The sequence below is a fragment of the Micrasema longulum genome, unplaced genomic scaffold, assembly GCF_059751315.1.
Source record: "Micrasema longulum isolate JH-2025_06_02 unplaced genomic scaffold, ASM5975131v1 h1tg000774l, whole genome shotgun sequence".
NCBI classification, from domain to species: Eukaryota; Metazoa; Arthropoda; class Insecta; order Trichoptera; family Brachycentridae; genus Micrasema; species Micrasema longulum.
In genome coordinates, this window is record NW_028277968.1 from 244610 (window position 1) to 388788 (window position 144179).

At 31.7% G+C, this 144179-nt stretch overlaps 1 protein-coding gene across 1 annotated transcript; it reads right to left on the bottom strand.

The window, feature by feature from the left end:
- Positions 1-9023: 9023 nt before the first annotated feature.
- On the bottom strand, positions 9024-100603 carry t (C45 family peptidase tan). Its single transcript, XM_088230505.1, has 8 exons — positions 100467-100603; positions 47371-47568; positions 42112-42219; positions 41921-42022; positions 38415-38547; positions 11846-12077; positions 11057-11253; positions 9024-10364 (listed from the first exon to the last, which is right to left on the bottom strand). Exons 1-8 carry the CDS (start codon positions 100554-100556, stop codon positions 10267-10269), a joined length of 1158 nt encoding a protein of 385 aa, XP_088086631.1. The 5' UTR covers positions 100557-100603; the 3' UTR covers positions 9024-10266.
- Between the last annotated feature and the right edge of the window lie 43576 nt (positions 100604-144179).

The following is a 144179-nucleotide window of genomic DNA, read 5'->3' on the forward strand; positions in this document are numbered from 1 at the left end:
CCCTTGGAATGTATGGCGATTCTAGGATAAATGGAAATGGAAAAAGTTTGCTCGAAGTGTGTCTTGAGTGGAACCTTTTTGTTTCGAATACCTTTTTTAATCATAAGGGTATTCACCAATACACATGGAAAAGAGGGAATGAAAGAACGATAATTGATTACGTGGTTGTTGACTCTAGATTAAGAACAAACACAACCGACACCCGCGTGTTTCGGGGCGCTGAAATGGAATCAGATCATTTTCTTGTTGTAACACGAGTGATTCTATTTCGTGGATGGCGCTCACGAACGAAAACTGTGACAACTTCGTCTAGAGTCAAGGTTGAAAAGTTGCAAGTCGAGAATGTAAGAGTGAAGTATGAACGGGATTTAACCGAAAGTTTAGGAAAGAATGAAATAGAAGTCAATATCGACCAAATGTGGGAACGATTTAAATCGTGCTTGTGTGAATGGGCGAAGAGTGTATGCGGAATGGCGTCCCGAAGAGGAAAAAAAGGAGATGCATGGTGGGATGATAGTATTAAAGACCTTGTAAAGGAAAAAAAGAATGCATGGATGAAGCTTATATCAATTAGTGACATCAATAGCAGCGACTATGAAAGTGCGAAAAGTAGTTATAAAGTATGCAAGAGGTTGGTTAAGAATGGAGTGAAAGAACGCAAAAAACGACTAAACGAAGAGGAAGGTATAAAATTGTCCACTCATTTTCATGAAAACATAAAACTGTTTTGGAAAGAGGTGAAAAAGACAAAGAACTCCTCCGAAAGTGGAAACATTAAAGCGATAAAATCAAAAGATGGCCGAATGCTAACGAATGACGAAGGAGTGAAAGAGAGATGGATGGAATACTTTATGGAAGTATACGAAAGTACTGAAAGTGTCCCTGAGCAACAGCTTGGTTGTGCAGAGGAAGATACGAGTGATAATAGGTCATGTGAGATAAGCATGGTAGAAATAAAGAGCGCGCTGAAAAGTATGAAAAACGGAAAATCCGTTAGGTATGATAAGGTTGCTGTGGAATATCTGAAGAGTGGTGGCCAGATCGTGAGCACATGGCTGCACAGACTTTTCAATCTCTGCCTAAAGGAAGGACATACGCCGTTGGATTGGAGGAGGGCAGTTGTCATGCCTTTATATAAGGGAAAGGGATCTCGTGCGGAATGTGGAAACTATAGGGCCATCAGTCTTCTGAGTTCTGTCGGTAAACTGTATGGGAAAATTATAATCGAGAAAGTAAGAAAGGTGACGAAAGACAAAGTGTGGGACGTGCAAGGAGCCTTTATGAGTGGACGTGGATGCACGGATCAAATTTTTGCGCTGCGAATGCTAACGGAGAAGTTTTTGGCAAAAAGTCAAAAACTATTCTGCGCATTTGTCGATTTGCAAAAAGCGTATGATAAAGTAGATAGAATGAAATTGTGGGGCGTGTTGGAAAAGTATGGAGTAAACAATAAACTTATACGTGCAGTATCGTCTCTCTATGAGGAGAGTTCAGCGTGTATAAGAGTTAATGGGGGATTTACATCTTGGTTTGCGATCTCAAAAGGCGTGAAACAGGGATGTGTAATGTCACCATGGTTGTTTAATCTATACATGGACAACTGTATGAAAGAGATAGAATGTATGGGTATTGGAGCAAAAATGGATAATTTTTCAGTAAGCTGCTTGTTGTATGCTGACGATGCAGTTCTGTTAGCAAGCAGCAAGGCTGATTTGCAGCAAATAGTCTCTAGAATGTATGATGTATGCCTGGAGAGCGAATTGGCGATGAACGAAAGTAAGTCAAAAGTGATGGTATTTGAAAGGGATAGTGAGGTTACTGACTGCGTAATAAATGTAAACAACGAATGTCTCGAGCAAGTAGAAGAATTTGTATACCTGGGAAGCATGTTTTCAAGAGATGGAAGAGTAGAAAAAGATGTTGAAAGAAGAGTGAATGCGGGCAACAAAATGAACGGAGCACTAAGCACAGTAATTTCTAATAAAAATATCTCAATCGAAGCTAAACTGGCAGTGCACAACGGAGTTTTAGTCCCAACACTTATGTATGGAAGTGAAACATGGAACTGGCAGAGGAAGGATGAAAGCCGAGTGAACGCGGTTGAAATGCGATCTCTTAGACGAATGTGTGGGAAATCAATGTATGACAGGGTTACGAATGATGAAATCAGGAGAGAGTGTAAATCTGAGACAAGTATAATTGATAAGATTAAAAAAGGGTCTCTGAGATGGTTTGGTCACGTAGAACGAATGGACGATGAGAGAATGGTAAAACAAGTATATATGGCAAAAATGAACGGCAACGTTAGACGAGGACGACCAAGGAAGACGTGGCATGATCAGATAAACCAAAATCTTAAGTCTGGTCATGTCAAAAGCAGACAGAACCGAAGGGCATGTATGACAAGATGTATGAATGTGGAAGAGGCTAGGAGTGTATGCCAGGATAGACGTGTGTGGCGGTCCATTCTCTCTGCCTACCCCTACGGGGAAATGGCGTGATGGTAGTAGTAGTAGTAGTAGTGTTACAGTAAAACAGTGAGCTTTTATAATATAATAGTAAATAGACAGAAAAAAATATCAGTGTTGGATTTCTTAAATTAAAATAAGTGTCAATTTGTGGGTTGTAACCCATTTGGGTTGTAACCACATTTGAAGTACGGACATTTGGTTGGGTTGTTGTTTCTATTTTTCTTACACCCTTTTAAAGAACTAAAATTATTTTACTTTGTACGTTGAACACATTCATAATACAATGTTACACTACAAAATACATAATAAAAGATACAAACAATAATAGGTTGCAGTTATGCCCTCTTCACGGTAAAGATTATGTTGACAATATCCTATTAAGAAGCTTGAAAATAAATTCAGAAATTTAAGTGTTTAGAATTCATATTGTAAGTCCTGGGTCAGATTCTCTATATTAAAAAAAAAAAAACTTCCTTAAAAACTTAATTTTAAAAAAAATGAATATCCTTATGCATGTGCCATTATGAATACTGCTTTAATTATATACATTGTCATGTGGATAACCACACAGATTTTTAATTTATTTAATCGTCAAAATTTAGGATTCTTTCATATCTAAGGTTTTCACTGTATTTGGCCCTGAAGAATATTATTATTTTATAAAACCCTCTGATTATTTAATTTTGCTGTTTTTGCATACTAGCGAATAATTTATAAAATGACATGAATAAAAAAATATGTAGGTTAATTTAATATGTTCAAAATAAGGTTTACACTTACCGTATTGTTGTCTCAATTTGAATAGAATGTAAGTCATTTTTTTCTGTATTTGAGATTATGGTTCAATATTTTTCACCGGACAAAAAAGCATCTATCTCCGTCATTTGAATGAGGAAATTGTTGACAGAAAAGAAATATAACACACTTTTCGAATAATGCGTATCTCAAAGAAAATTAATGTTCCTTGGAATACAATTTAAGTCAGTGGGTGGTCAATAGTACATTAATTTACATCTAAATAAGTGCGAAGGTTTTCACGGTCACTGTTATCAATATTATGTATCTTTTTTGGGTAATACCGTGTATGTTGGATTTGATCCGACATTTCGGCTACCATTGCAGGAGCCATCTTCAGGGAAAACTGTCGATGGCTCCCCAGTGACAGTTTTCCCTGAAGATGGCTCCTGCAATGGTAGCCGAAACGTCGGATCAAATCCAACATACACGGTATTACCTAAAAAAGATACATAATATTAATTTACATATGTTTGGATAAAACACTTAAAAATCATTTAAACCTTTGAAACATAATATTTGGCCAAAAAAAACACATAAGTTTCGTACAAAATTACCGATTTATAAAGTTTTTATTTTCCCCTGTAAAGCTATCATTTTTAGTGACTTATGAATAGTCAATAGTACATTAATTTACATCTAAATAAGTGCGAAGGTTTTCACGGTCACTGTTATCAATATTATGTATCTTTTTTGGGTAATACCGTGTATGTTGGATTTGATCCGACATTTCGGCTACCATTGCAGGAGCCATCTTCAGGGAAAACTGTCGATGGCTCCCCAGTGACAGTTTTCCCTGAAGATGGCTCCTGCAATGGTAGCCGAAACGTCGGATCAAATCCAACATACACGGTATTACCCAAAAAAGATACATAATATTAATTTACATCTGTTTGGATAAAACACTTAAAAATCATTTAAACCTTTGAAACATAATATTTGGCCAAAAAAAACACTTTAAGTTTGGTACAAAATTACCGATTTATAAAGTTTTTATTTTCCCCTGTAAAGCTATCATTTTTAGTGACTTAGATTGTATCCAAATTAATGGTTTTAATTAAAATTTATTATATTTTATTTTTTTTTAATACTCAAGTTTCTTCAATTAGAGTGCACTGTATAGAAAATTTACTATGTACACACACTATTAACAAATAATGGAATCATGTGTGATTAATATTATATTTTTATTTGTCAAATGCGGATAAATGATTTTCATATGAAATTATATATTTGATTTATTTATTTATACTTTTACATTGTTTGTATTCTTTAGTAAGAATATGCATTGTTTCTCAGTTACACGATAGTGAAACAGTCACAGTAAAAAGAGATACCTCTGTTTACACTTCTAAACAAGTAAAAAAAAATATCACCTACAATATAAAAGGATAACTTTCCAATATGAGATGTTTAATTTAATGTTTGTTCGAAATACGTAACAAAACAACGTTATTTATTTATGCAAACTACTTGCGCAAAACGAAAATCTGGTTACCCATTCAATATTTTGAGATGCGTGCAGACAGTTTTTAACAGATGTGCAGTCCACTTTGAAGAGAACACTACTTACAGTAGTTATAAACAAACACATCCAATGCTTATTTTATGATTTATATAACTTTGTAATAAGCGATGTGTATGGTTATACTGTACTAAAATAATAATACACATAGTTTTTTTTTGATAATTTGGTTGCTGTTTTTTTTATTTTTGCGGTAACATCGTTATCTTAAAACTCCAATATTGAGTGCTTGTGTTGTTATGGTTGATTATATTGTTTATGTCAAATTCTATCCTCACAATGAATTTTTTTATCGAAGTATTTCTGAAAATGAAAGATTTAATATTTTTGAAGTAACAGTATGTGATTATGAACTTAATGAATTATTAAAATTAAAAATGATAATGATCTTATTTGACTATATTTTTTGTTCATAATTAAGAAATCGTCAAAATTATGTTACATAATGAAATCAATTTTGTGTTTATCCAATAATAGTTTTAAATTAACTGTATTAATAATAATTTTTCAATAAATGTATTTACTAAAACACATAGTCGTTTTATTAATTAATTGATTAAGTTCCAAATGCGTAATGCGGTTACAGGAAAAGCACAAAAACCTATTAATTATGATTCGTTTTATGTTATTCATTGACAATTCTTAACGGATTTCCATTGTAATTATGTATATCATCATCATCATAATTTCATGTCCCCTCCCTAGTTGGAGCATATGGTGTCCACGAAGATCCTCCAGGCATCTCTGTCGGCTGCCAGCTCCAGCTTATGTATATAATAACTTATATTTTAATTTAAGTTATTATTTAAAAATACTTGCTACACTTCCACAAACTATTAATTATGATTATGTTTACAGTTACGCAAACTTTAAAAGTTACAGTTAGGTAACCTCGCCTGTCCTATCAAATTCACGAGAACTTCTATTTGAGCTTTGTTTCAAACCTTGGTGTTATTTATAATAATTAAAATACGTATATAGTTTTATTCCACTTTTATTTATAAATTTTTACCAGTGATCGGGTTTCGTCATGACCGACATCGTCAGACTGGTAGTAGACTAAACAAATTTCTATATTATATACAAGTACAAGCAGGTGTTGTAAATCACGATTTTATAGATGTCGGTCAGAAATTTATAAATACAAGTGGAATAAAACTGTATATGTATTTTTATTAATATAATTAAAATACAGTTCTGCCAAGAAATGCCAGTAGAAAAACTCAATCTATTTAAAACTTGGTGTTATTCTCGAAAGAAATTTGTCTTATACTTCCCATTCTAAGAAAGCTGTATATTCAGGAACAATAGCATTCTCATTTGAAACTTCAACGGTCTACTCTAAAACAATTTACTTAGGCATCACGCGCTATGCAGCCGGCTGACGGGCACACCGGTGTGAATTGCAATATTTTAGGTGAATTACTTTAAGTGGACAAAGGCAGCCTCTCCTGGCTCTTTCTAGAGCATATAAGACATGCTCGATGTAACCACTCCCGATTCTAACTAGCTTATTCCCTTTTTTTAAATTTATTTTTATATGGGAGTTGCTTTATTATTTACCTTGCTTATAATATACAAGGTTTATATTTCAAAAAGTCGATTTTTCTTCAATTAAATATCTTAAAATTTATCTAAACTATTGGGATCAGGAGGGATATATTAATGTGGGCTGATCAGGAACTTCTCAGCATTTGCTCACGTGGAGAGGAAACCACTTAAAACTCTTCAGGAGAAGCCGGCCTGTTAGCAGTAGTCAACAGGCCTTCCGTTCCACTAGAGGAGTGTTCGGCATTTTGTTCCCTACTTTGGTTTATTTTACCAAGCTTATTCCGTTTGAATCTGAAGGTTCAGCAAAGATCTGCAAATTTCCACTTAAAAAGAAAGCGTTCCACCACTAATCTTTTTCGAAAAGGATGAGAAAAAGGTTTTGTACCTCATTTTTTAATGTCGTCCCCCTGGACTACATTAAAAAATGAGGTACAAAGATTAACTATTTTTTGATTAAGCTTAGTGCATGTTTAGACATGGTGGTGTTCGCATCTCTATATTTCTGCATGTGATTTATGAATTTTTGGAAATACTACATATGTACTACGGTGATGGTGAAGGTGTATTTTAGTATTTGCACATTGGTGTAATGAATGTCCTGATAAAGAGATGGGTACGTGTCGAAACCGGTAGACTTAAAAAGTCGGTAAGTAGTTATATACTAATATTTACTAACATTAGAGATATTCTTTTGTTCAAAATTATTTTTTTTCTTTTTCTATACTCCTTGTGCTTTATTTTTCTAAATTACCTATATTACTTTGCATAATATTATAACGATGGTAACCCCTTCAGGATGGCAACACTAACACTTCCGCCGCCGCTAGGGTCAGCAACTGAAGCCAAAGCTATACCCTCTCTCTCCTCCTGCAGAACTCACCGCGTACGTATCGTTGTTGTGTTGCTCCGTCCATCTTTTCTCTTGTTGAAATAAACTGTGTTTTAAGAACTGCGAGTTTTATCAAATGAGATAGATCCTCCTTTTGTTTACAATATGGCTGGTTATGTATTCCTCGTATATTTAGTGCCAGCTTTACCATAATTTGCTTTTTTACTTAAGTGGACACAAAACATGAATAAAATTCTTATGATTGAATATGACTGATCAACTTTTTAAATATTTTGCAAGTAATATTGCCTAGAGGTCGAGAGTTTCAAATATCTGTGAGTATATGTTACAGAAAATGGCAGCTTTCAAAAATAACTGGGAGTGCGGTTAGGAGTAGCAGGCGCCACATTCAACAGTGTGAAGGCTGTCTGGAAATCAGATATTTACTCAGTGAAAACCAAATGCCGCCTATATAACACCTGCATAACTATTCTCCGCTACGGATGCGAATCGTGGCACCTCACTAGGACCCAAAACAGCAAAATTTTGAGTTTTGAGAATAGGTGTCTCAGAAGAATCTCGGATGTGCGGTGGGTTGACTTTGTTAGGAATGAAGTAATAAGAGAACAGACACAGCAAACTCCAATGACAACTGTCGCCAAGTAAGTAAGTAAGCTGTCGCTATACGGGTGCTAGGCCATATACTGCAGATGCCTCCTGAGAGCCTTAACCACGCTTGCCTACTTTACAAGGTATCAGGTTCTCGACGTCCTGCACGCCCACTGCTGATTGTTCGTCGTCAGAACCTCGGGACAAGAACCTGACTCGGAGGACGCAAAGAAGTTGGCAGCAGATAGAGATGCATGGAGGCTCTTCGTGGACACGATTTGCTCCAACCAGGGAGCGGACATGGAATGATGAATATTGTCTAAATTTACAAAATAAATAAAACAAGTTCTTAAGTTTATTCAGAATAATTTATTAATTTATACATACATTATTATGGCATCGGAATCTGAAGACATAAAATATTGTTATGTTGAGTTTGTCCTACTTCCTACATTATCTAACATATTATTTAGGATCTCTATATTATTGATGTTTGAAACAATGCAATGTAAAAATATATTATGTAAATACATCACTTAAATAATTTTAATGTATTATAACTAATAATATCCTGATTTATTTTTAGCTTCATAAAACTTAATGCTATTTATATTTCTGTATCTTTTTAGGTACTACTTATTTATAGCGGGTTTTTACGATTCTAATGAACTGTCAATGTATTCAAAACTTGTTTCCATCTATAACTTTTGGGTTTGAATATGAGAACACGCAAAACGGCTCACAGTTCCGCGGTCACGCATTATGACCTCTGACTGTTTCCAATAAGCATTGTGAAAAAAATATTAATACCATTTGTCCAACCAACCGTCGTAATTTTTTGCTAATTAAAAAAAAAAACTGAAAAGACCCTATTACTGTAGGCCGTAGATAGAACCAGAACCATGGATGAGTGTTTCCGAATCCATGGCTGCTCTTGGGTTAAATCCTGAATGGGAAAATTGAGTGGAGATAAGTGCGCCTCATTGTATAGTGGATGACCATTATTGAGGTCCTGGGTTCGATTCCCGGCAGGTTCGATGAAAAATATTGTGTTTGAAGGTTTTTTGAACTGCAATTTAATTTTGTCTGGAATAGCACCTGAAGCTAAGACTGATCACCGTACTTTCGTGTAAAAGATGTTCAAACTACATTTGGTTTACCAATCCAGCGCCCAATGCACCACTGGATGGGAAATGGGGGACGGTGAAGTATTGGCATAAAACTTTACGGCCAATTTGATTAATTTTTTTTACTTGTGAAGATTTCATGCATTTATTTATTTTTTTAAAATTCATAATACACATAGGTAAATAGCTTACCTTTTGATTATAACTGGAGTTCACATATATATTTGTATGCAAGAAGTTTTTCCTTAGCTAGTAACTCTTTATAAATTAAATTATAATACTTGTTCTTATCTTAAGCATATTAATATTACATCATCATAAAGTTTCAAAATCACTGAAACATACATAAATACTGTATTTATTTAACTTTTTACTATGTGTGTTTTTAATTTCTTTGATCGCAGAAATGGGCAGTCATGGAAAACAACTGTACCTATGGTTGAATACAAAATAAAACTTAATACTTTTATAGGGAATGAAGGTTATTAAATTGGATTTATTAAAAAAATGTATGAATGTAGAGGAAGCGAGGTCTGTATGCAAAGACAGAGTGATATGGTGTTCTACCCCCTTTGCCTATCCTTATGAATATGGAGAAACGGCTTGATGGTTTGTTGTTGTTTATAAATGCTTTTTCCGATTTTACATGGTCAGTAAGTAAAATTATTATCAAAAAGGTGCATAGTTCACCATTTCCCTGGATTATAAATATTTATATTTGTAGTTGAGGTGTTTTAATTTAACATATTACAGAGAAGGAATATAGAAGTCTGTATTTAACTACGCATTTCTTTCGATTGTTGCGCGGTATTATTGACAATCCTGAAATTATGCGGGAAGCATTAGCTTTTATGTTCCGGATAATAACCTTATGACAGCGTCAACATAGACTGTTCCACATTACAATACACAGAACCAACCTGGCAATGGTTATGCCTGTTGAAAGGGCTATTTCTATGTAGAACGAATTACTTTGGACATTGACATTTTTCGCGTCTCTGAGGGAGTTTTTCATTACAAGATTTCTCTTACTTTTTTAACATTTTATTCTCAAGATATTATGTTTACCCATGTGTTATTTTTATATATTATATGTACCTAACTTTACTGACTTCTTATTTTTATTATTTCTGTATGTATGAATTAAGATCTGTATTTTGTAATGTACATGTACATGAATAAATAAAATTGAAATTGAAAAAAATTGAAAATTAGCTTGCTTAAATATTCTTCACCTCTGTTGTAATATATTAATATAAATAACTCCCTGGGGGTTGAATCCGGTTCTTGCCTATAAAAATTTTGACAAACTCAAAAATATTGTTGTTTTAATTTAGTTTTAATGAAAAGTAAGTATAATTATTTGTTTGTTGTTAATGGAAGCACTACCAAGGGTCCATTCATGTTAGGCTTATCAGAGTACAAACTCCAGGTTCTAGCGCAGCAGTCAAAAATACCTGCAATAAAATAATGATTATTGTCACATAAAAATATAATGTAACAAATTCGCATTCAAAAGATTCTCGTAAAGTAATTCTGTCATTATAATAATTGCAAGTAATGGAAACACAAAACATATTGGTTTATTACAATATATGAGCCCATTGCAGGTAAAGTGGACAAACTGACAAAATGGTCAAACTTTTGTATTCAAAGTTTTAACTCCTCTGTGAGGTATTTGCCAAATTGTATACTTATCTGTTTTGATATTTTTAATTAATTTGAATGTTTTGCACATAAAGACACTGGGAAAAGAAATTTCTGGATTATAATGATTACAAACATGTAATATAAGCAGTGAGTTTAAAATATCACTTAGTTCACTTCACTTACAATATTGCAATGGCTGCTAAAAGTTCATGAGATTTATGGTATGAAGTGTTTGGTCTCTATTAATGAGGGGGGTCAATCTTTCTTGTAGTAATAAAAAATAGTGGTAAAAAGAATCGACTCACTACCTCCATGTGTTTAGATTTAATATTTAGTAGTTATAACACTGTTAAAGATAAAATATAATAAAATGAATTAGTAAAGTAAACCTTGATGAGGAAGCTTGTGTAGCTTCGAAACCAGTTGGTAAAAAAAACAAAGTGTTTAAGAACAAAGATGTTTCATTTTAATTAAAATGTACAATGTTTGTTATTCTTACCAACAGCAATAGTCTTGACATAGTCATCCGGGCCAAATTCTTGAAAAACCCTATAGTCGTTTCCACTTTGATCAGATAACATATTCAATACATCATTCTTCTTCAGCGGCTTTCCATGTGATTTCAAACTGTCCATCCTTGACTCGCTACTATCGATGATGAGACCTATTGTCTCAGGGACATTAAGCCTCATATATCTACAATAGAAAATAAACAATTTATATAGTCAAAACATAACAACAGTTTATTGAAAAACTTATTTTTTAATTGAAAAATGGATTGAATACTATTTAAGATAGCATTTAAAAAAAATAAGAAACCTCTTTTATTCAATGGTATTTTTTTTTCAAGCCTTTAAAAAAAATATTAGAATACACATCAACATCAGCTCATTGGCAAGTGCATTTGCTCTAAGATTTATTTTCAATCAACTGCTAGATGAATCTTTGTAACACTTTGAAATATTTATTTAACTAATTTATTTGTTTATACTTTTTTACATTTTTTTAATACAGAATAATGTTCTCTCACTGGGGTGTCCCGTGTCGACCAGTGACCAGTGTCTCTATGTTTTATTTTATTTTTCATCAATTCTTAGTTTTATTATTACATTTATTTATTTTATTATGTGTCCAGATGGATGAAGAATATAATTCTGTTAGTGTTTAATTCTGAATATAGGTCTATAGCTATAGTTTAAAGCATGGTTGAATTTCAAAGAAGCAGAGTGTTATCTTCAAAAATGACAGTTCTTTTGTTTGTGATTGTATAGTTTTAAGTGTTTCATACTTGTTGCAGTGTAAAATATATTCTCCGGGACTTGCAGTAAACACATCCAATTGAGCCCGGTCATCTCCTGGACCTATTTCTATGTTATGAAACATGCGATCGCCTTCCTGGTTCAAGAATGTCAAATTCACTGAACATCCATCCGCTGCACCACTGCCGTCAGAACTCAAAATGGCCTCTACACTAGCAAAATTGGTTGCAGCTAGTAACGCCCGCGTCAGTACAGTCCTAGCTGTGGATTTAAAAAAAAAAGAGGCATCACAAAATAGTTTCAATGGAACAAAAAAAGTATATTAAATGCAATTAATAGATAAATACTCATTCAGATATGAAAACAAATTGCGTTTAAAATCTCATATAGGTGTACATTTATTTGGTGTGTGCTTATCATCGTAGGCCTCGTGGTGTAGTGGTCACCGCGTTTGCCTAACACGCGAGAGGTCTCGGGTTCGATTCCCAACATGGTTGATGTAAATATTTATTTTAAAGGGTGTTTTCACACTAGAATATTTCATAGTCCCTGGACTCTGGTACCTGGAGCATAAGACTGAGCAGCTTACCTTCATGTAACAAAAATGATTATGATACGCCGCGATTGGTGTAGCAATGCAGTACCCTATGCACTATTATGTGTGGAAAGGGAATGATGATAAACCACAAAGTTAGTGCTTCAAATACAAAAAAAGTATATACTTCTTAAAAAAATATTTATATATTATAATATATACCATCGTTTTGTTTTATAATTTACCTACAATATGTTAATATACCACTGATTTTCTCAAATTGAATGGTTTGGGTAAATATGAAGAAATTGCCATAAGGCAATATGGAGTTGGAACTTATGTCTCAAATAATGCATAGTAACTAACTAACTAACTAACCATCACGCCATTTCCCCAGAGGGGTAGGCAGAGAGGATAGAACGCCACACCACTGTGTCCTGGCACACTTCCTTTGCTTCCTTCACATTCACACATCTTCTCATGCACGCACGTCGATTATTCCGACTTTTCACATGACCACTTTCAAGAATTTGTTGTACTTGATCATGCCATGTCTTTCTCGGCCTTCCTCGACTTCTACAACCAGACACATTCGCATCATAAATATTTTTAGCCGTTCTTTCATCATTCATTCGCTCCACATGACCGAACCATCGCAAAAGACCTTTCTTAATTTTGTCGATAATGCTTAACTCAGCCTTGCATTCTGCTCTAATTTCGACATTAGGGCACCTATCATACATTGTTTTTCCGCACATTCGCCTGAGGGATCGCATTTCAACAGCATTCAGTCTACTTTCGTCCCTTTTTTTCCAACTCCATGCTTCGCTTCCATACATTAGGGTTGGTACCAGAACTCCATTATGAACTGCTAATTTAGCCTCTTGCGATAAACACTTATTTGCTACGACAGACTTTAAGGCACCATTAACTCTGTTACCGGCACTAACCCTCCTTTCAAAATCCTTGTCCATATTTCCATCTCTAGTAAACATATATCCCTACCCTTATGCATATGTATGTATACTGTACGTGTATATAGTGTTTAAATAAACAATACTGAACATGCGTAAGGGTAAAATTTTGTTATTTAATTAAAGGTGGGCATGTAAAACCTATATTTTGGTAATGTTTTAAGATTTCCAAAACCAATAGTTACCTCAAATATTTATTAGCCTGACACATTTTACATCTGTTGACGTGTGTGAAGTTAAAGAGCTGAAACGTTTATTGTTGCGGGTGAGATTCATATGATTGAGATGAAAGAATCGAAGGAATTTGGATGTTCAAATATAGGCAGAATGGTGAATGTTACACAGTGTGTAAAGTGGCCACTTAAACCAGCCAATGACAGGTCATAAGCCCTGTGGATGCCTTGACTTCTATTTCGTTTCTCTAAATTGTTCTCCATCTCTGTTGTATTACGTTAATAATACTGAACAGTTATTTACAAATTAAGAAGTCTAAAAAAGATAAACAATATAAAAACTATATTACCAGTTATAAAAACATTGATAACTAAAATAATAATTTGGTAATAGAAATATAATAAAAAAGCCTTTATGCATGAATAAACTTAAATCGCAACATTGTTGAGTGAAAAATATATAAACGCAATACAAGTACAGTATAGTCTCTATAATCTGAATAATTAATAACAGAGTCTTTTTGGTTAGCAAATTTTCAGATTATTGGAATCTGTAAAAATAAAACAAACTTTTTGAATATTTTTCATCAGTAAGATTTTTTTTATATAACAGCGATGTACACATTTTATAAGGCATAGTAGGTATACTATATACGTTAATTATGTACTCGATACAACCAACAAAGGTCTACTATGTACGCAAGGGAAGCAATTTAGAACTGAAAGTATGACTAAATGTGAAATCATTGTGAATAAGAAGAGGAATTTTTGTATCTAGGAAGTATGTTAACTAGGGATGGAATGACTGAGAAAGATATTGAAAGGAGGGTGAGTGCTGGGAACAGAGTGAATAGTGCACTTAAAGCAACCTTGGCAAGTAAATGTTCGATGCAAGAGGCAAAGTTAGCAGTTCACAATGGAGTCCTGGTCCCGACCCTGATGTATGGGAGCGAATTATGGACTTGAAAAACAGGGATGAAAGTAGGCTGAATGCTGTCGAAATGCGATCTCTCAGGCGAATGTGTGGTAAAACTATATACGATAGATCCACTAATGTTGAGATCCGTATATTATGTAAGGCTGAGATAAGCACTATCAACAAAATCAAGAAAGGAGCTCTGCTTTGGTTTGGACATGTAGAGTGAATGGACAGCGAAAGAACGGCTGTATGAATGTAAAGGAAGCGAGATCTGTATTTGTTTTTTTATTTTTTTTATTTCATTGGAAAGCCAACAGACATTTATACATTTATAAGAATCAATTATACCATAAATACATATCATAAAGTCCAATTAGAGGCTTCCACATAATATTGTTATTGTAAATGTTGTCACATAAAAATTATACATAACATAAAATAAGTAATCATACAAAACTTATAATATTACTAGAAATGTAAATGAATATTGGTCACACAGTTGCACATTACAATAAATAATACAACTATAGTTGACCATACAGTGTTCATTTATTATGTGCCTACATACAGAACTGCATATCACCTGCATAATATAGGCTGCGGATTCAAGGCGCAACATCATAACTTTAATTATTTTTGGAAATTTCACTTTTAAAGGAAGTTAAAGATATGTTATTAATATCAATACAATTTAATTTTTGATTACACATATGGCAGGTTCTATTTACAAATGAATTTTGAAAAGATTTAGTTTTACATTTAGAAATTTTAAAAAGAGATTGGTTTCTGGTCTGCGTTACTGGGACTCTAAAATTAATAAGTGACAGAATCTTAGGGCAATCTATCATGTTATTCAAAGTTTTATGCATAAAAATGGCATCAGCCATGTTCCTTCGAGTTTGGAGAGTTTGGAGTTTAGGTAAGTTTATAGACTCATCTGTATGTATGCAAAGATAGAGTGATGTGGCATTCTATCCTCTCTGCCTACCCTTACAGAGAAACAGCATGATGGTTTGTTTGTTTTGATACTAACAAATCAGGAGTTCTTTTCTGACAAGCACCTTCTGCATGATTCTGACATGCTTTATGACGCAATAGGGAAATATCACATACTACGAATACTGATAAAAATAAATTAAATGGATTTAGAATAATTAATTGTATTTTCAAAATCAATATGGACATTGTGGCTTCATATATAAAATGAAAATAGAACTTCCAAAAAAATATGTCACTAGAAAAACGCAACATTTTGGCCTTGACAGTTGTGACGTCAAGATTCGTGACAATGTTCTAAGCAAATTTGAATGGGCAGGAACAAATAAACATGAATCGTGACGTATTAGGGGCGTGGTCAATGGAATGACCGCTTTTGCGAGAGTTCAAAATTACAAATTTAAAAATATTTCTTATGCTACTAATAATCAGCAAAAAAAAAATTTTTATTGGACATTATTTCATAGAACTTTATTACTTAAAAATTGTAAAAAAAAACCTGATATTTCCCTATTGGCACAAAACCATTAGGGCCAAATTTTTTTGACCGCCCAATCAAAACGAGTGTTAAAAGTTTTCTTTGTTTGACCGTGTTAGTTGTTACTTCTTCTTCTGTATTACTCTCATTTTATTTCAGTGGATTCTCAACAATTTTATCATCAGTCATTATCTCAGAACTTTTTTCTGTATCTTTTCAGGTAACCCACAATTGAACTTCTGGATCATTTATATAATTTACCAAATTTAGTGTCAGCAAATGATGTATCGATGGTAAATCATCTTCTTGTTCATACTCGGAGTCAGAATCCTCATCCGTTTCCTTTACGAACTCAAAGTGTGTTAGCCAAACTTTCTGCCAAGTCATAGACTACATCACATAAATTGAATTTCTCCAGAATGGATAATATGGTGCTTCTTCTTCACCAAAACGTTTAAAAAGAGTTTCATGCGATATAAAATTTTCACCACCTGAATAACATTTTGAAGAAAGGAGAAGGAAGAAACATATCTGTAGTTTGTCCATAATAACTTATCAAATTGGTGCGATTTGGATGGTCAGGAGCACTATTGAGTAACAATAAGGCTTTCGGAGGCCGCTTTCGTTCTTTCGTTCCCTCGGCCTTCACCCAATGCTATAGTTTCGATTACTGGAGGTTCGGATTGTGGGTTCAAATTACAGAGACTATACTGTATTTACATATTTATATAACTAGTCAATATTTGCAATAAATAAAATAATATTATTTTGTCGCTTGCATTATTAAAACACTTATCTTAATTCCGGCAAGTTTCGAGAAAAGAAAAATGTATTTTTGCTCACAGCAGTGATGGAGAAGAGTTTAGAGAAGGGAATATGGAAGTATAGGCATTTACAGGGCTAATGACCTGGCATTGGATGGACACTAAAACACGGCGTAATATTCACTATTCTGCTTACTGCTGTTTAAACATCCATATTTAAAAAAATCAAATTTAGGGAATATGGATGTTGAAGAAGTCATAAGCTCTGTAAATGCGTAGACTTCTATATTCCATTCTCTAAAATCTGCCTCCTTAAGCATAACCATCGCAATCACAATTTTTGTGAAAAATTAGTTATTAGTACATTTGGAATTAGCGCAATGATATCTTTAAGAATCAGTGATCCCTATTTTTATTCTTGTATTTTTATTTATCATAACCAGCGTAAGTGCTGTTCAAATACTTATGGACGATGTTCAATGAATGAGGTGCACACAAGACATAAGCAACCTAAAAGTACATATTATCATCTAATTGTTATGCTCGGGCCTCTCGGTTTACACGAAGATATACTAAGTTTAAGTAACACATCTGGTATTTATGGTAAGAATGCCAGGTAACTATGCTATGTGTGCTAGTCATAATGGTGCATTTGAAACGCATGTTTACCGGAATTTCATACAATTTAGGCAAGTGTGTTGGTTATTTTTGGTAATATATCCAAAATAGAACACATTTATTGGATTTTCATTCTCATCATTCCCTTTCCGCACCTAATGCTGCATAGGGCACTGCATTGGTACACCAATCGCAGCGTATTTTGATCATTTTTGCTCTATGAAAGTAAGATGATCAGTCTTACGCTTCAGGTCCAGGGACTATGAAATATTCTAGTGTGAAAACACCATTTTAAATAAATATTTCACATCAACCATGCCAGGAATTGAACCCGAGACCTCTTGCATGGCAGGCTAACACGCTGACCATTATACCACGAGGCAATAAAAAATTATTGGATTTTAATTCTAATTTATTTTTATAAATATACAAGAGCGTATATTGTGTCGCGTTTCGTCTTGTTAGGACATCTTCAAGTTATATTTTGGATACATTACTAAATTTAATATGGAAATCTGCTAATTGTCTGCATACGCAATTTATTTTTAAGAAAGTAAACATGAATTGAAAATATAAAAAGAAAAATAATGAAACCCACTAAACCGCGAAACCGGCTTGTCAGCAGAAATGCGTTGGTTTTGTTTGGAGCGGCAGAAATGTTCTCCATCTTTCTTGGGGATATTTACTATTTACTGCACAGCGCCCTTAAAGTGATTCTCACAAAAATAGCGCCATATATTAATAATGATAATTTATGACTCGGCGAAATTACTTTAAGTACTTTTGAATGCCCAGTTTTAGAGCAGTTGTTTTTCAACACGTGGCTTGCGTAGCCTTGCAAGGGGGTCGTGTATTCAAAAAGGCTGAAAAACATTGTTCTAGATAATCAAAATAAAATATATTTTGTTTAGTTGTCAGATTGGCCTAGGCATGGGTAACTAAAGATTATTTTGTGAGCTGCAGGTCAGCTCGCAGCTCAAATACTTGAGCTGGAGTTTTAAACCGGCTCGCAGATCAGCTCAAATAAATATATGGTTCACCGAATCACCGCTAACGCGCTGACCGGAAGCGTCGCGTACACGTACGATTCGAAAGAAACTCACAACGAAAATGAACTGCTGGGAGCCGCCTATGAGAAGTTTGAGCTGCAGCCCAATAGCTCAAATCGTTCGAACTGGTTCAAAATTGAGTTATCCATGCTTAGATTGGTCTTTAGTCTTTAGTATCTCACCTTAGCCAGTTCGCCAACTGTAAGTTCTGAAGTCTACTAAAATTGAATGCTTTTAAACTTGACGTGAAACCAAAACAAAACAGCTTTGTTTTTAATTTGAATGAAACACTACGAATATACCCTTTCACTCTGAAACTTTTCGTTCGCATCTTAAGCTTTTCTCTTCCTCGTTTCAATTTCTCTTGTAGGTAGACGGAGATTATACACGACGTAAATGCGAATGCGGCACGCGCGCGCAATCTAATAATCAATAGTCCTAAGTCCTAACTAGGGATACTGGGGTTGCCAGTTGCCAGACGTCCTTTATTTTAAAGGACGTCCTTTTTTTCAGACGCAAAAATGGATCTTGTTCTGTATTTTGTAATCTAAAATAAAGGACATTACTTCGTCCTTTACTTTGGAAAAATGATGGCATACGGACGGCAAATAATATTATGTTTGAATTGTATCGGCGCTGCGGTTTTAAGCACTTTAAAAATAAATATTACGCGGTGCGTTTTCGCACCAATACTTGTGTCGCACGAAATAACGGGTGAGCGGCGCGGCGCAGCGTGCGCGGGAAACTAGCTATGGTACATGGTACGCAATGGTACGGTCGAGCAATATATCGTGCGTATGCGCACATTTGGCATTCTCACTCATTCTCACAGTGACAGCATTAAAGATCGGGAGCGTTGTTATTTGTTCGTAACAAAATATATTGTATTTTTGTTTGTTTACTGCGGGATAAAGTGTCACGTCAGTGTCAGTCTTTAGTACGTACGAGTACTAAATATACCTACTTCACTAAACATTTCCAATGTCTACTGATACAGATTCTCCTAGTAACAGTGATGACGAATCAAGCGCAAAGAAAAGCAAACGTCTCTGTAAATACAGGGAGGAATGGTGTACCAAGTACTCATGGGTAAGGCCGTCTCAAGAAAATATTTTCAAAGCTTGTTGCACGTTGCGTAAAAGAGATTTTATAATTAGTTACGGCGGTTTGAGTAATCTCAAATAACACGATCGAGGTTCTAAACACATGAATAAAATAAGGCTGGCTAAAACAAGTAAAACCATTGACTACTTCGGAACATCTAATACTTCTTCATCCTGTACACAAACGAAGAAAGTTGCTGCTGCCGAGCTGAAAAATATGAACCATAACGTGGTACACGGACATTCAATGCTTTCTCTGGACTGCACAAGCAAACTAGCCCTTACCATTTACCCGGATTCTAATATTGCTGGTGACATGCAATTGGGAAGAACAAAAGTGACTAAAATAGCATGTTTATACTGGCTCCTATGTCTATAAAACCAGCGGCAAAGCAGTTAGTCGACAACGGTATATTTTATTCAATAGGAACGGATGCTTCGAATCACGGGAACATAAAAATGTTTCCACTAATTAATATTTCACTCTAAAAGACGGTTTAAAGCATTACCTTTTGGATTTCTATGGAGATGCTAAAGATACCCCTAATGACATATTCGTCAACATAAAAAATAAACTCATTGAAAATGATCTAAGAATTGAGAACATTTCCAGATACTCAACTTACAATGCTAATGTAAACTTTGGTCGTTTTAATTCGGTGTTCACTCGTCTCAAGAATGAGAATAATCATATACCTCAAGCTAGATGTTTGGCTCGTTTAGTTCACAACACCGTAAAACACGCCATTGGGAAGATGAAGTTTGATATTGAAAACATTGTGACAAAGACTGAAGTGAAGGATCACCCATATCCAAAATCTCATCAGACGCTGATCTTGAAAAAATAATATGACTTTTGAAGCAGCTGACTAGTGTTATTTCTTGTTTTCCTTATTTTTTGTTTTTACCTTTTCTTTGTACTATTTTCAATTTTTTTAATGTGTATAATTTAGTGAACTACTTGCCTTTAGTGACTGCATTGATATATAGAGACTCATTTTACAGGTGCGTCCAATATAATTTAAATCAATTTTACTGGTGTATTTTAAGTTTTTTGTTTAATAGGTTGAAATATTTTAATATTCTCAGGCGCTAATCCCATAAATAGTCTATCTATTTACTACCAAAACGTACGCGGCATTCGCTCCAAAACTCATGATTTTTTAAATAACGTCTTGATTAATGATTATGATATGTTTTTTTTATCTGAAACATGGCTCCTTCCAAGTATCAATGATAGCGAAATTTTTGATAGTAGATATAACGTATTTCGAAGAGACCGTGATTATGAGAAAACACAACAGACTCTCGGTGGAGGCGTGCTTATAGCTGTCAAAAAAATGTTTTGTAGTTCTGTAGTAGATTCTTGGGACCTAACGGCGGAAGTTATTTGGATTAAAGTAAACACAATCACACATCACAAAACCTTAAATATGTTCTGTTCCTACTTTCCTCATGGAAATTCACATTTGCGAGTGATATCCGAGTTTTTTGACAAAGTTTCCGATACACTTTTAACGTCCCTTAATGAAATTTTCCTGATTATTGGTGATTTCAATATATCTAATGCTGCCTGGCTTTCGAATCCCAGTTTTACTCACTGCACCCTCGATCCTAAGGATGATCCACTTAGCAAGTCTCTATGTAATTTTATGTCATTTAATAACTTCTACCAGTTCAATTCGCATGCCAATACTCGTGGCCGTATTCTAGATCTAGTTATCTTCAACTTTGACTGCGTAGTCACCGAATGTGTATCCCCATTAACACTGGAAGACGCCCATCATAAGACTCTTGTAATTTTGCTCAATTTACAATTTAAAATTCTTCCCGATAATCAAAGATTTGTTCGTTTATTTCATAAGGCAAACTACGATGATGTTTGTGCCCATTTAGATGATATTAATTGGTTCGATACTTTGTCTAATCTGAACATGGAAGACGCAACCCAGCAATTTTATGTTGTTCTAAATGAAGTTATAAACAATTTTGTTCCCAAGCGTCTCACAAATAATAATTGCCGATATCCTCCATGGTACACTCGACCGCTAATTAAGTTAATTTCAGAAAAAAAAAAAATTCACAAAAAATGGAAAAAGTACTCTCAAGCGTCTGATTATCATACTTTTTCTTTGCTGAGGGAAAGACAAAAACGCACGAATAAGGAATGTTACCTACATTTTATCACAACTGCTGAATATAACATTAACCGAGAACCTAAACTTTTCTGGTCTTTTGTCAAGTCCAAGCGAGCTGGGTGTGATGTGCCTCTTCAAATGTCCTACAAAGATAATTTGGTAATTGGCGGTCAGAGTATTTGTAATGCTTTTGCGGAATATTTCCATTCTGAATTTTTGGAAACTAATGCATCTAGTTGTAGTGTTCCTGCCGAAGAAAATAATGTAATTGATCTTAATGCTATAGAAATAAATGAGTCATTGGTAACAAAATATCTCAAAAAACTTAAAGTCAGCAAGGGTGCTGGCTTTGATGGCATACACCCTTTTTTTATTTCTAAATGTATTAAACAGCTTGCGCGTCCTCTTACTTATCTTTTTCAATTATCAATAAAGGAAGGCACGTTTCCTGAAATATGGAAAAAGGCAAATATTACACCTGTGCATAAAAAAGGAAATAAGAGTCTTGTAGTAAATTATCGACCCATTTCTCTTCTTCCCATTTTTAGTAAAATCCTTGAAAATATAGTAACCGATCAGCTCTTCGATGTTATAAAACCACATATTAATCCCAATCAACATGGATTCTATAAGAAACGGTCAGTTGAATCAAATCTTTGTGAATTTACCGATATTGTTTTGAATGCAATGGATGCAGGTTTTCAGGTAGACGTTTTATATACGGATTATTCAAAGGCTTTCGATAAAATAAGTCATTCGGTCTTACTTCGCAAGCTTTGGAACATTGGTATACGGGGGAATCTGTATCGTTGGATATGTTCCTACATTTGTAACCGCAGTCAATCGGTCTCACTCAAGGGATTTAATTCATCATTTAAACCAATCCCATCAGGTGTCCCTCAAGGTTCGCATCTTGGACCTTTATTTTTTATTATTTATATCAATGATATAAGTTTATGCATCCAAAACTCAAATTTTTTGCTATACGCTGATGACAATAAAGTATTTAAAATTGTGTCTTCAATAAATGATTGCGAAGTTCTTCAAGCTGACTTAGATAGAATCTGTTGCTATTGCAAGGACAATCAGTTATTATTGAATTCTGATAAATGTCTTGTCATGTCATTTACTCGAAAGAAAAAAAGTATACTATTTGACTACAAACTATCTGGGAAAATTGTCAATCGTTCAATGAAAGCAAGAGATTTGGGTGTACTGATGGATGATAAGCTTTTATTTAGAGATCACATAAATACAATAGTAGATAAGGCGTACAGACTTCTAGGGTTTATCTTACGAATCTCCAAGCCATTCTCATCACCAAATACATTACAACTTCTTTACTTTACTTATGTGCGAAGTCAACTCGAATTCGCTTCATTAGTATGGTCCCCTCAATATAATGTATATATTAATCAAATTGAAAACATTCAAAAGAAATTTATAAGGAGCCTGGAATATCGTTTTGGTAACATTGAAAATGATTACGGCGCATCTTTGATCAATTTTAATATAGAATCACTACAAAAAAGGCGCCTTAGATATGATTTAATTTTTCTTTTCAAAATTCTCAATAACATAGTTGATTCGCCGTATCTTTTACAAAATATTGGTTTCCGTTGTCCTCTTCGCTATACTAGATTAAATTCCCATTTTTTTATGTACCAACTTGTAAAAACAATTATACCTCGAATTCATTCATTAGACGTACCTGTAGAAATTATAACGGACTCAGTATTGATGTAGACATTTTTAACTGCACGTTGCATTTGTACAGAAAATTTCTTCATGGGGTCGATTATTTGGGATAGTTGCTGAATGTACATCTTGAGTGGTTTATGCTATGTATATGTGCCGCATGTAATGTATATGTTTGTGTATGTTTTATATGGTGCGTTCATGTGTGTGCGTGGATGGCTCGGAGTGTACATTCAGTATTTTTATTTATTTTAATTTATTACCTCCATGGAAAACGCAAATGTCAACAATTATCCTTTTTTCACCTAAAATTCTTATTTATTTTTTATTTTTTGTCACATTTAATGTTTATATCTTTTTAATTTATGAAAACTTAATTGGTCTTTTTATGTTAAAAAATTGTTGTTTTTAATACTGATTTTGTATGACTGTATGTTTTCTAAATAAAATAAAATAAAATAAAAAATAAAAATAAAAAATAAAAGACTTTCACAAATTTTTCAAGTAATGCGAAAAGAACTAGGTAGTGAGCGAAATGTTTGACTTTGTGGACATCGAATATGCGCCTTTGCTGAGGCACGTGCTGACACGACGGCTGTCATTACATCCTGCCATTGACAGACTCTACAAAATACTTTTCGCGGTACAACCATATTTTCTCTCAGCATCTGATGTCTTCCATCATGGCTTCAGGAAGCATTCAAGTACAAAAAACGCATCCTTTGACTTTATTTCTACGATCCAGAAACATTTAGACCAAGGTGATTATACTGCTGGTGTTTTCATAGACCTAAAAAAGGCTTTTGACACTGGACCACAGCATTTTGATCGAAAAACTTCAGTATATTGGTGTAACTGGAATACGTTTAGAAATTTTTAAAGACTATCTTTCAAACAGATCATCTTTGGTAGAAGTTGGAGGTAAGTTTAGCACTTCTGGTAAAATCACCTGCGGGGTACCTCAGGGGTCTATACTCGGTCCGTTGCTATTTCTTATATACATCAACGATGTGACAAAATGGGGCATCAAAGGAGGAATACAGCTTTATGCAGATGATACGACTATTTTTTACCACAATAAAAACAAACAAGATTTACAGAAGACGGTTGAAAGTGACGCCTTACATCTGGAGGAATGGCTGCGTTTAAATAAATTGAGCTTGAATGCAAAAAAGACTCACTACCTTCTATTTGGAAACAAGAGTAATGAATCTATTGATGTCTTTATTGGTGATGATCGTCTGGAGAAAAAAAATAGCACTAAGTACTTGGGACTGTTAGTGGACTCGCAGCTTACTTGGAATGAACATATTGAGCACGCGAAAGGAAAGATTGTCCCTGTAGCTGGAATACTGTACAGATTTCAGAGAATGCTTCCAGTTTCGCTGCTTCGAGCAATCTATTTTTCTATGGTCCATTCACATTTATCATACCTATGCTGTGTTTGGGGTTTTGCAACTAAGAGAAAAATTTCTGAGGTGCAGATTATTCAGAATAGAGCGATCAGAAATGTGTTTCACCTACCGTATGATACTCATGTAAGGGACATTTATTTTAAAACAAAAATCATGCCTTTTAGCATGCTTTCCTATTTCGAGAAAACCGACACTATCATTAATACTACTCTCGACTCGATGCACAGTAACATAAAGCCCGCTTTCATTAGAGACATCCATCAGTACAGTACTCGATTAAAAAATAATATTTTTATTGGATCTGTGAAGTCTACAAAGTTTGGTACTAGATCTTTACAATACATAGATTTCAAGGAATTTAATAAATTGCCACAAAAATTTAAAGTACTAATTTCAAAATATAGAAACAGGACGTGGGAATTGAAGAATTATTTATTCCGGAAGTAATTTGAATAAATAATGTTAGTTTATCCAGAGAATGCGCATCTTGAACATATAACTTTTAATATTTTACCGTTTTGGCTTGTATATGTAATTTTTAATACCATTGAAATGTTAATTGTGGTTTTTTATACTTTTTTAGCTTGTATACGTAATTTTAATACGTTTTTGATAAAAAAAATTAACCTGTATTGGGTGTGCGCATATTTTGTTAATTAAAAACGATAATTTTATTTTGTACTAGTTCAGTTGGGATATATACATACGTGTAATTTTTAAACTTTTTATATTTTTTAAATTTTCTTTCCCAGATTGCATAATGTATACATCATTTTGAATTTATTTCCTTGCCTAGTGTTATGTTTATTTTGTTATTTTTAAGTATTTTTCATACCCTTTTTAATTTGTAGTATATCATAATTTTAATTTTTCTGCTTTTGTGAATAATATTATAGTTTAAAATATAAAAACGTCTTTAAATAAATTTGTTATCTGTTTGTCCCTAAATGAGTTTTTTTTTAAAACTCCTTGGGAATATTGTATATAATTATGTTTAATATGTTTTCAATTTAATAAAAAAAATAATAAAAAAATATTTTGAAATATTATGAGACTTATATAGCCGGCACTGAGATGTAAGAGGCAGAATAATATTTAAGCCCTTTTCACAACATGTTGGCAATTTTGAAAAAGCCGTGGGTCAACTTGAAGGCACAAATGTTCTTATGTGCTATGTATACAGAATTATGGATAGTTTGAAACGAAAGATAAACCAACGAATTAAAGATGCCTTTTTTGGAATGGCAGTCCAGCAAACTTTTCAAAAAGTGTCTACGACTCAAGCTGAAAAATACACTACTTTATTTTTAGAGTGGTATCGAAATGTGCTAGCATACCTTGAATCGCGATTAGATTTTTCGTACAATAGCAATTTTCGTTGTTTACATCCTCTGACACTAACAAAAGAAATAAAGTACAAGGATTTTTGCAATATTGTGGCAAAGCTACAGATACCCAATATCAATTAAGACTTATTGTTTGAAGAGTTCCATACAATAAAACCTCTCTTGACTTCTTGAAAATAAAAATTAGTTAAAAACGTTCTAAAGAATGGATTAATATTTTAAAATCGATGGATGAAAAGAAATATCTGCTAAAAATTATAGAATACGTATTTTCTATCTCAGATTTGTTTTATTTTTTTCTTTATCTTTTTCATTCTGTGAAAATTGAAAATCATGTATATATTTCTAGGTAAATAAATAAATATTTCTTCACCATATATATTTTAACATACCATTATTATAATATTATTATTTTGCTTCTAGAATCCGACCCGAGATTGTATTCATTTTATGTTTTTTTTACATGTTTTCAATTGAATTAAAACCTTCTAAAAAATATTGAAAAACTAACTTAGTAATTTTTTTAAACTTAATATACGACAACGATTTGTTGCGTACTAAAATTCATATTTTTTATTAATAAATGCTGCTTCTGAAACCATAAAATAATTTAAATTTAAAAAGAAACGATGTCCTTTTTTCATCCTTGGTCCTTTATTATATCGTATTCTAAATCACACAACGGGAGCTGGCAACCCTAGTCACAACTCACAACTCGAGATGATTAGTTCGAATGAAAATATTCGAACTTTACTAAATGCATTCGAATGCAGTAATTCATTTGAATGAATTAATACATTTTTTTATTTATTAATGACAAAATACAAGGTTTTTAAACTTAACATATTACATATTTTATTTGTACGAAATATTCCCAATCAGCAAAAGTGCTGGTATGAGGGGATATTACATATGATAATACAATAGTTTAAATAAAAATTCGATAAAATAACATCACATATCACTCGTCACACGGGCTGTAAAAACTGTTTTATTGAGATGTTTTTTAAGTACGTATATGTTTTGCATATTTTTTAGATCATTGGAAAATGAATTGTAAAAATTTATTGCTGTATACAAAAAACTGTTTCTTTTTCTGTTGGTACTAGGTTGTTTGCAAGTTAAACTATTTGATGCTGTTGTATTTATTTTATGTATGTTGTGGTTAAAATTAAATCTAATATTTGTCATTATTTTGTTCTTTTCATCTTAAATATAATTTTTATTTTTTCTGTGTAGATCAATTTCTCTAGATTGAGCATTTTTGCTGTTTTATATAAATCTGTGGTTGTAGTATATTTATTAAAATGAAATATTACTTTAAGGGCTTTATTCATTGTTCTTTGTATTGATTCTTGCATCTGTTTTTTTTGTTCTATTATCATATATTTCGTCTTATTTGTATTTATTGTTAATGAGTTATTATCTAACCAGTACATAAATTTATTCAGATCCTCATTGATGTTGTTTTGCAGTTGGGTTTCATTATCACCACTATATATCAATAGAGTATCATCTGCATAGACAAAATACCTCCCTGATACATTTGAATGTCTAAGGTTATCAATATACAATAAATACAATAGGGGGCCTAATATTGACCCCTGAGGGACCCCTATAGTTATAAGTATTTTATCACTCATATAATTAAGATTCTTTGTCATTACCTTTCTTCCCTTTATATAGCTTTCCATTAGCTTTAAGGAATTTCCCCTGAAACCCAATCTTAATAGCGAGCATAATAGAGTGTCATGATCGACAGTGTCAAAGGCTTTAGATAGGTCGATAAAAATTGGAATCACGTATTTACCTTAATCTAATTCATCATTTATGTAATTCATAGCGTCTACTAACTTTGCTGTCGTATTACTATTTTTCTGAAAAGCATATTGGTATGGATCGAAATCTCCATTCTTGTTAATAAATTCGTCAAATCTAGTATGTAGCACTTTTTCAAAAATTTTGTTGAGTGTACTGAGTTAGCTAATTGGTCTATAGTTTCCACATTTATTTTTACTTCCTGACTTAAAAACCGGTATAATTGTTGCAGTTTTTAAGCAATTTGGATATTCGGCTCTTTCAATACAAATGTTGATTAAATTAGACAATGTAGGAGCAATAATATCCTGAATATTTTTACCTAATTGTAACGAATGAATGAATTAGTCATGTCTATCGTGGGCGACGGGGGGAAGAAGGGAATAGTATCAAATTTGTCAAGATCCGTGCACTACCCTATTGCTTACGGGGACAATGCGGTCGCTTGCAATGGTAAGGGTAATCCTGGGTCCCGATTACAATGGAAAGTTAACAGTGTTATCTTTGACTGTCTATAAAGGAAATCAGATATTTGTGTACGAAAATAGGTATATTTGCGTGCACATTTAAAGTATCTTCGTCGGCAACCTATAATTGAATATGTTTGGAAAAAAAAAATGTACGCATATTCTGCTTTTCGTAGAGAAACCTTAATTTTACTTAGTAGGTAAACAAATTACAACAGGGATGGAGAATACCTTAAATAAGGGAATATGGAAGTCTAGGCATTTACAGGGCTTATGACCTGTCATTGGCTGGTTTAAGTGGCCACTTTACACACTCTATAACATTCACCATTTTGCCCATGTTTGAACATCCATATTTCTTCAATTCTTCCATTTGTTGATTTTAGTAAAGTTAAAGAGCTGAAACCTTTATTGTTGGGAAGAGATTAATCTGACGGAATTATTTCACATACTAGGCAACGCCTGAAAACAATTTTCTAATTTTTAAACTTCTTCTTAGACCAGTTGGTTTCATTACAATATTTGAGTTGAGAAAATAATTATTATTGACAAAGTACAACAGGGATTAAGAACTTTCAGATAAGGAAATATAGAAGTCTAGGCATTTACAGGGCTATGGACTGTCATTGCTGGTTTAAGAGGCCACTTCCCTATTCCCTTCTCTAAAACGTTCTCCATCCCTGTTGTAATTTGTTAACCTTAATGACTCCCGAGGGGGTGAAATCCAGTCTTTTGTCTGCGAACATTTGGACAAACTCAAATATTGTTAGTAGGCAAAATTGAAGATTGATGTGAACTTCCCATTGTAATCGAGGCATTGGGCCCTGGGTTGATAGCCTGCCCATCCACCCCAGGGACAGTGTCTCGGTGCATTGTCCTGTCCCCCAAATTTCCCGAACCCCAAAATTATGAATGAAAACTAGTTTTTTACACATTGATAGAATCGTAAAAATCCGGTATAAATGTTTTATATATTTTTAACGTTATTTCCGATTTGTAATAATACCCTATAATGACTTCGCAAGGATGAATGAAATAAAAACTACGATGTAGGTAATTTAAAGTCGAAACCACTCGTTATTTCCAATTGTGACAAGATTTGATGAATATGTTTGCACATCATTCTCGGATGTATGCCACTAGTCCAATGACAAAGATAAGAGGATTATTATAAAATCTACGGCTTCAGAGAGCATTTTGTAACATAATTATTAGAAAGTTATTTTTAACGACAAGAACTAACTGGATTACCTATTTAGGAGGAAATAATGTAAAAGTTCAAATGTTGTGTGAATGGCGAAAGTTACACTGTGTATAAATTGAACAATGAAACCAGTACACAGGTAATACGCTCTATGAATGCCTATACTTCGATATTCTCTTATCAAAAGCGTTCTCCATGAAACTCCCAAAAGCATAAATCGAGTAGTCGACAAAGATTTACGTTAACATATTACATCAGAGACGGAGAACATTTTAGAGAAAGGAATATAGAAGTCTAAGCATCTACAGGGCTTATGACCTATCATTGGCTGGTTTACACACTGTGTAACATTGACCATTTTTCCCATATCTGAACACCTATATTTCTTTAATTCTTCCATCTGTTGATGTTTGTGAAGTTAAAGAGCTGAAACATTCAGGTGATAAGCCCTGTAGATGTTTGACTTATATATTCCCTTCTTTAAAATGTTCTCCATCTCTGTAGTAATATGTTAATATTTACAGCTCCCTAGGGAGTTGAATCCAGTTCTTGTCTACAAAAATTCAGACAAACCCAAAACATTGCTAAAGATTTATGTTATTAAACATACTTTATAGGTATTTTTGAGGTAAAACTTTGATTTTGAAAGTTCAAATTTTATAATTGTAAACTTTCAAAATATAATCAAAAGTTCTAACAATTGATTTTTTGAAACTGTTAATTTTTATTTTCTTACAATTTGTTTTTTTGCTACATTGTTTATGTTTATTTAAATAGGTATTTGAACATTGTTTCACTGCCACTCTCTCGCAAATACCTCCCCAATATGTGCAAAAAAAACTACTGCACGTTGGACTGATTATGCCTAACTGAAATCGATAAAATCGACGTTTTGCTGTCCCGTTTTCCGAACCTCAAAACTGAATAAATTTTGTTGTTTTTTTTAGAAAGAGTATCAAAATGAAATTTTATTTGTCGATGTCTTTTGCGTTTTTCAAAAATAGTTATCGTGTTCCTGTACTGTACGTCCGATGTCAGCAGATAAAACTGGGCGCTTTTAAATGTTTTTGGATGCTGGTTTCTATATTAAACAAAAACTAAAAAAAATAAAAAAAACAAAACAATAGGGACTCGCCAATGGTAAACATATGGTGTATGTAAAAAAAATCAATGGTCTAGTGGCATAATCCAGGGAGAAAATACGAAAAAAAATATGTATAAGGAAAAGCGAAACCGCGTTTAAGTATAAGTTTTGATGATGAGATACTGCAAATTAGGGTGGTTTATACAAATTTACATTTAGTTTTAGTTTTTAATTTAAATTTAGTTTTTATATATAAATACAGAGAAATAATGAATTTGATGTGCTGGAGCAGTGTCCTGTGCGTCTTTTCACGAGAGTGGTGTATTTACATACCCATTTTTGAATTATTCTGAATAGTTCTGTACAGTCCATTAAAATTTTTAATAAACTTTGCTTATATGTGCGTAACAAAAAGTTTTCAAGTAATTTATTTTAAACGTGTGTCCATAAAAGTTAGGGGAGACCGAGGAGGAATGTAACAGAGGAGAGTTGAAACAATGGCGATTAAAAAACTATGTTATCGATAGAGAACTGCAAACATCGCGCATTTATTGTGTTTTGATGCGCCATATAATGGAGTTAGCAACAACAATCTACAGGGAGTGGTTGGGTGTATACGACATCTGGACGGAAAAAAATACCAAAAGTAAGTTTTTGACTAATACTTTGATATGTATTACGTAAACGCTGACGTGATATTATTTTTAAAATGCCTTCATTACTCAAGTTTCAAAGAGTGATCTTGTTTTTTAACTCGTCTCTAGTTTTGAAGTTAACATATGTTATTCCAAACGTGGCGTGATTTTATGGGCCTAGGAGAGTAGAAACAGCTTGTTTCAACTCTCCTCTTTAATCTATTTTCTCAACTATAATGTTCTGTGATGTGAATTTAAACACTGAATTGTTTATTGTTCTTGTTTCAGAATGCCCAATCAATATGTAAAAAAGACAAATAGGGGCTAGACGTAGAAATCTATAAACTAGCTTCTGAGGAGGTGACTTAAAGGGGAAGAGTCTTAGAAATGTCGCATCATCATACAATCTTAACTACATTTCACTCTTTTGATTTATAAAAAAAGAAAACATACAATCTGTGGTAATCAGGAACTTCGGCCCTACGGGAAATTGGATACAATAAATGATTTCTTGGGCGCGGTCAAAATTGGAGCATTAAATTGTACGGTAGTTTCTTGAAAATGTACAAATCTTTTTGTGAAATATTTTAATAAAAACAAACTGCTTTGAATGACGTCACTAATTCATACGAAGCTAACAATAATAAGAGAGTTATGGAAGATTTTTGATATGCTCACCGTTAACAAACTTATGGGCAGAAATGATCGAGAATAAGTGGAAGAGAACCTCTGACATCACAAAATTTTAAAAAATCATAGCGCTGATAATACGATATGATTGAAAAAAAAAGCTTTGTTTGATAGTCTATTTTGAAATATTTTTTTTAAAAACCACTGAACTTTCCCATTGGACGTGTTTAAATGCTGGAAGAGTCATATCTATTTCCGATATCCCATTGACAGTAAAAATTGCATTTGGTGTGGCGATCACGGCACAAAATATCAGTGCTGGTTTTACTACAACAGGAGCTTGACATGACTCATATTATTTATCTTTGGAGAAAAAGGTTCTTGCAAACTCAAGTAACTGATTGTGTTTTGACCAATCCAGTGCCAAGGCTAGCTTTTAACATTACAAAAGCTTAAGAAAGTTCAGAAACAATAGCTGCTACTCCAAATATATGTTGATGTATTTAATATTGGAAACGTTGCCGCGATTGAAGAGCATACGACCACATCTGCCACTAGTACACTGATTTTATGTTATCAATGTTGTCGATGAGCCCAATGAAAAACCTGAATATAACATGGAACCGGTTACCTCCTGACCCTAATTTTGTTGTCTACTCACTACAACCTCCAATGTATTCTCTCCCGAAGCATTTAGGTCATTACCAAAGTCTCCACTAAAAAAGGTGAAACCAATTAATAGACCCAAGATAAAATTTGCTGTGCTAACTGACACACCTGTTAAGGACAAACATATTGCTAAAGAAGCCAGTAGAAATATAAAGAAAGTAAAATAGTGTGATTTCAAAAAGGAAAATAAATCCAAGAAGGCTGAAGGAAAAGAACCACAATGAAAAAATAAACTAACAATGACGCAGAAAATTGATATTTTTGCCTGTGTTACCTCGAGTCCTTTGCACACAGTAAAGCAAACGAGAAGTGGGTTCAGTACATAGATGCAAATAATGGTCACATGAAGAATGCACTGGAGGAGAGCTCCAATATATTTTTCATAATTGTTTGTCTGACTTTTTTTTTTACGGAATGTGATTCATAACTCTATTGCTTTAATTTATTATTACTACAAGATAAATCCTAACCAATTTATTTTCACTGATAAACATAATATACCAAAGGTTGATTGCAGCAGTTTTTTTTTATTTTTTTTTTTCTTAAAAAAATTTATAAAAGGTACATGTTTAAAAAAAATTCTATACATATCTACTTTTACGCATCTAGTAAATGTTATCACTGTAACTCTCCAAAAAAAGAGACTAACTCTTGGGCTTGGAGAGTGGCTTGTACTGTTGTAGTTGTTTATTTAGAGGGGTTTATATAATTTCTAATTTATTTTACGTGTATTTTTCTTAATAACTTTATTTTACTCAACAATATTATGGTTGTTTTTTTAAATTTTTATTTTTAATCCCAGAAAACCAAACTGTTACAACTCACCTTGACCTCTGTTTCAACTTACCTCGGTACTAGGATAGTTGTAACGTTGGGAGTTGTTTCAGTTTTAGCCGATTTTCTCATTGACCCTGATTATTTTTACCTATTTTTTATAAAGGTTACATAGTGTATAAAATTGTCGATGTTGAAGTATAAAATTCATAGAGGTAGAGCGGTTTTTGGCTGAGATATACTTGGTAATGTAAAAACTGTTTTTACCCTCCTCGGTCTCCCCTATGTTTACTTGATTCACCGACAGGCACTAACACATTATCGTAGACTCATTAAACATTCGAACGCACCGTACACTGTACATTAGTGACCGATCAAAGATTCGGATTCGGTCAGTTTCGGCCAATAAAACGAGTTTCGTCAGCGGTTTTGGTTTCGACCAAAAATTGGCCGAAACATCTGCTCGGTCAGCTTACGTTCGGATTATACTGATTTTGTGATTTGTTGACTACACTTAGTAGTTCTGAGATCTTTCATATTTATAAATTGGAAAGTTCTTATAGCGTACATTGAAGAACTGTTACGTATAAGTTATATGTATAACACGACAACGAACAAAAAAACGCTAAAAATAAACATGTTTACTCATTAAATTTATGCCTTTTGTTTCATTGCATATTTTATTTGTCGTTTATTATAAAGAAATCGTAAAGTTTAACAATAATAACGTCTACTTTTGGGCGTCTCGAAGTGACTTTTAACTTATTAAAATAAGTTGCGGTTTCGGATGGAAAACTCGTTTCTTCTATAAAGAAGTATAAATATAAGTATAAATAGTATAAATATATAGTATAAACTACTGTGCCAATCCACTGGCGCGTTACGTCATCGCTTCACTCATTTATAATTATCTACTTCGATCAATTTACTAAAATATAGAAATACAACGCACCTGGTATATTAATAAATACGAGTATTATTTAGGTTAATGCAAACGAATTGAAAACAATATTCTAGACAGTTTTTCGAACGTGATTAATTTCTAAAAGCCCGGAAAACAAAAAAATGCGTAAAGTCGTGATTTTATTTCACATGCTGGGTAGGTATGTGAAATAATAGACAGACTTCCATATTTTACACTTGACTTTTAATTTGGCGGTACAGGACCAATAAAAAAATATGTTTTTTCAAGGTTTAGTAAGTAATACGATTTAAACCGGTGCGGTGTTTGGTTTTTTGGCGTACTGAGCCCTTTGAAATTGATCAGATTTTGTCACGCTTCGAACCTAATACTTCAGCCATGGTCAAAATAGTTTTACAGTTAGCTAGATCGTGATTATAAAATAATTACAAAAAATGATAAAACAGTTACCTACGGTCGCACGTTAGTCATATTTATTTATTCATTTTTTTTCACATTATAAAAAATAATTAATAATAAAAATAAAATGACCTCATTGGGGTAACATGTGCTGAAGACACTTAACAATATATTTTTAAAAAAATAATTGCATGTCAGAAAAGAAGACTTAATATACAGAGAGAAATAACAGAACGTATTTATGTTTATATTTAATTTATGTATACCTATATTATAAAACGCACAATAAAAGAACAAAAACATAACGTAAACTATACATTTGTGGAGCAGGTGATTTAATATTGGTTTGAGCGAATGAGACAACCCATATATTTATTGATAGATATTTCAACAGAAACGAATAGTTTTTTTGAGGAGATAATTAATATTGGGGTTCGAACTGTCAGTGGGGTCGCAGTGAGTCACATCTTGCTGGAGGGTGTGATTCTATAAAATGCTGCCACTGCCCAGTTGCATTCCACCGGCAACACTACTGACTAGTCCAACTCGTTAGCGTCCACGTCGCGAACCCTGGGCAATGGGATCACACTCATACCGGTGTGATCACAGGAGATAACGAGAGGATTACAGGCGAGATTCTGGCGCCTCAAAACCAAAACCGACCAGCGACAAAAAAATCTACCAGAGGAGGCAACGAGAAACCACTCTGGTCATCTTTTCCCAGGAATCACTATGGCGAGTACATCCAATGAGCAGTTGTCCTGGCTGCGGAATATAAGAGTAGCGTAGGACATAGAAGCTTTCGCTGTTGTGATCGCCAACTTCGGGGGGACCGGACACCGGACACCGGACAAGGCACCGCAAGAGGAAATAATTAATATTAAAGCCTAGATATTTACGCTCGTGACTTATTAATGGCAGGTAAAGGTGATTTTTTCCATTTTAAACAAATGCATTTCTTTCATTCTTTCACATGTTTTGTGAAGTAACGCAGTTAGTAGAGTGGTCACTTAAACCACTCAATGATATGTCTCAAATCGTGGAATTTCCCAGATTTCAACACAATTACTCTTAAAAACAACTTCATCTCTTTTAAAACATCAATCGTTTTTGTATTAAAATATTTTGAGTATATCCGAATGTTTATTTATGCTTAATTAAGTTAGTTCATAACATTTTAAGAACTAATATAAACTTTTAACAACAACAACAGACCATCGCACCGTTTCCCCGTAGGGATAGGCATAGATGATAGAACGCCGTATCACTCTGTCTTTGCATACATACCTCGCTTCCTTTACATTCATACATCTTCTCATGCACGCACGCCGATTATTCCTACTCTTGACATGTCCATCTTCGAGTATTTGATGGACTCGATCGTGACATGTTTTTTTTGGTCTTCCTCGTTTTCTGCATCCATCAACATTCGCATCGTAGATGCCTTTAAGCCATTCTTTCGCTGTTTATTCGCTCTACATGTCCAAACCAACGCAGCACCCCTTTTCTTGATTCTGTCGATAACTTTTAATATTATACATAATACAAATTTCTCAAGAGCGCGTTTTTTCAAATTGATTTGTAATATTTCAATGCTAGCTATTTCTTTTATTTCTTCAAGTAACTACTATCGTATAGCTTCAATTCCTTGGACATTTAGTTTTGAGACTGATTTTTTCCTCATTGGTAATCTTATCTCTTTTTATCCCTAGTTTCTTTTTCATGTCGTCGTTTGTAGACAAAATACTGGATTTCTCCCCCAAGGAGTTCTTAAGATTATCAAATTATAGCAGAGATGGAGAACATTTTTAAGAAGGAAATATGTACGTCAAGACAATTACAGGGCTTGTGACATGTCATTGGGTGGTTCAAGTGTCCACTTCACACGCTATGTAACTTTCACTATTTTACCTTTGTTTGAACATCCGCTATATGGATAGTAGAAAATATGGACGAACAAATACCTATATATAAAATTTCTCTGCCACCGCATTTCCTCCTAGGATAAAATAGGAGAAGCGGTACAACTCATTTTGTATTAGCTCTTTTCATGTTTTTAAAGGCAATTTTGATATAAGTTACATGTACTCGTAGTTTATATTACTTAATTTATTATATAAGCATTTCTAATACCAAATTATCTTTTTTTTTATCGAAAATTCTATAACTGGTAGTATTTTATTATTTTATATAGTTTATCTTTTTTAGGCTTTCTTAATTTGTTAATTAATAATATTGTTTTAAATGCTCTGTATTACTTATGCTTACATGTATGTGTATTTAATTGTATTTGTAACTAATATGTAAAAGGCACTAAGTGCCGTTTATTTCAATTTAAAAAAATATATATTTATACTTTTTCAACGACTTAGACCTTATAGAGCGAAAGTGCATATTAAATTAATTTTATTAATTTAAGTGTCATTTTTTTTGTAAACGACATTATTTGAAAATTGACACAATTCGAGCGTATCTATATGCACTTTTGAGGAAATTCAGTGTTTTTTTTATTATTTGTTAATAGAATATTAAACTAAGCAAAAAAGTAATTTAATATCGTACTATCACTATCAGCGTAGTGTACTTCTGAAATAACTCCGCGTGTGACGTCAAAGGTTCTTCTCTTTCAGTTGGTTCGTTTACAGTAAGCAAACCGAATATCCTTCACAGCTCTAATATCATTGGTTGGTTCACACGAACCTGTGACGTCGTTCAAAGTAGTGCGTTTTTATTAAAATATTTTTATTATTTTTTTCGTACATTTTCAAGAAACTTTGCACAATTTGATGCTCTAATTTTTACCGCGCGCAATAAAACATTTTTTGTTTCAAATATCTCGTAGGGTTAAAATTCCTCATTACTTGCAAAAAATGTGAAACATAATAGTATCATAATATCAACTGTTCTGTCATGCAATTCAAAGATTTAAAAAAATACAAGCTGATAAAAAAAGTTTTTTTTAAATACGCATCGCTTGCTGTACCTTGAATGATAAAACACGGGAGCCCAGTTTTTGCCGCTTTAAAGTTATAACGCATAAATAATTCCAATAAGCTATTCTATACGCGAATAAAACACCCAAGTCACTTTCGTCATAAAAAAACTTTTTTAAGTTAAATAAAAATCCACTTTGTTCCAGTGCAAAAAACATCATTGGTCCCAGATACGCTATTGTAATGTGAACTATTATTATCGAAATAATAATTATTTTACATTGAAAGTTCTTTATATACGAAAAGTATCTCATCATCATCATTCCCTTTCCGCACCTAACGGTGCACAGGGCACTGCATTGGTACACCAATCGCAGCGTATCTTGATCATTTTGTTACATGAAGGTAAGATGATCAGTCTTACGCTTCAGGTACCAGTCCAGGGACTAAGAAATATTCTAGTGTGAAAACACCCTTTAAATTAAATATTACATATCAACCATGTCGGGAATCTAACTTGAGACCTCTCACATGGTAGGCAAACGCGCTGACCATTACACCACGAGGCCAATTCATTGGTTCAATTATCTCACTCGGTTCAAATTGATGATGTTTTGGAAATTGCACAATCACAAATGAATATTTCGTTCAATGTGAATCCCGTGGTTTATCTTTTAGGTTACAGATATAATCACATCCATGTGATTTGGGAAAATCAAACAGCAGATTTGGAAAAAGCGAAGTAAAGATATTAAGGTACTTAAGAAAATTGTAATATGTATTTCTGAAATCCCAAATCTTTGAAATGGAAACTTGAGAAAAATATGTTTTCGCATATAAAAACAAATGATACTTACGGATTTTCCCTGAACGTAGCTTCTTAGCACTTAAAGTGTTGATCGAGTACACCAAGCCATGTTGGTTGAAGCCCATAGTATAGCCGGGCAAGTGACCAGCGTAACAAAGTGAAGTGAACCTTTCTTCTTTTACCTAAAAGCACAAAATATAATAAATATCCAAAACTTACATTTCACCAAAACGCTAAGATGGTAATAAATAAGATTGCAAAAAAAAATATCAATTTTGGGAAGGATCAGAAGATTTATTGATAAGGACTCCTGCAAAACTATTTACAAAGCAATTATTGAACCACACGTTAACTACTGTAGTAGCATTTTACTTTTATCAAACAAAGAAAACATAGATAAACTAACTGTATTACAAAATAAAGCCTTTAGAATCATTTTGAAAAAAAACAGATATACGAGGGTAAAGTCGATGGTAAATGAAATGAAATTATTAACATATAAACAAAAAATATTTTACAATACAATGATATTTGTTCATAAAATTATAAAGTCTAATAAAAAAAACAGAATTTTGGAAAAAAATTGATCGGAACCAGCATGAACACGATCACAATACTAAAGAAAAGAACAAAATTAGACTTCCATTTAGGAAAAAGGCAAAGTCACAAAATTCCATTTTATTTAAAGCAATTAAAAAGTATTACGAAATGGAAAAAAATATTTATGAAGAAAAAAACATATCAAAATTTAAAATAATAGTCAAGACATATGTGATAAACAATTTATAAATTAAATATATTTGCAATGTTATTATTAGAACACACATAACAATATGTATGATATGTGTGCCCTATTTTAAGATTTAAATAAATAAAAATAAATAAATAGAGATATCTTTTATTCATTCATAAAGCATTAACTTTGCGGTCAAACATTTTACTAAATGTTATTGGATATTTAAATATTACCACTTACTGACTTTTTTGTGTCTACCGGTTTCGAGATGTGCCCGTCTTTTCGTCGGAACACCGATTAAACTAACATGAAAAACCCACCATAAACCTACACTATAGTTAAAAATATAAAACCAATATGTTGATTTGAAACCACATGCTTCAACTATTTCTCCCACAACTTCAAAAATTTACATAAATTATAACCAGTGCACACAAGGGTAACCCGCTTAAAGCATATTGTTTCAAATCAGTATGTTGGTTTTATATTTTTGCGCAACAACGATGGTGAAGGTGTATTGTCGGTTTTGCATGTTAGTTTATTTGGTGTCCTGACGAAAAGACGGGTACGTCTCGAAATCGGTTGTCATAGAAAAGTCGGTATTTGATTATACCCAAATATGTAATAACATTTAGAGATATGACATGGAATATTGATGATGTGTGGCCCAGAAACATCGTGTATATTATGAAAGATTAAAAAAGGGTCATGTGCGAATTAGAATGGATGACTCATGACAAAGACGGCCAAACAAGTCTTGGCATGATTGGCTAATTTAAATTTTAAATTTGGTTATGTCAAAAGTCGTAATAACTAAAGGATGAAAGTGAAAGAAACTAAGATAGAAAATTATAATACACCCATGCCCCCAAAAGCACCGAGAACAGAAGAGGGTGGAGGCAGCGCCGGCGCCGGATCTAAAAGGCGCTAGCGCCCCGTCATATACTTAACCTTTAACAGAACTCCCTCGAGTCACTGTATGGTAACCTGCGGTTATCTGAGGTTAATCGTAGGTAATCCGAGGTTAGAAAATGATCATTTGAAAGTCACTATCTCTTTTCATCTTAATAAAATTTTATGTGTTCTTGTTCAGTTATCTAATTACATTACACATCTTTCTCTTGATTGAATGTTTTATGTATTTGTTTCAGGGAACTCGATATTTCGATGAACAAAATGTTTTATTGAAAATTATCTAAGATACGTGATATATATATATATTATTATGTGTTAAGGTCGCCAGATACGTAACAGGAACGAGCGAGTTAAAAGGGACGGGAATTCACACTTTAGCCTCGTAAGCAAGTGTCTGATTCTTTGTGGCATCTGAAACTGTGGTAGGTCCAGCTTTGGGTGAAGGATGGACGTGCTCCTTCCTGTCAACATGACCGCACTGCTCTGCCAAGAGTAAACGACGAAAAAGACCTGCCTACGCACAGCAAATTGCATGATCGTAGTACGAGTACCTAGTAGGCGTGTTAAAATATAACAAAACAACAATCATCACTGTTTCCTTTCCGCAACTTATTGTGCATAGAGCATTCCATCGGATTACCAACTGCCTTTAGATGCCAGTTCATGGACTATAAAATGTCTAGTGTAAAACGCATTTTTAAATAAATATTTCATCTCAACAATATCGTGAGCTGAACCCGAGACCTCTTACATGATAGTCAAACGCGCTATCAAGTTTGATTCGAATTTATAATTAATTCAACGCTTGTGTGGCGTGGCGAAACAAACTTGAGTTTTGTTTCAAAGTATTCGTCCACGTCTTTCACTAGGGCCCAAAAAACTCAGTTTTTTCGCTAAAACATGAATGACCAGAATCTGCTACGAACATCGAATGTTAAGAATCTGGGCGCTAGATTTGTGAGCACCCTGACACTTCATGATCGCATAGATACAATCAGTGGTAAAGCATTTCCGATGTTAGGATTCGTTCTGCGTGCTGCTAGGGTTCTCGGAAATATCCGCGTACTGAGAACTTTTTACAACTCCTTGGTGCCAAGCAGACTGGAGAGTGGCTCGATGGTTTGGGGGCCACATGAACTGAAGTATTCTCTTATGATAGAGAAAATCCAAAAGAAGTTTCTGGGATATCTCTTCACGAGAGTGTGTGGGTATGCGTGGCTACAACAGTTTAGAGACTAGAATGAATGTGTATTTGTAATGTAATGTATTTATTTTGATAGTTGTACGAATAAAATTTAAACAACTAGTTATACCTTGATAATTTTACCACACATTTTTATCGACTGTTACGCGGGATGGTCAATAATTCTGAGATTATTATGAGCATCGATTTGTATGTTCCTGATAATTACTCAAGACCGCGTCAGTATAGATTATTTTATATTCCAAAATACAGGACTAACCTGCCGATGGCTATGCCTGTTGGAAGGGCTACCGCTATGCTGAACAAAATCGCTTTGGATGTTGATCTGTTTCATGTATCCGAACGGGTTTGCCGGAGCAGGATTCTCTTACTATTTTGACAAGAGTCTTTTTATGTATTTTTTGTCTTTTTATAATATGTACGCCTTGAATTTAAGTATAAAATGTAAGTTTTATTTTTGATAAATGAAATGATTAAAATAGAATTGAATTGCATAAAATACTAAACTTGATATACCCATCTCTATTATTAAAAAAATAATAATCATGTCCTATTTTGCTTTTTATGTGCATTAATTTTTTTTTTAATGCCCACCTGTTGGTATTGCAAAATTACTCGTCTTTTACTTAATATAAAAAGGCCTTCCACCACTATTTGCAGAGGGCTATCGAAAAAGATATACCTGTACATACAATATTACCTTCCACTTTCCTTGGGGGGTATCCGAAATGATATGCGCTGAGAGAATGTAGTAATTATTCAAGACTTCAGATAGAGCGTCTTCAGTGTGGCCGAGAATTTCCTAAAACAAACGTTTGTTTTAATATGTATTTAGGAACGTAGTTACATATTATTGAATACGGCTGGAACGGATAAACTAGGACTTCTTACATTTCCAGGTTCGTTCAAACATATTGACGAACAACCGGTAGGTTTGTTGTTCACTGTGATTTCTCCAGCTACATTAGACGTTATGTCATCCATCTGCAGCAGGAACAACTGAAAAAAATGCCCATCATTAATTGAAATTCAGAATTGTTTTTAGTAGACTTACAATTTGCCAATGAAATTAACCAAATTATCAAAGGGGTAGTTCCGAGATATTTTCAAAACAAACTAAAAAATAATGAGTTCTTTCATAACTTTGCAACAAGAGGATCTAAAAATATAAGACTGGAAAAGAAATTAAAAGCAATGCCCCAGAACTGCCTTATTTACAAGAGAATACAGTTATTTGAGGAAATGTCAGAAAGCATAAAAAATTAAAAAAGTGTAAACATATTTAAAACTCAATGTAAATAGTATATATGTAAAAAATACTAGATGTCATATATTGTAAAAAATACTTGATATTATATATTGTAAATAGTGAACATACATAAGTTAATACAAGTGTACATATAAGAGAACAGTTTGAATATTATAAATTAGGATAGTAATAAATAATATTAAAAATAAACATGGATCTAAATATTGTTATGTTAATACCTGTAGATGAGACAATGATTATCATAGAACTAAATGAAAAAAATGCATATATATTTCTCTCTCTTGAGAGATATCGGCCAATCTAAGAAAACCACTTTTGAAATTGATGTTTTTTCAATTTTTTTTTTTATAAATCATATAACACAAAGTATTTTACAAGTATAATACGTTGAATTACATTCCCAGGAGTTACAACAACCAAATTCAGGACAAAAATAATATTAACATTTAGAAAATAACACATATTGAGAACAACAAAGCAAGTTTAGCACCTTTATAACTAAATATAGCACAACAATATTTACGCCAAAAACCTTTCCTTACACAAGCAGAATCTATAAAAAAAAAAAAACGAAATTAAGAATACAAAAAAAAGTAGTGAATCTACTAAGGGAGATAAGGTCATTAACATTACATGCCATGCAGATGATGCTGCCATAGTGATGATGAGAACATATTCATCTCAGTTAGTAAACATCTGGATGCCTAAGAAATGTCGTATAGTACAATGAACACATGATTATTGGAAACATTATTTGGATATACAAAACGTGTCAGACCAAATCATGGTGTATACAACAGAGGCGAGGATAGATAGAGAGAAAATAAAAAATACGAAAAACCCAGTAGAAAGTTTTGATGACATTTCTTGATAAAACTCCATAGTTAATGATTTTGATAAAATTATAAATAAACTTATCAATAAAACTTCGTGGTTTAGTTTTACTTTTTATTATTTTGATCAACGAGCTCTTTCGCCTAAGTCTTCCTACATCTTCAAGACGGGTAAATTGTTTACAACGTTTACAGCTTATTTACCATTTCTAAAATATTTTGTAGGTAAGGACATCAAGTAGGTGTTTTAATAGGGGACAGAAAGCACTCGGTCAAAATAATCAAAAGTTTTATTGATAACTTTATTGATAATTGTATCAAAATCATCAACTTTTTTGTTTCGCAACCGGCGAATCGGAACATCGAATGCCACTTTTTTTCACATGAAGATAATGTACACGTTCCTACGAGACATTTCGCCGCACAAAAAATATTTTGCTCGTTTGGAAACCTAGACAATGCAAATTACCCGCAAAAGTTTTAGCGATATTACTCCGTAAATAATACGTTTGCCTCGGCATAACTTCCGCGGTGAGATGGTTTGGTAATGTTACAAATTACAGATTAACAAAGCGGAATTAACAACACTGAATCTAGTCCTGTAATGATCAATGTAATTATTATTCTTTCAGTCAGAGGCCCGCCCGATTTCCAATACTACCCTTTATTTGGTGAGCCCCTTGCTTACGCGGCGATTTGCCTCCCGTTCCCTTGACTGGAAGAAACGATATTGAAATAATGATTTAGTTGAAAAAGCTTGATTTAAAGGTTGTGTTGACCTTTTTAACTGGCATGTAACATTTGGCAATAGTCGACAGTTGTCTGTTAGTATTCGTAATTTTTGCTGAAGCATATACACATAGCCTCATTTTATGTATCGTGTTTCCATTAAAAAGTTCATCGATTGCAACTATTAATTTAATATAATATGACACACTTTGCCTTGGGTGACCAAATGCAGTTTTACCATATTTTTTATGCATAACAGTAGGTCTAGGAGAAAAAAAGGCGTAATATTATGATAGTAAAATGTACAAAAAGTATTGTAAAAAATTAATTGTCATTCAGAAAGCACAATACCTACATCGAAGTGTTGACATTTGCAAAGTAAACTTAACTGTATGGTAAATGTTTTTATGCAGTAATCAGATATGTAATTTTAAATATTTTTTTATCATAAATATTTAATGTAATACTATATTCATTTAGGTACGTTGACTTTCCTTTCATTTTAAATGTCAGGAAATCGATAAGTTTGAAGTGATTACTTTTAAACGCTATTCACGATTCATTTATTTTTAAATAACACCTTACACTGAAGTGTAGTTTTTTCTTCTCTTATCATATTTGAATAACGATAATGTGATATTCCTTTGGCATGCCGTCATATGAATTATACGTAAAAAAATAAGTACGCTTTAATAAATAACATTCGCATTAAATAGGCAACTTTTCAAAAATATTTTAAGTTTACGCATATTTACATTACAAAAAAGAATATAATCAGTAATATGTTGCAGAATCCAAATTCATCGCCATGATATTTTTTGTAAAATATGTACAATTTTATAATTTTATATTTAGATCAGAATGCGCTACAGTAAAATCGCCGAAAATTTTTAAATTTCATATTGTAACAAAACCTACAAGACAATTATTTTTTATTACATCTAGATTTGTTGCAACAGAGAGGGAAAACATTTTTGAGAAAGGAATATAGATGTTTTGGAATGTACGGGGCTTATGATCTCAATTTCAACTCCCTAGGGAGAAAATCCAGCCTGTCTACAAACATTTGGACGTACACAAACCATTGCTGATAATTTTATCTTCAGCGTTAAACCATTTACATTCATAATAAAACTAAATATATTAACATAAATTTTTAAACAATGTATTACATTTAAGGCCCTAGAATTTCTGACAGGACTAGAGAGGGGTTCGCGGTGTAATTGTTAGCGCCTTTGCCCATCATGCAAGAGGTCTCGAGTTCGATTCTCGACATGGTTGATCTGAAATATTTATTATAAACAAAATGGTGTTTTCACACTAGAATATTTTATAGTCTCAAGACTGGTACCTGAAGCGTAAGACATCATGATCATCTTACCTTCATGTAACAAAAATGATCAAAATACGCTGCGATTAGTGTGCCCCATGCACTATTAGGTGCCGAAAGGGAATGATGGTGATGATAATGAGTATATGTATAAACTTAATATGTATAAAATATAATATGAATATGTATATGAGAATATATATGTAAATGGAAACATGCGTGTATGTATGATTATGAATGCATTACAAGTCCCCCGACTCAACACGGATTTTCTAGCGAGTCGGGGCAAGTTCACGGCATGGGTCGTTCCTGATTGTGTCGCTATATACTGTGTCTCTGTCCCTAATAAAAGTAAATGTAATCAGCATTCTTCAGCATGAATGCTGATAGACGAGTTGTGATCTATTTTGATCATATGCGGGGTAATTACTAAAACCAGGTAACTTCGAAATCAGCATTTTTTAGCTAACCACTAAAAACTCATCTTTGTATCCTCCCCCCATGAATGCTACAATAGACAAGTCATGATTCATTAACATCATATCATGTTAATTTAAATGCATGACTTGTCTATTTGTAGCATTCGTGGAGGACATAAAATGTGTTTTTATTGGGCAACTCACGAATGCTGATTTTAAGTAATATAGTTGTAGTATATGTCCCACGATATTTTATAGGAAAATGAAAACTGTTTCTGTACAAACAAACAAGCAATGCATAGAAAATAAATAAAAATAAGATATCATTTAAAGTAACTGCCTGTTTATGTAATAAATGTCTAACACTGCTTATTGTTTTTCCGAATGTTTGAGTTTACTGTTTCCCATATTGATGCGCCATATACATGTTATATAAACAAATATTTTTTATGTTGCTGATCCTATATTTGTGGATCGCCATATGCCTCAAATAATGTACAATAAACCTATGTTTGTAAAAAAATAAAAAAATGTTTACTTCGTGAAATAAAATTATTAAATGAATGATGATGCAGTGCCCTACGTCTCGTTATGTACAAATAGTCGAATTCTAATGATTTAAGATTTATTTATTAATTTATACACACCCTTATGAATTTCACATTTATGCAAATATCATGTCATAATGCACAATAAATATAAAAATACAAATGCGAGTACAAAAGACGATACAAAAATATTTTTGAAAGTTCTTAAATTCTTTAAAAATACATTTTTAAGCTTAATTTGTATAAAACAATGAAATTAAATTTATTGATACTAATATTATATAATGAAAAAAAATTGCTTTTATATGATACACAAATATTTTAATTTTGGTTCCATTTTCCTCTAGTCGTAAATAACCATGTTAGAAAATGGGAATCAAGTTGTGGTAAAGGAAGGCTACTAATTATTTATTGAATTCACCAATTATTCACATGCAGCGACTTGCAAATCAATACAGTGATGATTTAGATTATTTTTTTACCACGCCGCTGATGATCAAGTCCTGTGTTTTAAAAGAATGAACAATTAAAAATTTAAAAAATGATTAGTTCTTCACTTTTGTTTTAACTCTTCACGCTTGTGTGTATAATTATTGTTTAAATTTATTATTGTTTAGTATTAATATTTATATAAACCATTAAGTAAACTTTTTAACTTTCCTTTTAAAATACTTTCTTTTTTTTCACTTTTTTTCCTATCTGCCTCTTTTTTTAAACTGCTATTTTCTCTCATTTACCTGTCTTCTATAAAAATAAATATTTATATTTGTTAAAGATGTAATATTTCTTTTTTTAAATAAAAATACTGTTTACCATTGTATACTTTTCTCGATGTTTTTGTTCTTTTTTAATAAAATGCAATTTTTTGTTGTATTTGTTTCAGTGATTTTATTGTAATTATGTAAAAGTTTAATGGAACCGTAAACAAATAAAAATGTTTATTTTTTTCTAAATGTTGTAATGTAAAGGAGAAAGAAATGTATGTTATGTATAATAACAGTCTGTAAAGAAATATGTGTACCTTGTGAAATGGAATTCCAGCTCCATCAGCTGTTCCTTGAATCTCTTGAATATATTGAGGGAAGTTTTCCTTCACGGCAGCTAGGGTCTCGTCGTAGACCCTCCGTCCGGATGCTGTGCCCCAAAGTGGAAGATACTCGGAGTTCAGAGGTCCCGACTTCTCCACCAATGTTTTAATAAGGCTGCCAAACGTTCTACCCTAAAAACAATTATGTAGGGTTAGTTTTATCTGTGAACGGACGGGTGAAAAATACAGTTATGTGTGTGAAATATAACTAAAATCCCATACGTGTGTTTTCAACTCGATGGATACTCGAAAAAGATCATTGCATTGGAGTGCAAATCACCCCAATTAAAATTTCCCATCATAGGAAATAATCCCTATCTACAATCCACACCGTTCAGAAAAGGGATAATTAGTTTATCCAAGCAGGGTAGGGTGCTTCAAGAGTACGCAGTTCAAAAGAGTACGCATCGATCATTCTAAAAAAAACAAGAAAAACCAGCTGAACGTTTCAGTACTGTTTTGACAGTCCCAGCGAGTGCACATGCTGCATTCATAGCGATCTGAATAAAAAATAAAATACCATGGCTTTTACCATTCTTGGTAATATTAGCCAAAAACATACAATATTTACAAATTTTAAATGGGAGCAAAACAAAAGTACCAAAATATTCTTATTTTAAAGGGAAATTCAGCAGTCTTTCTTTTTGTAATTTTTAAAGCGTTTATTTATGCGAAAATACCATTTAAATTGAGTTTTAAATGATTTATTGAGACATTAATGCAAAAGGGACTGCATTTGAAAGCAAATTTTACAATCTTTAACGAAATAACAAAAATTAAATAACTTTTGCTAAAATACGGTAGTCCGCAAAAGTGCGCACAATACGTATTCGCAAACGAGCACGCGCATTCTTGCTAACCATAAAAAAATGGTTTTCTGCATAAGTGTTTATGTTTTTTTTTTCATTTTAAAAATTATCCCCTTATTACGATATAATATTTTAGGATATCTTAAAGTAAATAAAAAAACTGATATTATAAATTGTAGCATTGCCACCACTGAGAAAGCCCATAAACAATTAGAAGAAAAAAGTCAAATGAATCTACCGGCTAAATTTATTTTGTCAGAATCAACTCTTTGCAAAGGACTTAAAAGAATTTACGTTGTCACTTCCTTGGGTAGGTGTATTTGCATCCATTATTGCTTTCAACAGATACCACAAAAAACACCAGCTGCCTCAACCTCAAACTTAATTTTTTTTAATACCACGTCTCCTTTACTACACTCAACAAAACGAAGACCCACCAGAAGAAGTGTGTAATTACAAGTAATATCAAGTTTGCCAAAAAAGCAACATCAAATAAAAGAAAAAGAGAGAAAAAAATCTAACAAGTCTACGGTTTATGCGAAAACGTTTAAAAAACCAAAAGTATCACAAAAAACAATCCTAAATGCGTAGTATTCTACAAAGAGCCTATAATAAATGACTGGATTCAATGCATAACTTGCCTTGAATGTGACGTAATAAGTATGTGACGTACTTTGGCATCGGGATTTTCAAATGTGGTACGTGCTATCACTTAGTATAGTGCGTACTCTTACCGAACCATATTGCAAGAGTACGCAAAATGACTGATTTTGTATTTAAATTTTGTTTCTTTTTCCAATTATTCAAAAAGGTTTTTTGTAACCAAAAGTTGTTGTTTGATGATGACTCTGTACTTAAAATATTTAAAAAAAGGTTTGATATAGACACAAAACCGAAAATTGCGCACTCTTAGAGCACCGTACCTGATTTATTGCAATACAATTAATACATTAATTGGTTTTACCATATATTCAGCATAAACAATCAATTACAGAAATCATGAATTCATTTATATTATATTTTATAGTAAAACTAAAAAAAATGTGACTACCGGATCATTGAGATGTAAGATAGAAAATGTATAATTTGATACTTCATCATATGTGGTAATTACAAGACCGTAATTACAGACGTCCATGGGTAGATTAATGTATAATTTGCCATTGGTGGGCTAATTAGTAAGATTATTAGGAAGCTAATTGTCCCTGACATAGTTACTGAATATTCCAGGTATAGAATTAGCATAAAGTATTAAAATTATATAATTTACATTCGAAGTTATTTAAAATTGCAACAGATTAATGAACTCCGTTTATCACGCCTTAATTTAATACTGTGTAATGTTATATATGTAGATAAAATTATGTGCATACCTTATAATTCTTGTTTATTGACTTTTGAGATGTGATTAATGATATTTATTATTTTGAATACGCAAATATTGTTGTATTGGAACTTGCTGGATAAAATGACATAGTAAATTTAATTTGAGGTTAAAAGTTTGAAATTGATTCATCATCTGATGATATTTACCTTAGTAACAGATTCCAAAATGACCTATTTTCATCTTCGGGAGAGATGTACAGGTAGGTATAATGGGGCTGCAGCTTTTCTTCATACCGGCGTATTCCCGTATTTACTACCAGGATTGGAGAGCCAGAGCGATGTTTTTTTTACACACTATAGACATCCACAATCGGCGTGTCCCTGTTTTTTTGCTTATTTATAATTTGTATTTTTTAGGAGCTGGGACCATTTAAAAACCCTTAAAAGGGGTTTATTTTATCAGCTGCCTTCGGACGTACGATAAACGAATGTGATAACAATTTGTGAAATAAACAAAACATGACAACACAAAAAACTTTTTATTTCAAACACTAATTCTTTTTTTTTTTTAATTGCTTGTGTTTTGGGGTGTGGAAAACCCCGTTTTTGTCAATGTAACAATATTGAGGTACAATCCAATACTAGGTAAAATCGCGAAGTCCGGTTGTATTTTTTAACGGTATTCGGAGAAGCATCTACGAGATAGTGACATAAAAACCTGAATTCAAATACCTATTTATTGAACTGTTCTTCGACGCATATCCTCTTGGATGACGAAAAATCTGTTTGCTGATGGCCACATTCAAATGATGAAATTAGGCGAGAGTGTAAATCTGAGTTAAGTATAATTGATAAGATTAAGAAAGGGTCTCTGAGAAGGATAGGACAAGGAAAAAATGGTAAAACAAGAATATATGGCGAAAATAACGGTAACGCGAGACGAGGACGACCAAGGAAGACGTGGCATGATCAAATAAACCAAAATCTTAAGTCTGGTCATGTCGAAAGCGGACAGAACCGAAGGGCATGTATGACAAGATGTATGAATGTGGAAGAAGCTAGGAATGTATGCCAGAATAGACGTGTGTGGCGGTCCATTCTCTCTGCCTACCCCTACGGCGAAATGGCGTGATGGCAGTAGTAGTAGTAGTAGCACATTTGGCGGATGCCTCCCTCGGCCTGAACAACGCTTCTAAATTGGTTACAACAGAGGGAAAACATTTTGAGAAGGGAATATAGAAGTTTAGGCATTTACATGTAAAGTGGCCACTTAAACCAGCCAATGACAGGTTTTTTCCGGCAGTGTTTTCCCTCTCTTTTGCAATAAATTTAAATATAAATAGCTCCCTAGGTAGGAAATCCAGCCAGTCTGCAAGCATTTGGACATACTCAAACATTGTAGGACAATTTTAAATTTATTTTTCATAAAATAAAAAAAACAATTGATGATGTAAGGTTGACTTAAATTTTATATATTTTCCGTTACTGTAATGTAATTATTCTGATCTTACGTACAAGTATTTACATTATTTTACGTTTGATTGCTTCTCATTACTTATTGAGTTATTGCTAATCGAGCTATTTACATGTTGCTTACATAACCTCACATATTTACTTAACCAACAAATCATTTCTGATTCTCAAATACAAGGTTTGAACTTGTTATTTTTTTATAAAAAAATAGATCTAATATAAAACATAAAACAGTAATCTAATGTAAAAAAATAACTCTGCAGATACGACTTTCATTATCCTTAGAAGGGCAGCATAAAAGACGACATTTTTGTTAACAGATAATGCTATTAAAATATTCAGGTTCAGTGCCGAAATACGGCGTTTATTGGCAAAAACTAAAAGTAAATACAAAATAAGTATTTGACATTGAACTGAATTGCAAGAAAATAATCCTAGCAGCTTCACTAGGTACAAATATACCTAAAGCTACATACATAATATATTTACTATATATACACTTTAATATATTATAATAACAATTATATTACTAAATTGTAATAAAAATAAAGAAATAACAAAAACAAAATACTTAAAACGTTCGTGAAAAAGTTTAAACAAAGATAAAAAAAAATAAAAATATATGTAACCAAAAAATAATTAAAATAAAATTGAATAAATGTATGTATGTTTTTTAATTAGCAACACTCAATCTAAATTTCAAAAACAAAAAAACTGAAAACCGAGAAAATTTCATATTTAAAAATAATGTACATATCAATATTAATTTGTTAACTATTATAATATATTAAAATGTAATTGCCTAGCTTGGAACGGGGTATGTACCTTTGTTAGCTTGGCAAAGTGAACATAAAATTGTATTTTGATAAAGAGTGTAAATAAATTTAAAAAAAAAAAAAATTGTTTCCTGTCTACCTAATATGTACTTCAATTTTAACATTGTTTGAACATAGCAAACTAACTTTTATCCGCGGCTTCAGTTGATCGGCCCTTCGGGCCTTAGTTGGTTAATTAGGATCTGGGGCTGTGCGAAATTTCACCCATTGGGGAAATTAAATTAACAGACAAACAAAAAAGTGATGCTGCATCTGATGTTTTGTATCTCCACAGGATAAAGGAAAAGATAAACTTAACGCTCTACCACAACGCGGTTCCCATGTTCTAATAGTGAATTATTTATGGCCCCCAAAATTGAAATATTATTTGTGTAAGAATATAAGAACATTAATTTTTCTTTCTAAAAAAAATTACAAAAATAATAATCAGTCACTCAGAATAATGATACCAAAACCAAATAAAATTTAAAGATACAATATATCAAATATCCCGGCGGCCTCCGTCTTGTAGTGGTTAAGACGCATGACTCACACACGGTAGGTTTCGGGTTCAATTCCCAACAATAATGCGATTTTTCTCAATCCTGAGTGTATTGTACTGTAAATCAAAGTGCAAAAAAAAACAATCGATCTACTGAATTTTATCAAAATATTACCGATTTTAATTAACGGCACATTCATACATTTCCATTTTTTCCATGTATTTTTATTACTATTTGTTCATTCCTAAAATAGGCAATCCACTTATAAATGAATAAATCAAATTTTCTCTTCTTTCTGTTTGCTCAGAATGATACTTTTTCTATCATCTGTTTATTTTTAATAATATATTTTAATTATTTTATTTTTAATATTACACCGCAACAGGCCAGAAGGCCCAATTACAACGGTGAATTACAGCGTAGAATTCCCAGGCTTGAAAAAATCTATTTTTGTGTTCTATCCGAGTATCAAACCCGGAACCTTCCGTGCGCAAGTCGTTTCAAAGTTGATGAATTAAAATTATGTAATGATTATGATAAAATTATAAATAAACTTATCAACGAAACTTCTTGGTTAAGTTTCACTTTTTATTATTTTGACCAACGAGCGCTTTCGCCTAAGTAGGCATCTTCAAGACTGGTGACTGGTTTTATCAAGAAATATCAACAAAAAACATCAATATTATTAAAATTATGTAATTTCTCTTCATATTGTCATATTTGCTATTTTATTAAATGAAATGTCAGCAGATCACTCGTAGTAAATCTTTTTAACGTAAGTATTTTCTTCTTAAATTTATTACCCTGTTTCATTATAATCAAGTTAAAAATTACGATAAACGCACAAATTTATGTAAATTATTGTGATTTCACTCATTTAAGACAAACAAAGGAAGAATGGAGCAGAAATCAAACGTATTATTTAACGCTCTAAGGGTTTTTACAGAAGTTATATAACAATACATTATTTACAAATACAATTTAAAATAAAAAAAAATAACATAAAAAAAACAAAATTCTAAAAACTTAATTATTATAAAAAAATTTAAAGAATAATTGACTTTTGAAGTTTGATAAAGTTGTAGAGAATACATCTTATTTTTTGGTCATCACGGTATTTGTTCCCGAGAGAGTGAGTTCTCAGGAACAGAGAATTAATGTTAAAATAAATACATTTGACTAAATCAGGAACCTCAAAAAGATTATTTACAACTTTATACAAAAAAAAAACAGATCGGACGTTATTATTCTATCGCTAATTTTAAATAAATTTAATGAATATAAGTAAAGTTTATAGTTTATATTTTCTTGTGGGATAATTCAATGCAATTTAAAATGTATAAACCGGAGAAATTTATACGGGATTTTGGAAATTTTATTGTTATGGGTAGCATAGAAAAGTGACCAAATCGAAGAATTATCTAACTGACTCCTAACTAATGAACAATATTGTTTCGAATTCATATATCTTTTATTCAAGTGTCAAGCCGAATGGCTTGACACTTGAATTCTTGAAACCTTCCTTTGATTACGGTGGTCCTTGTTTTTAAATTCCAATGTACCTACTCTTTCCTTACAGCGCGGCGAGTCAAAAAAGCAACGCGCGAAAACACAACGAAAAACATACCGCGGGCGTAACAGTGATTTGAATTTTCAAAAACATATACGAAACATAAAAAGTGATTTGAGCAAACGAAAACGGTGCTTTTCTGGACCAGTGCCAAAGGATGGAAATCATAAGTCCTTACACCTTTCATTATTCCAGGATTGACACTTCGAAACATAGCGTAAGATAATTTACATAAAATCAAATGTTTCCTATTTTCTTCGAACACGCGTATCGCGAGAGGGCAGGCCTTGTTTACAGTCCCGAGGTCGAAGGAATCGAGCAATCAAAAAAAAAAAAAAATTGTTTAATAAAATCGATCTAAAATCTTTTGCAATCATTATGACTACTAAAAAAAGTGTTTCATCAAATATGATACCAATATATGAAACAAATTATTAAAACATACCCTTTTCATCATAAAATTCATCCAATATGTTTAAAATACCCACAGAAAGTTATAACTAACAGATAACCTTAAGTATTTGACGTTTACAAAACGATTTAGGACGCATGTGTATTCCACTAGTCTGGGTGAGAGAGACGGCGTTATGCAAACCAGTCCGCTGATGAGAGATAGAGCGCTTTAAAAAACGACTTAGGTGTATTCCTATAAGTAAATTCATGACATTTTACCTGTAGCGTCGAATAACGTAAAGTGGATTCATTAATAATTATTTGTTAAATTATTTTATTTGTAAAAGGCAGAAACATGCAAAAAATAACGTCATGAGGATGATGAGCAAAATTTTCCCCCGCGAGTAGAAACTAATTAAATGAAACCAAAAAGGAAAATAATAAATATGTGTCCACCCACCTTAATTTTCCGAGTGAATTGACGCGATACGTGTGAAACAGACATGACAGACACAATCAATCATTTTAAGACTGTTAATATTATAGATTCGTGTTTCATATTAGGGAAATACTTTTCCTTTCAACAATTTCCAATAAAACAATGTCATAATTTTATGGTGATTTCAATCACAATAAAGGCACAATATAATATTGTGCACTGATTTATTTTAGTTATAAATGATAATAAATTGTATCGTTAATTTTTAAGTCCATGTATTTGTTTACGCAAGCAGGTGTTACGATACACATAATTAATTATTTATCAACAGTCAAATTACCACTATTACCTTTAATAGATTTTATTTCATATGTATGCACATGTATTGAAATATAATTTATGATATAACATAGTCTTCTATAAATTCAACTGCTATTTTTGCTAATAGATTATTTGTCGCTGTAAAACAGTTTTTTATTTTCGCCGTTTTGATACGATCTTTTCATCGCGAAATTCTTAATTTTTATGGGTTATTTGTTTCCTGTCACATGTAGAACAAGGTTAATTTTATGTATTTATTCGTGAATTACTTATTTCATTACGTTAACTGTGAGCAATCTGTTTACAAGTCAGATTTCTTATCGAGTAATCTGTCAGTTTAAATTAACTACTCGATCAACGACCAAATAGTTTATCATAATTTGTTATTCACTCGCCTTGTTTTTCGCAAAAATTGTAAATAATATTGATGTTTCCAAACGCGTGTAAAGTGACAACAACCCATTGTGAAATCATTATAATTCAATAAGCAATTACGTTATTTTTAAAAAAAAGGCAATATAGTCACTATCTTTTGTTTACTTTTTAATTTTATTTATTAAAATAAAACAGCCAAAACAACTAAAAATTACAATATTTACAAACGAAGAAAATTAGAGGCCAATAATAGTTTTATTATAACTAAATACAATGCCAAAAAAATCGTACCCTTAAAATGACACCCCGAACTTGTAAAAAATTAAAAATAATAATGAAATAATAAAATATAAATAAAAGAAAAACATTTTGTGAACTCGGTCTTAAAAAATTCTTTACGCCAGTGGATCCATACGGAGTAAACCCAGATCAGCCTTTCCTCCTTTCTTCTTTCAAACATGAGAAAATAATTACAATATGAATACACAAAAAAATGTTAAAAAAAAAAAAAAACACACAGGTAAAATTAGATTGAATTGTAATTATTATTTTCAATTGAGGTTTAATCATTTTCTTTGTACTTGTGCTTGAAATACTAACATGAAACAATTGTTGCAGCCGAGTTGTGCGTAAAGCCTTGTTTACACGTGGACAATACAACATTGTTTTGTCCCAAGACTCGACCATTGTTCACGTGTAAACAGCAATTTGTAGGACAAGACTTTGTCTCTGGACATCGCCTCCGAGATAGACGGACAAGCTATTTCGGCGGAACAATTATTACCCCCACCACCGCGCGCGGCCGCCAGTGGGAGTTTTTCTGAAAAAGATTAGAAATCTGTGGAATTTTGAGCAACGGAATAGTACGTTTTCGTTTATCAACGATGACATTAGCAGGAATTTTACACACAAAAAACTTAATATCTAGCAGTACTTACTATGCATATAAAATAGGTTTAGGTTTAGTAAATAAGCAAAATCAGAGTATAATATATGAAAACAAGTAATACATTTTGTTCTTTTAACCTAAAATTATGCTTTTATTTTGATTTTTCATTCAAATCGTTTTGTTAATTATTTTATTAATTAATGTCAAATTTGGAATAAACATAACTTTTTTATTATTATTACTATTATACTTACTTAAATCAATGCAAATACAAATTTATAAAATGTTATTTTTTGAAAGTATTCGAAAGATGATCCTAGCAATATTTTTTTGTTTACTCTTCTCTTCAATCCGTGCCTCATGTCTGAGGATGGTGATTACGCCTGACTCCAGGCATGGCTCGTCTGTGGACAGTCTCTCTCCATCTGGAACGGTCTTGTGCTCTTCTATAGGCATTCGTCAGTGATGATTCTGATAACTCAGTGACTGTGCCGCTCCATCTTGTCGGTTGACGTCCACGCGACCTTGTCCCTTCGACACTTCCCAGGAGAATAGTTTTCTCCCAACTATCAGAATCTCCCCTGGAAATATGCCAAAAGAACTGCAGGATTCTTTTCTCGCACATGGATATCAGTCTTTCTCCTATGTCCAGTTCCTGGAGAATAGATGCATTCGTACGTCTGGCCGTCCACGGAATCCGCAGCACTCGCCGCCAACACCACATCTCGAAAGCTTCGATTTTTTCTTTTCAGATTCCCTCAGTGTCCAATACTCCACACCATACATGAACACTGAGAAAACCAAGGCCTTCACCAGTCTCTTTTTGGTGTTAATGGTTATACTGCGATTCTTCCAGATCTTCACCAGCCGACTCATAGCAGTTTTGGCAATACCAACACGTCGCCGTATTTCACCTTTACACCCACCGACATCGCTAATGAGAGAACCTAGATAAATGAAATTGTTGACTCTTTCTAAGCTGCGCAGTAAGGATAATGGCGCTACTTTATTAGTTCGATCAATGATCATAAGCTTAGTTTTGCTCATATTCATTGAGAGTCCCAGATCTAAACTAGCAGCATCTATTCGGTCAATTAGTTCTTTCATTTCAATCTCTGACGATGCAATAAGTGTGGTGTCATCAGCATATTTTAGGTTGGATAACTTCCTTTTTCCAATTGTGAACTTACTTGTCCAGTCGTTAAGTGCCTTTCGAATGATATATTCACCATATACATTAAACAAGACGGGAGACAAAATGCAACCCTGTCTAACACCTTTTCGAACTAGGAAGTTACCTGATAGTTCATTGTTAAAATTCACAATTGCTGAGCTTTTATTGTAAAGTGATTTTACCAGGCAAATAAGGTGTGCTGGTACCCCCATCTCATTGAGGACAACCCATAAATTGGAGCAAATTAGGTACCAGCAGTTTACTCTTACTTCTACTTTAATTCATAATTCTTAATTTTGTTTTCCTTTAATACCGTGTATACATTTGTCATCTTATTAATATTATGTATATATGCTGTTGAATAAGAATGTATTTTTTTGCTGCCCCGAGTTCCGAAAGTCCCGAATAATAAGTTACTGGGATACATATACAGCAAGATAAATTTAAAAAAAATAATGCCTGCATACCTCAAATTTTGTGTATCACGAGATTTTATGCTACTACTACTACTACTACCATCATCACGCCATTTCATCGTAGGGGTGGGCAGAGAGAATGGACCGCCATACACGTCTATCCTGGCAAACATTCCTAGCTTCTTCCACATTCATACATCTTGTCATACATGCCTTTCAGTTTTGCCTGATTTTGACATGACCAGGTTTAAGATTTTGGCGTATCTGATCAAGCCTCGTCTTCCTCGGTCATCTTCTTCTCACGTTACCGTTACGATAAATTATGAATAAGCTTTTTACTAATTATTAATCTGTTTGAATAATTTTTATTTATTATTTATCTGTTCGAATAATAAGAGATGTTTCAATAATATCAGCTTTCAGAAATTTTTAAACATCCATCATAAAGGCATCCCAACACTGGCCAACGGCCGCATCGTATTGTCCTCGTATGGACACACACGGACAGGAGACAGGACTTTGTGACGATAGCGATTTTCTCGACGTGAGATTGTGTCACTTGGAAGTTTTAAATTTGTATTATTTTTAAAATATTGTTAAGTATTAACATATTACAACAGAGATGAAGAACATTTTAAAGAAGGTAATATAGAAGTCAAGGCATCTATAAGGCTTATGACCTGTCATTGGTCATTTTTAAGTACATTTTAGTACATTTACATTTTTTTGCAACTTGAGGAAATTATAAAGTTAATTTCTCTTTATAGATTGATTGTCCAATTTATTGGGACAAACAATGTAAAAAAAATGCCATGGAGGCAATTATAGCCACAGTGGGAATCCTGGTTTTCTCTGTTAAAGAATTAAAATAGAAAATTAAAAGTCTGCGGTCAACTTACCTGACTGAATTTAAAAAGATCCATGACTCTGCTTCATGATCATGATGAAAAAAAATCATGATCTCGAGGTCGAGGGCTAATTCAGATGCCATATGTAAGCCAAAAATACCATGGTTTAATAAAAATGGATTCATTCATTAATTACGTGCGATTAAAAAGAAACACAATAAATCATATGGCACGTACATCTTTATTATGACATATTAAATAAATAGGTATGGGTTACTCAATTTTAGTTGAGGCAAACCAATACATTCAAAGGCTTCCAAAGGATACAATAGTGTGTGTTTATTGAACACGTAGTCTCAATTTGCACGAATCGTCTAAATCCACACGGCACTAAGGTGGTTTGACATTTATTATATTATTTAGTATTTATTTAAAATTTATTCAGGGGCTACTCTTAGAGGGAAATCTAGCAAAAGTAAATCAAGTGCGGATTAGTCACCTTATTGCGTTTGCCTGGCATTAAATAAATTTAAAAAAATCAGACTTTAAATGTGCCGTGTGGATTTTTACAGCTGTGTGAAATTCGCCATATTTCTAAGTAGGATTTATGACTAGATTAAAATATTCCTAACGCAGGTATAGGAGGATGTTTAAATTTATTATTAAATACATATTCGTTTTCTTTGTTTCATTTACTGAGATACAATATAAGATAAAAAATATATAATAATGGCGAACGGTTATGCTGCGGTAGCAATTCCAGTGAATTCGGGTAAATGTAGTTTAATCTCATAGTTAATTAAATATTTTGGTGTACGCATTTAAAGTGTAATATCATAAATATAAAACATGGATTAAAAAGACAAAATAATAATTAAAACAATGTTTTTTCCATTATGATGTTTCTATAGGTGTAGATTTATTTATAAATCGGCCGACTCGCAGTCGTCGAGCATAATTTGTCGGAAAGTTCAACTGCTTTCGATCACCATTTTTAAGACTCAATATATAATTAAAATACTATTCCAAGTTTTATTCCAATTTTATGTATAAATGAGTCAATCATTTTTAGATATCTGCGCACCATCCAATTCCTAATCCATAGTTTTTTTCTTATTATTATCTAGTTCATCTTCCAACAATTCCAAATACATCTTGGTCAATAACCATATTTCATATTTTCATCATCAGAAATCATTTTTTTCGCGAACTCGCTCGCAACAAACGCCGCGCCGTCGTGTATTTATTTTCGTAGCGGTGACGTGTGAACTGCGGCCGAATTTTCGTATTGTCCCAGCGTTTATGCTCTGCGCGGTCGAGGCTGTCCACGGAGCCGGGACATGACTATATTGTCATATCCATTGTATTGTCCACGTGTAAACAAGGCTTTAAGGTGTAACGAATTTTAATTTTCTCAAGCAGTTAAGGGTAATACGTTGTTATAGGCTATTTTGTAAAAGAAGGCGGTATCATTGATAGTTCTTCTAGATTGCAAGCTATAGATTTTGCCACGTACTACAGCTTCTCCATAGTTATTAAAATGTATATTTTGTCGGTAGTTTAGGTGCTTCAAATTTTTTTTTGAGCCCCTAATTCTTAAATATATTTGAAATATTGAGGAGACCAGACTGTGGAGAAATACTCAAGGATACTGCGTACATGTGCAAAATATTATTTTTTAGTGTCTGTGGATTGTTAAAAGGCTTACAGTGACTTATTACAAAGCTTTGCTTACTGTCTCTTCTATATTTATTTATCTTCTTTTATTTTTGTTTTTTTACAATATATTCATTTAAACATTTATTGAGATACAAGTCCCAACTCCATGGAACCGAAGTTCAGTGTTGAGTGGGGACGAACATATGTATAAATTTATATGTTGCTGATGTTTTCAACACAAAGTATAGTTTATATAAATCAACTCTATTTAATCGTTTTAAAGATGTCGAACGGTAACTGATATTTTTTAGATTAAAGTGCTTTCTATTTTTACTTTTGAATGGATACTATTGTGTACCATATTTACGTGTATACTTATTTTTAAAATTACTTCAATTGTTATTATTATTCTATTTTATTTTTTTTAATTTTGAGACGTGAAAGAATTTAATTGTATGTATTGTATATATTTATAGAAAAAATGATTTTTTTTTCTTTTAAAATTTTACCTGCACACATTGTTTAATTATTTTTTTTATATCTGAATATATTCTTTATACGAAACTGCCGTGTAATAGTATTTATGTAACATAATACTTTTCAGTTTAATGTTTATGTTTTTCACATTATATTGAAGTGTTTATATTATTTTTAATATGTATGTTTGTAAGGTAAAAGGCACTGCGTGCCGTGTATATTAATAAATATATAAATAAATAAAAACTTTTACATTCAATATTACCATATTTATTACATACTCGTATAGCAAAAACATCATTATAAAATTCATGGCAAATCTATATATCTATCTATCTATCTATCTATTTATCTATCTTTCTAAATATATAAAAATGAATCACCGTGTTGTGTCTCGCAAAAACTCGAAAATGGCTTGACAGATTTACGTGCAGTGTTTTTCAAAATTTTCTAATTCACGTACTTAAGGTTTACAAATAATAACATCTTTAATATGTTAAATGGAAAAAAAGTAAGAAGCATTTGTGTGTTTTCATCGATTTTCCAGGGTTGCATTCGACTGAAATGCATACATTGAAAAATTTGGAGGATGTTGTTTTTTCGTTTATTAAAAAAGGTTGAATTTTAACGTTTACAAACAAAAAATATTTTTAATGGAATTGATTAATTTCCTTACAATTCATTAATTTCTGCATATCAACTTATTTTTAATGGAGTAATGCATTAATAATTTTAACTGACCATTGTTACATTTTTGAATTTCGGATTCTTACACGAAATGCACCACTGGTTTTTTTTCTTTATTAGGGCCTACTACCAAAACTTGATAACATCGGCCAAAAACAAGTTACATTTATAAACATAAGAAAAACATAAACAGACAGGAATAACAATATACATACAAACAAAAGACAAGAAAAATATAAGTACAAGAATAACATCAAAATATCAATTGTAATAATAAACACATATCCAAACCGATAAAAATTTCAACATAAATAGAAATAGGCACTAACAGAAAAACCCACCAAAACCTGATAGTGCCTATTTAACAGAAAATAGAAACTTACAGTAAAATTAGAAGGAAGATAGAACTTAATAACTAGAAAAATTACAACAAAATAATCAAAATATTAACAAACTTAATATTATATTAATGATAAATTATAACTATTAAAATTAAAATTAAAAATTAAACGTCGGAAGTAATAATGACAAAATATTTTACATAAACCTAATTATTTAAAAAAATTTACTACTCTGGCAACACTAACGAAATTTCCATTTTGTTTCTTCGACAATCTGACAGATGGAAGAAAATAATTCAATTTTGAAGTAACGCATTTGTGACAAACACATTCATTTGATAATTACACATGAAATGTGATTGCATCATGCTTCTTTAAGATCCTAGCAGTATTTCTGCACTTTAAAAGGACACAGCACGGCATTAAATTCGAATCAGGAGTTGCGTACTGAGCGACGTTTACAAAGAAATTAATGGGTCAAAACGTAAACCTATTTATTTATGAGTAGTTGAGTCGCCTTCTGTTTGATGTGCTTATGCGGTTTCTGGACTATTCTTAATTCTATGCGTGTGTCAAATGCTTTAGAAAAATCCGTGTATAGAAAGTCAACCCGTGTTCTTTTGTCCATATTTTTTATGAATGTTATCATGTCTTATTAGAATACAGTTATTTAACCACGTATGTTTTTAATAATTGTTTACGATGTTCTTATTTAAATGTTCATCTTACTTCTAAGAATTTATGTGAGCGCAGTTAGAGTTGTTCCACGTAGCGATAAAGAGATATTCATTGCAGTAATTAGGTTCTAAGCAAGTGTCTAAGAATCTGCTCACTTTATTGGAAAATAACAAAATTACAATAATGAGGATATGAATAAAATGCTAAAATATATTATAATACGTTTTTCTTACTCACCTTGAAAGCTTACTGCTTACATCGAGTACTTAATTTATTATATAACTGTTTTAACTAAAATTCATCACAAGAAATCATTCCGCCATTTTTAATGACATTTTCAATAAGAAGTGCCATGAAACATTAATATTTACAGTCGAATAAACAAATAAAGGCTGGCATTCATTAATTGATAATATTTTATGCATTAGGTTAATTCATTCTTAATTAAGTAGAGCGTTGATTTTATAACATAATATATGCATGCAAGAAAATGTAAAATATAATTGATTCAAAAATAGTTATTAAATTTTTAAATAACATCTGCAATTTATTTAGTTTATACAAATTTTTGTAGACAAGAACTGGATTCTATCCTCTTGGAAGTTATTAATATCATTTCGACCGGACTCCAGATTATTTAAAATATTGTTGATAATACATTTTGAAATTGTAATTTCATTTAACTTAAATAAAATAATATATTACAACAGAGATGAATAACATTTTAAAGATGGTAATATAAAAGTCTAGACATTTAGATAGGGGCATATGACCTGTCATTGGCTGGTTTAACTGGCCACTTTGAAAATTGTGCATATGTATCTACACCGTTTTAAAGTTTTTTACAAATAAAATAATAAAGTGAAATATGAAATATTATATTAAAAAAGTAAACGGCAGTACTATAAAAAGCTTGACGATGAAGTTATTAAGTGCAGAAGAGAGATTTTTTGAATATTAAAAATATTTTATTTTTTTAATAAAAGGAATAACCCGCTAAGCCTCTATTCTAGAGACTTGTCAGCAGGTGGTACATAGGATATAGAAGGAAGTTATAAATAATGCATCACAGCACCCAGACGAATTGAGAAAACCTTTTTTTCTTTCTTGCAATTGGTGGGAATCGAATCAGCGACGCCAATTTCACAGTTAGTCGTTTAACCGACTGCGCTACGGCGCCTGTCTAATTGACCATAGCAGGTCATAAGCCCTGTAAATATCTAAACTTTCGTATTTCCTTCTTTTTAATGTTCTTCATCTCTGTCGTAATCCGTTAACAGTTAATATTTTAACTTTTCTGCATTATTTACGAATATTTTATGTTTTATTTTGTTTTGACTGGCAATAATTTAAGGTATTGTAGTTTTAAGTAGTGAAGTGTGAATATTGACGGCTTTTCCTTGACTTTGTTAAAACAGACAATCCCTTGCACGACTCACGTGTTATTGCCAACAATTAAATAATAATCACAATAATATGAATCATCAACAGAGTGCATAAACACAGCAAAGGCCAAGATTTTAGTGACACAACAGGGAAAAATCACGTACTAAAAATAATAATAAAAATATATGAAATGGATTTAGAAAAATTAATTGTATTTTCAAAATCAATACGGATATTGTGGAGAAATGTTTTCATACATAACATGTATAGCCTTGATAATTGTGACGTCAAGATTCGTGACGATGTTCTATTTAAATTTAAACGGTCACAAAAAAAATAAATTACCCGAATCGTGTCATATCACGGTCGTGGCCAATGCAATGGACCGTTTTCAAGGGGATTCAAAATTTTTAATTAAAAAATATTTTTAAGGTTATTAACGAGTACCTACTAAAAACTATTTTTTTTTTTGCTAGAAAGTATTTCATAGACGCTTATTAATTTAAATTTGTTAAAAAAGTAATATTTCCATATTTGTGTATATTTAAAAAAAATAATATATATATATATATTTCACGTTTTACATAACACTTTAAAAAAAAAATTAATAACTTACTGGGCACAACCCTTGTCGAGGCATTCATTTACATGATTTTATATTATTACTTATGGTGTCTAAAAAATATACATAAAATAATACATATTCATACTTTTAAATCCACACAGATATATAAATACATAAATAATAGTAAGAAAAAAAATAATAAAAAAAAGAGAAAAAAAAGAAGAAGAAGAAAAAGAAAACAAAAATATATTATTACTACTTATTACACATATTTAAAATTTCTGGAATATTTGGGAGGGTCCGATGACTTGCAGGGTACCCGCTGGCACAGCGCGGGTTTAAACTGTGTAACTCGGTTATAAGCTTAGACTTTACCCTGTCTGCGTAATATATAATTGTGAAAGCACTACGATTAATGATATAAATCATACACGTATATTATTTACGTGTGATTTATTTATTTATTTGTTGTACCCTGATTTAGCAAATTGATATATTTTCTAAATACTTGCCTCACCAGATAAACTGAAATTAATGATTAAGTATTATAAATATTTTATAGAACTAATCTAAACTAGTGACGTTTTTCAAAGTAGATCATTTTTATCATGATCATTTTTTTTTCATAGAACTTCTCAAAACGATTATATTGTATAAATTCTACGGCGCATAAGAAAACAATTTTTATATCCCCGTTTCATATTTCCCGTCGCATAAAACTTCGTTGCTTAATAGCTAATGCTAACAGTACTGTATCCTTGCAGTACTGTTACTTTTTGCAATAACTCACAAACTATAACACCTAACAGAATAAATGATAGGTCATTCTATGGATTTAAATACGACAAATAATTTACTTTTAAAGTTCTTTCGTAGATATAATTTTTTTCTTCTAAACATGAGATCTAAATGGATTTTTTGATAATAGTCAAGTTTTTGCGTAATGCGACAATATATAACTTGAATTCCGTTATATCTATTCTAAAAAAATGTAACTTATTTGTTAACAATCTAAAAATAACAATTTCCGCTTTGAGCAATCTTCTTGTAGCTACATATTGAGCCATAATCGTCAGAACAACGTAAGCGACATTTTTGGCGAATTGCGTTTTTTTAAGGAAAAGTGTTCCTTATTGCCCCCTGCACAAGTGTTAAAAATCTCTATAAAATTCACCTGCCACATTTAAGGATATTTTTATTATTTACTTAATTTATAAAATAAATCAACAGCCATTATATATAAAAAAAAACAATATTTGTAAATAAACCAAAATTATAGGCCAGTAATAGTTTTCTATGTATTACTCCGCACCATTCGACTCAATCAAAAATATACGGGCTGAAATATTAGTTTTAATTAACAAATTACAACAGAGATGAAGAACATTTAAGAGAAGGTAATATAGAAGTCTAGGCATCTACAGGGCTTATGACCTGTCAATGGCTGGTTTAAGTGGCCACTTTACACACTGTGTCACATTCACCATTCTGCCCATATTTAAACATCTATATTCCTTCAATTCTTTCATCTGTTGATGTTTGTGAAGTTAAAGAGCTGAAACCTTTATTTATGCGCGTGAGATTCATCTAATTAAATTATTTCACCTACATACTAGGCAACGCCTGAAAATATTATTTTTTCAATTTCTATACTTCTTCATGGACCAGGTAATTTATCAACAATATTTTGAGTTTGTCCAAATTTTTGTAGAGATCTTTCATCTCTGTTGTAATATGTTAATATGAACAGCTCCCCAGGGAGTTGAATCCAGTCCTTGTCTACAAAAATTTGGACAAACTCAAAATATTGTTTATAATTTTTAAGTTAAGCAAAACAACGTAACCGACAACAATGTGGGCGGTTACGCTAGCTCGCGCCGCTGTCGGAGTTATAGGCAAAAGAGCGTTACCGCCACTATCTTAAAAGCGGAAGGTATTTAAACAATTTGGCTGTCATTTCAGTATTGGCAGTGACCAACCATTATGAATCCCATTTACCGATTTAAAAAAATATATATACATGGAAAGAAAATTTAAAAAAACCTTCTCCCACACAATTCAGTATTTGTCGCTTACGTTGTTCTGACAGACTCGAGATTACAGTTTTTCTTAACGAAATAAAAAAACTGTCTACAGGTTATTTTTTTACGGTGAGGGGGGGTGAAGCGTCACGTGGAGAGGGAGGGAGAGTTGTGAACTTTGAACACCCCATCCGAAGGCATAATGTCACACGAGTTTCAAACTATGGGCCTTAGATTTATTAGATTTCCTTAAACCAAGCTTTTACCAAGGAATAAAACTATACCCGGTGTTACTATTTATACCCGTCATTAGAATAAGGTTACTTATAAAAATATTTACGACCTAGTATAACTATATTAAGCTTATTCCATCGTTTATTTTTTGATACAGACAAATGAACGTTGTTATGCGGAAAGCAGCCAACCATAAAAAAAAAAAAAACTGATATATTAGGACCTTTATGAAACGAATGAATAATCAAATCAACACAACAGTTGGAATGTTTTTAGCTTTAATAAATGAGAAACAATGAATACATTAGTTTTTTTTTTTATAACAAACAAAAATTTGACTATGGATTTGAACAGTTTTAGTGACTTTAAAAGCACCGTCAGGTTTTTTTAGTGCTGGGGGTGTTTTTTACAAATTAAATGCTGGTTTGTGGATCAACATTATTTTTCAAATGGTGATTAACTCTTGTGTGGCTGTGATGCCACTCTAGTCGACATAGGACACACGACTTGATATATCTCTCTTTTTTTAAAAATTATGAATTCGTATTTTTTGTAATATTCAAATGGACGTTTTCACACCCGATTTGGAAAGTAAAATTTGTATAACTATGCTAAATGTTAATACAAAAAATATTTATCCTTGCTACGCGAAGAATGAATGTCCGCTAATTCAGCAACACATCTATACAGATACCTTATACAAGAGAGAGAACGAAGATAGAAGTGATAACAAGGAAGATAAAGACGCTGTTCTGCGGCGGGTGTTGTCTAAAACGTATTCAGTCGGTTGATGAAAGTGATTAGGGACACGCGCGTACAAGAGCGGCGTATTTGTTATTTTTAATTTATGTTGCTATTACAGGGCTAAATTATATATTTATTTGCATATATTACGGATAAAGAATTATTTAACAGAATGTCGGCATGTTTTTTTTTTCAATATTTGAACTTCAGAATATTCCGTCTTTTACTAGTGGTAACACGATGTTACATCACCGCGCGTAAAGGGATTATTTACCACAGTCTTTTAAGAGTTATTACAGTTTTTTTAGCAGAACATAGAATTGACCTTACTACACCCGATAACACCAATATTTATTTTTTCTAAAATTGTGGAGTTGCTGCTTTCTGCATAAATACGTTAAAATACCAATACATATTAGATCAGTAACAAAACAATTCGAACTAAACAAACGTTAAGCGTAACTTACGAAATCAAAGTCAATAAAAATCAATAATGATATTTATTAATGTTTTATATCATTATTGTGGTGTTTAGGGCTTGGAACTTCTTCCAAAAGTACAAACTGTAAGTAAACTTTAATTTCTGAGCGTCAAAGATGTTGAAATAAAATATTTGATGTAAATAATTGAAGAACGACAGTACATAGATATTGCATTACGCACACATTGACATTAGTCATAAAAGAGATAAATAACATACCGTTATGAAATGAAAAATGCCGTTGCTAAATGTTTAGACAGTTGGATGCACATATATGTTCTTTTAATCAATTTGAATCTGCAATATAATAAGTATATCAAGATCATAATATTCAAATACAAATGCCAATATATTTTATCTGAATGCAATGTAAATTTAATGATCATTTTTACACTTATTAAACCAAACAAGGGACTAAATCACCCGAAAACTCGTAAAAACACACAGTTTTATCTGCTGTCTTCGGAGCACGGTGAACACATATAACTATTAACATATAACAATCTCTGGATGAAGAACATTTTAGAGAAGGTAATACAGAAGTCTAGGCATCTTCAGGGCTTATGACCTGTCAATGGCTGGTTTAAGTGGCCACTTTGCACACTGGATAACAAAACGGTAACGTTTTGCCCATATTTGAACATCTATATTCCGTCAATTCTTTTATCTGTTGATGTTTGTGAAGTTAAAGAGCTGAAACCTTTATTTATGCGGGTGAGATTCGTCTAATTGAATTGGTTCACCTGTTAATATCGACAGCTCCCCGGGGAGTTGAATCCAGTCCTTGACTACAAAAACTTGGACAAACCCAAAATATTGTTAAATACAACAATTTTTGAAAAACATAAAAACATACTTTTACAAAAAAAAAATATTCTGATACAATGCTCAAATACCTATTTATCTATTCTGGGGTAAAGTACAACGATTTGAGGGTAAGGTTATCGCAGGGGTGATCTGAATTGGCCACCAAGGTCCTGCAATTCAACCCCGCTAGACTTTTTCTTGCGAGATTTCTTGAGATCACAGGTCTATGCAAATACAACACGGTCGACTAATGCCCTAAAGGTGAACATTACACAGGCCATCGTTCAAATTCAGCTAGATTTACGTGGAAGAGTCATTGAAAATTAGACCACTGGACTCCGTGTCACCGTAAGAAGCAGAGGCGGGCATTTAAAAGATATTTTACACCCAATGGCACATATTGGCCTTTAAAAAAAAAAGAATTTTGTTCATACCCCACACACAACTTGTTTTATTTCATTTATACATATACCCGCCCTTATTGAAAAACCCTTTATTTGAATATAAAAAAATAGTCCATACATCCAGTTAAAGTATATGTACAATGTACATATCTAATTTGGACTAAATACTTGAAAACTGATATCATACTTTCGATTGTGCTCATTTAATATATATACGAGTATGTACTCAAATCTAGCAATAGCAAAGCATTGCCGGGTTCGGCTCGTTTTGTTTAAAAAAAAATTTTTTTTTCAAATTGTTAGTAAAAATATTGATTTTTTTTTGTGAGAGATATATACGTATTTTTAAAATATTTTTTTAATGTTTTCTGGTGAATACCATTAATTCGATTAACTAGATATTAAAAAAAAATCTCATCCATTAAAACAATCTTTAGAAACTAAGATGGTTTCATAAATGTGTAGCATGTCCAAAATTTGTTTAAAAAACTGTTCTTGAGTAAAACATTCAAAGTAATTTTTCTCAGTTCAGTCAAACACCCATTTAGGACGTTTTACTAGTATATCGACGGTATATTTTATGTATGTCAATTAAAATGATAAAATCTTATTAATTATAATAATAATAAACTAGATGTAATTGTCTGTTAATTTTTTCCCATACTCGTACTCGCACATAATTATTTAAAATAATAATTTTTAAATTTAAAAAAAAATGTATATGTATTAAAAAAAAAAGAAAATAAAGAGAAGTTGCAAACATTAATTGAACAATGCGTAAGAATAATAAAAAAAGGAGTACGTATACTATTCATTTTGGGAATTCCCTACATCCCTATTTTACTTACTGGGCGCGGGGGTGGATTTAGTCGGAAGAAAAGGCTTACAGCCCTCATCCAGTGTCGATGTCGCTGGGGGCAAGCTTCTGGGGGAAAAGACTGCCTGGCCGGAAACTGAACGACAGATCTCTTTCGTTCCTTACTGGTTGCGTACGCGTAATTTAAATTAATCAACAATTCTTTTAAATAAGAAAATATCCAGTGGCAAGAAAAAGATAATTCTTTTCAGCGGCTTAATTCTATGAGGAAGTTCAGTGGTTTTTTAAATATTTTTTTTAATATACTATTAAACCAAGGAAAAAATATTTTTGTCAATTTTTAATTATCGTATTACCAGCGCTATGATTTTTTAAAGTTAGAGGTTCTCTTCTGCTTATTTTCGATCAGTTCTGCCCCTTGGTCTATTGACGGCAAGCAGACCGGAAATCTTCCATAACTCTCTAATCATTGGTTGATTCTTACGAACCAGTGACGTCGTTCAAAGTAGTTCGTTTTTATTTTAATATATTTATTTTTTGCGTACATTTTCAGGAAACTTTGCGGTACAGTTTAATGCTCTAATTTTTACCGCGCTCATGAAAATATTTTTTTAAAACAAATTTTCCGTAATGCTGAAGTTCCTAACTCCCAAAATTTACTCGAAAATTTTAGCCTTCAGTTTAGTACTTTTAGTAAACAGAACTGCATTTTTTATCATTTTACGATTCATATGAAAAAATATTACTTGTGTATACCTGTATTAATGGTATTAACAGTAAACTTATGCGACTACTCAAAACACAAATAAATAACTTTGTGCGTATTAAACTGCAGTTTTAATAAAATAAGTAAACGCATTTGTGTCATATTTTCAGTGGCACAAATAATACAAGATGGTCATAGTAATAATTTGCTTTTTAATTAAACACTTTTCTCAGTTTTAGAGTTTTTTTTTTTAATGCGTAATTTTTAACCCAAACAGTAATGTAAAATTATATCAATAATTGCTTTTTATAACGCAAAGTTTTACTTTTGCATTTTTGGTTTCTACATGTCTTTGAAAATAATATCGTGTTGATATTATTTAGTTTTTACTTACCTGTAAACCTTTGGAAATGCCGCTTGCCGTATTGTTAAATTAATAGTTTAAATAAATGAAATATAAGTAAACTAATTTCTAGCATTCATAGAGTGGTACAAATAGTACAAGTACGTTCGTAGTAGACTCATTTCTGTCCCATCTTTAATGGTTCATATCTGGAATATTTCTGTTATTTGTACAAATTACGTATTTTTACTATTTATAAAAAAAAGAGTTCTGTTGCTTAATAAACGCGACCAAATTATTTATTTTTGCTCTCCTGAAAAATTACACTTTTGTACTCTTAAGTGCGTCCATCAAAGAATTTATAATTACTTAATGTACCAATATAATAGGTGCATACATACGTTTTAACGGATTTTGTTGTAAAGAAAACACGTAATTTTCAAAGGAAAATCATTTTTCGTTTAATAAAAAATATTGGCCATCGGCTTCTACACATTTCGCCCATATTTCAGGTAAGTTATAAATACCATGCCAGAAAAACTGTTTGTCTTTTGCGGCAAACCATTCGTCAAGCCATTTTCTAACATCCTCGAGCTGGAGTGCTGCCCTGCGAGCGCGTGCCCCATTGATGCAAAGAGGTGATAGTCCTACGGCGTAGATAGGAGTACGGCAAGTGGGGAAAGATGTCCCATTCAAACGATTTCAAGGTGTCTTTCATTTGTTTTTCTGTGTAAGACAACGCATTGTCGTGTAATAAAATCACTTTGCCATGTCTTTTGGCCCTTTCCGGTCGTCTTTCGATCAATGCGTGATTTAAATTAATCATTTGTTCGCGATAGCGTTGTGCATTAACGGTTTCGCCGGGTTTCAAGAGTTCATTATACACAACACCGCTCTGGTCCCGCCAGACACAAACCATGGTCTTCTTTCAGAAGCGATTTGGCCTTGGCGTTAAAGGACTGGCTTCACCAGGTGACAGCCGCGATTTTCTTCGCTTCGAGTTTTCAAAATGAATCCATTTTTCGCCACGCGTTACAATTCGGTAAACAAATAATTTTCTTTTGTGGCGTTGAAGCAGCATTTCACAAATGACTTTGAGATTTTACATTTGCCGTTCATTCAAATCAGGTGGGACGCATTTACTGAGTTCATTGATCTTCCCCATTGCTCGTAAACGTCTGTTGATTGTTTCTTGTGACTTATTTAATGTTTTTGACAATTAATGTTGAGTTTGAGTAGCGCCATCATCCAGTAACGCCTGCAATTACTCGTCTTCACACTTTTGTTGTCTACCAGAGCGCTCGTTGTCTTTCACGTTGAAATCACAACGTTTAAATAGTCGAAACCATGTCTCCCATGTTCTAATCGAAGGAGCGTATTAACTTTATGTTTTTACCAGCTAACGATGACTTTTCACAGCCTATTGATTAATCAAAAAAGCAATGCGTGCCACAAATGATATTTTTTCAGACACAAACGTCAACATGATAACTATACAACCCAGATGCTGTTGTTTGGCGGACTCAACTTGTTTGTGTTTGTAGGTTTATGTCAGACGAATAAACTGACGTAGTGTCCTTTAGTCCTATTCATACGCTGCGTATTGTTCGGTGGCGCCATCTCTTAGTGAAACCGGAAAAGACTTATAAATACATCTGGTAAATCTATAATTTGTATTTACATTTTATTTCTTTAAAACACGCAACCCCACTTTCATTTTACGAAAAACTAAATGTATGATAATTTCTGTATTTGATTTATTCACACGAGAAGATTCAGCAACAAGGACAACGCAATATTTGCTATTTCTAAGATGTAACAAGTATTGAAATAACGTGTATATTTATCATACATCATTTTATCAATTGCTTTGTCTTAAAAAATCTTGATCAGTTTAAAACATTCACTAGGCATACTAATTGAAACAAATTCATTCGTTTTAGATTTATAGTTTTAAAGTTTGAAAGCATTGTGGTCAATTTTATTATTACGGCTATATTGTACAAACAAAACCAATGATGATAAAGTAAATTCATAATCCGAGTAACCTTGGCCTGTCGATTCCGGTATATTTTTTATCGCAAAGGTACTGAACGTAAAATATAAATAATACATTGTGTTTAAAAACAGTTGAACAGCGTCAGTGCCGTTATTGTCAATGGATGTTTTTTGTCCTGGACTTAGTCGTGTATAATCGAATGAGATTAGATACTTGTATCAAAAACCTTCTCAAATTCCATTAGTGTTAACATTAAGTCGCCTACACTAAAGATGCATAGTATTTAATATATATAGGTACATTTCTAAACTTACAAAAATATTTATAAGGAAGTACCTACACTAATACCCATATTTTGACTGTACGAAAAAACATCTCAAAAATGATTATAAGTATAATATATATCTTCCATAGTCCCTGGACTGGCGCCAAGCGCGAGACTTACCGCCCAGCTTTTATCTAGTCAAATACCGATTCAGTGCCCTTTGCACCATAACACGCGGAATTGTATGATAATGATGACGATAAAATTACCACTACCATTAGTGGTCTGCATGTTCGCTGACCATGCTCGAGGTCCCTGGTTCGATTTCTGGCAGGGGGGATGTAAAATATTGGTTTTGAAGGTAGTTTTACATTGCGATTTTTCATTGTCCTTAGACTGGAACCTGAAGCGTAAGACTGATCACCTTACTTTACATGTGATAATATTGATACAGATACGTTGCAATTAGAGTACCAATGCAGTTCTCTATGCACCGCTGGGTGCGGATAGGAAAATTATTCTAATGATGAATTTGATTTAAAGAAAGCTTAATTTTAACAAACGCATTTTTATGGCTGCGGTTCTTTTCTTTACAAGATCGTTAGTTTCTAGTTGCGACGATATTTTTACTAGAAATGTTGTTATAAAAATACAAATCGTAAAGCATAAAGATTAGCCCTTTTGCATTTGTTGAATCAAGGGTTTAACCAAATGGCTCAACTAATGCAGAGTACTTTAATTATCTGTTATATCTAGGAAAGGTGATAAGTCTTACGCTTCACTCCAGTCCAGGGACTGCGAAATATTAGTAAAACCACCTTCCAAACAAATGTTTCATTAATGTTTGAGTATGTCCAAATGTTTGAAGACAGGCTAAATTTCCTTTCTAGAGGGTTGTTTTGATCGAAATCTCTTTCACTTCGCAGAAGTAAAAAAATGGAAGAGTAGAAGAAATGTAGATGTTTAAACATGGGCAAAATTATGAATGTTACACAGTGCGTTACGTGGCCACTTAAACCAGGCAATGAGAGGTCATAAGTCCTGTAAATACTTCATTCTTCATACTCCTCTTGTCTCATTTAATTAAAAGCTAAATTCATATTTATGGCGAACTTTCAACAAATTTTATGTAATAAGAAAATCATTAATTATAAATTTATTTACGATTAATCATAATGAGGTGCGGCGTTTGCTTTCGAAAAAAATTTATAGTGTTTTTTTTTTTTTCTTTAGGAATTTAATCACTATTTATTTTGTGTTTGAGAACATATTTTAACTTACTGTGGTGCAATTGGTTATTCAAATAAAGAATTTAAAAATTTTAAATGAACAAAATTTCCTAGACTTTAATATTCCCCTCTCAAAAATGTTTTCCCTCTCTGTTGCAACAAAGTTAGATTCAAATATTTAATATCGGCCTTGTCAAGAATCAAGTCCTGGGGAGCAATTACAATCACTATTTTTATCGGTATACATCGAGATGGTTTAACGTAAAATCGAAATTTATGAAAGAAAATGTGTAGAAATTGGATATGTTTAGTGTTAACAAAAATTTATTGAAGCGAAAACGCGAATTTCATTCAATTTTGATTAAGGTTGGAATACTTGAGTAATGGAAAGGAGCACGAAAATAGACTTTCCTTTGATGCTATGAAGATTTTCTTCTATTTTGGGCACTGGATAATGAAAATTATTTGTGAATTGTGATATTAATTAAGCGATTTATTATAATAACTTTCACAACGAAGCAACGTTACAAATCCAAATGTTCTAATATTATATCTTAATGTTAGGATACATTAAGGGAAAGATGGGAAACAAAGGTAATCGGTCAGTAATAATGTCGAAAAACGTTCTTTTTTACTGAACATTAAAAAAAATGTATACACATTCTATTTTTCATGAAAACATAATGTTACGTCGTAGATATAATTAAAGATAAATGTTAACTTCCTATTGTAATACGGGCCGGGCCCTTGGCCTAATACAAGGTATAAAAAATACGGTCCATGGTTCTTGTTTTATTTCACATACATATTCAATTATTTTGTTTTGTTTTATAATTTAAATTTACCATTAATATATTCATGTACTACTTATTATTTAAAAAAAATATCTTTAATTATTTACTTGTGCATGTTATGTTCACATTTAATTGATAATAAACAAATTGTGATTATTATACCAATGTCGTATTTATTGTTTGTGAACCATAATAAAGAAAAGTAAATAAATAAAATAATTTAAATAGACATATTGCCTTAAGGCAACATGCCCGCCCTTGAATGAAAATAAGCTGTAAAAGAAAATAAAGTGTTTGAATAATTTTATTTTTTTATTCTTAAATAAAAAAATATTAGACACGTCCCAACTCCACGGGACTAACGTCTTATGTTGAGTTAAGGCGGATGATATCGTAGAACAATAATTTTAAAACGAAAATAGCACTCAAACACCAAATACAGTCCGAAATCCCTCTCTTGAAAATAGATTTTGTTCTTGAGAGTTTAAGGCTATAGTTTGATAAAAAGTACGGAAGTCATACAATTTTGCCATTTTAAAACGTTGTTGTTTAAAAAATGCGTGGTTCAAAAATTGAAGTAAATAAACATTAGATAAAACTAATCATTTTTTTAAGTATTTCTGATAAAAAAACACACCTAAAACATTTGTCACTAAAATATAATTACTTTTCGACCGGCAGATTACGCCTTTTGAAATTTAGGTTAAACTTAGGTACGTTGATAACTATGCAAAGATAAAGTATAAAGTATTTTAGTTAAATTAGTTCTAATGATTGAAAAAATTTTAATTTAATGTGACGAAAGTCATTAAAGAAAAAACAAAAAATTAAAAAAAAAAAATGTATATTCCAAATTTAATAAACTGCCCCATGAGCTAAAACACGAAAAGTCAAATAGCAAATTCAAAAGTGTTGCAATAAAAAATATTACTTAAATCTTTTTGATAGTGAAAGTTATTAATGTAATTTATATAGAAAGGGGAAAGTACTGTGTTTTATGTTTCTAATATTATGTTTTCTTACTATTTCGGATGTATTAACCATGTATGATATTATGTGTTGTCATAAAAAACTTTTCTTTTTATGTACGGTCCCAAATGAGTTTTTTAAAATAACTCCTGAGAGTTATGATATGTACTTCATGAATTATATGTTTATTAATAAAAAAAAAAATATTTAAAAAATTCTAAAAAAAAAACAAGCGTCTTTAATTAACAATTTTCTTGTGTATTTATTAAATTTTATGCATAATTACGCCTTCAATCATTAAAAAAAAACTATTTAGCTCAAACCCCTTTTTATGGAAATATGATATGTCTTTTGTTTGTAAATATTTGAGTTTTAAAGTATTTTTTAGAAAAATTTTTATGCCGTTAAATGGCCGATATGAATATGAATATTTTTTTAAAAAGATACCATAATAATTAAATATTTAAAACTGAAAATACTCTTTTAAAAAAATTAAAAAATTGTTGTGGGTTTTTTATTCCACCTAAAGTTTAAAAAAAAAACGCAGACATTTTTTTTTTTATATTCGGAATTTTTTTATTACATAGTTTGTATTACTAAATTCATGGAAACAAAATAATCCTACATAGGCATGGCCCGTGCGTGTGGGTATGCTAAATCTAGAATACATTACACAATCTGTAATGTAGATGCACATATAATTATATAAAAAAACATGTAAAATAAAAATTGAAAGTTTCATTCAGGTTAGGTGTTTTTTTTAATATTAGTAAGTGGAAAATAAAAAATGGAAAAAACAAAATGTATGGCAAAAATTTACCAAATTAAAGTTGATAGTTAAATTAGGAAAAAATATACGAAAGCAAATGAAAAGTTTATCAGGGAAAAAAAACATAGACATTTATATTTTTGACCCAGTTTATAAATGAATCATTAGATTAACGCATTTACAGAGATATTGGCTATTTTTAATTTTTACTTATTCGCTTAACTTTTTGTATATAATTTAAATTTGACATTGGCGGTCGCATTGCCAAATGACAATTTCTTTCAACCGACCAATAAAATACAAGTGTATACCATTTAACTTTCAAAATGTTTTCAAAAATAAAAATAAGAATTGAAGATTCATAAAAATAGAAATAACTATATTGACTAAAACCAATAACAGTACTAAACAGAAAAAAGGAAAGACGAATAGAGGACAGATGGACTCTTATGTGGCTGTGGTATAACACAGGTCTACATAGGATGCAAGGCTTGATATATTTCTCTTATTCATTTAAATGATGAAATTGTATTTGATGAAATCTTCAAATGGATATTTTGACATCGGATTTGGAAAGAAAAATATGTATATATATGCTGGATTTAATTTTTTTTAAATATGTATCCGTACTATGCGGAGAATAATTATACGAAAAGAAGTGATGCCAAACCACAATAAATATTTTTTACTGAATAAGAAAGAGCACAAAAGCAACTTTTAACAAGGAAGACGGAAGGAAGAGATTCTGTTCTGTGGCCGGTGTTTATGTGAAAGTGACAAAAAAATGCCTTCAATCAGTCGGTTATTGTCAGTGAGCGGGAGTGCACGCTAGTTAAATGACCGGCGTTTTTACGATTTTTAATTTTATTTTAGAAAAAAAATATTAAGAATTTCCTGGAGAGACCATATCACTAATGACGAGGTTCTCAGCAGAATCGAAGGAGGGAGGCACCTAATTTTAAATCATCTCAGAGAGGCGAGCCTAATAGATCAGCCACATTATACGGCATGAGGGTCTCCTGCATGACATCATAGAGGGAATGACTGAGGGGACAAATTACAGAGGGCGCCTCCGACGGGAGTATTTGGAGCAAGTGTGCGAGGATTTGAACTGCGCCTCATATATCGAGCTGAAGAGGGCTGCAGAAAATAGAGGACGAGATGCAGGACTTTGCTGCAAACGTATCCTCAAGATTGAGACTGCGAAGAATAATAATTTATTTTGCTGTCACAGGCCTAAATAATATTTATATTTTTTGACAATGGAAAAACAATAATTTAACAGTATTTCTCTGTTTTTTTTAATGTCTGAATTTTAGAATATTTAGTCTTTTGCTTGAGATAAAGCGATGTTATATCATCGCGTGTGAAGGAATTTTGTAGCACAGCCTTTTAAAAGTTAAGGAAGAGAAAGCAGATATTTAGACGTGATTTAAATAGGGCTACTGTATGGACGTACAGACGAGTCTCGCCGCATCGAGACACTGTATGAGTTAAAGAAGAAAAGAATTGTGAAAAGGAATCAAAAGTGTGAGATAGGACCGTTAGGACTATGAAATACAGTGAACAGAGGTGAAAGGAGTGATAGTGTCTTCCCTGTCTAATTTTGAGCCACTTCAGTTGCTTACGATAATTAGATATGGGGACAACTTTCTCATATCAAAAATATGTAACTAATGATCACCCATTAAAGAAATCATAGACACAGTGCAGTGTAACGATTATCATAACGCTTATTTAAAAACCATATTTTTTCCTTTTGTTGAAATTTGTGACTTCCCCATTATTTTTTCGAGAAGAGTCTCCGTGTTTTAATGAATAAGTACAGTCCTACGAGAAATTGTATTTAAGCGAATTTTGTATTCGCTTAAAAGTTTCTTGAAAATGTATGAAAAGAATATTGAAAAATAATTTAATGAAAACGATTTCTTTGACCGACGTCACTGGTACAATTTTTTAATTTTATTTTTGTACTCCCAGGAGTTACAACAAACTCATTTTGTGACTGAAAATATTTACACAAAGGTTTGGTAATAATATAGTAATATAGTAACAAGTAAAATGTATTACTTGATTTCCTGTTTTACAAGGACTTCTTAGGACTTAGGATATAGAGATTTTGGTATTATTTATGTTTTCATTGTATATTTATTGTTTACTTTTAAGACTGAAAAAGCACACATAATAATAAAACTTTGATTGCTTCTTAATATTATTATTAAATACATAATTTACTGCCTTAGAACGGGGAAGCTATTCCTAGTTAGGCAGTTTAGATGAACCACCAGCAAAAATTAAAAATATATATGTTTACTTTTACTACTTATTTACTTTGCTGTTTAACTCATTGTAAATTGCTGTAATAAATATGTAAAAAATAAATAAATAAATATAAAACTGAAATAACACAGCTACTTAAGTATACTCTAAAAATAAATTAAAACATATAATTATAATCATTTACAAAGAGTAAGAAATATCCGAGATAAAAGAAGAACTTAACACTAAATTACACCTTCCACAAGTAGTTATTTTTTAAATTCATATTGTAATTGTTTGATGTTTTTAAAGACCCCGGTAGCCTGTTGTACTCACTTAAAGCAAGGTACAGCAGATACCTTAGACCATACCTTGTCGTGTGTGATCCATATGAATCAACCTAAAAAATGAGAGCGTAGTGAAAGATTTCCGGTTTACGGCAAGTCAACGGACCAACCGGCAGAACTGACCGAGAAGAAACGGAAGAGAACTTGAGACGTCACACGCGGAGTAATCTCAGAAATACTGAACTTAAATAAATCATTGCGCTGATAAACGATGTACAAAAATTAAAAATTGACTTAGCCTAGTAGTTTATTAACAAATATAAATAAATAAATAAAACACTTTAATTCCTGATTACCTCGGTTCTCTAGAGCAGGGTTTCTCAAAGTTTTTCAGCAACGGAACACTTCTCAAATTCGAAAATTTAACAAAACATATAAATATTTTTTTGAGCTGGGTAGTGTCATAGTAAAAAAAGAAAAATAGTGTTATTAACGGATTTATTATTTATTTGGTCACTATAACAACCTTATGACTCCGATTATTTTAAATTTTTGATTAGCAAATCTTTTTAATATTGTTCACTTGGTGAGTTTAATTCTACACAATATGTTTATCTGTTGTAACATCGAGATAGCTTATATACTTTGACTTTGATGTAGCATAATTAGAAAATCCCAGTTAGCATAAATAAGTAGTAGAAAACGGAAACAAAACAATGGTATCTCGTTTTGAGACATTGGTGTACTCTTTTAAAATACTTTTAAAGCCTTCCCTACGGCCGCGAGAGCCTTAAGATAAGCAGCCTTTATATAATTAAATTTTGTATTTTTGTTTCAAATCAGAGTTGCTGATCTAATCAATTAGATTTTCATGACGACTTACGTTTAAGCCCACTTTGTCTGTCATGGAATATGGATTCCGAACCCAGGAATCGTCCTGACAAGTTTTGGAAAAAATATTGCCCACGAGCTGTTTTCGTTTAGAATGAGGAAGTTCAGTGTCTATTAATTACTTTTTCAATTGTTAATAGACTTTTAAACTAAGCCAACTTTTTTAAGATTTATTTTTATACATCGTATTATCAGCGCTATGACTTTTAAAAGTTTTGTATTTCTATAATAACGCTGCGTGTGACATGTCTTTTCCGAGGTTCTTTTCTTTCAGTTCTTCTGGTTGGTTCGTTGACGGTAAGCTAACCGGATAGCCTTCACATCTCTCATATCATTAGTTGGTTCCTATGAACCAGTGACGTCGCATCGTTCAAAGCAGAGCGTTTTTATTTTTAAAAAAAAATTTTTTCGTACATTTTCAAGTAACTTTTCCATACAATTTAATGCTCTAATTTTAAACATATGAAAACAGAGATGAAGAACATTTAAGAAAAGGTAATATAGAAGTCTAGGCATCTACAGGGCTTATGACCTGTCAATGGCTGGTTTAAGTAGCCACTTTACACACTGTGTAACATTCACCATTCTGCCTATATTTAAATATATATAGTCCTTCAACTCTTTCATTCAAAAAACTCAAAATATTGTTGATAAATCCACCTGGTCCATGAAAAAGTATAGAAATTGAAAAAAAACATTTTCAGGCGTTGTCTAGTATGTAGGTGAAATAATTCAATTATATGAATCTCACTCGCACAAATAAAGGTTTCAGCTCTTTAACTTCACAAACATAACAGATGAAACAATTAAAGGACTATAGATGTTCAAATATAGGCAGAAGGGTGAATGCTACACAGTGTGTAAAGTGGCCACTTGAAACCAAACCAGCCATTGACAAGTCATAAGCCTTGTAGATGCCTAGACTTCTATATTACCTTCTCTTAAATGTTCTTCATCTCTGTTGTAATAAGTTAATGTAAACAGCTCTCCAAGGAGTCGAATCCAGTCCTTGTCTACAAAAATTTGGACAAACTCAAAATATTGTTGCTCTAATTTTTACCGCGCGCAAGAAAACATTTTTTGTTTCCAAATTACTCCATATTTTTGCGGCATCTCTATTTGGGCTCTGTGGATCACTGATGTTCTGCAGAACATAGTTTGGGAGACCCTGTCATAGAGAATAATTCTACAAATATTGGAACATACTCGAAATATAGGCAAATCTACATAAGGAAAGTAATACTTGACATCCACAAAAATAGGAGCACTCAGGTGATTGTGAGTCATGCGCACTCAACCAGGAGTACAGTAAGAAACGATTTGGTGATTCCAATAGCACGAACAGCGGTATTCCAAAAATCATTTCTATATAACGGACCTAAACTATACAACCTGATACCGTCATTTTGGAAATCTGATAAACCATCAGTATTAAAAAGAAATTTAAAAATTTGGTTGACAGACATTGGAAGTAAGGAATCGGAGAATTTATTGAAGATAGTAATCTAAATATTATGCTATCCCATTGAATCATATATAAATTTATTGTATTTTCGCATGTGCATATATATTGTGTATGAATGTGTGTATATATATGTATATGTATGTATATGTGTGTATATATGTATGTATGTGTATATGTATGTACGAAGTATGTATGCTTTATATTTATGTATTTAATTGTATTTTTACATTTAATGTAAACTTAATTTTTTTTCTTTTCTTCTCTTTTGGGCTATAACTGTTTTTTTTTTATTTCTTCAATATTGTTTTTTATTTACAGGAAACATATTCGAAAACCATATTTGCCGCAACAAATCGGTTTGTTAGAATAGGCATTTGCCCATATAGGAACCGATTGCAACATTAGGCGTATTAATATTTCTGGCTTGCCGACCCTTCATATACTGAGCCTACTCCTAGTACTAGCAGAATTTGCCAGAGTGTTTTTTGTGCCATTTTGTAACATTGTATGTATAAACTAATAAATGAATAAAATAATAAAAAATAAGATATTTATATTATTACGTTAAATTCCAAAATAATTGGATCCTATTGTAAAATGCAAGTAATTGCGCCATATTTCTGCATACATATAATGATATAATGCAATTTAGTTTTGAAATCGTATACCACTTGTTCATATTTTACACGTACACGTACCTATAATACTCGTATAATGCATTCTGGTCAGCGCGTTTGCCTACCATGCTAGAGGTCTTGGGTTCGATTCCCGACATGGTTGATATAAAATATTGATTTAAAAGTGTGTTTTCACGCCACAATATTTCATAGTCCCTGGACTGGTACCTGAAGCGTAATACTGATCATCTTACCCTTATTTAACAAAAAATATCACGCTGCGATTGGTGTAACACTGCAGTGCCCTATGCACTATTAGGTTCAGAAAGGGAAGGGTGATGATGCATTAAAGTAAAATGGTGTAAAATAAACTATTTATTTACACGCAGTTCCATTTACCTTACAGAAATACACATTTAATGGATATAAACACATCCTAATAATCTTACTAAGACCCAAAAGAATTTTGGGTGTGCGGTGGTTTGACTTTGTGCGTAATGAAGTGATAAGAGAACGGACGCAGCAAACTCCGGTGACAACTGTCATCAAGCGGAGGCGATAGGGTTAGCATGGCCATGTACTGAGGATGCCTCCTGAGAGCCTTAACCACGCATGCCTTTTTTACAGGGCATCAGGTTCTCGACGTCCTTGACGTCCACTGCTGACTGTTTGTCGGCAGTTTATGTCAGAACTTCGGAACGAGAACATGACTTGCGAGGACGCAAAGAAGTTGGCGGCCGATAGAAATGCACGGAGGCTCTTTGTGGATACCATTTGCTCCAACTAGGGAGCGGACATGGAATGATGATGATGATGATGAATAATGTAAAAAAAAAGATTGTTACATAAATACTCTAATACAGCGGTTTTAGAAATATATTACGAAAATAAATAAAAAAATAAAAATTTTGTCATTGTGTGCAAATAAATTTTTTTATTAAAAAATAATATTATATATATTAAATGCATACAAAACAGCAGTTTAATTTAATAACTTTCTCATATATATTATGAAAAATTCATTAATAAATTCAACGACGTGTTCATACAAAAAAATTGTGATATGTGTTACACATTTTGTACTATTAAATTTTACGTGGGTACGAAAATTTATTTTCTGTTATGTATGCAATCGTTCATCGGTGAATGCATTCAAATTTATAATAAAACATTTGCCAACAATAAACGTATATTTTATTGTTTGTTTTGCTAACTCTAGGACACGCGTCCATTCATTTAAAAATTCTAATATTTGACGTAAATGCGTTGAGATTGAGCAGTTACTATGCATAGTAAGTTATAATTAAAATATGACCAAACTACCTGTTGAATTGTAATTTGGACACCTGCACGGACAATGAACACGTGCAAATTCGCTATTTCAAAAACCACGTTTTGTAACAAGGTATGTAAATAGCATATATTTACAATCTCCATTATTTTGAACAATTATTTCATTTTACATTTTGCGTTCGTTCAAATATACCCAAGTAGACAAATACTGAATTTAAATTTCTAGGGAGTGATTGATGGATACTTTATAACATAATAAAACTTTAGGTAATTAAGAACTCACACGAGAGGTAGATAGATAGATATACATGATAAATATAGCGCAGAAAATTGGTAAAATAAACCAAAGTAGGGAACGAAATGCCGAACACTCCTCTAGTGGAACGGAAGGCCTGTTGACTACTGCCAACAGGCCGGCTTCTCTTGAAGAGTTTTAAGTGGTTTCCTCTCCACGTGAGCAAATGCTGAGAAGTTCCTGATTAGCCCTCATTAATATATTCCTTCTGATCCCAATAGATGAAATAAATTTTAAGATATTTAATTGCAGAAAAATCCACTTTTTGAAATATAAACCTTGTATTATAAGCAAGGTAAATAATAAAGCAACTCCCATTAAAAATATAAAAAAAATAAACCTTGATAACTTTTAACATATAATATACGATTTATTGTGTATGCAGATAATTTGTAGAATTCCATGTTAAAATTTGGTAAGGTATCCAAAATAAAATACTTTTATTGGATTTAATTCTATATTTATTTTGTTGTTTTTTTAATATATGTGGCGCGTTTCGTCTTATCAAGACATTATTAAAGGGAAAGGTTTCTCTATATACCCATTATGTACCTAATAAAATATACTCAGTATATCCTAATTGATTTTTAATTACCTTCGTTACTTTACTTTATATAAAATCTATATAAAATTCTCAATACTTGTTAAATAATAAACCATAAACGTTATTTACACCCATATTGTAAAACAGAAATAATGGTTAGTATAAAAAGAAACTTTTAAAATATTTAAGTTAGTTTGATAATGTCCAAACAAGACAAAACGATTCACAAAATAATTTAAAAAATATTTATACAAAAAAGTAGAATTAAATTTTAAAAAAGTGTTTTATTTTAAATACCTTACCAAATTTTTATTTTATTTTATTTTTTTATTTTTATTTTATTATTTTTTCACGCCCATAAGGCTTTTACATACATGAAAATTTTACAAAATATAAGTATATAAACAACATTAAATTTAAAAAATACAATATAAAGCAACAAAAGATAGAACGGTGTTAAGAAGTAAAGTTGGTATAAAAAAAGAAGATGAGTATATAAACAGCATAGATTTAAAAAAAAAACACAATATAAAGAAATAAAATAAAGGAACAAAATAAAGGAACAGTGTTAAGAAATATAGTTGGTATAAAAATAAAAAATTTTATAATATACAAGTCTAGACATTTGAAGGGCCTACGATCTATAAAAAATATTTGTTTATGAAATATTTTATTGATAAAAAATATTATTGATTTGTTTATAATGTACTCCTCACTGGGAAATTCCATGCCGAGGAATACATTTTACAAGTTTTTTTTCATAGAACTTTAAAAAATTAATAAAACATATATATACTACAGTCAGTCTCGTGGTAAAATGGTCAGTGCGTTTGTGTACTATCCAAGAGATTTTGGGTTCGATTCCCCACATGGTTGATGTTAAAAATTTATTTAAAAATAGTGTTCTTACACTAGAATATTTCATAGTCCCCGGACTGGTACCTGAAGCGTAAGACTGATCGTCTTACCTTCATGTAACAAAAATGGTCAAGATACGCTGCGATTGGTGTAGCAATGTTAATGATGATGATTTTACATATACATAGGTAATCTACAATAGTTTTTTTTTCTTTATTACATTGTACAATTCCTTGGTAAGAAGTCGTTTGGAGTTTAGTTCCATTATTTGGTCGCCACATGAGACTCGATACTCTTTGATGGTGGAGAGAGTGCAGAAAAAATTTCTGCGCTATCTGTACCTAAAAGAGTGTGGATATTATCCTTGGCTCTTCCCAACCGACTTTTTACTGTGGATGCTAGGCTATCAGTCATTATGGAGGAGGAGGGACGTTCATTTGGGTGTTCACTTTTTCCAGGTGATCGGTGGTCGCATACATAACTCAGAAATTCTGATGGATGTAGGACTGTTCGTACCTGATAACTATCTTCGACAAAGACAGCATCGATTGTTTTACCTACCGCGATGCAGAACCAACCTGCCTATAGTTATGCCGGTTGGTAGAGCAATCTTGCTACTTAATCGCATCGCCTCGGATGTCGACATATATTACGACAGTGGGCCTTCCCTTAGGAAAGAACTTTCTAACTTTTAATTTTTCTTTTTACATTTTGTTATATTACTTTAATAACATAACTATCTACTGTAATTTGTGATATATTATTGTATTTAGAATGAATTGGGTCTTTTTTCTGTAATGTTCTAAATTTCTGAATAAATAAATGAAAATTAAAATATTGCAAAATAATACTCATTTTAGTTCTACTAATAACTTGCGCATAGTGATTGTCAAAAAAACTACGGGATAAAATAATTTGCTTCCTGCAAACGCACCTGCAAAGCGTTACAAAAAAATGCAGTTTTTCCATGTCCTTCTAATATATTATGAGGAACTTAGACGTTAAATTAATTCGATACAAACATTGAAACAACGCAGGGTTACTAAACGGAATGACTAGTCGCCAGATTGATTGAGTTAATAGGTACATAATGATTTTTTTATTATTTTTTTAATGACAGATTGTTTCAATTTAAAAGAGATATTTATTGTTATCTATATATTTATTTATTATTCATGTACTTTTTTTTACAATTGCTTTATAAAAAAAAGTAAAAAGTAAAAATTAAAATTAAAGTGTTAATTTTTATTATTATTGGTAGGTTTTTCAATTGATAGTCAGTTTAATTTTTTGACAGTATGATCATCATTATGTAAATAAATAAAAAATCCAACAAAAAAGGTTCCGCCTAAACACAAAAAAATATTAGCTAGTCAGGACTTGAAACAAAGAATTGCTGTACATTATATAACAGTGAAATATAAAAATATAAAAAAATGTAAAAAAAAAAAAATGCCCGGGAAATAAGTTATAGAAGGCAAATGACTTTTCAAGTAGACTACGAAACGGAATATTCTACGCACGATTATCAACACGAAATTTAACCGTATTGTTTTACGGGATACCAGTATGTTTAACTGTATTTCTGATTTTAGAAAACTCCTATGGAAAAAAATATCTTGGCTGGATAAAAGTTGTGATCAATATTCATATTTGAAGCGCAAACTTTGTGGTTTTTCCTTATTATTTATTTACGGAATTATTCAGTATATTTAGTTAGAAAAAAAAAATTGTTTATATACTCGTACAGATACAATTAAAATAAAATCACTACAGTTAAATTTATTTCAACAGAGAGGGAAAACATTTTTGAGAAGGGAATATGGAAGTCTAGGCATTTACAGGGCTTATGACCTGTCATTGGCTGGTTTAAGTGGCCACTTTACACACTGTGTAACATTCACCATTCTGCCCATGTTTGAACATCCACATTTCCTCAACTCTTCCATCTGTTGACTATTGTGAAGTAAAACAGCTGAAACTTTTATCACGTGGGTGAGATTTATCCGGCTGAACCAAATCACCTACTAGGCAACGCCTAAAAACAATTTTCCAATTTTTATACTTCTTCTTTTACCAGGTAGTAATTCAACAATGTTTGATTATGTCCTAATGCTTGCAGACTGGCTGGATTTCCTCCCTAGGGAGTTGTTCATGTAAAAATTTAAATATGAACAACTCCCTAGGGAGGAAATCCAGCCAGTCTGCAAGCATTTGGACATAATCAAACATTGTCACTACAGTTAGTTTAACTATACAGTCCCCCAGGATTCCATTACAGCTTCATGTAGATAGTGGGCTTAAGATTCCCCTTAAGCCATTACAGTATCCCCGGCTGGCGCCTAAAGCATAAGTCTGATCACCTTACCTTCATTTAGATCAGTTATGGCCAACCTGTGGCCCACGGTCATGTATGAGGAATTCATTTTTTGAACCAGTAAATTATGAGAAAGTATTTGAGATGTTCGGTTCTCCACTTGGGGTTGATGTTCAGAAACCTTGCAAATGGAATTAATCGACCTTCAATGCAATATTGAACTACAAATTATATACCCCACGATTCCAAAAATAGAATTTTATAGTAAGTACATAACGTTTTGAAAACGATGTTTTGCCCAAAAAAAATTAGTGCTTTTGGATCTACATACGTTTGTAAGGCTTTAAAAAAAATAGGGCGTCAATCTAGAAAACCAGTTAGGTGTACTAATTAAATAGATAAAAAATTTCAAGTAAGCGAAAAGAAACTCAAAGCGAAAGAAACTCAACTAAAAGAAGTGGTCATTGATAATTGATTTTGTTTCAAATAAAATTTGCATTATCGTTTGATTTACACGTTTAAATTAATAATTTTGATTTTTTAAATTGTTGAACATTTTTATTACTATACCAATACCCTTTTCTGTTGGTTTAATGTGTTTTCTTTTCACATCTGGTTGTGGTATTGTTTTTATTCCCAGTTACCCTGATTTTACTTTCAGATTACCTCTGCATTTATTTATTTTTTAAATTAATTAAACGTTTTATTAAACTAATGAAATTAGTTTTGTATAATGTCTGTATGTGCGGCCCTTTAGAAGAAAATTAAGTCATCAATGCGCCCGGGGCGCAATTTGGGTTGGCCAGGCCCGATTTAGATCAAGATAAGCTGCATTAGGTGTACCGATAGAGTACAGGCAACCCTCGTTGATGGCGACTCGTTATAACTCGATATTTTTTGCAATGAAGTGATTTAAGAAAAGACACTAAACATAATTGAAATGATAGAAAATGGTAGTAAGTTTGCAGTTGCATGTGAGGATTTTAAAATGCCTCAGTTTACAGTGCGATCAATTATGCAACAAAAAGACCAAATTAAAATGGCTGGCGAAAGTGTTAACCCGATTATAACAACAAAAGTTTCGCAAACCAAAAGTTTATTGATGACAAAAATGGAAAAAAATATTAAGCAAATGAATAGTGGACCTTAATCAACACCGCTTGCCCGTGAGCATCAACACAATTACGAATGATATTTATTTTAAAGCCAGCAAAGGTTGGTTTGATTGGTTTAAAAAATTATCAAACTTACATTGCCTTGAAACGATTGGCGAATCGGCTAGTGCAGACGTAAAATCAGCTGAAAAATATCCGATGATTTCATTGAAAAATTCCCTGTTGAAATTTCCACGCCATGACCAGAATGTATCCCTCGCGATCAACTAGGGTAACTCGTAGTTTGCACCCTATCAGTTGCGTTTAAAATTAAAAAAAAACGAAACAAAGCATTTTGAAAAAAATGTTAATGATTTTTTTTTCAAATTAGAATTTTTATCAAGTACCATATTTACATCTTTTAGTAAATTTAAAAAAACTTGATTGGTCAGTTTCTTCTTCCGTTATATTTTATTTTAAATGACAAATGACTGTATCTTTTTACAATTACAATGATGATGAAATAAATATTAATCCACGTAAGCTAACATTAAACAAATTGTATTCCTGATTTTACGGCACTTAAAAATATTATTAAAATCACGGTTGACTGGAGAATCGTCTGTTATCGAAATTGGCATGCGTTTAAAAAAATGCAAAAAAACCCTATTATAGAAACAATTAATAAAAAACTACAATAAACCGATTTTTTACTACTGATATTAATCAAAATTATAATTCGTACTTAAGTATTTTCGGAAAGTAAAAACTCTAGGTAAAAAAGAATGTACGCCTCGCGGCCAAGCATGTACAAATTTTATAGTATTTTATTTCATACTCATTATATTTTAATGTGACTTCACAGTATTTATAAATTTACATAGTAAACCCATGCACAACTAATGTCTACGTGGGATTTTTGTTTGCTTTTGTGCAAAAAAATAACTCTATTATTAGTCCGCCTCTTGGTTTAATAGTCAGCGTGTTTGCCTACCATGCAAGAGGTCTCGGGTTGATTTGTCGACATAATTGACTTGTTGTAGACCCTGGCCTGGCACCTGAAGTGTAAGACTAATCATGCTCATGTACCAAAAATGGCTCATTTTCTCAGGGTGCTAAGAAGTTATATCGAGAACACGGTCATTTAGCAGAATATTTATTTAATGTTTCGGACAAATGTCTTTGACAGCATCAGCACAAGCTCTTATACCTGCCGGCTTCCAGAACCAACCTGGATCTAGTCATGCCGATAGGAGCAGTCAGGCAGCTGAACATGATTATTTTAGCTATCCACATATTGCACATCATTGAAACATTGTTTCAGTGGCGAGTGATGATTTTATTTACAGGTAAGCTATAGAAATATATCATATATTTGTACCTACATAGGAGATACATAATATAATGTACGTAATATGTACTATAAATTGATATTTTTCAGTGGTTCTTTGTGTTACAACAACTTTCATCTGTGAAATCAACTCAAACGACGTAACTTCGTGATATAGATATATTATCCATTACTTTAATACATAACTCATTAAAAAATACATAAAAAACATTACTATGAATTCAGTCGATATTAGGAATTCAATTGAAATGTCAACTGGCCGAATTGTTCTAGAAATTAATAGTGCTAAAAACGGCCGCGTCGAGCGTCATATGTCCTGCAATATGACACATGACAGTAATTATGGTCTCATGTCAAATGTACCATCTCAAAGAAAAATAGCCCTTGAGAAAAAATGTTTGATTTACTGTTTTCCAAATCAAGAATCTCCAAATAATTTCTGTAATCCGCAAGTTTAATCTAGGAGAAAAAACTCGCACTGGGGTTAAGAGATTCAAAATATCGTATACTTATTTGTATGAAAAAACAAGCTGGAATAATCGGCGAGTTTCATGGCTCACCGAAGGCGCTGTAATATTAATATTTATATTAGGATAAAAATATACATGGTTGAAATGATTTAAAATAAATAGTAATTAACTATTTGTTTTTCTGTAAATAATCATAATCATCATTCCCTTTCCACACCTAATGGTGCATAGGGCACTGCATAGGTACACCAATAGCTGCGTATCTTGATCATTTTTGTTACATAAAGGTAAAATGATCAGTCTTTACGCTTCAGGTACCAGTCCAGGGACTGAGAAATATTATTGTGTGAAAACACCCTTTAAAATAAATATTTCATATCAACCATGTCGGGAATCGAACCTGAGACCTTTTGAATGGCAGGCTAACGCGCTGACCATTACACCACGAGGTCGACAAATAAAGTTACGGTAAAACATTTTTATGGTTAGTCAAATATAATGGTAAGCTGAGCATAATCGCTTCTATTCACAGTTCGCCCTGCATTGTTTATGTTTAAGATGCAAATATTGCAAATACTCTTCCTATATGAGAGAATTGTGCCTATATAATATCGGGTCATCGCTCAAGGGTTCCTGGGCCTTATATGTTGTCCTAATATAATGTCATAAATACTACGAGTATATAATGCTACCAAAAAAAAAAATATATATCAAGAAATAATAACTTAACTTAATTACTTAAATAAATATAATAATACATACTGATATTAACTTCTTACAAGAGAATTAATCGATATTAAAATAATTTAAAAAATAAAACAACTTTGTTTTCAACCACTATTTTTTTATAAACAAATAACAATAGAGACGAAGAACATTTAAGAGAAGGTAATATGGAAGTCTAGGCATCTAAAGGGCTTATGACCTGTCAATGAGTGGTTTAAGTGGCCACTTTATACACTGTGTAACATTCACCATTCTGCCCATATCTGAGCATCTATATTCCATCAATTCTTTCACCTGTTGATGTTTGTGATGTTACAGAGCTGAAACCTTTATTTATGTGGGTGAAATTCATCTAATTGAATTATTTTACCTACATACTAGGCAACGCCTGAAAATGTTATTTTTTCAATTTCAATGTAGGTGAAATAATTCAATTAGATGAATCTCACCCGCATAAATAAAGGTTTAAGCTCTTTAACTTCACAAACATCAACAGATGAAAGAATTAAAGGAACATAGATGTTCAAATGTTACAACAGAGATAAAGAACATTTAAGAGAAGGTAATATATAAGTCTAGGCATCTACAGGGCTAATGACCTGTCAATGGCTGGTTTAAGTGGCCACTTTACACATTGTGTAACATTCACCATTCTGCCTATATCCGAACATCTTTATTCCTTCAATTCTTTCGAATCCAGTCCTCGTCTACAAAAATTTGGACAAACTCAAAATATTGTTGATATATTAAACTGTTGTGTGGTAAAAATTACAAAGTGTTTCATTTTAAATAAATTTAAAATGTTTTTCCGCAAAGTAAATGCTGAAGCAATAATTAATACAATAACGTATAATTCAATAAACACGTGACAAGCGCGTATAAGATGGTATTTCAAATTAAAATTCAAAGGTAATTATTGACGTATGTGATAAGAAAAAGACAATACATATCGTTTGAATCATAAAAATAACCTTATTTATTAAATAAGAAAATAATTTTTAATATTTATAATCCACTCTACATTTTTTTTAAATTGATTGTCATTGTATGATCTAAGCAAATATGTATATCTTTCTTTTACAAGAATGTTTTATAAGTATTGTTTATTATCTCTTTTATCTCTTTATTTCTAGTTAGTGAGGGCATCGCGATATTTGCTAAATGGATAGTGTTATGCAAAAATGTGTCAAACCACAATTGACAAAATGAGTTGGTGTCAGAATAGTGATCAAAAAGTGACATTCTTTTTTTGAAAAAATAGTTTGATGAGTTTAAACTAGAAATTCTCCCTAACACTTTGATGTGTTAACCAACAACCATTCAACTGGATTAAAAACAATATAACACTGCTTTTAGATGATTAACGTATTGTTGCGAATTCATATCAATGTGTGGCTAACACGATAACAATATTGCAAACATGTGTGCCCCGCTTTCTTTGCCAGAATTGCCGACTATTTTTTTATTATAATGGCAAGTTTTTGTAACTTGGGGATTCATATTAATAGTAAATCCCGAGGTATTTTTATCTCTGGAACATAAAGCTTTTATATAAATTTTAATAATTTTTTCACTCAAAAATTTCCATTTAAAAAAAAAAATATTTTATCTATAATCGTACATTAAAAATATTTAAAAAATATACATTTTATCCCACCTTTTTGCTAAATTTGAATGTTTACAAAAAATAAATATAAAAAACGCTTTTTTTTTTGTTCTATTAGGCAGGTACTTATTATGTATGAAACGTAACAGCCAAGTTAAATTATAAAACGTATTTTAGAAATTGTGCCTGATGTTAAGAATCGATTATCTCAGTTTGAGGTTGGTGTGGCTTAACACATTTTTGCATAACATTATCCAAATATGAGATGCGGTCGGTAAGGTATTAATCAACGCGTCTGTTTGTTACACATACTACGTACGTTTGTGTGCGTATTGTACCAATCTATTCCAAGATGTAAGCATAATGCATAATTGCTCAGTGTTTCATAACTAGAATTATGATATTTGTATAATTTATTGATAAATGATACGATATAATTATATTTCTGGGCAGTTGGCGGAAATTAATTTATGTAGGTAGGTACCAGTACCAAATGATGGGGTCTACGTTCATGGCGCACGGAAGGAATGCGGGAGTGTTGCGACCTTAGAGTAATAATTCGCGACCCACTTATTGACGGTTTCGAGGCTGTGCTTGCGATTATCGGACTAAGTATAAACGGCCCATTGTTTTGCTTTAAGGTGTAATTAATTCGTGATTGATAACCCTAGATGTTTTTTGTCCATATGGGCGGATCTACATATTTTTTTTATTTTTTATTTTGTTCATTAACGCCTAAAAGGCATTTACAAAAATAAAAATGAAATACATGCTAACATACTAAATAATAAACAGAATATACAGAAAAAAAATGTGAAATTAGTTAAAAAGGATATGATAAAAAGTTTTACAAAGTAAAAAAGAAAAAAAAAACAATAATAACAAAGGTATGCAAGAAAAAACAGTAAGCATATTAACAAAAAATGCAAAGATATAAGCTTATGAAATAAATTCTGTAAGGCAAACAATAAATAAAGTGCTACGGTAAGCAAGAAAGACATTTTAAAGTTAAAATTAATAAACAAGGAAGCATATATTATCACGAAAAATAAGAAATAAAAATATGTATCTATGAAATGCGTATTTGCCAATACTACAGTGCAATTTGATATAATAGTAAAAAATAAAAAACAAGTATAAGGTAATGAAAATAAACAAGTAAGTATTTTTTTTAATTTATGAAATTGAATTGTCAATAATAGTTTGACGAGCAGCAACAAATACAGCTACAAGCTACAAATAAACTAAGTGATAGAGCGTAATTTCTTTGAGGTTGCGACGCTGCCCGGTTGAGTTTCGATAAAAATTGTAGCTTCAATATTGGCACGTATATACTGTTATGTTCAATACTACCCGGAATTTGTAATTTGAAACATGTTGTTTTTCTTTTTCTTAAGGTTGGTATAACTGTGTCATAGACATACGTACCAAATAATCTATGACTTCACGGTAATGACGACTGTTTTTTTCGATTATCATAGAGTTGTGCTCTCGGAGTTCCTTCCAATAGGTCAGAAGGCCAACAAAGAATAATGTTTAGATGTATTGAAGTATCTGAGGGAGAATATTTATCGAAAAAGGCCAGATTTATGGAAAAATAACTCTCGGTTTTTTGCATCACGATAATGCGACGTCTCAATTATTTTTCCCGGTGCGCGATTTTTTGGCCAAAAACAACGTATGAGTTGTTCCTCGCGCACCGTTTTTACCTGATTTGGCTTCGTGCGATTTTTTTCTGTTCCCTTAACTCAAATTATTACTTTACGGGGAGCATTTCGACTCGATTGAGGTTATAAAAGAAACTTCACAGATTGAACTAAAATTCATTCCGAAATCAGCCTATGAGAAGTGCAATGAAGGTTGGAAAAAAACGTTGGCATATGTGTATTTTCAATGGTGATTCTGAAGAGGATAAAAAAAATATTCTTTAATAATTGAATGAAAGTTATTTTTTCTTTTTTTTAAAGATTTCTGGGTCATATTTTAACATACGGTAATAGGTACACATTACACATGCATATGATCTTACTAATGTGATGATTTATTTATTTTGTTGAGTAAATTATCGTATCTAAGGATAATATTAACATTGGCAAATTACGCGTAATAGAATTGTGCGCGTTTTTCTTTGTTATCGTTTTTTTTCATCCAAGGACATCTAGAAATTTTTATCGGTTCGACTTTTTTACTTAGATAGCATTACTTTTTAAAAATAAATGTTAATTTTTTACTTTATTTCAGACTCCATGTTTAATTATTAAAAATGGATTGGATTAGTTAAATTATATGCGTTTTCAAGGATACATTTATTTATTTAAAACTTCAAGTACAATGAATAAGTATTTTGGCGGACTTATTGCTAAAAGCAATATCTTCAAGCCAACAAAAAATAAACTGGTCAAAATAAGAGATTAGTCAAAATTTTGTACTAAAAAACATAAATCTAATAATATAAAATAAAACATAATTAATTAAAAATAAAAGCTCTTTTCTGATTGGGAGATAAGACTTGCACATATTAACATCAATAAAGTTTAAAAAATAAATTCGTTCATGATGACAATAGATAAAATCATATTTGCAATTTAGTTATTTATTTATTCGTGAAAAAGCAAAGATTCACCGTTAATGCTTTACCCTTTTTCAAAATTTATTACGTTTTTTTCCAACACATATTTTTTTCCGGCCGCCCAGTACCATTCATTTATAGTACTTATTTTTATACAATAGTATAAATGCATACTTTTGATTTCTGGAAGAAAATATAACTTGCGTTGTACTACTCGTATTTAGAAATCAAAATATCGATCGCGCGCAGCATGAATAGTAATAACTAACGGCAAGGGCCCATCGCCATCGGGTGTAGGGTTACCATTTCAAAATGAAGAGATGCCAGTACAGGGTGCCTAAAATGATTGATTTTTCACAAAAATGTCTGTCTTACGTAAATGGTGGTTGATTAATTATGCCGTGAACGGGAGGGGTAGCAAAAATTATCAGCCTCCAGATTCATTATCTCCCAAAGGCCATTGTGTCAAAAGGCCATTGTGTCGCTTTTACCGGTTATTGTTTTTATATTCGCGCAAAATTAAAAAATGCCCATCTCAGAGCTATGCCGGCCGCATCTCTGTTTAGACCTTGAATTGCCTTTCAAATGCGGCAAACGCCTATGACTTCGCTCAGGTAAAAATCCTGAAAAAGGAAAACGAGCGAATATACGCGCGGTTCGATGGGGCGCGAGCCTGCATTGCACAAGGTGCCGGGTTCAATTCTTGGCTAGGAATATTCCTTGTAAAATTTGATTAAATTGGACCATTCTATCATTATTTTTTTATAAAACTATAATATTTCTTGGTAATTGAATTGTATACAAGGTAACGCTGTATATGCCCTAGTTGGCAGGGAAAAGTTTTCAATAAAAAAATGTAAAAATGATAAATCATCATCATCATCAGTAGAGTTAAATTCATATATTTTATGTGTGGGAAACCGACGGGATGACTCACGACCTTAAAAACGGTTTTTGAGTATGCAGAGATAGTGCTTTATGTCATTCAATATAAATTACGTACTCATCACATATCATCCCTAAAGACAGGATTAAAGGCAATATAAAAATGCTGAGGGAGACTGTTTACAGACGAGCCATGCCTGGAGTCAGGCGTAATCACCATCCTCAAACATGACGCACGGATTGAAGAGAGAAAAATGCTGAAATATGTGCGATGCATGAAAAAAGCTTAAAACATGCAACACAAAATATAAAAAATTACGGTTTTTATATATTTATTACCAAAAATTTCAAAAATCTTTATTTTTTTATAAATTTTCTGTTGGGCAGTTGTGCCTTCTTCTATCAATCGAAATATATTTTTAAATTTACAATAAACGTTCCAAGTTCACCGATGTTACCGAGCAATGCATGAACTAAGGTTCTATATTAGCGCATATTGTAATGACGTAGATTGTGATTCTATGTCATTATAATTTGATCGAATTAATTTTACTATGTATTTTTATTGTTATTTATTGTGGCTTGACACGGGCATAGCCTAAAAAGCCGTAATAAGTTCATAAATATTTAATTTTGTAATTTTGAATGAATAAATAAATAAAAAATAAAATTGTCTTTCATCCGTCTCAAATAAACTCGAGACAGTCAGTATCCAAACAATCTCTAAGATAGACCAGAGTTGCGAAGAAGTAATAATTATTTAAAGTTTTGTACTGGCTTTCATTTTTGTTAGTTGTATTGTATTTTAATTGTACCTGTTTATAATATAAAACAAAAAAGAAATATATTCACTCTTAAATGGACTGAATAAGTCCGTAAATAAATAAAAATGTTAAAATATGCATAAACTTATAAAAAGAGCCAAAATATGCAAATGCATATAATTTCTACCCATTACCCCCTTATCTGCACTTCGTGAGGCAAAGGGCACTGGACAGGCAATATCATGAAATATTTTTATGAATGGTGATTTTACGCTCCAATATGTCACGTTACCTGAACTAGAACCTAAAACGTAAGACTGATCACCTTATTTTGATGTAGCAGGTGATTGAGATACGCTGCACATTGAGTTTTAATACAGTGCCTTTAGCACCATTGGGTGCGAAAAAAGGTATTTGATGAAGTACGATGATCATATTAATTATATTTTTACACGTTCAATTTAATCCGATTTTACTCGAAAGTTTATTTAAAAAAATAATATGTAAGTAGGTATAGGTTGAAAATATAAAAAGAAAACACAAAAATAAAAAAAAAAGACAAATAATTGTACCCACGGTGACAAGAGATAAAAATAAATAAATTCGGAAGATATTACAACAGACACGGAGAACTTTTTTAAGTAGACAAATTAATTATAATTTTTTCTGTACATATGAATTGAAATTTTCGATTGACTTTGTTCGATTTTTTATCTTGTTTTGATTACATTTATGAGCACCCACTATTTATACATGAATGCATATTTTTTCCTATGTTTAAAATATATTTAGGTACATGGCTATTCTTTAATTTTAATTGTATTATTTTTCTCTATTTTCCTACTATTAAAAAAAAAATAATCTTTTCTACCTTCTTAATAATATTTTTCAAAGCATCAAAAACAAAATAATATACGTTCTTTGTTTTATATATATTCAATATTATGTCTGTACTTTTTTATTTGATTATTAATTAAAACTAATTTCTGAGCACCCGATAACAAACTATTATTTAATCGAATAAGACAAAATATGTGTTAATACTTTGTTTTCTTTATATAATGTATTAAAATTGTAATAATTTATTGAATAAAGACTATATGAAATAAAAATAGAGCTTATGACCTGTCATTGGCTGATGTAAGTGATTAACGTTTAGTACTTGTCTATAAACACATAAAAAATCATTTTTTTAAAATAATTATAATTAGATAAAAGTCGATCCACCCTATGTTTTTTTTTTGGTCAGGGTAGAATTTTGCGAAAACGGCCTAATGCTTTACAACTAACCGGGTTGTGGTCCTGTAGCTAGTTCAGTTCGGTTCAATTCAGTGTCAATTATTAGCATAGTATTAATATATTCTGTTTGCAAAACAGTGAAGAAGGTAAATAAATACAGGTTCTGAGGTAGACAGCAATTTTTAAAAATATAGAATAGGGCATACGGAACAATAAATAAAAAAAATAAAAAATATATATATATCCATAATAGGGTCACTGACTCATAAATCAAAGGTTTTAGGTTCGAGCCCCACTAGTGAGATTAAAAACTAGTTGAAAATGGCACGAATACCAAAATGTTCATCATGAGGCCGACTTATTTTCACTCGATTTCCTTTAGCAAAATTTTCCTTCGCGGGTAGAAAATAATGAGATAATATAACGAAAAAAATTATAAATCAATAAGTCTCCACCCACCCTCATATCACCGGGCCGGTGGATTAGGACGATACATGTGAAATAGGTTTAATACGTAGCTTTACCCTTTTAGACCCTGTGAATATAAAAAAAAACTCTTTGGATTCTAATGTACTAAAATAAGTTTAATTTTATTCAAATATCATTTATAAAGGACTTTGTAAATTCTCTCCATTACAAACAAACCACCTAAAAGCCAGCTGTCAAACTACAAAATGTACTTTTCTATATAAGCCGAAAAAAATAGAGACATAAGCATCGGGTTGTGGTTCCGTGGTTAGTGCTGCGGACTCACGGATCAGAAGTCCGAGGTTCAAACCCCATTGTAGCCCAACTTGATTCTCATTTTCTAATAGTGAGTTATTTACAAATCGTTGAAAATGGCCCCAAGATCGAATCTCGGTAAATAATAAGAACAAAAATATTTTCTCTAAAAAAAAACGCATATAAGTAGGGATCTTAGTAATTTAAAAATAAACTTACCGCTTTTAAATTTCGGTAGATAAGTGAGTTAAAAATAAAAAATTTCGTCTACAATATTTTAGTAGACATGAACTGTATTTAACCCCGTTGGGAGTTATCAAAATAAATATATTATAACCGAGATAAGGAACATTTTTTTTATGAAAAGAAATATGGAAGTCTCATATGGATGTTTAAATATATCCAGAATTGCGAATATAACACAGTATTTAAAGTGGCCACTTAAACCACCCAATGATAGCCATGTAACCTACACTTCTATTATTTTATTTATTTAACACTTTATATACATATAAAATTTATATACATATAAGGGCGGACATATTGCCTCAAGGCAATTTCTTCCTACCTACCTAAACCATTCAGTTTGAGAAAATTACAAGGAAATTGACATGTTCTGGGTAATAATGCAGAATCTTATAATTTTATGCAAAAATTGAAAACAAAAATTACCTAAAAAAATACACTTTACTATGCAGAGAGGATAGAAGAGGTGATTATTCAAGCTTGATTTAATTGTAAAAAAAGAAGGGGCGTCTTTAACATAAGTGGGTAGATTACATTCCCCTCCAGAGAGTGCTGTTCATCTCTGTTGTAATATATTTATTTAATTTCGTGTTTATTTGAATATGTACCGAGTCTGAAAGGTTTAAAAATAGAAAATCGAACGAACAATGTTCTTATAACAAGAAGCCGAATTGTGAGTACGCACTATTTCCGATTCTATAAATAAATGGGGTTGTGGAATATTGTTGACATAAATTTGTGAGAGAGCGATGAATTCAAACAATAGTACTGTGATGATGAGCATAAGTGAGAATTATTTACGAACCACATCGAAGCCGACTTCATAGTGCGTCCCCTTGACGTAAATTACGGGGATACTCTGCCTTCTACCGAGGTACGCCTTCGAGGTCTGCATAGCTTTGTTTATTGTGATGACCGTCCACTCTCGCGATACAAATAACAATGTTTAAAGAAACACTTCAACGCCGCACTATGTAACTATAATCTTAAATGCAAACAGTGCGGGGGCGCGGTTCCTATCACAGTAGCACTCGGTGTGATTGTTGAGAAACAAACGAGTAAAAACTTCTGTGTGTACTCGCACATCAAAAGTACAGCTGAATTGCGTGACTGCGAAATCTAAAATGAAATAATGATTCGAAATCAACGTCATAACCATGTCCGCACACAATGGTGCATTGGTATACTAAATGCGGCGTATCTAAATCATCTATTAGTGCAGGAAAGATGATCAGCCTTACGCTTTAAGTACCAGTAGTCCATGGGCATTATTTTTGTTTTTTTTGTATCAATATTTAGATGAAGTTTCAATTAATGAGAACAAGAGATTAATCACTAGATGAGAATCCAAAACACAAAATGTATTTCTATAAATATTAAAATAGATTCATTTGAACAAAACTGTGCAAAAACTACGGCGTTTTAAGCTATTTTAACTTCTACAAAGAAATACCACCTTTCCGTAATATAAAAATTTAATTGATTATTTAATATTGGTACCTTAAAGGATAGAAGTTCACTTTTTACCATTTAAAAATTCAAAATGCTGATATCGTAGAAATAAACCACATTGTACTACTTGAATAAAACACCAAATTTAACTTTTGCTGTAACAGTACTGTTAAAAGTTGAAATAAAAATCTAATTACCATTTTGTTTTAATGCAAAATTGTCAGTAGTTTCAGAAAAACTATTTTAATATGTAAGTAGAAACTAATATTATTTTTTTAAATAAATTAATTGAAACTACATTAAAGATTGAAAGTATCTCACTTGGTTCAAGAGTTCTGATGTTTTGAAATTCACACAGTCACAAAATCTTGTTTCCTAAACATTTGTTCAACGTGACTCCCTTGGTTTATCCTTAAAGGTATGGGCATTTGCAATACCGTACACATGAAACTCCAGGTGACAAGCCTGCCAATACAGAGATGCCAACGACCGGTAACTTAAACCAGATACTCTCCGGTCATCGTTATTCTGGTTGCCTTTAAAACGACGTCGCCACTCACATATAATATTTCAAGTAAAAATGTCCCAATTTCCACTGCTAGGTTAAAACAGTTTTGATCGGTATCCATTAATCATATTTTTATTTCACTTAAGTCGATCAAGTTGTAAATAAAACTCCAGACAAAATATAAAAGCTTATTTAATAAAAAAAAAGGAGTAACCCGCTAAGGCTTCATTAACAGACTTATCAGTAGGTAGGATTGAGGGCATATGGAAGGAGGTAATTAAAAATACACTACAACACCCAGACAAATTGAAAAAAGATCATAAAATAAAATAAATAAAACAACTTTGTTTTTAACAACTAATTTTTATTTTTCACCGACCGGTTTCAAAGCAAACAAGCTTCTTTGTCAAGGTTTACGTAACTAATTAGTTAACTTATTAGTTACTTACGTAAACGGTCGGTGAAAAATAAAAATTAGCGGTTAAAAACAAATCTGTTTTATTTATTTTATTATAATGAATAACCACAAAGTTAGTGCTTCAAATATAAACTTTTATGAAAAAACATCTTTTAAAAAAAAATTCTTGCAGCTGGCGGGAGTCGAACCCGCGACGTCAGTTTCACAGCTGGCCGTCTGAGCAACTGCGCCACAGCGCACTTTTTTATTTTTATACACGCCAATTTGCGACAAAACATTAGTAAAATTACAATTCTATACAATTACCATAACCACGCGAAACATATTCCACTACAAAGGTACAATAAACATTCAAAATTGATGAACAATTTAAATAATCTAAAAATAATATCACGTACGTCTGTGATAGGCTACCATGCCCGAATGCTTGTTCATAACATTATACCCTATACCAAGTTGTAATTGGCTCAGTATAATACGATTAGAAGCTGGAAAACTTATTTAGTTTTCTATAAAGGTTTTCAGTAAATAAAGTTTTATACAACTATGTTTCGCGTTCGTCTTTAGGTGTGTGTGTTTATATTCTCTTCTCAAGCACGTTTTTCCTCTCTGTTGCAAAAATATCGATTTTAAATTTTCTCTCCTTCAGATTTAGATATTTGATTTCCAGGAACGGATTCAATATTAACACATTACAACAAAGATGAAGAACATTCGAGAGAGTTGAATATATAAGTCTAGGCATCTACAGGGCTTACGACCATTGGCTGGTTTCAGTTTCAGTGCTGCAGAACACCGTTTATTTGGTATTTTTAGAAACATATTATAATTAGTTACACACTAAGCCTAAAGACATTTTAGTGCGACACATTTTTTAGGACAGATTTATTTTACATAACAGCAACGACAACAACAAACCATCATGCCGTAAGGGTAGGCAGACAGGATACAAAGCCACATCACTGTATATTTGCAAAAGGATCTCGCTTCCTCTACATTCATACATCTTATCATGCACGCGTGACGATTTTTCCGTCTTTTGACATGTTCATCTGCAAGTATTTGCTGTACATGTCTTTCTCGTCTATCTCTGCATTCATCGACATTAGCATTGTAAATATTTTTAGCCGCTCTTTCGCTGTCCATTCGCTCGACATGTTCAAACCAGAGTTCTTTTCTTGATTTTGTCGACTTGTTAATCTTAGCCTTACATAATGTACGGATCTCTTATCATTTGTGCATCTATCGTACATATTTTTACCACACGCTCGCCTGAGAGATCGCATTTCGACAGCATTCAGCCTATTTTCAGCCCTGTTTTTCCGAGTCCATACCTCTCTTCCAAATCTACATCATGGTCGGGACCAGGACTCTATTGTGAACTGCTAATTTTGCTTCATGCGCAAATATTTATTTGCCAAGGTCGATTTAAGTGCACTGTTCACTCTGTTCCCGGCACTGACCATACTTTCAATATCTTTCTCAGTCATTCCATTCCTAGAAAACATACTTCCCAGATACACAGATTCCTCTTCTCTGTTTTAGTATAATTATTATTCACAGTGATTTGACATTTAGTCATACTTTCATTTCTTTAAAAAACCATCACATTCGATTTTTCGACGTTCATCAGCAAACTGCTTCCCTTGCATACACCGTGGACTTTTATTTCCAAAAAATTGCAGTTCCTCTTTGTTGTTAGCAAGAAGCACGGCATCTTCAGCATATAAAAGACAATTGAAAGTTAAATCATTCTTTTTTGCTCCCATTCTTAAGCCTTTCAGTTCTTTCATGCAGTTACTGATATGAACGTGCCATGATGACATCACACATTCCTCTTCGACTCCTTTACGAATGTCAAACCACGATCCATTTACCCCAACAAATGCTGTGCTGTCTTAATACAGAAAAGCCAAATCCCGTGTCAGATTTCCGCTCACTCCATACTACGATAACACCTTCCGTAATTTTTCTCCATCATTTTACATTTTTAATATTACGTATATATATTTATTTACAACCTTTTTACAGTCAATATTATTAAGCAGATATTTCTTATTTTATTTTCAATTGAAATTTTTTGTTTTTTTTAGATCTTAGTTATTTAATCTAGCATTGTGAGTGTGGTAAACTTTTTTTTATATTCCGTGTTAAGTGGCCACTTAACACACAGCCACAGTGTGTAACTTTACTATTCTTCCTATATTTGAACATCCGTATTCCTTCGATTCTCTATCTTTTGATGTTTGTGAAGTTAAAGAGCTGAGACCTTTATCGTTGAGGGTGAGATGCAACTCGGCTGAAAATACTTGTCGATTTTCACACTTCTTGGACCAGGTTGATTTATCGACAGTGTTTCGGATGTTCAAATTTAGACAGCATGGTGAATGTTATACAGTGTGCAGAGTGGCCACTTGAAGTAGCCAATGACAGGCCATAATCATAGTAGACGCCTAGACTTATATATTCCTTTGAGTAAAATGTTCTTCATCTCTGTTGTAACACGTTAATAGCAACAGCTCCCTGGGGGCTTAAATCAAATCCTTGTCAACAAAAAAATGGAAAAACCCAAAGCACTGATAAAAAGGAAATATTTTTTTGTATCTTCAAACGAAATAATTGAAGAAATAAATATTATTCACCAGAAAATTATTTTTTTACAAGATATTATCGAATTGATATGAAAGTGTAAATATTTATGAATTATTTTATCAATCAAAAATACAATTTACTTTTTGTGTTAGGAAAATGATCAAATCGCTAACTCCTAATCAAAGTATTTGGAAGTAAGGACAAGAAATTATTATGACGGGATGCAGTTGTGAAAATTTACCCATTAAACTAATTGCTAAAATTTTGTAGGAACCATTTTATTTTTTAAATATACGTTTTATTAAAAAAATGCTTGAATAAAACACGAAACACAAAACAGCTAAATACAATGTTTTCATGACAAAATAAAGAACGCTCAAAGCATTGTTTTTATACGCTGATAATATAGTTACGATAGAATCTCATCTGAGAATAGAGTTTATGGAGTGAATCATCTTAGTAATAAATAAAATCCCAACACTCGCATATCTATAACCTGAATATTTTTCATACCAATTTGTCAGATTTTGATTAGGATACGACCTTTTACGGGAGAACAAGTTACGTTCAACTGCATCAAATAATTCTAAAAGAAGGAACTATTTTTTCATACAAGGCGTATTACGACACATTGCATTTTAATGGACAGTAACATATAACTGGAAGGTTCAAGGTTCGAAAATGGTTGAAACTATTTTATTTATTTTTAAAATTTTTACTCAATCAATAAACTTTAACATTTTTCTATAAAGATACATATTTTGGTTTCATATTCAACGTTTTTTTCCGCTTGTTCGTTTTACAATGATTTATATTATAGATTTATATTACATACTTTTTTGTATTATTTATGTAAATAAATCGATTAATACAGCATAGAAATTTCTATGGACTGGATTTTTTTCACGATTCTGTAATTAATATTGGGGTAAGTTTATGTTTCCAATGCTTTTCTAAAGGTAATTAAATAAAACTATTTTTTCTCGAGAAGGAATAGTAATTTTGTACTGCACTAGGTACTAGTGCAACTATGTACACTTAAACCGAAGGGAAATGTTTTTTTTCGTAAATTTGGTAAAATAGTGACTTTTTTTTAAAAACTTGTATTATAGATTCTGGAAAGCGCTACGCTTGAAATTTGGTAAATAATCATCGCTTTTGATCATCGCCTGCAAAACAATGATGGTTTTTGGATATTTTTTTTTCAAATAAAAAGAGTGAACCTTTGATCTAATTGCATTCTTATCGAAATCGTCGATCGTCGAGAATATGCTCAATCGCCGTCTTTTTTGATTTGGCTATTTAAGTTTATTTTACGGAATGCACCCCACCCCAATCAGGGTTCTCGGATATTATATTTTTATTTATATTAATAATCATAGTGCGCTGAGGTTTGTGTAACACCTATAAAAATTAATCTAATTAATCAAGAAAAACATTCCGCTATTTTATGTAGTATGTACATCATTAACTAATAAAAATATGTCATTTTTTGTTTTTTACAATAGGGAAATGTAAGTTTTTTTTTAACATTTTTAAAGTAGTATAGGTCTACGAAATACTGCCCTGTAAAAAAAAAAATTTGAGTTTTAGCAGCATAATAAATATTTTGAAAAATGTAATTTTGAATTCCCGCAAAAACGGTCATTCCATTGGCCACGCCCCTAATACGTCACGATTCATGTTATTTGTTCCAACCATACACATTTGTTTAGAACGTTGTTACGAATCTTGACGTCACAACTGTCAAAGCCAAACATTATGCGTTTTTCTAGCGACATATTATAAAGGTTATATTTTAAATTTATGTATGAAAACATTTCTTCACAATATCCATATTGATTTTGAAAATACAATGAATTATTCTAAATCTATTTTATGTATTTTTATCGGTATTCGTAATATGTGATATTTCCCTTTTGGTGAGAGTAAATTTGAACATATCGGTGGAGCATCCATTTCATCTAAGGGTATGAATGGGTTAATATCTTAGTAAAGTAAGCGCTACGCGAGACAATCGACTAGTTACTGAAGTATTATAGACGCCGTAGCCATGAACACCGCGGGTGAAGCTAACGTAGCGGGGAGAAAGGTATTCGCAGTACGAACCTGATTTCATACGTAGATTGATCTTATTTTGGATCGAGAATAGCTCCTCATTATTAGCAACGTGGAACTAGCATCCCAACCGCCTTTACGCTCTGTAGCTGCAAGACGTGACGTAGATGTTTAATGTACGGCGCCTTTGGGGTGATTTTCACAAAAGTGGTGCCTTAAAAAAATATTCAGAATAAATAGCAGAAGACTCGGCCAAGAGTAGGTCCTACCTACTGAGAACACATTTAATGAAATGAGATAATAATATGAACTGTACACAAAATTATGTGCCAGTCAAAAATAACCGCTGACGATTGTGCAGAGTGGAGGTGTACGCTGGCAACTCTATTTTCAAGAATTAAAAAAAAAACTCCACGAGACCATTATTTAGATAATGGTAGAGGGGGTATTAGTTGTAAACCATTGCGTTTCTGTGTTTCTTAGAATAAATCCGAAAAGAGATGAAGTTGTTTTTACACAAAATCATAGAAAAAGAAGCCGTGAACTTTGTATATACTTTATAACTTATTATGTATATATGTACATGCAGGTACAAATCATAAAAATAATTGTAGCTTACCTATAAAAAAGTCACTGTTCGCCACTGTGGTGCACAGGGCACTGCATTGGTACACCAATTGCATTGTATCTTGATCATTTTTGTTACATGAAGGTAAGATGATCAGTCTTCCGCTTCAGGAACCAGCCCAGGGACTACGAAATATTCTAGTTTAAAAACACCCTTTTAAATAAATATTTCATTTCAACCATGTCGAGAATCGAACCCGATACCTCTCGCATGGTAGGCAAACGCGCTGACCATTACACCACGATGCGGGCAATATTATAGGTAGGTACATTAAATTATTGATCATTCTAGTGTATTTGTAATTATGTATTGTGATTTATTATGAATTGCTGTATGTATTATGCTATTTTTATAATTATTTTCATTTGTCCTATACGGGAAATTACAAATTACGACTATTTATTCAAATTTGTTTTTGTTATAATACAATGAAAAATTGAAAGGAAAAATTATTTTATCTATTGTTTATTTGTTTGTTTGAACTCATTATGCTGTAGGTATTTGTTTCTACTTTCTAAATCTATTGTCCTGGTTCGATTCCCTCCAAGGTCAATAAAAAATATTTAAAAAGCGGTGTATTTTAATGGCAATATTTCGGCAATACATAAACAGTAAAAAGTGATATTATTTATAAAATCTAAAATCATTAATTTTGATTTCGGTTGAATATTTCACTTAAAATGCTTCCGTATTGTAACAAGCGACTTAAGCTAACAAACATTTACGGCTGCACAAATATTTTGTCACTAATAATGTAGTTTTAAAAATAGTTTCATAAAATTCCGCTAGATGACACTAAAGCAACGCATAGATTTTTTTAAAAAATTTCCAACAGATGGTATTGATGTACCAATTAGTTTTAATAAAACAGTTGAGTAATAAACTGTCATCGTTTTATAATAACCTGGACTAGGGAAAACCTTTACGCAGTTTATAATAATAACAACAAAGCTGCAATGATTAGATTTTATAGTCCCTGGACAGACACCTGAAGCGTCAGACATATCATCTTACCTTCATATTAAAAAAGGTCAACTTAAGCTGCGATTGATGTACCGATGCAGTGCCCTATGCAACATTCGGTATGGAAATGGGAATTATAATATTATCGTCAGATTTATGTTGTTAGAATCGGTTCCCGAACAGTTTCCCAAAGCGTTATATTCGATTCTTAATTTAAAAAAAAAGAAATGTGGATTGTCCTTCATTTTACAGGACATTTCGATTATCAGCCATTATATTCTGGCCGCTTCCGGAATCTTAAGGTGATTCTAAACGAAAATATGAAACTAATTATTCATAGATGGCGCTTTAATATTTTTTATTGAAATTTTTTTATTGTTATTTTATTTATTTAATTTTTTTATTTTATTTTATTTTTATTTTTATTTTTTATTTTGCACCACAACAAGCCAGGTGGCCCAATTTCAGTGGGGAATTACATCACAGAACACCCAGGCTTGAGAAAAATTCCATTCTAATTTTTGTGTTCTCACCGGGAATCGAACCCGGAACCTTCCGTGCGTGAGTCAAGCGTCTTGACCACTACACTACGGAGGCCGCCAATTGAAAATAAAAATGACATTTTTACGTTAATTTTCAATGGAAATTTTACAAAACTTGGTTTGCGAAAACGTACAAAATGGTGTACAAAACAAAAAAACATTTTTTTTTTGTTTTGTACACCATTATGTAAAAAGAACCGAAATTATATTGTTATGGTATTTGTTACAATCATTATAGTGTAAAGTTTCCGCAAACTAATTTTTGTAAAATTTCCATCGAAAATAAACGTAAACATGGCATTATTCAATAAAAAATTATAAAAGCATCATCTATGAATAATTAGTTTTAAATTTTCGTTTTGAATCACCTTAATAAAAAAAATACATGGTCCCGTATGGTTGAAAACATCTAAATATGATTGTTTCGAATTTTTCTGTATTAAACACAAACAAACGCTAACACCTGTATTTATATTTCAGAGTGTTTCAAAAGATAATAATATTATTTATGTTTATGACATTCTTTTTATTTAGATTACCTTTTCTAGTATTTTTTTAGAATTGTTATCTTTGAATCCTTTTTGTTTTTCTCGTAAATGTTAAAATTTATTTGTTTAATAATTTTTAAAAGTGTTTAATTTTCATAAAAATTATGTTGTTTATAAAATAAATATTTGAAGTACTAAAACGTGGTAGTTTTCCATGTGAAGTAATGTAACTTGCATTTTTCTTTCGGTAAAATTTAAAGTTATATTTGTGTTTCTCTCTCTTTTTTTCTAAATGCTTTATATTTTGAACTGTTTAGAAGGTTTTAATATAGAACTAGCCGCCCAGCCCAATCCAGCTGGAATGAAAACGGCTTTTACTTTAATTAATATTATTATCATCATCTTATTAACTCTGCAGTGCCTCTCTAAATATTGTTTTTTGAAAATTAATAATAAAAAAATCCAAAGCAAAATACATTTCCCCGCCCGTTGAATCGATTTGATTAGGCAAATCGGTACATATACAATGTTTAATCGTGTCAATAAGGTTCAAATTGCTTTTGGAACAGATTCAACAGTGGTTGAACGTTTATAGAGTAGTGATAGTGAGTAATATTACTCATAAGGATATTGTACATAAATATTATGTATTCAAATTTTGTGGTAAATGTGGGTTATAAAACCAAATACTAATATGGTGTCTTATGTTTTTTTGTTATGCACTCTATATTTCAGTAATCTTTATTTTTATGAGAGTTATTTTCATACTTTTTCCGATTTATGTTTTGCATTCTGCAATGTATTATGTATGCACATATTTAATTAACTTAACGACAAATCGTAAGCAAACTTATGTTTTAACGAAGTACTTTATCACCACTGTGCACGATCCCTGTTTTTGGGAAGACCGACTAAACTAGCAACAAAAAGACTTTTTCTTTTAAGTTCAATGTGCAACTTGTGCGTGAAATAACAGGTAGTGAAAATACTTCATTTTAAGTTGAAACTAAAAAAAAAATCATTTGGGTTTTGTTGATGTTCCCACAAACACTGATTATGCGCAGTGGCGGTTTTGCATTGAACCCCCTTACATAATAATATATTGCAGAATACTAAACTTGAATACGAAAAAGTATAAAAATAAAACTGTTTAACATATAACATCACTGAAATATACATAATAATATATATTTTTTTAATATACTATACTGCCGTCATAAGAAAAAAGAACGTTTCTACATAAAACCAAAAAATGGAGAAAATAAATATTTTGTAACTCGGAGATTGAAAAATTCGCTGTGTGAAAAATACTTAAAAATTAAGTACATTATTATGAGACAGTATGTATTATGTTTTGCCCTATCGGAATATATGTATTAATTTGAATAAAATTTAGATTATATTTTTCAACATTAACATTTTCATTTTCTTTTTAGTAAAAATACAAGAAAATATATTATACTGGAACGAAAAGACGTTTCTAGCTAGAAACGCCCTTTTTATTTAGAACTTAAGTAAACGTTTTTCTTTTTCAGTGTAAATATGCCAATTGATTCTACTCAACGAAATAAAATAGACGTTACTGGCCATTTATTTCTTTTCAAACTAGTAACGCCGACCTAATAATTAATTAACTTCGAAATTAACAGCAGATCTTAAATTTGATTGAAAACGAGTATGTACATTTACTTAAGATGTTCCTAAAAACGAAATAGAAGAAAAAATAAGTATTTTCATCAGTCTTTTAGAATTATGTAAGTCAAAACTGCCTTTTATATTTAGTAATCTTCAAGACTTTTTGCAGTTAATTTTATTTTTTTAGTGAAAATAATAGGGTTGTGGTTATTTTAGGAATATATATGTATTTTTAGTAGATGCGTATTTTTTTCTGATTCTGAACATGTACGAGTATTTAACTTATTTTCGAAAAAAATGTTAGATGCGTCCTTCTTCCTTATGACGGCAGTATAGTAGTATCCGATTTTATAATCGACATTTACCACAAAATTTACTCGTATTGAGTAAAAATTTGCTTACTTGTTCGTTTACCCATAACTTGGTCTTACAATAAGTTTCCTTTTCAACTTCTTCGGTTTTATAAATAAATAAAAAATAATAAAAAAATATTAATAAATAAACAAATAAATAAATAAACAAAAAAAAATACAAAAAAAAACAATTCACAAAAAAATAAATTAATAAAAAAATAAACAAGTAAATAAATAAGTAAGTGACATTTAAAAAGCATGGACATATGCAGGACAGTCTAAAATACTATACAATTGACAAATTGACATAAACACTACAATCTTACCTGACTTGTTGAAAAATTATTTTGCAGACAAATTTGAAATCAACATGATTGAAATTATAATCGGGTTGTGGTCCCGTGGCTAGTGTCTCGGACTCACAGACCAAAGGTCCGTGGTTCGAATCCCACTCTACCCCAACTTGATTCCATTTTCTAATAGTGAGTTATTTACAACTCGTTGAAAATGGCCCTCAAAATTAAATATTTGGGTAAATCATAAGAACGCAAATATTTCTTTGAAAAAAAAAAAACATTAGAAAGCACACGATTACTACCTACACTTCTACACTAACCGGACGAGTATTTTAATTAGATAAACAAACAGTACTTACGTGCAAAATAAATTGTGTTTTTTTATTATTGGTGTTGGATACATACCCATGCACATACCAAAAAAAATGTACTGCAATAATTCAAATAATGTTAAACAAAAAAAAAAAAAACAGAAATTAAAATGGTTAATAACAATAAAAATTAATAACAATAATTATAAATTTAAAATGCGTTTCTCTCAATATTTCTATGACATTTGACTTAAATTTACGTTCTTTGTCATGTAAAATATCAATAATCAATAATATTGAGTTATTTACAACACTAAATGTAAATGTAAAATAGCCCCAAAAATTAAATATTTGGGTTAATCATAAGAACGCAAATATTTATTTAAAAAAATAAAAAAATCTCTGTAAATCTTTAATTATATTACTCGCATATTCTAGGTATTGTAGATAATTAAAAATGGTTATTTGATGCGTTGTTTGTGTAAAACGGCTGTCAGTCTAGATTGCATACGAAGTGGAAGTCTTTCAAGTAGATGAGGAGAATTAATTTTATTTTTTATTAGTTTGTACAAAAATAATACGAGTAGCTCTAACATTATTCTTAGATTTTAAAGTTCAGTTCAGTTTCAGTTCAAAGTTCATTCTATGCTACCGCAAACTTTCAGCATAGTTAGAAAAGTTGAGGTTGGGTAGCATAAGGTTTATGTTTATACAATATGTATATGTATATGTATAACCCTAACGGGATTTAGAATTATAAATAAATACTATTTAACCCTAGATTCATAAACATTCGTCTCACAGACCGCGCAAAACACGTAAACGCTTACTCATAACTTTTTTAGTGAGAGAGATGGAAATTTGAAATTCGAACAACGTTTAAATATGTTTTGCTTATTATTATTTTATTTAATAAATAATAAAAAAATACCGCTAAGGATTTAAAATGTTTTTTATTGTACCCTTTAGTTTAAAGATAAATCTTAATTCATCAATAAATCATAAAATGTTCATCTTAGGTGCTAATGTTTATAAATATTGTGTGTGACTCCTAAGTATATTTATGAATAGGGTTAAAAGGTCCACAACACATGGACTTGATGAAATGACAATTAAGATAGGCAGGATTTCCTCCCCATGTTATTTATTTATTTATTAACGGACATTGTCCATGTATACAATTCATAAGGTTTAAATATTACAATAAAAGAATAGTTTAAAACATTAAAAAAAAAAAGAAAGAAGCATTGACAAACATAAGGGACATCGAGACAAGATCTGGACTATTTATTTAGTGCTCGTTTAAATCGTTGTTAACTTAAACCAAAAAAGTCCAGATCCTGTCTTGAGTTAACAATACGACAAAGGCGGGTCATTGGAGAATTTAGGCCATAGTTTGTTCTATGCTGATCGATGAACAGTACTTCATTGTTTCTCAATCTACGAGTCGTAATATTGAATTTAACTTGTCCCAGTAATGATGGAACATCGATTATACCATTTAGTATGCCGAAAATATATATGGAGTCAATATTAGTTCTACGTTTTTGTAGACTAGAAATATTTAACATTGACTCTATTTCGGCATAAGAATAATTATCTCTCTCTAGTCCAAGCATCCATGCTATTTTTCGAAGCAAGCGATGTTGGACTGATTCAATGTGATTTATGCGATTGACATAGAATGGAGACCAGACCACTGAGGTATATTCAAGAATAGGGCGAACAGTTGAGCAATAAAGAGTTTTGATTGTACGGACATTAGTAAAATCAGAGGATATTCTGTTAATGAAGCCAAGTAATTTCAGTGATTTATTTACTGTATTATCTATATGCTCGTTGTATGTCAGTTTATAGTCCAAAACAACTCCTAAATCTCTGATGGACTTGACTACATAAATTTTGGAGTTTCCTAATAGGTACTCGAAGGAAATTGGTTGTTTTGTTCTATGAAATGACATTATTTTGCATTTTTTAATATTTAGTTCTAATTTATTGACCTTACACCATCGGTTAAAAGAGAAGAATAGTTTAAAACATTAAAAAAAAAAGAAAGAAGCATTGACAAACATAAGGGACATCGAGACAAGATCTGGACTATTTATTTAGTGCTCGTTTAAATCGTTGTTAACTTAAACCAAAAAAGTCCAGATCCTGTCTTGAGTTAACAATACGACAAAGGCGGGTCATTGGAGAATTTAGGCCATAGTTTGTTCTATGCTGATCGATGAACAGTACTTCATTGTTTCTCAATCTACGAGTCGGAATATTGAATTTTACTTGTCCCAGTAATGATGGAACATCGATTATACCATTTAGTATGCCGAAAATATATATGGAGTCAATATTAGTTCTACGTTTTTGTAGACTAGAAATATTTAACATTGACTCTATTTCGGCATAAGAATAATTATCTCTCTCTAGTCCAAGCATCTATGCTATTTTTCGAAGCAAGCGATGTTGGACTGATTCAATGTGATTTATGCGATTGACATAGAATGGAGACCAGACCACTGAGGCATATTCAAGAATAGGGCGAACAGTTGAGCAATAAAGAGTTTTGATTGTACGGACATTAGTAAAATCAGAGGATATTCTGTTAATGAAGCCAAGTAATTTCAGTGATTTATTTACTGTATTATCTATATGCTCGTTGTATGTCAGTTTATAGTCCAAAACAACTCCTAAATCTCTGATGGACTTGACTACATAAATTTTGGAGTTTCCTAATAGGTACTCGAAGGAAATTGGTTGTTTTGTTCTATGAAATGACATTATTTTGCATTTTTTAATATTTAGTTCTAATTTATTGACCTTACACCATCGGTTAAAAGAGTTAATGTCTGATTGAAGAAGAAAGCAGTCTTGTAAAGTTTGAATTATTTTGAGAATTTTGTTGTCGTCCGCGAAGAGCCAAAAACGAGAGTAAGAGAATGATTTAGCAACATCATTAATAAACAAATTGAAAAGCAGGGGTGCCAATTATTAAGAAATAAATAACTCCCTACGGAGGAAATCGTATCTGCAAGCGTTTGGACATACTAAAAACATTGTTAATTAAACTAACTGGTATAAAAACATTTAAAAAAAAATTCAGGCATTACCTAGTAGGTGGATTGGTTCAGCGTGATAAATCTTACCCACATGATAAAGGTTTCAGCTATTTTACTTTAAAAAATCAACCGATGGAATAGTTAAGGAAATGTGGATATTTAAACATAGGCAGAATGGTGGATGTTACAGTGTAAAAAGGTCACTTATTTCTGCCAATCACAGGTCATAAGACCTGTAAATGCCTAGACTTCCTTTTCCTTCTCAAAAATGATTAGCCCCTCTCTCTGTTGCAACAAATTTATTTAATGAAATGTCCTTAAATATCGTTGAATGTTTTTATCTAGGAGTATTTGCAATTTTTAAAATGTAAAACACGAGAATTTTAGGATAGAGGAATATTTTACTCGTGAAGTTACTTTTAAAACAAATATAATACATAAATATGGCCGAGATTTGACGGCCGTGTTATCCGTTTGTCTGTCGGATTCCGTAATCGAATCCATGGGCAAAAATGTAGCAGTCAATGCACGAAACGAATAAGCTGCGTGAAAATGAAATAAGTTTTGCCGGCATCTCTAGCGACCAGTGTGCCAAATGCTTTCTTCCATAATACATTTTCAATTTACTCTTAGTTTTGTATTTGCAACCGATGCCAATGCTCCGAGCCTTTAGACGAAACAACTCCACACGTAGGTACTGGCTTACCTAGAATCACAACGCTGCTTCTCCATTTTGTTTACCATTATAATATTCAATTTGAGACAAGACATTCAGGTACCCTCCCTATGAGAATATTATTTATAAAATCAAGTGTATACGATTTAGGGTGCTATATTACGTGCTACTTAAGTTAAAAACCCAATAACAAATTGTTATTGATTAGGAAAGCGTATTTGTCGTCGAGTTCTTACAGTAAATTTAAGGCTGATTCGTTAAAATTTTAATCGCCAATCACCTACTTAATCCTACGCGACAATGAAACCGGTTCAGTCGCATTGTTTCGCAGATAATGGTCACACGTCTTTGCGCTGTTCTTGTTAGCGCTTTCGTTGTGTATTATTTACTATTTTTTATTCATCGTGGCTCTCACTTCCACACATATGATATGAATTATTATATTATGTCATATGATATTTATTTACCATATTTTTGTGTACCAATTATATTATTATCTTATATATTTCGAATGAGTAAACACTTTGATAATCCAAAGGCCCTAATTTCATTATATTATACGTTTGTTAGAAGCCATTTGGAATACGCATCTCAGATAAGGAATCCCCAGTATGCCATATATATAACCAGAATAGAAAATATTCTAAACAAATTTATAAAGTACCTAAAATAAAAAACCGGTATTTCTTATGTATCAACTCTCGCTGCCTCCACCTACCATGAAATCACTTATCTTCAGTACCGCAGAGTGTGTGCGGACCAACTACTGCTTCACAAAATTATGACAGGAATAGTTGACTGTGTTAAAAATGTTTTTTTTCGTAGGAGTTTTTCAGTGTACAATACAAAATTTAAAGACATAGACTACACAAAAATCATTTATCAGATTTAAAATTTACACTAAAAATTCATTATGTAACTTAGTAGATATTATAATAATAAATATGGACATCTCCCTTCCCCTTCTTATCCTTTCTTCATGCATCCTTGTACTAATCCCGCCCAATTTATAATAACTTACGGTTCTTTTTTTTTAAAGTTCTTTGATTATTGAAAAATATATACGAGTACATGAAAATAACATTTTTATACGTATAAACTTATACGTATTTAAAAAAATACAACAGGGATGGAGAATACCTAAAATAAGGGAATATGGAAGTCAAGGCATTTACAGGGCTTATGACCTGTCATTGGCTGGTTTAAGTGGCCACTTTACACACTGTGTAACATTCACCATTTAGCCTATGTTTGAACATCCATATTTCACCATTTTGAGTATGTTTGAACATCCATATTTCTTCAATTCTTCCATCTGTTGATTTTAGTATTTATTTAATATGTAATATATTTTCTTTACTAACTTTGTGTACTTTGTGGAAATCTGTTATTGGTTCTGAGTTTACACACTATATCTGTTTGTTTACTTTAAATATGTATGTAGAACTGTTACTTTCCCAAATAAAATAAAATATATGCTTACTGTAAACTAATTTTAATTATTTGGTTTTAACATTAATTCGTTTTCACCATTTTTTTTTACAAATTTTTATTTTTTTTTTTTCTTAAAATTCTTTACAAGTTGTTTACAATTTGCTTCTTAATTATAATATTTCTAATATCCATATATATTTTTTTGACAACGCAAAGTTTCACTTTTTACTTTGCATTGCAGCATGTTTTTTTTGTTTCTAAATGTATACAAAAAAAAGTGTTATTTATTTTTTAAAAATATTACTTGCTGTGTTTGTACTTACCTGTATGATTTTTGTAAATGCCCCTTGGGCGTATTGTTATGTTGAATAAAAAATAAAAATAAAAATAATTTAATTGGGAATAAAACTCAAGTTTGAAAAACCACGACAGATTTGCAAAATATATCAAATTTTACAGAGTATAACCTTTTCCAGCATGTTGCAATAGATCTATTTTTTTTTGTTTTATTAAATATTCATCTACCTTTTAAATGAATCTTGTCTTAATCGTCGTTTTGGGATTAAGATTTTTTTGTCCCCAGGTGTCACACGCCGTCACCTTTTCAAACTCATATGTCGTGACAATATGCTCAACCAAGCCAATTGCCTCCACGATAAACTATTCTGATGCTAGAGTTCCCAGCTAAAGCCATCAAGAATAAGAAAGTGAAGGTATTTGCTGGTTTTTAGACCAGAAAATAGAGTACAGCTCGGAAGAAAGAGTAAATCGTTGCAAAGTACAAGGACTAGCTGCAAGAAGAGCTCTGGTGAGCGCAAAATCATGGTGCCAGTTAGGTTACATCTGTACAACTTGCTGGTACACCCGCTTGATCTGCAGCATGGTAAAAAAGAGATTTCGCGGAGCTGAGTGCGCCATGTCATGATGTCATCATTTGCAGCACATTCTCTAGAGCCAAAAGCGTTCAAGGTGTTTGAAACGGCTAGACTCTTTGTAACCAAGTATTAATTGTTCCAATGATTTCAGCTTCTGTTCAAAACGGTGCTGATGTGACGGGATCACTCAGACTTCCTATGAAGCAACTTAGTGAAGAAGCTCTATAATCCAGGCATAAAGATTTATGATATCACAATAAAAATTATAAGGAAGCAGATTATTGAAGACCTGTTACGAGCTCTGCTAGTCTCTTCGGATCTTCATTACTTTAATTCATTATTTAGTCTATCTTCTACAGTATTAACTTCACAAACGATAATATCGGACTAGATAATGTGATGTCGGCCTCGTGGTGTAATGGTCAGCGCAACGAACTTATCGTTTGGTAAGTTGTACTGAGTGACTTTATTTCTTGATCCATTCATCGAAAACTTAAAAATATTTTTAAAAGTAATCGAAGTCAGGTCCAAAACGTCAATTCATAAATAATGTAGTTAAATTTAAATTCAAATCATCCCCTGATTATGAAATATGTACGAGTATAAACAGTATGAAATAGGTATGTTTTTTAGAGTAAATCTTTAACGACTTTCAAATGACGCCGATGGAAAGAGATTATTCGATATATTATGTGCTCGTAGTTAACTAGCGTTGGCCTCGAAGTGTAATGATCAGCGCGTTGGCCTACAAAGCGAGAGGTCTCAGGTTCGATTCCCGACATGGTTGACATGAAACATTCACTTAAAAGGATGTTTTCACAGCACAATATTTCATAGTCCCTTGACTGGTACCTGAAGCGTAAGACTGATCGTCTTATCGTCATGATAAAAAATGATCGAGATACTCTGCGATCGGTGCACCAATACATTGCCTTATGCACCATTAGGTGCGGAAAGGGAATTTATGTATTTATTTATTCATTATTAATAACATTATACATACATTTGTTAAGGACAGAGACACAGTTTATAGCGACACAATCAGGAACGGCCCATGTCTGTTAACTTGCTCCGACTCGCTAGAAAATCCGTGTTAAGTCAGGGCACTTGTAATGCATTCATAACCATACATTCACACACACATATACATATATATTCGCACATACATATTTATATTATATTTTATACATACATTTACATATATATTAAGTTTATACACATCATTGATACTTTATACATAATTACATTTTACATTTATAAATACATATTAATCATTTACCAGTTAGGCCACATTTGATGGCAGAAATTCATTCCCGTTCGAGCAAACCAATTACTCAAACTAGTAAATTAAAAATTCTTGGACCTACCACAGAGAAATGTCTCTTAGTCAAAGTTGTTTTTTGGAATAATGATGATGATGATGAATGGTGGTGATGTGTATTTTTTTATGAATTTGGGGTTAATAGAAACGCATAGTGGGGTGAATAAAGACGACTTGATGGGTGAAACGAACCATAATTTTTAAAGAGATTAAAAAAAAAAATTGTACTTGTTCTTTTGTTGTTTATTACCATGTTTAAATATTTGTACAAGTTTCAACTTTACAATTATTAAAATATATTTAAATGCTTCCATTCACCTTTAATGACGTTGCTATTTAACCATCTCATGAAGTGAAAAGCAACAAGCCATATTTTATAGTTAAATTTTAATATACATAGACCATTGTGAGAGTAATAAACTTAATAAAAACGTTAGTTCAAATCGATCCTAGAATATGATAAAAATAAAAATAAAAAACAATTTATTGTAAAATTTGTTTGTATTCACCCTATATTACTGGAATTATTTTTAAGTGACTATGTTTTTTAAATGAAATTGTAATATTTTTTTTTTTTTAACTAACATTGTAGCTGCCTATAAAATCAATATTCAATTTAAAAAAAACACTACGAAATAAATATATTTCTACATATATACTTAAGGCAATATCTGTTGAGCTGCAAAAGGCCTTTTACGATCGCATATTATCATAAAAAAATCTTACGCTATTCAAATACCGGCTTTATAGAGAGAAAGGCAGATATATATTATATCTATCCTACGTCTACCGATATATGTGTTTCTATCGTAGAAGTCAACAGACATATAAATTTTACATGAGTAAAGATTTGAAAATAATAATTTTACAGAGTAATGAGTAAAGTAAAGTAGATATCGTAATATCGCAGCCTGAAGCACTGTGCGACGCCGGAATAAAAATAAAAAGTACAGAGAGAACAGAAAAATAAAAATATCTCAACTATTTTGAGGTTTTGACGTAATTTTCTTCTTGATCTATTTATTCGTTGCTTTGCTTATAAAAACAATTATTTTATATTTAATTTATTCATATAAACATACATATAACAAAAAAATAATAACGAATCCCTAAATCTATGAGGCCATGAGCCATGTGCTGGTTTGGGATTTAACAAAATAGGAAGTGGAAGCATGCATATTATTAAAGAATACTACAAATAAAAAAATATACTGTTAACATAAATGTCAATAAACATCCACACAAAGATTTGTTTACAATCTTAGTTTATTTACACTGGTCATTTTCATCACCAGGGTTGATCACCATCAAAAAGTCGATATAGCTCCTCGCAGTAAATTCGTTTTTATTACTTAATCTGGATTATAAAATATTACGCCATTTGCTTGCAGTTCAATCTCTAGGTGTCAAGCATGGAACAGTCGTGTAGGAGGACGTCTTGAAAGATTGTCCATCGCAAGGGCTGCAATTATCATCTCTTTTTTAGGGCTTATGGAAATTACTTTCTGAAACTACGATGACCCAACAGCATTTGTGTCAACTCGGAAGTCCATCCTAGTATTTAATATCTCAGCGTCTTTTTAATTTTCGAAAAACTAATTCGTTATTTTTGTTATTTCGTAGTAGCTTATGTTTAAATATATGTTATATCCCTATTTTCCCATTCCACTTCCTTTCAACCCTAGCGAACTGTACGTTTTGTTTTTTTAATAATTTTGTTTGTATATGAAACCCGTAATTGGTCTTATTATTTGTTGTTATTCTTTATGTATTGTTTATAACTATGACTGTGTTGGTTTAAAAAAAAAGGTTACCAATTAAAAACACTCTATGAATAAAAAAAATGAAAAAATAACATTCGATATAATATCACAAGCATCAATAAAAGTTCAAGTGTTTTTAGGCAAATTCATTTAAAATTAATGAAAATAAATCGGAGTTCATGCAGTTTACTTTTGGCCAAAAGACGTAAACCTAAGTTTTAAGACGAATCTAATCCTTTGGTTCATCTCCATAATATAAAACTTATATTACAATTTCGGTTTCTTATCGGTGAAAATAATCCAAGTTTATGAACCTATATAGATTCTTTTGATGTAGACGTAAACATAAACATTTTTATTTGTTTTTGTCTGCGACGTGCCTTGGACAAACACATTTGTTAAACTGCAAATTTTAATTTGATTGCATTCTTTATCTTCTTGTAAACTTGTATAATAATACATACATTTGTATTATTATACAAACATATCTTGGTTTATCTAACTATTGAAATTGTTACAAAGTATTGTTATTTTTTAAAAATATTATTTTATTTATTGTGGTTAACAATCAATAAACAATACAAAGGATATTGGTTTAATACTAAAAAATTGTATCGTTTGGATATTGTACATCAATTATAATATGTGAGCAAATACATTAAATGTACCAATGAATAAATAAAAATAGTCTGAATTTTTTTTTTAAACATTCTAGTTTGTTACCCAATGAAAATTCGTAGTGGGAGTTCACTGAAATTTATTACAGAAATAAAAGACGAGTGATGCCACAAATTGGAATAGCAGTTACCGATAACTAAATACACTCATTAAAAAAAAAGATTAGTTTAATTAAATTATATCAATATCATCAACTTGTCTATCTATTACAATACTTACTGAAGTATGCGTACAAGTTATAACAATTTTGAGGCAATCCCTTGTTACAATATTTTTAGTTTATCCAAAAGACTGGATTTTACCCCCTAGGGAGTCATTTACATAGATTAACAAATTACAACAGGGATGGGGAAAACCTTAGTGAAATAAATATGGAAGTCTAGGCATTTACAGGGATTATGACCTATCGTTGGCTGGTTTAAGTGGCCACTTTCAATAAACTTCTTAGTGGTTGTTAGTTGAAATCTGTTTAGACGTTTGACGGTGGTAGATGGCGAGGTCTCACCTTTGAGTGCAAGCTCAGACAAGTATTCTGTATTTTTAGAGTTTTTGAGAATATCAGTGGCTAGTGTTAGAGAGTGTACATTTAACATAACTGTATGGTTATAACAAACGAGATGATGCACTAAAGTAAGCCATATTATTATTGAAGGTTGAATGATAAAATGTACTGTACGATCCTATCGTTTGTTGTTATCGTTTCTTTTTTCTCGGCCTTAAAATTAATTAACAGATCCGCTAGATTATAAGGAATGAAGATTTACCTGAATAATTAAAAAAACAAGGATGTCTGTACATAAATAGGATTTTATCTCTCAAATTTGTTGCTTCATATCTGTAAACCTATACAATTCAACTACAAACTATAAAATACTTCCATTTCAATAGTTCCGTCAATAAAGGATCTTAGCATTATTTTAGATAGTAAACTCTCCTATCGTGAACACATTGATAATATTGTAAACAAATCTCTCAAACTTCTCGGTTTTATCAATAGAATGACGACGGACTTCACAAATATGAATACCATCGATACTCTTTATTGCTCGCTAGTTCGACCCCATCTAGAATACGCCTCTCCTTTTTGGTATTCATTCTACAGGACTCATATTGACCATATCGAGTCTGTCCAACACCGTTTTATAAGAAAAGTGGCATGGTTGCTCGGATTAAAAAGGGGTAATTATTTCTATTTTAAAATAGAGCAATCTCTTAATCTGTCTTCATTGGAGAGACGTAGATCTGAGATGGACCTTATATGTATTTTCAAAACACTTAATGCCATAAGTGATGTCCCATCTCTGTTGCAATCAATTTCTTTTCCTGTTCCCAACCATGTCACCAGAAGTCAGAATCTGCTATTTATTAAATCTTTTTAGAACAACTTTTGTTTTTGTGCCCCAATGTCCAGAATGTGTAGATTAGTCAATTCATCACACGACTTGGAATTCTTTGGGTTAGATCTTCCGACTTTTTGTAGATCTCTTCGCGACTAAAACAGTGAAGGATGAAGTTGGATTAGCTCGAAGTCTTATGTCTTTCGTTTTTATCAATGTATTGTATTGCCCATTATTGCCCTCATTTGTATTTGCTACATGGTTTTATGTTCTTTTTGTTCAGTTTCTTGTATTTATATTTCTTCATGTAACTGTTGTAATTGGCTAAGGCTGTATATATAAAGATAAAATAAAACAGTACCGATAAGTAGAGATATGTACAATGTAGATACATGTACACAACACAAGCCTTGTGCAAAATAAAAGATTGTCAGTACCAATGTTTACTTACGGATATGGCTTAAGAATGATTAATTATATTATTTAACCCATAAATCCCTAAAGAAAGTATTGATCTTACATTCGAGCAAAAATTACCGAATGGCTGAGATGAAATAATGTCTTGTTTTTACATTACTTTCTTTTTTATAGACATTTATACATATTGGCTGTTTTTTTTTGTATGCACAATAATAACTCGAAAACTAAATTTTGTTTAAATAGGTGCGAAGGTTTTCACCATCTTCAACACTTACTTTTTTTCTACAAAACACTCAGTTTACCCTGAAGATGGCTCCTGCAATGGTAGTCGAAACGTCGGAACAAATCCAACACACACGGTATCACCCAAAAAGGAAACTAATTTAGTTGTATTAAAAAAAACGATAGATATTTATCTACAGTGGCACATGGATTAGATCCGTTAGAAAAAACAGCTAATATGCCTGTATCGCGGTCGGGCGGGTTTTTATTTTGTATTTTTTTTACTAAATCTTAATATTTTATGTTATTTAAAAATATATTATAAAATTAACTCATACCCACCGGAGATGCGATTCTATGACCCTATGAATACAAAAAATTATCAATTACGGGATAAATACATTGTATACGTCATTTTCGTTCAGCCCAATCTTTCAAAAAAAAATTTGCTTCAATTCGAGAGAAAAATTAAAATTTTAGGAGCAGAGCATCGGAGAGAAAAAACGAAAAAATGGGAAAAAAAAATATTTGTTTATTTGTCCCCGATTCATGATCTATTTAGATAACGTTAAAACAATAAAAGTTCAAATTATTCACCGCATTAAATAAAAAAATATTTATAATTACTGAAGTATCACGTCTGAACAAGAATTAGATAACGTGATATCTAATACATACTTACTACTTACTGTCCAACGAACGGGGTAGTTGCGAGACGGGCGCGTGGCGAGCAGTACACACCGTACGCAGTACGCGGTAGTCTGACAAGAAACTCTCGTATAGCACGTATTTAAAGGCTTTTTTCGTCACTTCGATGTTCTTAATTATAATTAGAAAAAACGTGAGAAATCTCACAAAAAAACTTCTGACATGTCATTTTAATGCCCTGATGTAAATTTCAAAATTTTTTTTGAATAAAAATAAACCACAAAACAGGCCCAAAAAGCGACTTTTTATCTGGGTCTGTAAGTCACCACTTTGCCACATGTGTTATTTTTTCAATCATTGGACTTAACGTGTTAGTGCACATCGCGAAAATAATGAAATATTGTTATTCATTTAAAATACTTTCTTGAATTTCTCTGTGATATGTAGTAACTTACATTTTGATAGAATTTATTTATAAACATTCTTGGTACACTCCCACTTGTTTATTTGGCCAATGACCTTTCAACAGACGTCAGTCTGAAGACAAATACATCGGCAAACACTGGTTTTATGGTCTCAAGCATTATTACGTAAATATGATTTAGAGGAAAAACATCCGTATTGTACGTATACAAATTAGTTCAAATTAGACAAATTTCCTTGGCATATGTTTGTACTTTTGATGTGTACATAAGAGTTCATGCATGTAAAAGTTGAAAAGGAATAAATTGGTAATACAAACAGCACGTGATCGTAAGTAGCAGCAAAAAAGGAAAGGGGTAGAGAAGGGAGCACATGGAGGAGGGAGGGAAAATTCAAGTTAAGGGAGAATTCCGAAATTCTCAAGACATGTCGATATAGTATTTTGCCTTTCGATAAAAACCAGATCATTTGAACTCGATATCAAAGAGGCACAAATATTATGCGACAAGTGTTCCACTTACGAGCATAACCTTCATCGCAAACGGGTACAAAAGAATTCCTAATGTTTGTACGACAAAAATTGATTAAAATTAGTTTATTATTCTTTGAGCATTGCTCTGTTAAATTTTGCGCCAAGAATACAAATGCTAAAACGCGGATTTTTTTAGTTTATATTATTAACTCCTAAGAAAAAATATGCTCTAAAACTTTTATGTTTTTTTAACAAGAATATGTTTGTTGGAAATACTTGGAAAACAAAGAGACACAAAAATAATGAATGTGCGCCAAAATGCACAGGCTACCTATTTTATACCTATCAACGTATTATGCACGAAGACATGCTTTTCACGGTGCTAGGAAATTTTAATATTTTGCCCAACAAAATTACGAGTGAGCATATACAACATATAAAAAAAAGTTTACTGCCTTGGATCACCGCAAAAAATATAAATCGGGGCAAAAGTGGTAAAAAGTGATTTTTTGGAGTTTTCCGTTCGTAAAATAATCTTTAACTGAGTAAAACTTGTAAATCTGTACAACGTTGCATTTTTTATAAAAAAACAATTGACTACAATTCGCTTAAAAAGTAAAAACTGCTTTTACTCTCCCTTGAAAAAAGTTCAGGATTTACGATTTTACAAGGAAGGCCGACGAAATACTTGTGTTTATTTAGCAACTCCGAATAATGTGATAAAAATGTGTGTATAATGCCCAGAAAAGGTAAAATAATGACCTTAGCATTAATTTGTGTCGCTTGCAATACAAATAATGAAAAAAAAATAGTGCAGAAAGTATAAAATTGTTAATTTAAAGAATGGGTATTTTTTCGTAATTTAAATTATTTTAGGAATAAAATTCGTATTGCTATATTTTCATGAACTTTATTACGTATAAACGTATACTTTGTAAAATAGTTGTGAAAATTATAACAAATAAAATAAACAGATTTCCTCTATCATAAATCGACGATATTATGAGTATATTTAAATAGCTGTAGACAAACGCTAGATTTAAACCATTGCACTGTACTGGTAGAATCTCAGTCAAATATATAAATATTTTATATCTATCACTTCACGAAAATCAACAGGTTTATTTATTTAAATACGAAAAATACAGTTTTATTGCGCTGAACGTATTTCAGTTCTTTGGGTAAAAACCTGTTTATTTACGGATTTATTTAGTCCATTCAACAATGGTAAACACATTTCTTTATAATATATACAGGTACAATTGAAATAAAATACAACTAAAAATAAGGAAAGCTAAAACAAAAAAAAAATATTTACTAATGTTGAGCAGAAATGTTTTATGTAAGAATAATTAAATATGAAATTATAATGAACTTGTTCACCACATATGCGAAATAATAACAAAAAACAATGAAAATAAAAATATGTTCAATATTAGCGTGCAACAGTCGGCTGTCACTGACTGTTCTATGCTAAGGAATTCTAAAACTACCCTCCGGGGCTCAATTTATGGCCCTACGGGCCTCAGTTGATCAGCCGAATGGAAATCACATTAAAACTTACTTATACATGTACAGCTAAGCTAATTGCTTTGACGAAACTCGTTACTTGTAATGAAAACATCTCCTTTGTATTTTATTTCCGGATCCGGATATTTAGCAATCCGGTTGATTGAAGTTCGAACTAACAAGGTTGGAGTATAATTATTTTCTAGTGACTACTAATACTACTACTACCATCACGCCATTTCCCTGTTGGGGTAGGCAGAGATAATGGACCGCCACACACGTCTATCCTGGCATATATTTCTAGCTTCTTCCACATTCATACATTTTGTCATACTGTCGCTGACTATAAACATGCTACTTTGTTCGGCCCACCGGACCTCATATAATCAACCCTGCGGGCCTTAATGAATTTGTTCCAATGGCCTTGGTTAATTGGGATCTCGTATACGTATTATCTATAATACAAAAAAATACATTTTTATGAATCACTTGAGGGATTAAATTACAAAAATGGCGATATGTACGTTATCCATTATAATAATATTGATAAAAGACATCTAGGGCCTTATTTAAAGACCAAGTAAAAAATTACGCCTAGGCCTTGTGGTAGAATAAGGATGATATAGTAAAAATTCTTAAACCTCGCATAAAGTTATACTCGGTATGGAGCTGTGATGGCAACCATAGTTACTTATTCCACGCTTATACCTGGGTCCAACATAGTAAGGCGTTGGAATAAATCCACAATCCAACATCTGTGATTTTTTTATATTTTAAATTGGATTGTGGGTATTTATTTATAATTTGAGCAATTTTTAAAACGTGCTATTTTTCCAGAGATAAAAAGTAAAGTATTGTTTAAGTGTAAAAATTTTCAGCAAATTTTTTGGGGTAAATTTTATTTAGCAGATATTTAAAAGAAAAATCCTTGTTATGTTTTGACATGTTCATTTATAAAAGATTTATTGAAATACATTTTTAAATTTACATTCATCCAATCGTCTGAATATTATTATCAATGGAATATTAATTATGTTATTGATTGTTTTGTCATCAAATAAGTATGTAATTTATTGTTTTGTTTTTTGTTTGGTCATTCAATGACTCATGTCAATAATTTGTAAGTGGTGTAGTATCTAAGAATTAACTTTTTTTATTTAAATCATTTATTATCTTTCAAAAATCTCAAGACGCCTAGAATTTGTATTTAATTTACAGCTTTTTTTTTATAACAAACTCCAAGTATAAAACAGCACAGTTATCAATTGATGCATCAATAAATAAATGTCTTTATCAATTTTTATCGACTTATATTTCGTTAGACGCTCGAAATTTGTATTGTTAGATTTGTTTTGTTACTAATAAACGAATAACGTGTTAGTATTTGTAACTGCATATACGCACGGAGCTTGTTTATAAATTAACGCAAAAATGATGCATGGTTAAAAAATATATAATAAAAATAAGCTTAGAAATTAACAACCGATTGAAAGGTAAGATAAGATGGTTGACTGTACAGAGCTGCTTGTTTTAATAACAATACATGTGCCAGCCAGGATTTGTAGACGGTACCACCTGTTTCATGTACCAACAAGTAAGACATCGTATGTTAAAAATGCTTTTTTTCGTAGGACTTTTTCAATGTACAATACAAAATTTAAAAATATAGATTATACAAACATCACTCTGTCAGATTTAAAATTTAAACTAAAAATGTATTATGTAACTTAGTAGACATTATAATAATAAATATGTACATCTCCCCCCCCCCCCTCCTTATCCTCTCTTCAAGCATTTTTGTCCTTTTTTGTCCTTATCCCGCCCAATTTACAGTAACTTAATGTTCTTAAAATTAATATTTAAAAAATCTTTGATTATTGAGTACTTGAAAATAACATTTTTATATGTATAAATTGTTTGTATTTATTTGATATGTAATATATATATTCTTTACTAACTTTGTATACTATGTGGAAATCTGTTATTGGTTCTGAGTTTATACACTATATCTGTTTGTTTACTAAAAATATGTATGTAGAACTGTTGATTTCCCTAATAAAATAAAAAAAAAAAAAAAAAAAATAAACAATTATATTACAAAAATGGCTCTATCTCAGTTTTGAATAAAAAAAATAAAAAACATATTATTGTTCACATTATAAGGGATATTACATTTTTACAAATGTAAATAAAAAAATTGACAATGTTTATATCCAAATAGACTGTGTAAATAAAAAAAAAATAACTCTTTGAAAATGTGAAATGTAAATATTTCATTCAGGAGATTTTTTAAATAAAAAGTATGCAAACAGAAAAAACATCCTACTTACCCCTTGAAATATTTATATGGCTTAATATTCAAGAGCGTATAATTGACAGCCTTATAGTTGTCCAAATAGATAACCTTAAATTAGCACACGTTACTTTTCGTATAAAGTGTAATTCATTAAACCGAGAAACATTATTTGTTGATATTTAACTGAAATGTTAAAATTTTACAACGTGACACTTAAACGGTGTTTAGTTGCAAATTAGAGCAAAATAATATAAACAGCACTTAAATTTTGTGATTTTTTAAACATACTTTGACATTTCAATGTTGTTTAATTTCAATGAATTTCATTAAAGTTATAACATAGCAATTTCAACTCTTTCTCCCGCAAACACATTGTTTCCGTAAAATCGAGACAGACCGAATGATTTAAGCAGTCAGACAATTTTGATCCAAGCTTTACACGACGAATTTAAACATGCGAAAATGAATCAGACTTACTTAGAAAATAAAGCTCAAATCTCTATCCGCCAATTTAGTCGAACGTTAACATAGCACGGCTCCATGAAAGAACATAGGGTGGAAATATTAATAGTTAGTTATTTTATTTATCAATAGGTAGGAAAACACACGAAACAATACACCATGACGCCGACTGCTCTCCACTAGATTTTTTTAGCAAAAATTACACCCGTGAGTAGAAACTTAATAAATAAAACAAAAAAAGAAAATAGTATATGAGCTTCCACCCACCCTCATTTTACCGGACTAAGTGGATTGGCACAATACGTGTGAAATGGGCCCGTACATGATAAACACAATCAATTATTTTTAGAATAATAATATGTATGATTTTTTTTTTAATCAGTAGTAGGTTTTAGCAAAACGTTGCATTTTCGAATAATTGATTAACGCATTTTAAAATATCAATAACGTCTATAAGCAAAACTGTGATTCATGAAAACAAATAAATATTTTTTACTGATTATTATTAGAAGGAAGATTATATAAAGTATTGTAAGTGATAAGTTAAAATCATTTTGGTTTTATTAGTGAATAATTAGCTGATAAATCTGATGAATTTGCTGGCTTCTTTAACTTTTCAAATCATACTAAATCTTTAGCCCTAACTTTAACCTTATACGTAGAATTGGTTTGTATGTTTGATATTTAATAAAGTTACATAAAAAGTTATAATTACTAACCCTTATATTGGCAGAACGGATTTTTATTGTTACTATTTGATGCTTAAAAAGACTTTAGAATCCCAAACAATTTTTATATTTGTTTTTAATCAAGGTTTATGAATTGTGATAATGAATATTATGTATCTTTTATGGGTGATACCGTGTATGTTGGATTTGATCCGACGTTTCGGCTACCATTGCAGGACCCATCTTCAGGGAAAACTATGTGTTTTATAGAGAAATGTATGTGTTTATGTACTAGTAATTTGTACCGTGTCACAGTCAGCAGTAGGCACATTTTCGGAAATGTTTTTGCCTACCATTCAAAATATTTTTGATTTCAGGAAAATGCAGAAAGCTGGTTTTGAAGTAACCCAAATCCTCACGAGTCACGGTGGGTTCATGAGCTATCTGCATCATTTCATTATTTCCAAGATCAACAGCTGCCTATGTGATGACGAAACACCTAAAGATGCATCTGTTGATGCATTACCCCTTTCTCAGCTTTCAGAGTCAACATCTGAAGGCGTGGTGCCGTAGTTTGGGTGAGGACCTATGCGACATTGGATCCGTGATACTTCATAAAGATCTCTTACATGGTCAAGTAATTGCAGGACATTGGTGAAATAAACAAAATTAGGACTCCAAATGCAGAACACTCATCTAGTTGAACGGAAGGCCTGTCGATAACTGTCAACAGGCCGGCCACTTCTGATAAGTTTTGAGTTGTTTCCTCTTCACAAGAGCATTGATTGGTCCACTTTATAATATTCTTCCTGATCCCAACACTTAACGATGCAATAGACGCTTATTCAAAACAAAAAATCCACTTTCATGAATTACAAACCTTGTAAATAACAAGCAAGGTAAATAATAAATGCTACTCCCGAGTATCCCGGTATATGATGAGTGCTTGCAGATATTTTGTATGGGAGTGCAGCAGTGAGTTAATAACACAACTTGCAACCATTCTATCGTATCTATCGTGCGCCTACCTTTCATAGAGGAAGTGGTGCGATCAGTTATTTTCTTCAATCAATTTTAACATACCTGTTCAACTAATCAAAATACAATCAAAAATATATTTTATTTAATATTTTGTACACTGTACTTGCAGAGTTTTTTTTTATTATTCAAAAAGAGATGTCCTTGAGTTCTTATTATTTATTCAAATACTTAGATGTTTAGACCGTTTCTTAAAAGTTGTAAGTAACTTCTGCTGGAAAAATGGAAATTGAGTTGTGATAGAGTTGGACTTGAACCTGGAAAAAAAATCATTTGCGTAACAATAAAAATAATATGAAAAAAATATTATCCTCAACATTCTTCCCCTTCCCGCATCCACTGCTGCATAGGGCACTGCATTTTATAACCAAATGCAACGTATTTCATCTGTCTGTAACATGAAGGTAAGGTGATGAAAATATAAATACCCTCAGGTGCCAGTCTAGAAACAATAAAATATTGCGTTTTAAACAACCCTTAAAAACAATATTTCAATTCCACCCTGCCAGGAATAAAACCCAAGATCTCAAGAATGGCTGGCAAATGCTCCAACTACAACAAGGCAGACTTATCTCCACTCTATTTTTTGTTTATGACTGAGCAACCGTTGAGTCGAAAACACAGTCCAGGGTTTTATTTCACATTCAGGACTGTATTTTTTATTCGTCTAGACACAGATACAAATATAAATCATAACTAGGATGATAGAAATCACGATTTTTTTTTTCGAAATGATAATTCTATGACAGTCAAGAAAAGAGGCTAAAATGGGGGCGGGGAAGCCTTCTGACTCCCATTTAGAAAGAAGGCAAAGTACAAAAATAATAAATAATTATGAAAGGCACTAAAAAAAACATGATTTGGGAAGAAACATTTATGAGAGAAAAAATATTGACAACTGAAGATAAAGACATAATGTGTGTTTAACAATTTTGGGGGCAAAACTTTTCATTATTTATATGTATACAGGACATTAAAGTATTAAAAAAATATCATGTTAAATTTTTTGCTGACGACACTCTGCTCCATGTGACTTAATAAATCAATGTAAATGCTAACAATACGATGCAAGAAGATTGGAGTCGAACATTTTATTGGTTGGATATAAATAAATAAAAATTGAACGAACAATGTTTTGAGTTTGTCCAAATGTTTGTAGACAGTTTGGATTTGCTCCTTAGAGAGTTATTTAGATCTAAATTTGTTGCAACAGAGATGAAACACATTTTCGAGAAGGTAATATGGAAGTCTAGGCATTTACAGGGGTAACGAATTCACCTGACCTTACGTAACGAATTCAGATCTAAATCCAGTCCACAACATTTTGACATATTCAAAACATTGTTGATTGAACTTACTGGTATACGAAGTTTAAAAACTGGAAAATTGTTTTCATCATCATTCCTTTTCCGCACCTAATGACACAAACGGCACTGCATTGGTACACCAATTGCAGCGTATTTTGATAATTTTTGTAACGTGAAGGTAAGGTGATTATTCTTACGTTTCAGGTACCAGTACGGGGACTATGAAATATTCTAGTGTAAAAACACTCTCTTCAAATAAATATTTCATATCTACCATGTAGGGAATCGAAACTGAGACCTCTTGCGTAGTAGGCAAACGTGCTGACCTGACTGACACCACGAGGCCGACTTTTGAATTGTTTTCAGGCGTTGCCTAGTATAGGATCTCACCCACATGATATGGGTTGCAGCTCTTTAACTTCACAGAAGTTAACAAACATAAGAGTTGGGTAAATGTGGATGTTTAAACATAGTAAGAATGTTGAATATCGACACGTAATAAGTCCTGCAAATGCCTAGACTTCCATATTACCTTCTCAAAGATGCTTTCTTTTTTGTTGCAACAAATATAGATCTGAAAAGTAAATGTTTCATAAAGTAAATATAGACAGTAAGTAATGAAAAATATTTAAGAAAGCAATATGGTAAAAACATAGATGAAGTTTACATCAAATGAAATATTTAGGGGTAGTAATAGAAAATAATCTGAAATCACATTTTGAATAAATGAAAAATCTTATTTCTAAAAAGGCATGGTTTTTAATAAGAATGAATAAAAACCTCGGTTAAAATAAAAGTAATTTAATTTATAAGGCAATTGTTTTGCGCCATTTTTATTATCGTTCTAATATTATCTTGCTGAGCAATGAAAATCAATATGTTTTTATACAGGAGGCTCAGAGGAGAATGAGGACGATATCGAAATGAGGCAGATATACAAAGATTGAACATAAAATGTTGATGGTAATTTTTTTTATTTATTTTTTTAATAAAGGAGTGAATATTTGTTGCCTTGCTTTTTATGTACAAGGCTTACAGTGACTGCAAAAGGTATGTTCTATCTAATTTTTTTACTATAGTGTGAGGATCTGGTGGTGGAAACTCATACAGGAGAAGCCGGACTATTGACAGGCATAAGCAGATCTCCCGTTCCACTTTGAGAGCGTTCGGCATTTTGTGTCCTATTTTTATTTCTTTCAACAATCACCTTTACTATTTTTACCATGTATGATATTACCTCATGCGATAAGTCTCTATGACTTATTACTGTTGCGATGTCTTCTAGGTCCTCATCCAGACTTCTGCATCGCGCCTCCAACTGCATTCGCTCTAAGCTGAAAATGGGGATTTTGTCGATAATGCTTGTCTCACTCAGCCCCCCATAGTTCGCGGATCTCGACATTTGTGAACCTATCATACATAGTTTTACCACACATTCGCGAAAGATCGCATTTTTACAGCATTAAAACTACGTTCATCATTATTTTTAGAATTTCATACTTTGCTCCCATACATTAGGGTTGGCAGCTGAACTCTATTGTAAACTGCTAGTTTTGCCTCCTGCGACAAACATTAGTTTGCTAATTTAGATTTTAGTGCCGTTCACCCTGTTCCCGGCAATCACCCTCCATTCAATATTTTTCTCAGTTTTTCCATTCCTCGTAAACATATTTCCACAATACACAAACTACCTGATTCAGAATATCTCCATTTATACTCATCTATTAATATTACAAATGCCAAAGTGCGTTTGTCGGTTTGTTTTTTTTCCTTCACGTCGCAACGGAGCTACCGATCGACTTTGTTTTTTGCATTAGGATTGCAGGAGAGCTGAGAGGTAAAATAGGCTATTATTTCATTTATTTCATTATCACTCCCTCGGAAATATTCTCAGTTGAAAATATATTAATATTTATACCTTGCTACGTCGCCATAGACTAAGGATCGTCGTTTTTTAGCATAATGACATTTGAAGAAACGGAAAACGTAGTTACTTTTCGACAATACGAATTAGTAAAGTAATTTCTCCTTAATACAACGCGCGAGAAGCCGCGGGTAAACTTTTTTTTAAACAATCAGAACATCCTTACATTACATTAAAAAAAAATATTTTTTTAAAGTTTTGAAAGTAGGTGCCAACTATTTTTTTCAATTTTCTTTTTAGTCAAACCTTTTACTTTTACCTTTTCAATATAAATATACGTTTTAAATTACATTTTTTTACACCCTCACACATTAATTTAACTTATTTATACAAACGTTGCACACATACAATTTTGTAAATATTTTTAATATGATGATATATTATGTACTAATAGATTAAAAGTGGATTTTCTAAATTGGCTCCAGTATTGTTAACATTTTTCTACTTATTTTTTATGTTATAGCTGTAAAAACTCCGATTAAATAAAATAAAAGTAAAAACTAGTATAAAATATGAAGTATTGAAATAAAAGACGACTGATACTTTAGTCCACAAATTTGGAATATCCAGTAACGGGTTTCTTTGCTTTCGCGACATCTTCGAGACTGGTATCTTTATTAAGGAGTTCAATGTATTTATACAACAGAGGTAAGGATAGAGAATTCAAAATAATATGAAAGAAAAAAAAAATATTATTTTTGTCCTAAGGAAATTTTAACAAAATTTTTTGGGTTAGCAAATGAGTCGATATAATGCTATTTTAATAAGTTTAAGTATTGAATATATATTATTTTTAGTGTCCCATCCTTCGTGAGTGTGATTTCTGTCAATCATGATTTCTGAAAAACAAAGGTTAAAATGTCATTAGTAAAAATATTACATGGGTATAGTAATGGGGAATGCACGTGTGTTGTCTTTTCATTAAGTTATTCTACGTCGCGTTTAATTTTTGATCTATTAATATTTAGAATTTTTTTTGTCAAGTTTATGGCTTTTAGGTGCAATATTTATTAGTTTTACATCGTTTTTTTAATCAAAATAATGTTTATTTTCTATTAAATGATTGGAGAAAGTTAAATAATCTTTATTACAAGACAATTTTTTTTTTTTTTCCAAAAAAAGAAATATTTGCGTTCTTATGATTTACCCAAATATTAAATTTTGAGGGCCATTTTCAACGAGTTGTGAATAACTCACTATTAGAAAATGGAATTAAGTTGGGGTAGAGTGGGATTCGAACCACAGACCTTTGGTCCGTGAGTCCGAGACACTAGCCACAGGACCACAACCCGATCTATGATTGTATCTGCTCTTTTCTGCGTGTTTTAAAGGCTCTACCCGTTTGTCCTACGTAGCATGTATTTTCACAGTCATTACAATTAAGATGGTATGTTCCTGAGTTGGAAAACTTATATTTTTTGTCTTTATCATTAACTAACAAATTAACTAAGGAATCACTATTGTAAAAGGGTATATTTTTAATTTTTTTTTTTTATATGCCCAATTTTATCACTAGTTTTTCCAATGAACGAAAGTTTTGCCCAATGCGTTCGGTTTTTATTATTATTATTTATTGTCAAACCTAAGTATCACTCGTCTTTTATTTCTATAATAAATAACAATGAACTTCGATATTTTTTTTTTACTTACAAACTTAACTGTTTTAAAATATATACATGTAATGTTATTATTATTGCATACGTAAGAATATGTGTGCGCGATTTCAAGATTCAAAATAAATATTTTATTGACGAGTTGTGTTAAATAAATAACTGAAAAAATTGCAAGTGAAAGGGATGAAAGTAATGATGACTGAAAAATGGTTAAGAGTCTTAGAAAAGTTAGTGACGTTTCAGATTTTTATTGAAAACACGTGATGGTGTATTTGTCACATTTCATTGTAAATTGTTCCATAGTATTGCAGTCTTAACAGTGAACTAGTTTGTGAAAATCGAAATATGATGACGCGGGATGCAGAGATCTTTCGTTAGATAAGCGAAGTAATAATGCGGGCTCAGAAAGGTGAACAAGATTTTCAAACAGGTATCTCGGGGCGTTGGGACATTGAAGAGTTTCGTACAAAAGGGGAAGAGATTGAAAGTTTATCCGCTTTCCAAAAGGAAGCCATTTTAATTCGTTTCGAGAAGAAGAAACGTGATCGCGTTTTTTAGACTGAAGACAAAACAAATACAATTGTTTTGGAGGCGATCCAGCTAGCGAATCAGGTCAGGGTTGATTTCGATGTACCTAATATTTGCGTAACGTAGAGACAATTGGCAGAAAATGTTGAACTCTTTTGAGAGAATGAAAGGTTCGGTATTTTGTTTACTTACATGAAAAATATAATCATTACAGGACAAGTTTATTGTTGATTTATTATATGGAAAATATTTTTAACGAAAAGATTTTAGAAATTGGAATAAGTTGTCACCAATTTCCGGGACAAGGATTGACAACGTTGATCCGGATAAAGTTTCTGGCTCCCAATTAGGATGGCATGAGACTAATGAGGATTTATCAGAAGGCCATTACCACCGGTAATCGTTTTATGGTTAGTGTTAAGAATTTAAAGTCTTATCAAGATTTTTTATGTCGGAGTGATGGTAAATAGCTAATGGTGTTCTAAATAATGTTTTTTTTTATATTTGATTCATGGCATTTGTGAACAATATTATTAATGAAAAAAAACACAGAATTTAGAAAAAAATTATAAAAGCCAACATAAACATGATTAAAATACAAAAAAAAGGTAAAAATCAGACAAAAATCATACAAGGCAGAAAAAAATATAGTTTTATGGGAAAAAACATTTGATTTTTTTTTCTTTTCCGCACCTAATGGTGCATACGGCACTGCATTGGTACACCAATCTCAGCGTATCTTGATTATTATTGTTACATGAAGGTAAGATGATCAGCCATACGCTTCAGGTACCAGTCCAAGCACTATGAAATATTCTAGTGTGGAAACACCCCTATAATAAATATTTCGTATCAACCATGACGGGAATCGAACCCGAGACCTCTTGAATGGTAGGCAAACGCGCTGACCATTACACGAGGTCGACGAGGTAGTTTTATGGGAAATAAAGAAGAAAAAAAATCTGAATTCAAATAGAAGGTCGAGAAACATGTGTTAAACAACTCTTAATTGAAATATAAGCACATTATAATTAAGCACACGAAATAATATGTTTATGTGTCCCAAAAGATTAAAAATAAATAAAAAAAAACCTGCTCGGCAATATTGAATATAAAGTAAACTGAGTAGAATTGTCAAAAGATCCATAAACACGCAGCTTTTCATTTATGTATGCTTGATTTTATTGTGGGCATTTTAAAAAGCAAATAATAAAAATAAATATTATGTTCATTTTATGATGAGCGATGGCTCTTCTAAATAAAAATCTGTATTTATTCTTTTTTTTCTGTTTCGACACCAGCATCTCGGTGCTTTGGTTTTTTAATAAAGTTTATATATTTTATTAGCAGTTGGCAGACCCAAATGAAATGTGCATAATTTTACTGTCGCTAAGGTCTTTATATAGCTTGCTCAAATAATGGTAAAAATTTCTTACCATTGCTGGGTCGTGTCAACATGGTGAAGTTCAGGGACCGCAAAGAGAGGGCAATATTCCTTTAAGTGCCAATAAAGAAGACCCTCCATTTCAACCCGCCTCGGGCGAACGATTAATTAATCTACCCCAAGGTACTAAGATTGACAACCCCTGCAGTGAATTATTTGCTCCGCTTAATTGGTCATCTAGGACGGTGCATAAAATTGCTGCTCATTGGAGACAATGAAAGGAAATTTGAAATTACCAAACTAATATAGATATATACAGTATAAATACTAAGCCACGCGGAATGCAAATATTTTAAATAATCAATAATAATAATAAAACTCATTTTATATAATTGGATTGTGATCTCGTGATAGTGCCACGAAGGATCAGGGGTCTAAGGTTTGCATCTTGTTCTGTCACAACTTGATGCCCAATCAATTTATTCATTTACAGTTTGCATGTCCATGAGCTTACGTTTTCAGACTCGTGGTGTAATGGTCAGCGCGTTTGCTTACTATACAAGAGGTCTCGGGTTCGATTCCCGATATGCTGATATTTTTCTTTAATGAAATGAACAACGAAAATAAAAAAAGCAGTCCGGAATACAACATATTTAAGAAAAAAGTGAAAAGTTATTTTTATAATTCTTTTTGGTGTAGCACTGATTAAAAACACCATTTATTTTAATTTGCAATTTAAATGTAACCCTAAAAATAAATTATTCAAATTACTGTACGACGTCACTTTTCATTATGTACACAAGAAATGTTTTTTCTTTTACGTAATGGGAAACGGTTATGTAAATATACGTATTGAAATACGAAATACGTATAAAAACTGTATTTAATAGTAATATTCTATACTTATATTTGTTAATCTGAATTTGTTTTGTATATCAGAATACAATTTTAATTTCACGAAAGTCCTTTCTCATTCTATTCATGTAGGTATGTTTTTAATATTTTTTTTTTGATATTTTTTTTATTTTTGCACCTATAATATTTTGATGTGACTTGAAATTTGATAATTGATGTGAAAGTATGTACTATCTTTACATATATTATTGTTCTGTACGCGTGATGTCACTGAACTCCTCCTAAACAGCTTAACCGATTTACAAGCGGTTTTCAGCGAAACGTAGATCTTTGCGCTGCGCGTGTTCGTAGATATCAAAATTTTCAATCGAATTTATTAAAAAAAAGTTAGAAGCATTAATATTTTTTTCATCAACCTACTAGGGTTGCATTCGACAAGAATTCATATACAAAAACATGGAAGTCTGTTATTTTTTTGTATTTAAAAATGTTTGTTTTTGAATGTTTACAAACAACATTCGCTTTTAATGTATCCCAATCAGATTCTTTCCTTACATTCCTTATAATTTTTTCCCATTTATTTATATGTTTGTGCTAGATTTTTGATAAAACTAAAATAATATTAACTGACATTCAACGCATTTTTGAAAATCGCATTCATAAATAAAGTGCACCCCTGTTGGCGAGAAGAGCCGAGTTTGACATTAGCAGAAAGAATTCCGTATATGAAAATGAATTATTTTATGTTTTGGAATCCAACCATAAACGAGTATCTAGGTTACTCATTTTCAATATTTGAATATTAATAATTTTTAGTTTTGGAATTCAATCATAAACAATTACCTAGGTAACTATCACTAACTACTTATCAATGAAAAGTATTTTTCCAAGCTAATTGCAGGCAAGCCAACGTTCGGGCAGGATAACGTCTGTCGGGTTCACTAGTTATGGATAAAATAAATAATACACTGACACTCCGGAACGTGCCTGTGGGCCAGTGGAGTGGCTACATCCATAAATAAAAAGGAAATGTTATTAAATGTACCTATTGTGTACATTTTTTTTGTAAACTATGAACTTGTATTATATACTGGATTTAAAAAGGTGTTTTTACACAAGAATATTTAAAAGTCCCTGGACTGGTTCCTGCAGTGTAAGACTGATCATCTTACCATCATGTAACAAAAATGATCAATGTACACTGCTATTGGTGTACCAATGCAGTGCCCTATGCGAAAAGGGAATGACAATAATGATGATGTTCATTAACTTTCTATGTTTTTTAGGCTGTACCCGTGTTAAACCATAATAATTTACACAATTATTTTATTTATGTAAAACATCAACTACCAAGAATAAGTACACTTTGGAGAGATTATTATAAAAATAAATATCTTCCATCCAACCAAAAAATATATTGGTCATAAGTAAATTTAGTTAAAATTTGTACATTTAAAAAACATATATAAAAACACATGCAGTAAAACTCCAATTATCCGGATTAATGTGTGCCAGGCGTTATTTGGATATGCAGAAATCCAGATAATTGGATAAAACATTAAATTGAGGCAATGTTTTGAAAGAAACCACAAAATTTACTCTAAGATCAAATTTTATTGCTTTTGAACTAATATAGCGAATTTGAATTATATTAAAACTTGAACATGTCTAGCAAAGTTAATTGCTTTTACTAAAAAACTCATTATTTGTTAAGACAGCATCTCCTTTGTTTTTTGCTTCCGAATAACGATCCGGATATTTGGCAACCCGGTTTATTGGAGTTCGGATAAACGAGGTTCTAGTGTAATTACTTTCTTTTAACCACGGTTTTTTAGTGGCCAGATACAGCTTGCAGATATAAACTTGCACTAGCAGGCAACAATGTTCCATGATGAGAAATTTGGTTCTTCGGGCATCATGTAATCGACCCTCCGGGCGTTGTTTTACGGCTTTTTGGGCCTCAGTTGATCGGCCTTTCTGGCCTCAGTTGATCAGTCTCGGACCTCGGTTGGTTAGGATCTTGAGCACTTTGAAATATCACCCCTTTGGGCCCCAATAATGTTTTTTGTGCAGTTTAATCTAAATTTGATAAATAAGAATTTGTCAGTCAGAGTAACCCGTACAAAATTCACCGACATAATATATTCACAATAACTACTCAAAATGTTCGATTCGTAAGCGATTAACGAACAGCGAAGAATATGTAATTTAAAATAATAACAGCCAGCTATCGCTGACTATTACATGCTAGTGAATTCGGCCTATCGGGTCTCATACACTAAGCGCTGCGAGGCGCGGGGCGTAATGAATTTGTTCTAAAGGCCTTTGCTCATTAGGATCTCGGATGCGCTGTATAAGTTATCCATATTTATGAATCACTTTATGAAGCGCCCTCGAGGGATTACATTACAAAAATGGCACTATATACGTTATCCATATTAATAATATTGATAGAAGACATGTCGGGCCTAACTTATTAATTTATTTCTTGTTCCTTTACAGTTTATGTATAACTTTTTTTATATTAATGATAATGTTCCCGCTTGTGCCGAAAAAGGCATTTTATAAAATTTAGAAATATGCCTTATTGAACATAATTAAATCATAATATCAAATACTAAATATTATTCATAGATCAAGTATGAAATTATGGTTAGGCATAGTGGTAGAATAAAGATGGTATAGTAAAAATTCATAAACCTCGCATAAAATGATTCTTGGTATAAGGCTGTGATAGCGACCATATCTACTTATTCCAAGCTTGTACCTGGGTCCAACGTGGTAAAGCGGTGGAATAAACCCGCGATCCGTCACCTGTGACATTTTTGAATAGCATAATGCATTGTATTTATCTAAAATTTGAACATTTTATAAAACATGCTATTTTTCCAGAGATATCGTTTATGAGTGTAAAAATTATCATCTAATTTTCATTTTATTAGGATAAATTTTATTAATGACCCCAGAAAATATTACGGCATGTTCTTTTAACAAACAATTCTCAAATAATACATCAATAAATAAATATCGCTATCGATTTTGATCGACTTAGATTTCTCAACAATATTTTGAGTTTGTCCAAATTTTTGTAGACAAGGACTGGATTCAACTCCTAGGGGAGCTGTAAACATTAACATATTACACCAGATATGAAGAACATTTAAGAAAAGGTAATATAGAAGTCTAGGCATCTACAGGTGTGTGACCTGTCATTGCTCTTTAACTTCACAAACATCAAAAGATGAAAGAATTTAAGGAATATAGATGTTCAATTATGGACAGAATGGTGAATCTTACACAGAGTGTAAAGTGGCCACTTAAACCAGCCAATGACTGATCACAAGCCCTGTAGATGCCTAGACTTCTATATTACCTTCTCTTAAATGTTCTTCATCTCTGTTGTAATATGCTAGACTTAGATTTCGTTAGACGCTTGACATTTATATAGTTTGTTTTGTTTTGTTACTAATACGAATCACGTGTTAGTATTTGTAACTGTATATGCACGCAGCTTGTTCATAGAAGTACGCAAAAATGATGCGTGATTAAATAATAAATAATGGAATAAGCATAGGAATAAATAACCAATTGAAAGTTAAGATATAAAATCGATGAAAATAAAAAATTTAAAAAGCCTATTATTCTTTAGTTGAGGATCTTTCCCTTTTTTCAAAATGTCCATAAAAAATATAACAAAGTTAATATCCAAATACGTTTTGTTAATAAATTAAAAAACTTTTTATAAATGTAAAGTCGAAATATAACATTTAAGGGAATTCGTAAATAAAAAATATGTAAAAAGAAAAAAAGACCTTCTTTCCCCTAAAATATTGAAATAGCTAAATATGCGAGAGCGCATAATTGACAGCCTTAAAGTTGTCCGAATAAATAACCTTAAAATTAGCACACGTTACTTTTCGTATTAAGCGTAATTCATTGAATCGAGAAAAAAATATTTATCGATATTAAGTTTAAAGGTTTAACTTTTACAATAAGATACTTAAACGGTGTTTAGTTACAAACTAGAGCAAAATAACATAAATAATACTAAAATTTCGACATGTCAATGAATTTCATTTCATTTCAATCAAGTTACAAGATAGAAAAAATTAAAACTCTATCTCCCTCTTACACATTGTTTCTGTCAGACTGAGAGAGACGGTACTATAACGAATGATTTAACCCGCGGATACTTACTTACTTAGAGAATAGAGCTCAAATTCCTATCCGCTTATTTAGTCAATCGTTCAACATAGCACGGCACCATAAATAACATATAACGGATTAATTCTTTATATTTTTTATTATTTCATTTGTCAATGGGCAGGTAAAAACACGAACCAGTACACCATAAGGGCAAATAATTTCCATTCTATTTTTTTAGAAAAATTTTCGCCTGCGGGTTAAAACTAAAAAATATAGCCAAAAAATAAAATTTTGGCTATGTTTTTTACACGATTTCAGTGCTTTTTGAGCACAGTCTGACTGACTGAGAGAATATAAATAATTTTGTTTTTTTTTGATTTTTTTAAAATTGATTTATTTTTTACAGCAATTTACAAGTAAGTATTTATACAACAAATTAATTAAGTAGTAAAAGTAAACATATATATTTTTTATTTTTGCTATTGGTTCATCTAAACTGCCTAACTAGGGATAGCTTCCCCGTTCTCAGGCAGTAAATTGTGAATTTTATTATATTATTAAAAAGTAATGACAGTTTTATTATTATGTGTGCTTTTTCAGTCTAAAAAGTAAATAGTAAATATATAGTGAAAACATAAATAATACCAAAATGTCTATTTCCTAAGTCCCAAGTCATTTCTAGTAAAACAAGAAATCAGCTTACGTCCTTCTACATCGTCATGTCTGTGTAAATTTTCGTGTGCGCAGCCATAGATGGCAAAGAGTTCCGTTTGGAAGATAGTAGGATAGAGCCCTAGGCTAATAATGGAGAACCTTTTTGCGGGTCTAACTCCGTGTATCCCAGCACCTGCTTGTCCATCTTTCTTGGAGCCATCGACGTACCACAAAATGTCTCCTTTCCTGTAAGGTAGGGGGCTAGAGCAGGTGGTAAGGTGGGATGTCAAAAATAACTAATTTGAAATGAATGATTATGAATTTAAAAAAAGAAAAAATATTTTGTTAAATGAATGTAATTCGTAGCGATATAAGTCAATTTCAAATATATATTTTTATAAATTCCTTAAACTTCATTAATTGACTTGCTTAATCTATGCTTAGTTCCGTTTGCTTTTAGGATTGTTGATTTGTGATCGTCGTATTTTTTCATAGCGATAGTTGGAGGACTGACAACCTATACAAGCTGCTTTCTTAATAATTTAGGGTAGATATTTTGTGAATTTTT

Excerpts from the sequence above, each read along its gene's own strand:
- t (XM_088230505.1), bottom strand. The coding sequence starts at position 100,556 with ATGCAGACCTCGAAGGCGTACCTCGGTAGAAGGCAGAGTATCCCCGTA. Across the intron at positions 11,254-11,845 it reads TATATTTTACACTGCAACAA|ATATATGAGGCTTAATGTCC; the intron begins GTATGAAACACT and ends TTTCTATTGTAG. Across the intron at positions 10,365-11,056 it reads TGTCAAGACTATTGCTGTTG|GTATTTTTGACTGCTGCGCT; the intron begins GTAAGAATAACA and ends ATTTTATTGCAG.